The sequence below is a fragment of the Heteronotia binoei genome, chromosome 18, assembly GCF_032191835.1.
Source record: "Heteronotia binoei isolate CCM8104 ecotype False Entrance Well chromosome 18, APGP_CSIRO_Hbin_v1, whole genome shotgun sequence".
In the NCBI taxonomy this organism is placed as follows: Eukaryota; Metazoa; Chordata; class Lepidosauria; order Squamata; family Gekkonidae; genus Heteronotia; species Heteronotia binoei.
Window position 1 is genome coordinate 25,002,788 of NC_083240.1, and position 142,414 is coordinate 25,145,201.

The 142,414-nt window shown below is 47.5% G+C and overlaps 3 protein-coding genes across 3 annotated transcripts; all 3 read left to right on the forward strand.

The window, feature by feature from the left end:
* The first annotated feature begins 3,545 nt into the window (after positions 1 to 3,545).
* Positions 3,546 to 20,392, forward strand: HSF5 (heat shock transcription factor 5). Its single transcript, XM_060259510.1, has 6 exons — positions 3,546 to 4,294; positions 8,361 to 8,729; positions 13,252 to 13,349; positions 16,090 to 16,617; positions 16,968 to 17,145; positions 18,670 to 20,392. The coding sequence occupies exons 1-6, from the start codon at positions 3,568 to 3,570 to the stop codon at positions 18,738 to 18,740; spliced, it is 1,971 nt and encodes a 656-aa protein (XP_060115493.1). The 5' UTR covers positions 3,546 to 3,567; the 3' UTR covers positions 18,741 to 20,392.
* Positions 20,393 to 25,011: 4,619 nt separating this feature from the next.
* RNF43 (ring finger protein 43) lies at positions 25,012 to 90,559 on the forward strand. The gene is made up of 9 exons (XM_060259143.1): positions 25,012 to 25,365; positions 54,633 to 54,755; positions 68,712 to 68,786; positions 73,191 to 73,322; positions 79,022 to 79,123; positions 81,049 to 81,204; positions 83,815 to 83,917; positions 88,030 to 89,499; positions 90,424 to 90,559. Exons 1-9 carry the CDS (start codon positions 25,129 to 25,131, stop codon positions 90,465 to 90,467), a joined length of 2,442 nt encoding a protein of 813 aa, XP_060115126.1. The 5' UTR covers positions 25,012 to 25,128; the 3' UTR covers positions 90,468 to 90,559.
* Positions 90,560 to 102,729: 12,170 nt separating this feature from the next.
* SUPT4H1 (SPT4 homolog, DSIF elongation factor subunit) lies at positions 102,730 to 111,785 on the forward strand. Its single transcript, XM_060259051.1, has 5 exons — positions 102,730 to 102,988; positions 104,937 to 105,043; positions 109,214 to 109,269; positions 110,487 to 110,540; positions 111,451 to 111,785. The coding sequence occupies exons 1-5, from the start codon at positions 102,920 to 102,922 to the stop codon at positions 111,516 to 111,518; spliced, it is 354 nt and encodes a 117-aa protein (XP_060115034.1). The 5' UTR covers positions 102,730 to 102,919; the 3' UTR covers positions 111,519 to 111,785.
* The last annotated feature ends 30,629 nt before the right edge of the window (positions 111,786 to 142,414 follow it).

Genomic DNA, 142,414 nt, shown 5'->3' on the forward strand with positions numbered 1-142,414 from the left:
TCCCTGCAGCAAGCCAATTTGATGTCTCCAATTCTTGCTGGGCTTCTGACTGCCGGTGCAGCCAGGTGACATTATCCTCAAGTGTCCCCCCTAGCAACAGTGGCTGTCCAGGAATCACAACAGATTGCCCAGCTGCAGAGATCAGTTCCCCTTAGGGCTGCGAGATACAGGTTGGGAAATTCATGGAAACTTCAGCTTGGAGCCTTGTGAGGGCGAGGTTTGAGAAGGGAAGCAGCCTCTGCAGGATATAATGCCATAGATTGCACCCTCAAAGCTTCCATTTTCTCCAGGGGAATTGAGCTCTGTCGTCTGGAGATCAGTTGTAACTCCAGGTGATTTCTAGCCCTCATCTGGAGGTTAGCAATGCTAGTTCCCCAAGAGGAAACAACTGCTTTGAAGGGTGGGGTCTGTGGCATAATAACTGTCTGAAACTCATATCTTCCTCAAAACCCAGTCTCCCAGGCGCCACTGCTCAAATCTCCAGGAATTTTCCAACCTGGAGTTGGCAACCCTATCTCATTCCCTCCAAAATGTCAGTCTAAACAAATCTGGTCTTGTCTGCAGCTTTACATCTCCTCTCCCCCTGCAGTCTCTATCTAGGATAATTATGCCCTTTCTCAACAGTGGGGATCAAAGCAGCTCACATTATTCTCCTCCTCTATATCTGCACATTTCTTTTAGATGGGTCAGGCTGAAAGTGTGTGACTGCTCCATAATCACCCAGTAAGCTTCCACAGCAAGATGGGGATTCAAACCTGAGTCTCCTAGACCATAGTCTAAAGGTCTATCCGCTACACCACACTGGATTTCATAGGGTGGCAGATGTTGAACAGTAGCAAGCAGCATACCTAGTTGAATCATGCAAGTCAGGTGGCATCACACCACACCGAGGCTGCTGGCAGGCTAGGGTTGCCAGCCTCCAGGTGAGACATGGCAATTTCTCAGAATTACAACCAAACTCCAGACAAGAGATCTGTTCCCCTTGGAGGAAAGAGCTGCTTTGGAGGATCGACTCGCATTAAATCTGAGACCTCCCCTCCCCAAACTGTGATTTTATAAGTAAACTGATGTATAATGTATTTTATGTTGTAAGCCGCCCTGAGCCTGCCCCGGCGGGGAGGGCGGGATAGAAATAAAAAGTTATTATTATTATTATTAAACTCTGCCCTCCACAGACTCTATCATAAAATATCCAGGAACTTCCCAGCCTGGAGCTGGCAACCCTAGTCAGGCCTGGCCCTAATGAGTCCTCCCTCAAAGGCTAAACTAGGGCTAGAAAGGGCCCTGCCTTCTACTGACAGGACCCAGCCTGGAATACTGTGATTGCCTAGCAATAGCCACTGACTCTGTTGCTTGAAAATACAGGTGTTCCTTTTATCATTTTTGGATTTTTAAAACTCAAATATAAATGTGTCTATATAGATTTAGATTTCACATTTATTCTGCAAACCTGGAGCCCTTTTCAAGTTTGCAGAAAGATCTGTCTTGCCCATTCGCAGCTCCCGTCAAAGGGTGCAAGTATCCAAAGACTGGCCAACTGCTATTAGAATATAAGATTACAACACATGCCTGAGCGGGATACTGAACAAAGTAGTGATACATTTAAGGAGTTTTTATAAATAATGATTAATGAATCTACGTGTGTATGTGCTTGTAACTGAGGGCCACAGTAGTGACACCAGTTCAAGTTGGGAGGCCTCTTACCACAACCCTTATGAGTTCCATCAAAGCATTTCTGTCTTTAAATGAAGTTTGCATCTACAGGTTAAGCTATGAACTGGAGCACCAGGGGAGAAAGGACATCCGCCATCCCCTCTGCCATTTTCTGATCTGAAATTACAGTGCAGGGACTTACTTTTCCCATTCACCATACTCTTGATCCCACCCCTCTTATGGAAATACCAACTTTGTTCTAAAATAGGATTTTTTTTTCCATTTTTTTAACTTAAACTTTTAAAAACAATATACAAGTGCAGTCAAATATTCACAAAATCTTTTGAGTGTAAGACCAGGCACGTCGCATACTGGGATTCATCTGGTTTCAAAGGGAGGAAAAAAAGATGTCTAATCGGAGGCTTGTTTATTATGTTACATAGTATTGAAACATTACATACATGCATGGGTTTTAATATAAGCTCCACATATTTCAAAGCATTAACCTTTTTTAGTAATGCATATGATTAAACTGAGAAAAGCACCAGGTATATGAGATGCTTTGATACATGTTGATTCAAAAGTGTGAGATGAACTATTGCACTCCTCAGTGCGGAGGTAAAAGGAAAGAGAGTGTGTCTTCAGAGGAACATTTTACTATACATCAAATAGCATAAACTTCAAATATTGTCATAATTACAAAGCTGGAGATGTCAGATCTTTTAGAAGAAGAAGAAGAAGAAGATATTGGATTTATATCCCGCCCTCCACTCCGAAGAGTCTCAGAGCGACTCACAATCTCCTTTACCTTCCTCCCCCACAACAAACACCCTGTGAGGTGGGTGGGGCTGGAGAGGGCTCTCACAGCAGCTGCCCTTTCAAGGACAACCTCTGCCAGAGCTATGGCTGACCCAAGGCCATGCTAGCAGGTGCAAGTGGAGGAGTGGGGAATCAAACCCGGTTCTCCCAGATAAGAGTCCGCACACTTTAACCACTACACCAAACTGGCTCTCCAGATCTATAGGGTTAAAAGGAATTTTTTGACTGCAAGACTGAGGAAATAATAGAATAAAGGAGAATGTGGATATTCTTGTTCAGTTTAGGTATAGGATTAAAAGGAGAGTGTTATGGCCGAGATGTTTCCAGAGGGGTAGCCATGCTAGTCTATCATAAAGTCCAATGCCATCTTAAAAGGATAACAACACTAATTCCAGCGTGAGCTGCCCTGAGATTTTTAAAAAAAATTTTTTAGGTGAGGTCCTCATTTAAATGAGCAAAGCTGCAATGTAGTGGCACAATTCAGGCAATGCCTTTTATTCAGGGATGACAAATCTTTCCACCTATAGCCCTGATGCCTCGAGCAAGTTGCTCGGGTTCCCGCACCCCCGATGTAATTCCCAGCCAAACTGCATTTTTTTTTTCGTTCACTACGAATATATGCAGTTAGATTTCAAACGCTACCCTTTTTTTGTAACCCGCTTACTGATCCACCAGCCAAGTGTTTTTAAATCACGTGTAATGTGACTTGGGTCTTAAGAAAGACTCCCTAATATCTCCGCTTACGGTCACTTTCTCTCCTTTTTCAATAAACCCTGGAGCGAAAGAAAATATTTGTAACGGCCACCGAGTTTAAGGTGTCGACAGTTTCTACTTCGGTGACGTGCAGTGCTCCAACGAGCGGACTGGACAGGGGAAGAGAAAACGGGAGCCCCGTTTCAGACGGAGAAACTAATGTTTTGTGGCGAAAGAGCGCGCGCGGCCTTAAAGGCCTGGAGGAGGCGGTGATTGACGGCGGCGTCCGTTGGAAAAGCCGGCCGGCCTCAACCGTCCGTTGGGGTGGGGGGGGGGGGAGGGCCGCGAGCTTTCTCTCCGCTTCCCCTCCCGCGGCCCCCGCCTCTCGGTTTCGCCTTCGCCATGGAGGACCCGCTCCTGTCAGCGGCGCCCATCAACCCCAACAATTTCCCAGCCAAGCTGTGGCGCCTCGTCAACAGCCCGCGCTTCCGCTCCATCCGCTGGGACGCCCGCGGAGAAGGCCTCCTCATCGACCAGCCCCTCTTCGAGGCCGAGCTGCTGGGCACGGGCGGCGGAGGCGGCGGCGGCGCAGGGATGATGGCGGCGCCGGGGGGCGGGCCGGGGAGCGATGGCGTCTCCGCTCCCTCCCCTCTGCCTGCCTCGGCGTCGCCGTCCCCCTCCTCGCCGGAGCTCTTCAAGACCACCAACTTCACCAGCTTCATCCGGCAGCTCAACCTCTACGGCTTCCGCAAGGTGGTGCTGGGCCCGCCAGGGGGAGGAGGAGGAGGCGGCGGCGGCGGTTCCTCGTCGCTCTCGCCGTCCTCCTCGCCCGGCGGGCCGCTGCACCACTTCCACAGCCCCCACTTCCGCCGCGACCGGCCCGACCTCCTGGTCCACCTCAAGCGCCTCACCAGCGCCAACAAGGCCAAGCTGGCGGCGGGCCTGGAAGTCACCAGCCGGCCGCCCAACCGCTTCCAGCGTCTGCTCAGCACCTCCCTCCACGGCAGTGGCGGCGGCGGCGGCACCGAGGCCCTCCTGGCCCACCAGCACCAACCCCAGGCCACCCCGCAGGGGCAGCCCGCTGCTTCCGCCGCGACGGCCGCAGCCAAAAACACCGACAACAAGCCCGGTGAGAGGCGCAAAGAGCCCGCTGGGGTTGGCGCCTTTGAGCGTGGGCAGAGAGCCTGGTAGGACAGGCCGGCCTGCGGGGACCTGGAGGCAACCTTATATACAGGCGTACAAAGAAGGAAGGCTCCCTGCAAGGCGGAAGGGCCCCGGTCCCGGCCCCTTTTTGCTTGCTTTGCTGACTTTTCGACTTGCAGGGAGTTTTCCTGCAGCATTCCCACCAAAATGAGTTATTTTGTCCGAATTCTGTTCAGCTGCCCTCAGGTGTGATCCAGTGTTCCCTCTAAGCTGAGTTAACATGAGCTAGCTCACAGATTTTTAGCCTCCAGTTCACACATTTTTGTCTTAGTTCAGGAAGGATGACCGCAGAGCACAATAATTTATGTAGTAGCTCACAACTTTAATGCCAGTAGCTCACAAAGTAGAATTTTTGCTCACAAGACTTCAGTTTAGAGGGAACATTGGTGTGAACCACAAGTGGCACCTCTGAGTATGCACAGAGTGACCTGTCACTGAGGAAGCAAAGTTACTGAAGATTGCTGCCTTGTCCTCTCCCTTCTGCTTCCTGTGACTGAGCACTGAGGTTACCCAGAAGGGCCAGAAATCCCATCTGTCACTTTCCTCCAATAAATTCAAGATAGCATCCTTTCCCTTACATTTAATCTTCACGAGGTGCCCAGGAGATAGGTTGGGCTGAGCAACTGAGGCTTGCCTGAGCTTATCAAATGTACTCTGTGCCTTTGAACCCCAGTTTCCCTGGTCCAAGTCCAATCAACAATCTAACCACTATACTGCACTAGCTCCCACTAGTATCCCAAAAAAGAAATGAATTGCTAATATAAAAGAGCAAAATAGAGTTAATAAGTCAACTGTCCAAAGGCAGTTGAATCAGCAAACATAGGAATTTGTTCAGGTTATTGGTTTTCCCAGCCCAGTGCTGCAGACTACAGTGGCCCTCTGGGTTGGGAATATGTATAGGAAGCTGCCTTTTTCTGAGTCAGACCACTCATTCATTGAGCTTAGTATTGTCCCCTGAATAGCACTGGCTTTCTGGAATCTTAGGTATAGAGAGTGCTTTCGCATCCTTTTAAAAATAATTTTAAATGGAGATGCCAGGGATTGTCTGTATACACGTAGCTGCTGTTATTAAGCAGTGGTCTATCTGTAACTTCTCCTGTTGCCCTAAGCCCTTCTAGCTCAGTCCTGTTTCTTCTGACAAGTTGCAGCTCTCCAAGATCTGCCTGGCTTCCTTTAATAGGGATTGAACCAGGGACTTTCTGCATATCACTGGACCAATGAAACCAGAGCTGAACACTGGGGCTATAGTTGCATACACAATCCTCCTGAACATGTACAGGATACATTTCATTACCAGTTCCTTTCTTTTATACTAGTTCATACATTGCAGATTAGAAGGAACATCTTTTATCAGTAGAACAAACTCAGAGTGATTACAGCACAGTTCAGAGGGACCATACAACAATGCATTGTCCCTTTTTAGATAGGTCTTTTGTGTTCCTCCTTTAACATGTAGGTTTCCTGGCATCTTGCCCTGCACTGAGATTAAGTCATATTGTTGCCATACATTACGTCTTCTTAAGCAACTTTGGAGAAAGCACCTGATGCCTCATATTCACATAACTGTCACACAGTCTCCCTCCCCAGCTTCTCTGGTCTGAAAATATTGTACTGAAATCAGCAGAATCTCTTTACAAATAAATATATTCAGAAGTGACACATGCTTTCAGTTTTCATATACATTAACATGCAATTTCCTCTAAATTAAACCAGAATAACCATCTTCCCCATTGATTTCGAAGTACATGCCATACAAAAAACAAAGCTAAAAGGTTGTTTATAAAGACACTATCTCCCAGGAACAGCATCTCAAAGCAGGAGAGAGGAGTGTTCCCATTTCACCTCCTGTTCCCTGTGTTTAAATACAGCAGCATCTTGGCTAAGAGTCTCCTCCCATTCTTACAGCTATGTCACTGATATGGAAATAAGGAGGCAGGACTCACCTCTATTAACATATTCCTACCCCTCCTTCTCTGACTTGCTCTAGCAAGTGAGCTATCAGCCCAGAATCACGACATCTTGATACTGTCCTTCCAATCATTTTACAAAAGACATCTCTGTCCAGTGCCTTCCCAACCTGTCTGCCTTTTCTTTCTCAAAGCACACTGGGAATTGTAGTTTTCTGAAGAATTGGAACTTCCCTCTCAGAATGGTAGTTCGCAAGGTTCTTTTGAGCAGGAATAGACAGTTTGCAGTACCCCTGAATACACTGTCTGGCATCTTGCCCTGCACTGAGATTAAGTCGTATTGTTGCCATACATCACATCTTCTTATACCTGCACCAATGCCATTCTTCATGGCATACTGCAAACCGGTATACCATCACCCAGACACTAATTTTCTCTGATAGGTACAGGGTTTTTCTCAGCAGAAGTGCAATGCATCTTTTTTTTTTATTAGAAAGAAACAGCATTACATAAAAGAAGTATCAATGCCTCATTCTCCATTGGAGGCATCTTTAAATAAGCATTTAATATCGCATAGAAAACTCTGGATAAACAGATTTCTCATCTCACCCATTGGCTCATGTTCCTTCTGGTCAGCTCTTCACTGTCCCAGTGACTATCATTAATACTTCTTTAATGGAAAGCATCTACAACACTGGACAAAAATAATTAAAAGGGACAGGCTTTGCTGGCAGGCTTACAATATACCTAGATTAAGTACAGAATGTGAGCTTTTACGGTTTTCACTTCTGCATTCGCCCATTTGTGGATGGTACACAAGGGATGACACAAAAGTCAGTGCTGTTTTGAAGTTACCTGACTCCTCCCAAACAGCCCACAATCCTGAGAGAAAGAAGTGTCCGTATGTAAGAAAGACACATGCCAATTAACACCAAGGCAGTCACATAAAAGGAAAATGGCTAAGAACACTAGTGCAGGACCACAGCCCCTTCCTGCATTGTCACCTGGTATACCATTCCTCAAGCATATTCCCTCACTCCAGTTTTTGATTGTGGTTAGAGAGCCAAAGTAGAAATTTCCATGATGCCTGGCAGAACTGGCTATCAAACTGGGGAGAGAAAGGCTGCCTCTACAGTAAGAACAGTATGTTTGCTTTGGCCAGTTCTGTTCTCTAGCAACATCTTTTACTTGGGACTCTTTGCATAAGATGATTTTCATACACAAATGTAACATCCATGTGGGAAACTGCCATGCATATTGTAATGTATGATAAATGCAGACATATCTGTTTTACTCTGTGGAGCCTTGACAGGAATCCAGCAAATGTGGCAAAATAGCTTGTCATGCTTGGCATAAGCTGAACAGTTTCTCTACACAAATTATTTGTGTGAATAGACCCTTTGCTCTTGGGATGCAATCCCTCTTGTGTGGTATGCTCCATCCACAGCACACTGATCCAATAGTTCCCAATCCCTGGCTGACTGGGTACTTCTGGTATCAATTTGAACATGGCCCATTGAGTGGTGATTCAAGAGGGCTTGCCCCATAAATATAGGGTAGAGTGAATCTCCTTTGTATATCTAAAGATCTTGCAATCAAATGGCATCTTTGGATTCTGTACTGGAGTTTCAGGCTGTGTGCCACTAGAGACTTTTCTTAGCTCTGTGGTTGTATCTTGGGGGTGATTTGATGCCAAAACCAGGAAAGGGCTGGCAATTAAGGACATTCTGACCAGGGCCATAAGCTTGGGAGAATGTGCTTGCTGACTCAAAGGGGGTAATTTTCCCTTCAAGCCCACATCTAGAGAGTTATATTTTTAGGAGTGGCTTGCTATAAAATGAAGTCACTGTGTTTCAGGCCTCAGTGCTTAGAATCAGTGGTGGGACCAGGGCTTTTTTTGAGCAGGAATGCAGTTCCAGCTGGCTTGACATCAGGGGAGTGTGGTGCAAAATGCAAATGAGTTCCTGCTGGGCTTTTTCTGCCAAAAAAGCCCTGTATGGGACAGTGCTGATTTTATGCTCCTGGCCTCACATTTCATAGCCTACTGAATCTCTTTCCTCCATTATCTCTGTTTTCTTTGTGCAGCATCACTGACTCTAGGGCAGTTTCACCGGTCTTTTCGGAGGGACAGCTTATCTCCGTACTCCTACCTGTCACCGTCGCACAACCAAAATGCTTTTCCATTGAAAGGTTCAGATCGGACTCCTCTTCCTCCCAGAACATGGCCGAACTCCCTTGGGATGCTCCCAGGGCAGGTGGAGGCATCTACTTTTTCAGACAAAGGGGTTCCTTTTCCTGTGCTCCAGAGGTTTCCGACAGAGGTCACTTACACTCTGCAGCCCAGTGCTACATCTGTGCACATACAGCAAGGGCCCCAGACGATGGCCGCCGCTTCTCAGAAGTACGGCAGCTATGCAGGTTCGGCACCCTACTCCCAAGCCTACTACCCGACAGGTAACTATTTTTCAGCAGAAAAATCCCCATGATCACAGTGTGTTTTTAGCTGAATATGTAGTAAATGGATTAACATACATTAGCATATATTAGTTGAATATATAGTAAAATTACGTTTAAAAGAGCAGAAGAGGGTGTTGTTTTTTAACACCCTGGCCTGAATCCTAAAATAAATACCCAGTTTGAAAAGGCCAAAAGGAATGCCCATTTTTGCAGAAGACTTTATGGCTACACTCTGAAACACACTTTGAGCTTTCAGTTACCTTAAGCATATTTTCATTCTGTTAGATTGGGTTAAATTGTCTGGTTCATAATGGATGTTTTTTAGAAGTTCCATTCAATTTGTAATAGATCTCACCGCTTTCATTTTGTATTTTTCAAAGAGAAGTTACCAAGTTGCCTTGGTCCATCCAGTTGTCTGCTGTCATTGGCAGTGGCGGTCTAAGGTCTCAGACACCTGAGGAGAAAGGTCTTTCTCAGGTGTCTTCAGATCCCTTATTTTATGCAGCAAGATGCCAGGGATTGAATTTAGGGTTCTCTGCATGCACAGCAGATGTCCTGTGCTCCCTCCCTTGAGTTTATCTCTTCATTGTAGAGTGACAGTGGTAGTTGCTACATTACTGCAGACTCACAGCACATTTGCCTTTAGATGGTCTATAATTTGATACTTGGTAAACCAGTACATTCCTTTAATGATGTTAAATTGTATAAGAAAATTAATGTGTTTAAACTTAAGGATTCATACCTAAGAGCTACTTTGGAAGGTTCCACATCACTTACAGGACTGTTCTATGTATCCGCTAAAAGCATAGCAGTTGTCTTTTAAAAATCTTGCAAAAGTTGTAGAAACATGGTGTGGTGTAGGTAGCAGTAGTGGGTTCATGCATACTCTTGAATGGTTCTCTGGTGCTCATAATTTTTTAAATAACATTCATACACTTTAAACACTGTCACTTTTGTCAGGTACATGTAAGGTTGCCAGCTGGGAAATACCTGGAGATTTTGGGGGTAGAACCTGGGGTTTGGCTCATAATGCCATAGAGGCCACCTGCCAAATCATTCGTTTTCTCCAGGGGAAGTGATATCTGTCATCTGGATAGTTGTCATTCCAGGAGATCTCCAGGCTCCACCTGGATATTGGCAGCCCTAAGCACACAACATGGATCTTTCACATGTACTCACTCAACTTGCAGTCCTAAGACCTTTTGCCTTCGTAAATAAACCCGAATAGACAAAGCATTAACCCAGCATTGAACACAATGCTATATTTCCACAGTCCCAAGCAGGCACGTGGCCAAAAATGTTCAGAGGTGGTCTGGGAATCCTTCAGTGTAGACATGATTATTCCCAGAACCTGCAAGGCAAACAAATTATACATTCTAGTGATGAAGAGTAGAAAACATGCAATCAGACTTTTTCTGAATGAGAAAAGTTGTGTGGACTTGTTTTTTTCCCCTGCCTTCAACTCTGGGGTTTGGGGGATTTTTTTTGTTCTTTTAAAAATTTTATTATTTCAAAGGGGTTTGATGTTTTAATTTATCATAGTCTTAACTATTTTTATAAAACAGTTTTTGTAAAAAAACCCCCTAGGTTTTGTAAAAAAAACCCTAGGTGTTAAGAGACTGCTGTATGTCTTCTGAAATAAAGTAACCTTTTCATGGGAAAGATAATTGAAAAAAAACTTCTCTGGGCGAGTTTTTGTCTATAAAAAACTGTCCCCAATGAACTTTGCTAATGGCATACATTCCAGCACAAGAAATTACCGCAGATAGGAAAGAAGTGGGTGACAGTGTACCAGCAGCATCTGTTTGGCTGTCTTCAGAACTCAGTTAAGCTGAAATTTCTGGCTGCAAGCCTATTTCCAGCCTTCCACAATTTGTCTAGTGTAAGATGACCCTGTGCTTGTACATCTTCCCCAGCAGGGGGAAAAGCCAGCTACTACAACTGAGAAATATGCCAGGATACATTTGTAGAACCTGTGCAGAGCACAGTCAGTGTTGGAAGATGTGGAGAGCAGGCAGACTGCTGATAGAGGATGTATGAATAATGTTGCACATGAGCAGTAGGATGCTTGACATTTGATGGGGCAGAGAGGCAAAATGGGAATCTGGTAAAGATATATCTCACTTACAATAGGACAAAAAATTTAGAGCCCTCAACAAAGTCTGTTTTCCATTGAGGGACACACTTGGCTCTTTCGCTTTCCATTTGTCAATCAGGAAAATATATTTCAGGGCACACTAGGCTGATTTGGATTCAAATCCCAGTTCGCCCAGGGACTGAGATGGTTTGTGCAAGTTGCTAGCTCTCAGACTCAATCCCGTGCATAGAAACTGGTCTACAGCAGGAGATGGACTGATCTGCAGCCCACTGCAATCATGTTCCTAAACACTTTGTAAATAAAATATCTCGCATCCATTCGGACTTGGATCTCAGGCTGCCAGTCTTCAGGTGGGGTGTGATGCACACAGACCATGAGGAAGAAGAATGAAACAAATAACTAGAAATATGACGTTCATAATAACGCAAGCAAGGAGGAAGGTCAACTAGGGTTGCCTACCTCTAGATGGAGATAACAGCTGATTTAGAGGGTGAACTCTATGGCATTATACCCTGCTTATGTTCTTCCTCTCCCCAAACCCCACCCTGTCCCTCAAATCTTTAAGAATTCCCCAACCCAATGTTGTCCTCCCACTAACCCTTATTAAGGGTATGTCTAACAAAACAAAAAAGTTTTCAACCACTTGTGGAAGACATCAACAGAGACAGATAAATCTCCCTGAGAAGGGAGTTCCAAATTTTCACCCCATAACCAAGAATGCCCTATGTATCCTCAGATGATGGAGGCCCTTGAAAATAACCTGAGTGGATAGATAGGTTAATATGGAAGAGGGCAATAATTAAGATATGCTGAGCTCAAGACATACAGGGTTTTAAAGGTCAATATGAGAACCTTGAATTGAGCCCAGAAACAATTTGGGAGTAAATGTAGATGGAGCAAGGCTGGTGCGATATGATTCCCAAAATCTACTCCAGTCAACATGTTGTTTCAGTCCCATAACTAGGCCTGAAACCAGATGGATCCAAACTCTCTACTTCATTTAGGAATTTCTGAAGTTGCTCAGCCACCACTCATTCAGTCACCTTGCTCAGGAAAGGAACATTTGAGACTGAAGATCTCAGCTCTTCTGGGTCCAGAAGTGTCTTTAGAAGTCGACATACAACAACACTGCTCACTTCAAGGTGGGGCAGCCACCTCCTCTCTCAGGAGTCAGGGAGGAATTTACTGTCTCCTGGACCCAGTCCACCAGCCCTCCCCACAGCAGATATAAGCAGCCAGGAAAGGCAAGAGTCATAGAAGCAAACTTCCAAGAATCCTGTCCTCATTCTCCAAGCTGAAAGATATCCAGCACAATTGGACAGTGGTATCTCCCCAGTGTTATCCATAGCTACATTCATTGTTCTTCTCTCCTGCATTTTATCTCTACAGCAATCCTGTGAGGTAGGTTAGGCTGAGCTTGTGTAATCTTTGAGGTCCAGTTTTGCATTGGTTGAAGCTTCCCAGAGTCTAGCTAATCAACAGATTTTGGAGCTAGGAATGAATTTCCTTGAGGGTCTTTTTTGCTGGTTCCCCAAGCAAATTGCTTGGGTGCTCGTTAAGATTTGATTTGATTTGATTAAAGACTTTACCTTGCCCTGTAGGCACCTCTGTCATGGGGCTCATTACTTCCTTCTGTTTTCTTTGGAGCGTATCACAGTGTGGATTTCCAGTAGTGAACTGTTATTCTAGGAAATAAGCCATTATTTAATTTTCCCAATAACCAGTTTATGGCAAATGACATAGAAATCACTAATTTGTTTTAGAAGCCTTCCTTCCTTCCTTCCTTCCTTCCTTCCTTCCTTCCTTCCTTCCTTCCTTCCTTCCTTCCTTCCTTCCTTCCTTCCTTCCTTCCTTCCTTCCTTCCTTCCTTCCTTCCTTCCTTCCTCCCTCCCTCCCTCCCTCCCTCCCTCCCTCCTTCCCTCCCTTCCTTCTCTCTCTTTCTCTCTTTCTCTCTCTCTCTCTCTCCCCCCCCCCCCACCATTGTAAATGTGTAATGTAGTTGCAAGGTTGTCAGAGACACTTTTGGGCAGAATGCCCATAACTTTACAAGGAGGGCGCACACATACACACACCAATAGAATTTTGTGAATTTTTAAATTTTTTAGTGACCAACACTCCCCTGACTGAAGCACAGTTGTGTGCATCCAGGCCTTGAACAATGAACATTGTAACAAGCATCAGCAAGCCTATCTTTTTCACTGGTAACTTTTTTCTTTTTAATTTGCTTTGCAAGCTCCCTTACTCCCATGTTGTGGCATGCATCTCTGTGATTTTTTAAAGGTGGTATGATATCACAAGTAGGGGTTGTTTGTATTCCATGCTACGCAAGTGCTAGCATAAATACAATGCTAAAGAAAAAAATCCAGAAATCTGTTAAATTTGGGAAAGCCTTTTGTTTTTTAATCTTTTCTTTCTTTTCAGCTGTATTACAGTGCTGCTCTCCGCCTACCCATATGGATCCCTTAAGTGGTTGTGCCAGCCCCACAGCCTCAACCTATACACATTGCAGCTATTTCCAGGTGAGTCTAGTAAGGGAACTCAAGGCTGGGATCCAACAACCATTTCCAGTATGCTGAGCAGGGTTGCCAGCTTCTAGGTGGTACCTGGAGATATCCCGCTTTTAAAACTGATCTCAAGCTGGCAGGGATTAGCTCTCCTGGAGAAAATGACTGCTTTGAAGGGTAGACTCTGTGCAGCCTTATAGTATTATTATGCTGAGACCCTCTGGATTAAACTTGAGACCTTCTGCATGCCAAGCAGACACTCTATGATTGAATAACCATCTTTCCCCTTTCAAAAGAGCAGCGTTCTGTCATCTCAAAACTAATTTTGAAATTCCTCCCAAATTTAAAAGCAGTTTGCCATATGACATGGAAGATGGGAGTGCAGACTGAGGAACATAAGGCTAAAGCTTCCTTGGGCACATGGAACAAACTGCACCGTTCTTTGGATCATGAAGCAAAAGTTTCACCTTCACATCATTTACATCAATAAATTAGAAAATAGCTACGGAGAGATTTAAAAAAAATCAATAAATGGAAGAGTCATCATTTCTGTTTTCCTGCCTGACAGTTACAGAACAACATGAATAGATTCTGGAAATTCTTCTTTGGCAAAGGGATTTTAAAATGTTAACTGATTTGCGACTGTAAAGAATGGTTGTTTCTGACTTCTTATTTCATATCGATTCATGATTCGGTTAATGTAAATAGTTATTCTCCACCAGTGGAGAAGGATATTCTTTATGCAGGTTACTCATGCTCCTGGCAGGCAGGGCTTAAAATTCTTCACTGAACTTTAATCAATCTCTTACTGAAGGACTAATCTTCTCCCAGTTCTCTTCCTACCTGCTCTGCAGAGCACTAGGCTTCCCACTCCCACTTAGCTCTTTGGCCCCAACCTTTACTGTCAAGGGTTTTTTCCCTTAAAGAAAGACACTTCCCTAGTCTAATTTCCTTCTTATCCCCTCTCTCAACCCACCCACTTCACTTTCTCAGCCACTTCCCATCTTTTCTGATTCTCTCCATCCCTCCTTTATTAGGAGAAAAGATGAGGTGTTGCTTCAGTGTCATTGCATTGTTGCTCCCTGGGGCAAACAGGGCCCACAGAAGGTGAAGCCATATTCAAGGCATCCACACTGAAGCGTGACCACTAAAAAAGTACAACATTCACATTATATTGGAATGAGTGGGTGGGTGTGAGCACTGGTTACCATTTGTGAAGTTATGGATATCAAAAACAATGTCTGCAGCAATCTCACAACCATGTTATATATTGGACATGTTTACAAATGGTGGTGGCTTGCTGACCATTGTAGCTGTCAGTACTGTGGAAAAAGTTCTCCAAGGGTCTCCTCAGTAGCTTGTGTGCAAAAAGGCACAGTACCACACAAGATTCACCATGTGCTGTCTCACCAAATATCAGGCACAGTCAACAATTAATTTGAGATTGAGGCCAGGAAAGCTGCTAAAGATCTTCTCACAACAGCAGCTTCATCTTCACCATTTATCACAGCTGTTCAAACATCCTGTACAGGGAAGATGGGGTATTAGGAGCAATGGCAGCCATTTTAGGTGCACAGTCTGTCACACCTTCACAGGAGACTGAAATGGCAGAGGAACTGTCCAAGTGAAATCTCTGCTACAGCATTAATTATGGAAGTAGCCCAGCTAATATTAAAATGCAAAGAGTGAAACAAATGAACAACCTTCTCTTTATTTATTTATGCTCATATTGCTGGGGGGAAGGAGAGCGTTATAAAATTTAAGGGATTGGTCATACAATGTGCTTCTTTCTGTTTAAAGAAAAAAACGCAGTTGAAAACGAAGTAAAAGATATTTCTTTCTGCATAAAAAATTGGGCAGCAAAGCCTTGAAAGAGCAAGGCCATATACATCATATAGAATGCAGGCTTGTAAGAAAACAAATGTGTTCATGGCTTTAATAAACAAAACAGTGCTGATCTTAAGGAATGTCAGAGAACTCCACAGGCTCCCTTTGATTCCCCCCCCCCTTTTCTCCTCCACCCCACCGATGAATGATGTCTGATAGCAATGGGTGGCCCCTCTATGTGGATCACAAAAAAATCCACAAGGAAGCCACCCAGAGCTAGAGTATGTTACAGTAGAAAGGGGAAACTACCATAACAGGATATATCTCTCTGCATACTTGGGTTAATCCCCAGGTTTGCAAAAATATATTAAAGTTTATTTTTAAAACTTATTGAAGGCTTGAGACCATAAAAGACAACCTGCAGTATCTGTGCATGCATAGATGTGTGAGAGGAAAAAACACAGAAACATTTTTAATGGCAGGTATTGGTCAAGGGGAGGGAATAAGAAAATTGGAGCTTGGGTGGACTGGGGAGTGGGCAGAAAAGACAGAAATTGAGAAGGGAATGGAAAACTTGGTGATTAGCTGAGGAATGAAGGAAATTATTTGCTGGCTGGGCATGTGGGGTGTACATACAATCATAGCCACAGGAAGAGAGGAAGAAGCAGGGTGCAGTAGGAGGTGATTAGGATTTCCCTTCCCTCACGAGTCCTTATTGGCCCCCCCGCCGTTTTATTTAATAAAAATATAGTAAAGGTAAAACACAGAAGAAAGAGTGCTTTAGAGTAAAGAATGATGAATCCTCTAATATTGTGAGGATTCAAGGTGTTCCAAAATGGACAAAGACAACTCAGAGAAACTGGTTGGTGGAAAAATGCAGGCGTTTGAAGAACTGAGCAAAACAAGCTGCTGTCTTTTGCCTTTCCAGAATCCACCAATGCAGTCTTCATACCCAGTTGAATTTTTGCCTTCAAATTGGCCCTGCAACCCTTCTGATGAAACTAAGAAGACAGAAGTCAACTTGGAGGCCGTCTTCCAGATTGTGGATGAGATGCATTCATCTCCCAAACTGGAAATGGTAAAGGTGGAGCCAGTGGAGAACCATGGTCCAACCTCACAGCCAAACCGAGGCCAGCAGTTGCTCATCAATCCAGGGAACAGTGAGGCACCTTCAAGTCAAGCCAGCCACCTTGAACCTCTGACTCCTGTCAGCTCTGATATTACGTCCTTTGTGGTGGAATCTGATCAAGCGATAGCCTGCTCTCTGCCACAGTCTCCAGAGTTTATTTACACGATCCACACCACTGAACCTGTGGAGAATGCTTCTGCACAGATGATGCCACAACCTGCAGCCACCCAGCAGACACAAGTGAAACTGAAGGAACAGCTGAACCAAACTTCAGCGCAGTCATCCGTGGTGTTTGTACAGGAGGAACTGCCCTTCAGTCAGCAGCAGGTATGGAGTAAGATGATACATAGGAAAGCCACATCTAAAGTTTTTTTGTTTTGTTTAAGCCTGTGCTTAAATTAGTATCAGATTCGTCATTGATATATTTTGCAGTACCATTCAGGAGTTGCTTTCCAGGAGTCTGAAGTAGTGCATACATTGTTTTAAATATTTCATAGCTTTCATCATGAGATTCCAGTCAGATATTTAGACCTCTACTTGGACTTGGCTGAGAGACGTTCTTTACTGAAGAGTAAGGTCTTCAAAGGAATATTGGCACAGGCCTTTGCGTAAACGTCTTATGAAATAAAAATTCCACACTGCCCTAAAATCCATTTATGTTATGGTTTTTTTTAAAGGACAATCCAAACATCAAGTGTCAGACGAGCCCATCGGCAACAGTTGTGTCTTCAGAGCAGATAGGATTCATCATTTCGGAGGTGGGTCCCCTCAGCAAATCTGTCAAAGATTCAGTTTCCTCCATTCAAAGCAAGTGCAGAGAAAGAAGGAGCAACTCACAGAAGGGCAAATCTCCTGGTAAGATTGACAGGTTTTCTGAGTCTGCTAATGCTAATTTATTTCCTGTGGATGCTCCAGTGGTGCACATGATTGCCCTGAGGGTGCAACTAGACAAGGTTGTAGGAAAGCCACAAGCAGATCTTTTGACATCTTTCATTTTAATTACAAGAAGCTGTGTGGGTCCCAGCATTGGATCTGGATCATTGTGCTGGAGGATGGGGTTGGAAACTTGTTCTTGACTCTCCCAAATCTAATCTTTCCTCTTAATCTACTATTCAAACTGCTTTAAAAAATACAGGTATAGGTGATATTAAAGACATTGGATTTGGATCCAGTGTTCCAGTTATTTGGCTTATTTGGAGTTATTTGATCAAATCCAAATAAGCCAAATGGTGTTAATGATTGATTCAGGTGGGTAGTTAATGCTAACCAGAGTTCATGGCTAACTTGGGTTTGAAGCTGATTATAAATGCAGGATAGAAAGCAAGCCAAGGTTACCCCTGGTTACCACATAGCACATAACCGTGGTTAAGGAGGCTGGGGGAGAATTTGATCGGAGGATAGAGAGTGGAGGATCTTATGACCCATCAGTGATCATTTTTAATGGGTCTGTACTTGGCCCTGTGATTTTCAAATTATGAGAATAAACTTTAGGATATTGGTCTGATCACTAAGAAGAACTGGAGCAAGCTATATGATACACCTTAGCTGACTGTTAGCCACCCTGAGTCCACTTGCGGAGAGGGCGGGATAGAAAAATAAATAAATAAATGTGTGTAACAAAATCCCACTACTGTTGCCCTCACCTGGATAGGCCAGGCCTCTCGGAAGCTAAGCAGGGTCAACTGTGGTTAGTATTTTTATTTATTTATTTGATTTGTTAGTATTTTTATTTATTTATTTGATTTCAGGGTGGCTTAGTACTTGGATGGGAGATTTCCTTGAAATACCCAGTGCGGGGGACAGGCTTTATTCAGCCACCTCTCTGAGCATCCTCCAGGCCCTCAGTAGGGGTCAGTCACCAGAGGTCAACATGACTCCCATGGGCAGAGAGAAACACATGCCAACCTAAAATATACAAAAAAATATTTTAATCCCTCCGCTCTTCTTGTTGAGAACAAGCATGGTGTTGTGGTTAGACTTGGAACAGGGAGACCAAGGTTCAAATCACCTTTCTGTCAAGGAGGATTTCTGGATGGCCTTGGGATTAGTGGAGGAGGGAAGAACAACGTTATGAGCCACTTTTGGTCAGGCTGGGGAAAGCAGGGTATAAATAATTTAATCTAATAACTAATAAAATAAAATAATTTACTCCTCCCAAATGTAAGACTGTAATCCTACAGGAGAACAGCTTCATGGGCAAGTGACAGCCTGTGGAGAGGTTCAGTGCTCCCATCTCTCCTATCCCTTTGCCCCATCCTGAAGGTCATTTAAGAGGGGTATGTGGTTGCTGCTGTTGTTACAGGTGGCTGCAACATAGTGTAAACCCATAAATCCTCCTGGAAAAGGCAAATACTGAAATGCCCTTTCCATTCTTCCTAGATCTACACCTGCTAGTGGATGTGGCTTGCAAACAAGAGCACTTTCCAAAGGAAGAAGAATTAAGGGAGTGAGAACTTGGTGACCATTCTGTGCAAACAGCGAGCAGTGCCTTTCCTGCCAGGAACACTCTGGGAACTCTTCAGTTCTTGTTAACCAAACCTCTTCACCTCCACTCATTTGTGTTCCACTGATATCAGTCCCACCTGTTTTTTTTACTGCTCCTCTTTAGTAGGTTTATATTCTTTTTTTCTGGTCAAAGAATAATAATTAATTTGCCCAAATGATTCAAAAGTGGGGAACCTGGCAAACGAGAAATCTTAGAAGATGTCCCAACTACAGGATGTTTCTTGTTTAGCACCACAAGCAGCAGCCGGAGTGGGAATTGTTCACAGTTCATTTGGGGAGCGTTTGAAGGAGGATCTTTGCAAAAACAAATGTATTTGGAGGTCACAAGATCTGTGGTCTGAACGGGTCATTGGTTCCAGGAAAGACACCCTGGGAAAGATGAGCTCATTTTCTAGGTGCTTACACATAACATTTACTTCTTTCTTGTATTTATTCTTCCCCCCACCCTCACCCCTTATGATAAATATTGTCCCATCTAAGAAAACCACTGCTGGATATTTTATGTTAATGGAGCATTTTTGTGTTTTAATAATTTCCTTACTCTAGAGATGCTTTATAAGAAATTAAGGCATTTCTTGTATACTCTCTTAGCTTAAATATGTTTTCATGGGCTCTTTTAACTTGTTTGTTATAACAGTATTTATTGACAATAGATTTTAAAGAAAGATAGTTTTTTATTCATATTTATTTGTATGTGTGAATGATGTAGCCTGATGAGAATGCGCTTCCAACTTGCTCACCCATCTTTTCAGAGTCAGATCACCACAACTGTGGGGGAAAATGGATAAAGGAACACTTGCAAAAGTGGAGTTATCCCTGTCATCTTCCTGCATCTTATAGTTCAGTTACATTCATTATTTCCCAGTAGACCCATGAATGGTAGGATGAACCAAAGTCACAGCTGCAAATTTGACCATAGCTCCATGCAGGAGAGCTGGACCAGAAATCCACTGTTAGATCTCAAGACATTAATGATGTACCACTTCAGTGCTGGCATTGCTGTAGATTGCTAAATATTTTAAGCTCATCCTCAGTTGATCTTCTGAGGCTTTGTTTGTCCTTCTAGAAAAGGCAGACATTCAGCATGCACTTAATTTAAAATATGTTGCCACATTTAGAGACAATGTTCTTTTGCAGGGTCTCTGAAAGGTTCAGATTGAGTGCTGTCCTGCCTCAGAATAGGTTCATGAACGATTTGAGCCTGTGACTGAGAACTGTCCACATGAATTGAAAAGCAGACAAGTTTCTCCTTGGTCATACTTGCTCAAGGTTATACCAGCTGAGTCCTTTCTGAATGATAAACAAGAGTTTTGGGACTAGGACTGCAGATTTAAGGCTTCATTAGGAAATGGCAGCATTTATTAGCTTAAAAAGATAAGAAGCCAAGGAGCTGGATCTCCTGCTGTAGTGACTTGACTTTACTGACTCTTGAGCATTTAGAACCACATCAAAAGGGAAAGGAGGACATTCACCAGACATTCACACTGGCTAAAGGAATCTACAATAGCGCATGAAATGGATGCACCTTCTTAGTGTTTCTGCAGTTTGAGCCCAAAATGTATGTATGTAGTCAGTACACAATAAAGAGACTGCTCCATCCAAGCACATTGTTTGTCTAATTTGTTAATTCCAAGACTAGAGGGACATGTTTCATTTTCAAAGGTGACAGACATGTGGCCCATGGTACTAGGATTGCCAGGTCCAACTTGGAAAATATCTAGGGACTTTGTGGGTGGAGCTGGGAGACTTTGGGGGTAGAGCCAGGAGTCTTTCCCATTCCCTAAAATAAATAAATAAAAATGCAGCAGTGCATTTCCCCTGAAGACAGGCTTCGTTGCCTCATTCCTCAGCAGCTGCACTTCCACTGAATGAAAGAGAATACACACATACAGTCTCACAAAGCAGCCAAAATAAACACACTTAGCATGCACACACTTTTGTGATCTCACTTGGGCAGTTTACTCATGTAAACTGCTAAACTATCTGCTAAATTAAACCAACTTCTTCAGACTAACGGGAAAATGAAAGCAGAGCAGCCTCCAAACAAACAGAGGGACTCCGCTAGCTTCTCTTTCTTTCTCACATGCGTCACACACTCGCTGGGAAGACCCACGTGGCTCTGCCTACTTGCTCCTCCCATTCTCTTACTCAAATTTAAAGGCACACACAGAGTCCAAAACTCAGGCAGTTTGCAGGTTTCTTTTAAGCCTGCACAAATTTAACAAAACATGGTGGCTGTTGGGGCGGGACTTCCCTTTGTGCCAGCCAACTGGTTGATGGCAGAGAGGAGCCTGCAAAACTGGGGGATCCCTCGCTGGGACCTAGCAGCTGGTAAGCCTACATGTAATAAATCTGGCCCATGCAGGGCTCAAATCTGCCCCCCAAGCAACTTCCTTCTCCTGCTTCCTTTTCCAGGGCTGATCCTGCAACTGCACAGTAGCTTGCTATTTTCCCAGCTCCCTCAGTGGCTCTTTGCTTCCAGCCTCTTACCTCCCTCCCCCCCTCCCTCTCTCACACACAGAGAGAGCTCCATGGGTGCTTCCTGCTTTGTGCAGGAGAGATGCAAAGACGAGCCTCTTTCTCTCTCTCTTGCGCACAGATTGAATTTCTGCTTCCTTCTTTAGGACGGCTCCTTTTTTGGGGAGGAAGGGATAGGGAGGAAAGAGAGAGAAAACAAAGTTGGAATCCCATGATGGCTACTTCAAGAGCAACAACGTTTTATTCTGTATAAACTTTTGTGTGCAAGCACACTTCTTCTTCGGAGGGAAGGTGGGTGGGTGAATGGATGGGTTCTTCTGAGAAGCACAATGTACATTGAGGAAATTATTCTGGCTTATTCTGAAAAGTTGTTTTTTTTTAAATGGATTTCTCTGTTCTTATCTGAATTTATTCTCTTTCAAGAATACCCTGATTAGGAATTAGAACACTTGGATTGGTCCTTATATCTTGGGGAGTGGAGTGAGTTCTGATGCCAAATGATGATAGCACACATTGGTCATGAGACAGGAAAACTAGCTCTCAATTCAGTCCAGGAGGATGCATTATCTTGAGCTTCATTATCAACTGCAATTCAGCATTCTCTCTTTCTTATCTCCCTTTGAACCTCCTTTGTAAGAGCACTGCTACTCTTAGGTCAGCAACTGAATGTTGTGGTCTCTAATGTCGGACTTATGTCCATTTATTCTTTGCATCTTCCTGGACTGAATCCTGGACAGAACTGAGAACTAGGTCTCCTGTCATTACCAGTGCTGGTATCTCCACACCTACTCCCCCTCTGCTTATCACACCTAATCCTATCAAGCCTGCTATTGTCATTCACCTGCTATTGCCATTCACCATCAGAAGTCACCTTGATAAAGTTTATAGCTTCAGTACCTGATGTTACATTTGATGACACGCATGGCCCGACCCAACAAAGTGGCATTTATGTTAGATATGGCCCTCGTAACAAATTGGTTCAACTTCTCTAATTTACACAGAGTGCCATTTTGCTGAAGTGAAACTGTGAGTGTTACATGTTGTTTGACATTTTCTGCTCCAGCAAAGAAAGTGCTAAGTGACATACAAAATGTGTTCAACGTTCAAGATGCACTGAAGTTTCAGTTACAGTGGGTATAATGAAAGAGTCTTTATAGTTAACAAATCTGTAACAGACCCACTGACATAGTGCAGGGGCGATGGCTGAATGTTTGGCATTTAGCAAGTTTTTGATGGCAAGTTCCTTCTGTTATCCTAGATGAAGCAATCCTCTGAAGACCTGAATTATACTGGAATATTGGGATGTTGCCATAGAGTTCTGCACATCACAGAACACACTGTCTAAGGATCTGAGGTGCATTCCTGAGCACACTTAGTAAACCCACTGAAATGAGCGGGGCTTACTTCCATGCATAAGGCACGGGCTACATATGTTATCGATCCATCCGCTGCATGCCAAGTTGCGCCTTCAGCTTGCAGTCTTGCTCTCTGAAGTCTGGCCTGAGAGCTTTACTCACCTAAATGATGTCAGAGGAGAATTGATAGCTGAATTCCAGGTCTCTGACATCAGCCTGACCTGAAATCTTTCTTGCAGGGACTACTGAGGAGGGGGGAAAGCCCTCCTAAATCGAAAGGAGCAAGAGCTGAAGTCAAGCCATGGAGGCGCATTGTCCTTCCCGCAGCCCAAGACATAACACAGCAGTGAATCAGTCCCTGCTCCAGCGGGGAAGTTACTTTTAGACACTGGCTCAGTGCCACTTAAAGTGCCACCGCCAGCCTGGGACAAAGGCCAAGATTGCGATCCTTGGTTTCCTTTTTTCCCCCTCTTTAGCTCTCTTTTGCTTTTCATTTCCATCCCTCACTGCGTCCTGCCCCATTGTTTTGCAGGATCCATGCAGGACCCTGATTTGCATTCGAGACAGAAGTTAAAAGCGAGGGCTGTGCTGAAATGCAGTTTAGCGGTGGCTCAGGAGAGGGAGACTAGGAGCTCTGAGAACCAGACTGAGGGGGTGGGGTGCTTGGCTTGGGCAGCTCCACCCTCACTTTTGTCAGCAGGTAGAAAGAGCTTGCAGTCCCAGGGGAGGGAGGCAGAGAGCACAAGCGTCCACTACTCACAGGTTTCAGAGAGAGTGGTTTTTCTGTTGGTTTTTTTTTTTTAAGCCTCCAAGGAGCTGCTCTAGAAGCGCTTTTCTGGAAAGAACGCTCCTCCACGGCATCTGGAGAACCTTCCAAGGCCACTTCAGCACCCTGGTCCCTGAAGGACGGTTTGCATTCCCTCTGTTGAAGCAGGCTTCCAAGGTTCTCGCTGCTGAGTTTGCTGCTGCTGGAGATTTGCGGTTTTCAAACAACTTCTCTCCCACTCCCTGCTTAGATGTCTCTGCTGGGAGAAAGGGAGAGTGTTCTGCTTCAACTCGAAAGGAGCTCTCAGCAAAGCTCCTGGATTCCTAGCAAGGCTTTCTAGGCTGCTTGGGGAAACTAGATTTCAGCCACGCCTGGCCCACAAGCCTGCAGTCTGGAGTACTTTTTTTTTTCTGTTTTAGGCTGTGGGATTTCACATTTACCTGTGCAGAGGATTTCTGTGAGTCTCTCCCTTCCCCCCAGTAACCTATAGGTAAGATTCAGCCCACATTTTGATTGATTATTAAACGGGGTTTTTTTTTCAAGTGAGCCTTTGCAGGGAAACGTCCAGCTGTTAACCTAGCCCATGCAGATTCTTGCCTTCAGTCTACCTAACTGCAACTTTGCGGGCCACTTGAAAACAATCTTTCTTCTTCTTTGATTGAACGACTGCTTTGGTCAATAACCGGGGGCGGGGGGGGGGGGCGTGATTTTTCTACGGTGACAGCAATCCTCCGTGAAACATATTTGCTGTGTTGATGATCAGGATACCCTCCGTTTACATTTTCAGTAATGCGCTTCCAAAAACAGAGATATGAGTTCCATTGTTTTGCATGGGAATGGAATGACACACACAGGTGTACATGTATAGTTGCTTTTCCTGTTTGGGCCTTTTTTAACTTCTGAGAATTTTTTTTTTTAAATGAAGACCGTCTTGCTAGTCTAATGCATTTTGGGAGTTACAAACTGTATTAAAAAATGACACATTGATGGGAAATTCCAAACTAAAAATATATATCTTAACGGCTGCAACCAGGTGAGTGTAATATTGGCATTTGAGGTGGGCAGAATTTTGTTTAAAGACTTTTGTCGAATTTTTTTTTTGAAAGAAAAAGGGGTTTGTTGTTATAATTACTAAACGGGACTCTCTTCTCACTCACCATGAATTTTAGTATTTGGCGTCAATAGGGGAAAGAAAGAAATTAGTTAAAATTACCACAAAAAGTTTCTGCTTGGAGGGATAAATGGGAACAACAACTCACTGATCAGAAGTCAGAAAGGTCGCCTGATATCTGAGGACTGACCCTGCTAGGATATCAACACTGGAGTGGATTGGGGGAAACAGAGTTTGTCTTCCATGGGGAACTGTCCCCCTCTGAACAGCTCCAGCACTCTTCCCAGAAGGACCAAAGAGCTTTTAGCCCCATATGCTGTTCGTGCCCCCTTTCTTCCACTAACAATGTCTGAATTCATCTGGAGGAGGAGAAGGACCTAATCCGGTGTGGCTTCTAATCTTGAGGTTTGCACGCAACACAAACGAACTGCCAGAGGAAGCAAGGAGAACCTGGAATCCACGGGGGACTCTGCCCTGCTTCTCATCAGGCCCCATTAAAACTGCCGTCGCAAGGAGGGCTTTAATCGTCAACCCCGTTTGCCTGTTGTTGGAACCTGCTGTCTGGGTGAGGACGCATTCCTGAGCAGTATGTGTGGCCGGAGCGCACTGCTGCAGCTGGGAGCATGAGTGTTGGCCCCCAGCTACAGTTGGCAGTCCTCTGGCCTTGGCTGCTTATGGCTATGCTGCAGATACAGCTGGGCTACTCTGGACTGGTGCTGGCGGCCGCCGTGGAAGCTGACCGATCGCTGGCCCAGAAGGCAATCATTCGGGTGATCCCTTTCAAGCTGGAGCCCCTCATGCTGGAAGGAGTCTTCGCGAGCGTTGCGGACGTGACCCCAGCAGAAGGGAAGCTTCTGCAGGTAAGAGGCACTTTATTGTCTCCTGGGGTTGGCCTCTAGATCATTGCCATGGTCTTTCAGTGCACATGGGTAACTCAATGGATAACTCAAAGTTGAAGGCTTTTCTTTCGCCGGGAGCAGCTTGCGTGGCTGTCTTGCAGGATTGTTTCTGAGAGTATTTAAAATAGGTGCATTGCCTCTTTAAATTATTGCCAGGGCTTTGTTTGTAGCAAGAACTCCTTTGCATATTAGGCCACACACCCTGATGTAGCCAATCCTCCTGGAGCTTATAGTAGCCCCTGTACTAAGAGCCCTGAAAGCTCTTAGAGGATTGGCTACATCAGGGGTGAGTGGCCCAATATGCAATGGAGTTCCTGCTACAAAAAAAGCCCTGATTATGCTCTTGTGACTGCTGAGTGAGCATCAATTGGCACAGGGGGTCTCTGTGAATGATGTGTAATGGTCCCTCTCTATGCCTGTCATATTTAGAAATGACTTTTCTCTTTGGGTTTTTTTTTTTTAAGATGTAAAAACTGCTCAAATTCTCACTTTAAACCTTACTGATTTCTCCTTGTTCCATATACATATATGTTGTGGAAACATGGCTCAGTGGCCGAGCATCTGCTTTGCATGCAGAAAGTCCCAGGTTCAATCCCTGGCCTCTCCATTGGGAATGGTCAGATAGTAGGTGATGTGAAATGCCTTGGCTTCAGTCCCTGGAGAGCTGTTGCCTGTCAGAGTAAGATGATTGTTGGCTTTGATAGATCAAGGGTCTGACTCAGTAGAAGGCTGCTTCATGTTTACCCCAAGAGCCGTTTTCCAAAGCTGATGGTCAAACATCTTTAAATCTTTCCACAAGACATAAACTTCAGTCATTGGGTCCTTCATTGTAGAGGTGAAGGAAAATTGCTCCAAGGAGCTTCCCACAGGCCACAGGAGCAAGAACCAACTAGGTAACCCAATGGCACTCATCATCTCTTGTGAAGTTCAATTTATTGTGATACAGCACAGCTGCTGGTTTGTCTACGTGTGCCATCTTGCTTTGCAACCTGTGACTCACCTCACAGGGTCCTCACATGACTTGAGTTAATTGTTCTCCAGCCGAGAAACACAAAGCCCAATCAATGCCACTTTTTTTTTTAACCAATTTCAGTTTGGAACTCCTTTCGAGTTGCAAATTGCCTGCAGCCGCCGTGTTGGTTGGGCTGAAATAGTAACTCATTTGGAACAACTCAGATCTTTGAAAGGAGGGGAAATATTAGTCATGGGGTATATTTCTTGCTACATGGAACCATGGGTCAGCATTGGGATCCAGGGGCAGGAGGGCTAAGGCTGCAACTCACCAAGGACAGGAGAAAGTGGATGTCTTCTGTTGTGGTTTCTTACAAAGATTTAACATGGCCCTGGGAAATAGATTTCAGTAGACTTAGAAGAGTTTAGCTTATTTTAGGATTGCATGGTTGGTGGCCTTTTTCTTTTGGGGAGGAGCCATGGCTCACTGATTGAACATGTGCTTTGTTTGCAGAAGGTCCCAGGAACGTTTTTCATTTCAAGGTCCAGGTAGCATGGAATGAGAGAGGAATTGTTGTTGGGACGGGTCATGGCTTAGTGGTAGAGCATCTCGGCATCTAGAAGATCTCAGGTTCAATCCCCAGCATCTCCAATGTAAAAAATAAAATCAGGTAGCAGGCGATGTGAAAGACCTCTACCTCAGGGGTGGTCAACGGTAGCTCTTTAGATGGTTTTTTTGCCTACAACTCCCATCAGCCCCAGTCAGCATGGCCAATGGCTGGGGCTGATGGGAGTTGTAGGCAAAAAACATCTAGAGAGCTACTGTTGGCCACCCCTGCTCTACTGGAAATCCTGGAGAGCCGCTGCCAGTTTGAATAGACAATACTGACCTTGTGGACCAATGGTCTGATTCAGTATAAGGCAAGCTCATGTGTCTGAGACCTTGCTTTCAGTCAGTGCAGGCAATATTGGGCTATTATGCCCAGGGGTCATTTTGTAGGAAAAAAGGTGGTGGAGCTCATCCAGGGATTGTTATGCAGCTGCACCTACTATTCAATGGACAAGGTAGAACTGCCAGAAAGGTTCAGGAGCTGTGCTCCTGTGAGCTCCTGCTGAATCCGAGGCCTGATTATGCCCAATATTATGTCACTCAATATAAGGCAGCTTCAAATATTAGATTTTTTTTTTGACAACATGAGAAGGATGGAAAAGATGGAGAAACACCTGCACTATCTTTTGTAATTTCATTTGGCAATTTCTTCCTTGTTCACAATCTATGCTGGATGGAGAGTTCACTCTGATTTCTGTAAATCATGAATTTTGTCACATAATGACTGATGGGTAATGTGGTGTCCCTGGATTCAGATCCTTGTTCATTGGCCCATGGGGTTGCTTTGGGCAACTCATTTCCATTCAGCTCCTAATATCTAAAACAAGTCTTATGATGATCTTGCCTGGCAGAGGTAAATAAATGAAGATTACAATTTTGCCAGATCATCAAAAGCGAGATTGTCACTGTGAGAGATAGATTCACACATTGCGGAGAGCACAGGTTCGGTTTCGGATTCCTGTGTAATGCTTGAGCAGTGGGAAGGACAGTCAGCCATAAAGCAACCAACACAAACCAGGATTCTGGTGCAGAGAGTGGCAGAGAGGAAAGAAGAGTTGTGCTGCAGTAAGGACTTAGCAAAGAAATGTAGATGGCTCAAGCAAGCAATCCAAACTGTGTGCTACCAGGAGAGACATTCCCTCACTGATACATGCTGGTAATGGTGAAATTTCTTTCTATCTCCATCCATCAAGCTGGTCCCCATTTTGGTGTTTACTGTATGCCTTCCACTGGTATGAGAATCTCTTCTTCAGTGCTGAGGAGTGGGGAAGTGGGGAAAAGTGGCAGAGGATCTTCCTGACTCTGATGGGCCCTACAACTAAATGGTGTGGTTTCTCAGCCAGCGGAGAAAGCATATATTATCATTAATAAAAATTACTGTCTTGAAATACATGCAGTCTTTTGCACCCACAGACCATGTTACAAGGATTCCATATGTCTAATATTGCACCCACAGATCACTTCCAGGATTCCATATGTCTAATATTGACATCCCTTTTCTGTTCCCAGTGTAAATGGAGGAGACCATTTTGTAGGTGTTATTCCTTTGCAGTCCACAGTCTTTGTGTGGCCTCAGTAAATTTTGCAATTCTGCTGGATTAGCCCGTACAATATCTGTATGCAAGTTTAAGGCTGGACAATTGGCTGGCCTTCACAATGTCCATTTGAAAGGGTTCTGAAGGCCAATTGTACTTTGTGCCAGAAATCCCACTTATGGGTTAATAATTATACAGGTTGGCAGTAAGGAAATGCAGACAATGGACATGGGAAGCGAAAGATATCCATTTAAAAGTTTATGACCCGTTGGGTTTGGGACAATCAGGAGGTACTTAAATATCAGGTCAAATGAAATTTTAGTGGCAGTAGAGGTCAGCTGCTCAATTGGTATTCTGGTAGTAATGTGAGTTTACCATGATTTAGTAGTATCTGCACTACTTTTGCAAGAAATATTAAGGACACTCTACTAAAGCACCACCTGAAAAAACAAATCAGAATGGTGTACCTTCCAACTGTGTAACCAGATCACAACATATTAAAGAAAAGCAATGGGGTACTCCAGAATTGTAGTGTTGTAGGTACACCATTGTAGGTACACCATTCTGATTTGTTTTTTCAGGTGGTGCTTTAGTAGAGTGTCCTTAATATTTCCTGCAAAAGTAGTGCAGATACTACTAAATCATGGTAAACTCAAATTACTACCAGAATCAGAGACTTTTGTGGATTTTTAAAGAACATCTTTATTGCAGTGTGGCTAAAGTCCCAGGTAGAGAAGGTCCTCTTTTCCAAACCAACGTGTATGACCAGCATTTGTTTTATATGTACGTAACTGTGAGTGTCTGTAAGGCAGAGACCTTGAAGAGGTGGATCTTGACTTCATCAACAATGATTATTTATGGTGTCACACTGAATGATTTCCCAGCCATAAGCTGGGCTGATGAATGGAAAGGGGCGCAGCTTTTGTAGTCTCTGGAACCGATGGAGGGGATGGCTGAATAGGCCAGTCTCCAACCTTCTATACCAAGGAGATGGTGGCTAGAAAGTTTAGCTCCTTTAGCCATTTGTAAGATAGTTGAGTGGTGAATGCATTCCAAGCATTCTGGACCATGGTTCGGTTTGGTTCCTAGTCAATCATATGCATCTAGAAGTGAGCAGAAGTATGACCTTTGATTCCCTGGGACAGCCAGTAGAGTTTAATGCTGTGTTGAGTATCCCTCTGGATTATCTCAACAGACATGGAGTACTATTTTCCACTGGTTCCACTTTCTTCTGAACAGGGCAGTTCTAGAGCAAAGTGCTGTCTGGCTGGTCTTCTGTGGAAATTATTCTGTAGGACCATACTTTGTCCCTGGTATTGTTTAATGTCTATAATTGGCCCCCTGTGGACTAGAGTTGCCAATCTCCAATTGGGGACAGGGGATTCCCTGGTGTGGAGCTCTTCTCCCCACTTTAGGGCTATCAGAAAGTGTGGGGAGGGGAGGGAACAGCTGCTGAGCTCTCCATTATATTCTATGGAGACTGGTCCCCATAGAGTATAATGGAGAATTGATCCATGGGTATCTGGGACTCTGGGAGAGCTGTTTTTTTTTTTTTTCAGGTAGAGGCACCAAAGTTTCAGCATAGCATCTGGTGCCTCTCCTCAACCTGCCCCCCAAGTCTCAAAAATATTGGATCGGGGTCCAATTCTATGAGCCCCAAAAGAATGTATCCCTCAGTACACGTTCCTCAGTATTTCCAATGAAGGGAAGGCTTTTAAAAGAAATGTGATCCCTTTAAATGCAATGGCCAGAACTCCCTTCAGAGTTCAATCGTGCTTGTCACAGCCTTGCTTCTGGCTCCACCCCCAAAGCCCCCAGATATTTCCTGAGTTGGACCTGGCAAGTCTATCATTCATTGGTTTGGAGACTGGTATCAGATTCCTAGGACTCACCAGAGCTTGCCTTATTCATTCTTGGAATCCAGGGGGGTTTTTTGGTAGAAAAAGCCCAGCAAGAACTTATATGCATATTAGGCCACATCCCCTGATGTCACAACTGTTTCATGGAGGGCTTTTTTGTAGACCCCCCCCAGCAGGGACTTATTTACATATTAGGCCACACCCCCTGACACCAAGCTGGCTAGAACTGCATTCCTGCTCAAAAAAAGCCCTGTTGGTATCTATAGAAGAGCAGCCTTTCACGGAATGGCTTTCCTTGTTAATCTGTCAAGCTATGAGTTAAGAACTGCTTTTTTAAAAAAAGCCAAACAGGGATGATCTTATCTGGCAGTATCAACTGATGAGACACTACATCAAAGAAACCATTCTCCAAACACTGTTTTAATAAGATGAGTGATAAAACAGAGATCAATGGGAGCAAGCGGTTCATAAAACCAGAGATGCTGGTAATTATTCTGAAAGTTTTAATTGTGGTAAGGAAAAAAGGATGAGCCCTCTGTCAAATAAACCAATGGTCTTCAGTGACCCACTAAACTGCGAACATGGAACATCATACGGCATTCGAGTCATATGACTCAAGAGTGAGAGCCAGAGTTGTGAACTGAGTAGTTTCAAGGATGGGAGTGCGGGCAAGCCACGAGACCAAGAGAGCTAGGGACAAGGCAAGCTGAGTCTCAGGAGGGTATACTATAGTGACAACCAAGCCAGTGAATCAGGGCAGTGAATCCTCTCCAGTCCTGAGTGATCTCGCCTCACATCTTCCCTTCTGTGCTGATACTGTACGTCAGCATCAGCTGGACCAGGGGTGGCCAAACTTGCTTAATGTAAGAGCCACATAGAAGAAATGTCAGATGTCTGAGAGCCGTAAGACATAAATGTCAAGTGTTTGAGAGTCACAAGCAAGCAGGAAGAAAAGAAGGAAGGAGGAAAGAAGGCAAATAGATGGGGGAGGTAGAGGTAGAAAGAAAGCAGCTTTAATTTTAAATGCATTTTTCAAGCTGCCAGCTGGCTTGGCTTGGAGAAGTGATTTGAAGAGACAAATGCCTTCTCCAAGCTGACCAACAGGGCAGTGGGGCCTTTGAGAGCCACACAATATGTGTGAAAAAGCCACATGTGGCTCCCAAGCCACAGTTTGGCCACCCCTGAGCTGGACCTTCTAAAAGGCAGCAGAAATATGGCAGCTCTGGCCTAGCAAGTGGAGCTCTGTGGCCTGCACCTGTGGATCCTGACCCCTGGTTGAAGTAAATCCTGCATTAAATATATCACACATTTACTCAAGAGGCAAGGGATGTCTGATTTTTTTATTTAAGATGCAGGTATCCCCTACAGCCCCTTTCCCTCAGTTCAAGGGCATTTCTTCTGATCAAATCTCAACATTGCTTCCAGTGTTCCAGATCTCTGAACATACACACACACACACAAACACACAGAGGGCTTTTTTTGTAGAAAAAAGCCAGCAGGAACTCATCTGCATGTTAGGCCACTCCCCCTATGTCACCATTGTTTTACATAGGGCTTTTTTGCAGAAAACGGTCAGCAAGAACTCATTTGCATATTAGGCCACACCCCCTGATGCCAAGGCAGCCGGAACTGTGTTCCTGTGTGCTTCTAAACATACATACACACACACAAAGCTGCCTTATACTGAATCAGACCCTCGGTCCATCAAAGTCAGTATTGTCTACTCAGACTGGTAGCGGCTCTCCAGGGTCTCAAGCTGAGGTTTTTCATGCCTACTTGCCTGGACCCTTTTTAGTTGGAAATGAATGAACGTCTTCTACCCTAAAAACACCTCCCCCCCTCAATCCTATACCATATAACCCTGTAATGTATATATAAAAAACTATACATTTTTATTTGTTTCTTATTTATTGAATTTTATTTATACCCCAATAGGGAGACAGAGTGACCTACATCATTCCCATCTATAACTCCAAATTGTTCCCAGCAGTAGTCAGTCTATGGACCAGATAAGGAGTCCATCCTATCTTCAGCCCAATTATGATACCCTCACTGGATAGGTCACCATGGCTTCAAAGAGACATAGCTACTGAGGATCTTAGGGGATCAAATCCTACAACCCCATCCAGTATGGCGTGTTTTTTCTGCATTGGCTCTGTGGCCAAATGTGTTCAGCCCAGCATTCTGTTAGTACCCTAACGCTATGGCTCCATAGTTCCTGGACTTCGTTAATCTCCTGGGATGGCGTCCCTCATTGACTCAGCCACTAAAGAGCCCCTCACACGACTGCTCTAAGAGGAACCCTTATGTGGTGCAGTGGCATCCATACAGTTCTTCCCACACAGGTCTCTTTGACCTTTTGAGCTGAGCCTCGAGAGAAACAAAATGGTGGCTGTGTGCCAGCCAGTTATTTAACACAGTTCACACTCATATAATCTGAACACATACATACACATTTCAAAAATTCATTACATCAAAGAGGGAGGGAAAGTTACAAGTCTTCAATGGAAAATGTTGAGGTAGTTACAGTGCCCACCTGTGGACTCTACAGTCTCCTTTTTGAACCAGGTTCTGTCTTTGTCAGGCTTTGGCTCTTCCTTGTCAGAGAAAGAATCTGAAGGCCGAGAGAAGGCTTGAGTCCTGGAACAATCCTTGAGAATCTAAAGGGTCAGAGAGATCCTTGAGAACCTTTCTTCAATGTTCAAGAAGAGCCCCAAGAGACTTGGACATCTTTCTCACCTTGGGAAGTAGCCCTGTCTTCCCTCCCAGACTCAGAATGTGCTGCCACCCCAAAAGCTTCTCCTTAACTTCCAGGCTGAGTCTTAAGAGAGTAAGAAACATCCCAACTCCATCGGACACCTGCCTGTAAAAGAGTGCAGGCTGTAGCTCCCTTGAATTTCCAACCACCTCTTCCCAAGAGGCAGGGCTTGCAACAGGCACTTCACTGCAGGATGGCTCAAGCCCCCCATCAGCTCCCTGCTTGTCTGGATTCAGCTCACGGGATCTTGCAATAGTCTGTGGATACTTCAGGTCAGAGCAAGACACTCGATCCGATCAAGTTTGCTTCCAGTTTGAAATGATTAGCGAGAAATTCAAGAGCCTGGTGAATACTTTACTTCCTTCATGGCTCCAGATCCAGTATGCCACTCAGGAATGTTGATCCGTATGAAGTTTCATTCCTTTCCTTGTTGGAGCTAGGCTGGGTGGGAAGGATGGTTAATTCAGGTCAAATCTCCACAATAATAGTGTCTAACAAAAAGATATAATGAAAGGTTCACCAGCCAATCCCCTAACAATCCATGCCCCCCTGAAGGATTTCAGTCACTTCTTATTTACAACTCATCCCCTCCTCTTTCTGGGAACATGTGCACCCCTTATAGACCCATCGACAGTGGGTATGGCAAAATGTGCCTCAGCTCCCTGGATTCAGAGGCACTTGCCAACTCTGGCTCAGGAAGTTCCTGAGATTTAAGGGAAGTCCTTGAGGAGAGAGGGAGCTCAGTAGCAATGTGAAGTCAGAATCCACCTTCCAAAACTGCTATTTCTTCCACAATCAGGGAGGCCAAACTGTGGGGCCATATGGGGCTCTTTCACACACATTGCATGGCTCTCAAAGCCCCCACCACATTGTTGGCTGGCTTGGAGAAGGCGTCTCTTTAAATCTTTCTCCCTCCCTTCCTCACCCCCCTCCTTTCCTTCCTCATCTATTTCTCTCTCTCTCTCTCTCTCTCTCTTTCCAACTCTTTCATTCTTTTCTTTCCTCCTCTTTCTGTCTGAGGGAGCTAGAGAATGCTTGCTGAAATATATCACTTCCAAGAAAAAAAATCAGGGAACAAATCTAGTTGTTGATCCGTATGAAGTTTCATTCCTTTCCTCATTGTAGCTGGGGAATCTAGTTGTACAGTTTGTAACTATCAAAGAACAGTTAAAAATTGGAATAAATATGATGTATCAGCCGCTCAAGGCTGCTTTTATTCTTGCCTGATGCTCTCTCTCTCTCTCTCTCTGATAATATATAATTGCAAAGTGAATTAGTGGCATGGTCAGTGTCTCGAGAGCTGGGGAGCCAGAACGAGTCCAGCCATGTTAATGTCCTGCGGCTCTCAAACATCCAACACCCAGGGCTTTTTTTGAGCAGGAATGCAGTTCCAGCAGCCTTGACATTGGGTGTGTGGCCTAATATGCAAATAAATTCCTGCTGGGCTTTTTCTACCAAAAAAAAAAAGCCTTGCTGACATTTATTATATGTGGCTCTTACATTAAGCAAGACTGTCCACCCCTGTTCCAGGCAAACCGATCTCTGTCACTTGGAGATCAGTTGTAATTCTGGAAGAACTCAAGGTCCCATCTGGAGGCTGGTCACCCTATCAGCAGCATTGACACACACCAGTTCATTGGCAGCCTCTTGCAGCCACTCAGCAACAGTTCATGGTGCACTTGTGCCCTGGTGTGCAGATTGCTGGGAAAGTGAAAGACTTGTGGGCTACTGCTGGAGAATCCAGCAGTTATCGTCTAAAAAGGAGAGAAGACAAAAACTCAAATAGGGGAGGGGGATTGACTGAGAGATGAGGACGCAAAGAGGCCCATGGTCATGCAAAGAAGAGAGATTGTATTATGGGAGTAGGAGGGGGGAATGAAAAGTCAGAAACACTGGGCTAAATAATAAAGCAAAACTACTGAAGGGAACATAGCGGGACTGTCCTTGGGAGGTCACCCAGATGGCCCTTTGAGTTTCTTTGGTTTGCAGTTCACTCTCAGGTTGCGCTGACATAACAACGGAGGCCCCTACTGGTCTCAGAGCTTCATACCTGGCTAAGCACTCTTAATCCAAAGCTACTTATGACAATAGTGTCGGTATTTGTTAAATTAAAAAGTGGGAGGTGATGGAATTTGATTATACCCAGAATCCAATGTCCTGCCGTCTCCTCGGGCCTGGCGCAGACAGGCAATGGAGCCAGCCTTGTTGAATACCTGGATTTAGGGCTACTGTCCTCCAGGTAGAGAGTTCTCTCAGAATTACAATTGATCTTCAGACTGCAGTTGCAGTGCAGGAAATGGCAGGTTTGGAGGGTAGATGCTATGGTATGGAATCTCTGCTGAGGTCCCTAATCAGTCCTAACCTTGACTTCCCCAGGATTCTCCCCCAAATCTTTTAAGAATTCCACAAGCCGAAGTTGGCAACCTGGTGCCTGGTTGAGGCATACCACTGTCATCACCAACCTAGGTTCAACCAGACATGCTAGGTTAATTTTGAGGATTCAGGTTTGCAAATTAGGTTCCCTTCTGGACAACTCTGTGTTTGCTTCCAGGGTCTTGTTTTGGTTTCTTTACTCTGGATTACTTAGCATGCTCATTCCTGATGTGGTAGTGCATGAACCCAATTGTCTGTAGGCCCCTGAGCATCAGCAATTACTGTTACTGTTGGGAGAAGGAAGTATGTCCTCTGTATTACCTAAGAATTACATTCCTTTGAACCCTGGGTTCAAAGCCCCTGCTTCTTCCACAAGCTTCTCTTGATTCTGCACTGGTGACCAGGAGACCTGGACGGCCCAGGCTAGCCTAGGGTTGCCAGGTCTGGGTTGGAAAATACCTGGGGGTGTATCTGGGGAGAGGGTGGGGTTTAGAGAGGGGAGGGGCCACAGAGTCCACCTTTCAAAGCAGCCATTTTCTCCAGGGGAGCTGATTTCTGCCAGCTGGAGATCAGTTGTAAAAGCAGATCTCCAGGCCCCGCCTGGGAGCTGGCAACCCTAGGCTAGCCTGCTCTTGTCAGATCTCAGAAGCTAAAGAGAGTCGGCCCTAGTCAGTGCTTGGATGCAAGAACACCGAGGAAGTCCAGGGTTGCTATGCAGAGGCAGGCAGCGGCAAACCATCTCTGAATATGTCTTGCCTTGGAAACCTCATAAGGGGTCACCATAAACTAGGGTTGCCAATCCCCAGGTGGGGGCAGGGGATCCCCCATTTGGAGGCCCTCCCCCCGCTTCAGGATCATCAGAAAGCGGGGGGAGGGGAGGGAAATGTCTGCTGGGAACTCTATTATTCCCTGTGGAGATTTATCCCCATAGAAAATCATGGAGAATTGATCCACGGGTATCTGAGGCTCTGGCGGGGGCTGTTTTTGGGGGTAGAGGCACCAAATTTTCAGTATAGCATCCAGTGCCTCTCCCCAAACTACCCCCCCAAGTTTCAAAAAGATTGGACCAGGGGGTCCAATTCTATGAGCCCCAAAAGGAGGTGCCCCTATAATTCATTATTTCCTATGGAAGGAAGGAATTGAAAAGGTGTGCCGTCCCTTTAAATGTGATGGGCAGAACTCCCTTTGTTGTTCAATTATGCTTGTCACAGCCTTGATCTTGGCTCCACCCCTAATGTCTCCTGGCTCCACCCCCAAAGTCCCCAGATATTTCTTGAATTGGACTTGGCAACCCTACCATAAACTGGCTGTGACTTGATGGCTTTTCCCATCGCCAGTCACAAGGCCAACTTGCTCCCCTGAGAGAGACTGGACGGTTTAGGCCCAGGGCTTTGAGTTGCCTCCCCTGTGCCCCGTGTGAAGTTAAGAACATAAGAGAAGCCATGTTAGATCAGGCCAATGGCCCATCCAGGCCAACACTGTGTCACACAGTGGCAAAAAAAAATTATATGTATACACACACACACACACACACACACACTGTGGCTAAGTTTTCCCTCCCTTCCCTTCCTTCACCCCTCTCTCCTTACCATCCTACTATGTAGAGTTTATTTATTTATTTATTTATTCGATTTATATCCTGCCCTCCCCACCGAGGCGGGCTCAGGGCGGCTTACAACATAAAATCTAGAACAATAAGATTAATAAATATTAAAATGCATATACAATAATTTACAATAGTTGCCCACTCCAGCTTGGAAAAATCTTGGCGATTAGGAGGTAGGGACTGGGGAGGGGGCTCTTTAGGCATGAAATGCCATAGAGTTCATCCCCAGAGCTGCCCTTTCCTCCCAGGGAATTGATCTCTGCAATCTGGAGATGAGTTTTAGTAATTTCAGATGCACAGGGTGGCAACTCTGTGCATGTGTGTGTACGTGTCCACTTTACTTTTTAAATAAATAAATAACAACATACATCCCAATCTTCATCTCAAGAGTTTCAAGGAAGCTCACAAATCAACAACCACCACCACAAAATCTGGAAAACCTGAGCTTTCAGCTCTACAGACAGGAGCGTTAATGCACAAGCAAGGAACACTCAAAATGTATTGGGAAGCCAACCAATGGCTTCTTTCTTTTCCCACCTTCCATATGAGGGACCCTGTTTCTGTTAACACATGAGGTGTGGCATGAGGGCTATTTGTACTGCACAGAAGCTAAAGAGGGTTGGCCCTATTTGTACTGCACAAGAGACCCTGAGGGACTGAATCCTTGCACAGCCAAGAAGCTTGCTGGGTGACCTCAGAACGGTTGCTATCTCATCTACGTCCTTGGATTGTTTTGAGGGGTGCAATGAGATGCCCACCCAGAGGCTATGAACATGACAAATAACCTGAATTGTTATTCCAGGCCATAAGGGAGATTGTCAGATGTGGGGCCCAATCTACCTGGTTGGCAATGTGCTAGGCAGAGCTTTGTGTGTGTGTAGAAAAAGCCCAGCAGGAACTCATTTGCATATTAGGCCACACCCCCTGATGGCACCATTGCTTCACACAGGGCTTTTTTATAGTCAAAGCCCAGCAGGAACTCATTTGCATATTAGGCCACACACCCCTGACCCTAAGCCATCCGAAACTGCATTCCTGTGTGTTCCTGCTAAAAAAAAAAAGCCCTGGTGCTAGAGATGCCAGTCTCCAGGTGGGGCCTGGGGATCCCCCAGAACTACAGCTCATCTCCAGACTACAGAGATCCATTCCTGTGGAGAAAATGGATGCTTTGGAGGGTGAACTCTATGGCATTGCGCCCCACTGAGGTCCCTGTCCTTTCCAGGCTCTGTCCCCAAGTCTTTAGAAGTTTCCCAATCTGGATCTGGCAGCTCTATCCTCCTCCCCCCATCCCCTGCTGGCGACCATGGAGGACCTGACAACCCTAAATGTGCAGGACCTGAGCAAGAACGCCATTATGTTGGAGGACTTTGTCGCGGATCGTACTCTGAGCTCCTTAACTGAGACATCCCGTTTGGGCTCTCTCCCTCCTGTGCCTGCATTTCTGCCGCCCCAATACGTTCTCCTCAGCCATAAAAACCAAGCATCCATCACCCGCAAATACGTGTGACCTGATTTCCTTATCTTTGCTTTCCACACAAGACCGAGAACTCCATCTCAGCCTGTTGCCTCCCTCCCTCCCTTGTGCTGTTCAAAGCCGCACAGGACTGGCCACTTCCGGTTTGTGCCTCCGCTCTGCAGGCATGTCCAAAAGAAAACAACCTCCAGAAATGCTTGCACCTTCCTTGGCTGGCTGTAAAACAGGAGAGCAGGCCAAAAGTGCAACAGGAGGAGAGGTCTGGCCTAGCGTGCAGCCTCCCGCCTCACCAGAGAACACTCGAGCCCATTTTCAAAGGGAAGCAGTGCAGCCGGTGGAAGAGCATGAACGGGCAGGTGCAAATATTCCTCGCATTTTTTCTGTTCCCCTGTAACAATTCTTCTTTCAAAACTAGAACTGTGGCTCCAAGTTAGATTCCCAGCTGGTTTGGAAAATACCAAATTGCACAAAAACCAACGGGCCAAAGAATGTCTGAACAAGCAGTGCGTTTGCGTTTTGCAAGAGCAACAAACTGGACATGTTTGCCCGACAGAAGCCTGAGCACAGCAAGGGTCGTTACACAGAGACAGGCAATGGGAAGCCACCTCTGTTTGCCTCTTGCCTTCAAAAACCTATGGGGAGGTTTGCCAGCCGCTAGGTGGGGCCTGGGGATCTCCTGCTATTACAACTGGACTCCAGGCAACAGAGATCAGTTCACTTGGAGAAAATGGCTACTTGTAGGGTTGCCAATCCCTAGTTGGGGGCAGGGGATCCCCTGGTTTGGAGGCCCTGCCCCTGCTTCAGGGTTATTAGAAAGCGGGGGGTGGGGGGGAGATGTCTGCTGGGCACTCCATTATACCCTATGGAGACTGATTCCCATAGGGTATAATGGAGAATTGATCCACAGGTATCCAGGGCTCGAAGAGGAGGGCTGTTTTTTGAAGTAGAGGCACCAGTTTTTCAGCATAGCATCAGGTGCCTCTCCTCTAAACACCCCCCCAAATATTTCAAAGAGATTGGACCAGGGGGTCCAATTCTATGAGCCCCAAAAGAAGGTGCCCTTATCCTTTATTATTTCCAAATGGAGGGAAGGCATTTAAAAGGCTTGCAGTCCCTTGAAATGTGATGGCCAGAACTCCCTTTGGGGTTCAATTGTGCTTGTCACACCTTTGCTCTTGACTCCACCCTCAGTCTCCTGGCTCCACCCGCAGTGTCCTCAGATATTTCTTGAGTTGGACCTGGGCTGGGAACCCTAGCTACTTGGAAGGTGGACTCTATGGCATTATATCCCTTCCCTTCCCCTCCCCAAACCCCACCCTCCTCAAGCACCACTCTCAATATTTGCAGGTACTTTCCAGCTTGGACCAGGCTGGCAACCCTATCAGTGGGGTGGCCATTAATCAGTTGCAACTCAATGGCACTTCCCAGTTTTGTGCCTACTTCCTTGAGGGTATATCCCAGTTAGTTCATGCACAGGGCCAGCCTGTGAGGTTTCAGGCCTCCTAAAAAGGTGTACTGGGATATAAATTCCCCTGAATCCAGTGAGACTTATGTCCAGGCTTCAGATTCAGCAGGAGCTCACGGGAGTGCAGCTCCTGAACCTTTCTGACAGTTCCACCTCCTCCTTCCCACCTTGTCCATTGAACAGAAGGTGCAGCTGCATAACAATCTCTGGATGAGCTCCACCACCTTTTCCCCTCCAAAACGACTCCTGCTTATGTCCAAGTAAAGGGGTGGTGGTGGTATAGAAAAGGGCGGCCCAAAAGATCGTGGGGTTGTTGGAGCACCTTCCCTATGGAGAAAGGCTGAAACATTTGGGACCTCTCAGCTTAGGGGAGGAAAACTTAATAGAGTTTGGTAGGGATTCTAAAATTGTGCTTACTGTGGCAAAAAAGTAGATATGGAGAGTTTTTTGTCTTCTTCGCTTGGAATACTAGCATTTGGTCACCTGATGAAAATTAATTCAGGACAGGCTTCTGGAGTAATTCAAGATGCCGCTGATGAGAAGGTCCCAGGTTCAGTCCCCAGCATCGCCAAGGAGAAGAATCAGGCAGCAGGCATTGGTTAAAGACCCTGGAAAGCTACTGCCAGACACCAACTTTGATATACTAATGGTCTGAGATGCCTTGATATGCAAAAGCCCTGCTTCTGTGCTCTCCCCGGGAACATCTTCCTGGCCACAGCTGGAAGCAGGATGCTGGGCCAGACTGATCCTTGGCCTCTGAACGCTCACTCTAAGCAGAATCAGACAAATTCTCTCCTCCCTCCGCTAATTTGGTGTGATGGTGGAGATTTGGAGTCGACAATGTTTCTTTCAAGTTGCATGAAACTCTCCTAGAATAAGTTCTCTCGTTAAAGTATAGGTTCTTTTATTAAAGTCACTGTTTCAATTAAATATCAGAAAATAAATAATGCAGGTAAGCAATGGCATCATAGTGCATTTCTTAGGGTTCTGGAATCCTATCGTGCCTTTGGCCAGGCAGGCCAGATATGCATGAAGTTGACTGGGAGACTGGTGTGTGAATTATACCTCCTCCCACTGGGACCAGGCTAGCCCAATGTTGTCAGACCTTGGAAGGCTGTGGCTAGTATTTGGATGGGAGACCCCCAAGGAACACCAAGGTCCCAATGTGAAGGCAGGCAATAGCAAACCACCTCTGAATGTCTCTTGCCTTGAAAACCCCATAAGTCAGCTGTGACCGGACGGCACTTTCCACCATACTCCGTAGTCTCAGTTCCCTATCTGTAAAAGAGTCACTGTGATGAGTACCAGCAAGGGGTAGTAGAATAGAAGGGCATAAATAGATTTTTTTAAAATGTTAAAATTGTTACTAAAATGATGGTTAATCCACAGCCTTAACAAGCATCGTCAACTGAGGGCTGACTTGATAGAGGTTTACAAGATTATGCACGGGACAGAGAAGATAGAGAAAGAAGTCCTTTTTTCCCTTTCTCACAGTACAAGAACTTGTGGGCACTCCATGAAATTGATGAGCAATTGGGGTGAACAGATAAAAGAAAGTACTTCTTCACCCCAAGGGTGATTAACACATGGAATTCACTGCCACAGGAGATGGTGGCAGCTACAAGCATAGACAGCTTCAAGAGGGGATTGGATACACATATGGAACAGAAGTCCATCAGTGGCTCTTAGCCACAAGGTATAGATGGAACTCATTAGGGTTTGTAGAGTCTTTCGGGATCAAGTGCCGTGTTCTACTGGAGAAAGTTTTCCTTCCAGACGTTTCATTCTCAGCTGAGAACGAAATGTCTGGAAGGAAAACTTTCTCTAGTAGAACACAGTACTTGATCCCGAAAGACTCTACAAACCCTAATGATGTTACCAGCCGTGAAAACCTGAAATCTTTGATATAGATGGAACTCTCTGTCTGGGGCATGTGATGTTCTGTATTCTTGGTGCTTGGGTGGGGAGGCAGCAGTGCAAGGGCTTCTAGTGTTCTGGTCCCACTGATGGACCTCCTGATGGCACCTTTTGGCCACTGTATAACAGAGGGTAGGACTGGATTGGCCACTGGCCTGATCCAACATGGCTTCTCATGTTCTTATGAAAAGCTCTCACTTTTTTTGCAAATCGCTACCTGCTTGTGTGGTCACATATGGTCTTGGGATAATAAAAAGAAGCAAGATCTGAGCTAAGAAGAAGACTGGCCAAGTAACTTTGCCAAGCCATTGCGCCCAGCAGTGTGATCCAGAATCTCTTCCACTTTCTCAGAGGATGTTGTGCTGCAGCGAGCTGCATGCTATCCTACATTCAATTTTGTTCTTTAGAGGCCCTCAGACACAATGTGGATCCCTCCTCGACAGCTTCCTAACTCTCCTCACCACCATGGGCAAATCCTCTCCAGCCCTATGCCCCTTATCACTCAACACCACCTCTCCCCCGCATCACAGCAGTCTTCTTCCAAAAATCATGGCTATTTTGCATCTTTCTTTTAGCATCATTGGTGCCAATCAGTCTAAAAAGAAAAAAGACAGGCTCACTGTCTTGTTGGAGTGGCCTCTGGATGTTGGCTCTGTCATCTGCTTCTTGCAAGGGATCCTAGATATATTGCTTGGATTCAGGGCCAGCCCTAGACTGTCTGGCACTCTAGACAGCTAACTTCTGGTGCCCCCCTGCACTGATAACATCACTGAGTCATATGGGGGGGCACCCAATTTGGTACCCCCAGAAGGCCAGCACCCTAGGCAATTGCCTAGTTTGCCTAGTGGCAGGGCTGGCTCTCCTTGGATCAACCTGTGTACCAACCTATACCAAACCACGTACTGTAGTCTATCTCTGTTAAATAAGCACAATTATGGAAGATGGGGTATGATCTCTGTTGTCCCCCGCTGCATGCAGAAACCATGGTGTCTGTGTAGGCAGTTGGAACATATTCAACTTGACCAAATTATTAGGATTTGCTTTGGATTCTGGAGCCATCCCCAAAATGCAATGCAATAAAGCAGAATCCAGAAGCCCACAAGGAACTGATACTCTCCCCCTCAACATTGAAGCAATACAGCTGGGATTCAGGTCAAGGCTTTTGAGGGTCGGAGGTATGGCTGAAAGGTAGCCTCTGTGCCCCAGCACCTCTTAGTTCAGAGACGGGGAGAGAGAGAGAGGCCTCCGTTCCCTGGCTCCTTCTGGGCGTGCTCTGGGCCTTCCTTCCTTCATCAGAGTTGCGGAGAGACATTCCAATCCCCCGTTCGCCTATAAAACGATTTCTTTTGTCGGTGGGAAATTTTTGCAGGGTGTGATCACCAAGGCAAAATAAAGGACTCCTTTGAAGTGCGGGCGAGTTACTTAGCAAGCCCCTGGGGGTGAGAATCCGATTCCTCCCTCTCTGAGCAAGGCAGGCCTGTCTGTACAAGCTGAAGGAGCTGAAGAAGCAAGCAAATGGCCCACAGCCACAGCACAGGAGGCTCAGGGCCTCTGCCAACAGCAGACTCCCAGGATCTCTAGCCAGAGCACCAGCGGCTCGACTCAGCGCACCTGCTGGGGGAACCTGCCCCCTCCCCTCCATCCAAGCTGCACACGTTAACAGAGACACCCCCCCACACACACACACACTTCTCTGCCTGTCTGCACCAGGCACTCTGCATCTGCACTGTATTTTAGGGCCTTTATTATGGGGAGGGGGACCCCGGGAGGGGCCAGGGCCATCCCAGAACTTTTATTTTTTGAGGAACACCAAGGAAGCCAACAGTCAGGCAATCCCAGGATCCTGCTTCCAAATCCCAGAAGATGCTTGGAATTGTGGCTCCACATCCTTTGCAGTGTTGCGAGTGATTTAGGGATTGCATGCTGGTTGGCTAGCAATGGGCAGCGGAGAGCTGCTTAAAGAGACCCAACTGTCTGCCCAAAGGGTTGTGGCCTATCTTAAAATGGCCTGGGAACTTAGTTTGGACCAGCCAGGAATTTATTTTCTGTTTCGAGGCTGGAAAAGGCAACAGAAAGAGAGAGAGAGAGAGAGAGAAATGAAGAGTTGTGCCTCTGAGCAAGTACGAAATGTTTCACCCCTCCATCCACAATAATAATAGAGAGTTGTAGTAAGGTTCCTGAGACAATGCATGTAAAAATGCTTCTTATTGCTGAACAACAACAACAATGGAGTCCGCTGCATCGCACCCAAGGTCCAACAACCCATTTCCATCTAAAGATCCCAATGGAAAGCTAACAAGCAGGGCATGAAAGCCCCTGTATGTGGCAGTATACTGCCCAGGGGCACCTTAAAGGCTCTGTACACTCAGTGTATGTGATGATGTGAACTCTGACTCCTGAAAGTTTACACTGGAAGTGATACTGTTTAAGATGCTCCTGGACTCCTGTTTAATTTTGCTGCATCGAGGGTTGCCAGCTGAAAGTTAAGGGGTGGAAACATTCAAATGGTGGGAAATAGGCATTGCAGCAACACCACACTGTCACTTGCAGCACAAAGCAGAAGTGACATCATCACATCATAGCGATGAGGAATCGTGGAGTATCACAACAATGTAATGCAGTCACTTTCAGGTTTGTACAAGAAGTGACATCATGGCGGCATCTATTTACCTCATTATTCCCCTACGGCTCAACTGAGTGGTGATGGACGCCCAGGGGTTCTGGGAAGTCTCTTCCTATAAGTGAGAGACCTGGTCCCCTTATGATTGGCTCTAGAATTCTTTAAGCTGTTGTTCTTAGTCGCTGCTGATGGACTAACCTCCACAGAGTTGCCTACTCTGCTTGGAAAGCCATCTAAGCCCATGGCCATCCTCTCAAGGCCTCATGGGACCAGGAAAGGATGAGGACTTGAACCCAAGCTCATCCTGGTATTCCTTCCACTGACGGTCCTTTCTACCTCTGAGGCCCTTTTGGCCCTTGGAATGGTATCCCAAAGAATCCTCTCTTCCTTCTAAGTGTGCCTGAATCAGTTGGAGCCCCCAAGCCAGCCAAGTAGGACTCCCTTCCCTGGCTGAGAGAGTCACTCTTGCTTGGGCCTCTGAAGCCCGAGTGCCAACTTTGACTCCGCCTTTGGTGTCGGCATCTCTCTGAGGTGTGTTGGAAGGACTCCAGGCGAGCAAGGAAGGTTTCTTTGATAATATCTGACGGGCGGGTAAGAATTTCGGGCAGGCGGCCAAGGTACACATTGCCTGTAATCGTTAACTCAGTCTGTAAACAGTTCAAACGGCACTGGAGAGGCCATCAGCTATTACATTAGCAGGGTGACTCTTTTTTCATCTTCCCGCTCCCAAGGCAGCCTTTGCGAAGGGCTGCTCCTGCCCCAGTGCTTGGTGCTGAGGGCCTGCAGGCAGGGTGGACGGAAGGCAGGCCTTGCTTGGCCAGACAAAGCAACAAGCCAGCGCTGCCGTGCTGGAATGAAAGCAGGAGGTGCCTTTTGTTCTGCACCTGGCCGAGGTCGAGGGAAGCAGGCTGGAGTGGCTGGCGGAGAGGGTCACTGCCTAGCCTTTTGGGCAGGGGATGGAGTCAGCCCCAGAGTGGTTTTCAACACCAGGGCTCAAACCTGAAAACTTTAGGGGACGGTGCAGGACAAACATGAAGGCCCTCACATGAGCTCCTGAGGGAGAAACTGTCCTGCTCACTGTCCTGTCTCCCACAGTGGCCAGCCAAATTCCTCTGGAAGTCCACAAGCAAGGCCTGGTTTTATCCCAGCATCTGGTTCTCAGAGACAAAGTTGGTTCTGAACCTGGAGGTCCCGCTAGCAGCTGTGAAAATTAGGGTTGCCAATCCCCAGGTGGGGGCAGGGGATAACCCGGTTTGGAGGCTCTCCCCCCGCTTCAGGGTCATCAGAAAGTGGGGGGAGGGAAATGTCTGCTGGGCACTTCATTATTCCCTATGGAGACCAATTCCCATAGGATATAATGGAGAAGGAATCCGCGGGTATCTGGGGCTCTGGGGGGAGCTGGTTTTTCAGGTAGAGGCACCAAACTTTCAGCATAGCATCCAATGCCTCTCCCCAAAATACCTCCCAAGTTTCAAAAAGATTGGACCAGGAGGTCCAGTTCTATGAGCCCCCAAAGAAGGTGCCCCTATCCTTCATTATTTCCAATGGAGGGAAGGCATTTAAAAGGTGTGCGGTCCCTTTAAATGTGATGGCCGGACCTCCCTTTGGAGTTCAATTATGTTTGTCACAGGGAAATGTACATGGGCATGCTCCCTCCCCATTAAGGCCACTGCAAGTACAATCAAAGCTCCTGACTCAGTGTGTGCATGCTCCATTCATGATCCTGTGGAGGGACAGCACCAAATCATCCTGCACAGGTCGCACAAAGAAGCCACTGAAAGGAACGCTGGTGTATTTGATTAGAAGCAGGCCTTGAAATCCTGCACACATAACCCTCTTGATAAGCAGAGGGCTTAAAAGCCTCCATGTGTCAAAGCCAGCAATGGTTGGTCAGTTCCTCAAGGCCTCCTTGAAATATCCAGGCCTGTTGCATTCTAAATTTAGGTGCACCACACCAAGGCCCAGTTTCTCCTCTGCACAGTTGGGTTGTACATTTTTATTTTATTTAGCTTCATGTGATAGGGTTGCCAACTCCAATTAAATAAATATCTGGGTACTTTGGGGGTGGAGCCAGAGGCAAGGTTGTGACAAGCGTAATTGAACTCCAAAGGGATTTCTGGCCAACACGTTTAAAGGGACAGCACACCTTATAAATGCCTTCCTTCCACTGGAAATAATGAAGGATAGGAGCACCTTCTTTTGGGGCTCATAGAATTGGATCCCTTGGTCCAATCCTCTTGAAATTTGGAGGGTGTTTTATGAAGAGGCACTGGACACTATGCCTCTACCTCAAAAAACAGCCTCCCAGAGACCTGTGGATCAATTCTCCATTATACCCTAGGGGAATCGGTCTCCATAGGGAATAATGGAGTGCCCAGCAGACATTTCCCTCCCCCTGTTTTCTGATTACCCTGAAGCAGGGGAGAGGACCTCCAAACCAGGGGATCCCCTGCCCCCACCTGGGGATTGGCAACCCTATTCATGACCAAGGTGATAACTATCAAGGAAGAGAACCAAACTGCAACTGTCACTCACATCAATATCAAGGATATGAGAGAGATAATAAAGCGGAGTGGGTAGAGCCATGAAATGTAGACAGGAAGAGACACAAACAAACTGTGAGAGGACCATGCGGTTGTTAAGACCAGGGCTTTTTTTGAGCAGGAACACATAGGAATGCAGTTCCAGCTGGCTTGGCATCAGGGGGTGTGACCTAATATGTAAATGAGTTCCTGCTGGGTTTTTTCTACCAAAAAGCCCTGTGTGAAACAATGGTGACATCAGAGGGTGTGGCCTAATATGCAAATGAGTTCCTGCTGGGCTTTTTCTACAAAAAAAAGCCCTGGTTATGACAAAGCGCCTACTACATTGGCCTCCTATGATTATTTCTACTTCAACATTTCTGACATCTTCTGAGGTAAATTTTCCCCTCATGGAGTGAATCCACTCCTGCCTCTTCAAGTGCTTTTCGTCCTTCTTCTTCCCCATGTGTGGAAATCCAAAAGGCAGCTCTAAACTTACCTTGATCTGGTTTCAAAAATGACTGACCGACAGCCAATGCTAGAAGGTAGATTTACCATTTATTTATTTAAAACATTTCGACCCTGCCTTATCTACTTGGACACAAAAGACTCAATCCCAGCGCAACCTTCCTGACATTTTTTAGTGTATGTGCAGTTTGGTCATGGTCACACAACAGTTTGTTCTGGTCTCTCCTCCCTCACACCCAAGGCCAGGATTTGTCATCTGGTCTGAAAGAAGTCAATCTTTCCCATCCGCAGATTCCTGACTGTAAAAAACACATGCCCTTCTTAGCATTTTGGGGTAGGGAGGGGATGCCTTGTATTCTTGCAAAGGTTGTCCCCTCTTTTTGTTAGTTACTCTCAAATTGCTATTCACATCAGACAGTTATATTTTCCTTGCCCCTCCTGCTAAAGTAGCCCCCTGTAGATGGGTAAAACCAAAAGAACGCACCATCTACACACATTCTCTGTTACAGACCCGCCAGGAAGGCTTCCACGCTAAAACGGAATTGCTCAGGAGAATTTTTATGAAGGGAATTTTGTGTAGCTGTAATGTCTGTGTGGTGAAAAAAGGTAGGTTTTTTTTATTGTGTCCATTTTTGGATGGACCGAGGATTCCTTTGAATGTGGAAGGACTGATTGTTGACTACGTGGGACTGCTTATTATGAGCTTTCTAGATTGTGCCCTTCCTTTGTTTTCACTTTAGGTGTTCTGTATATCAGGGTATGTTTATAAGATGGTTTGTCTCAGAGTGTTTGGAATAATATAGAAGCGTGTTTTGTATATTTGTACGAGTGTCTTTATGCTTCTTTGGAAGCTGGTTACCACGGAACCTTAGGGTTTTCTCCCGTCAATCCCTAGGTGGGGGCAGGGGATCCCCCGGTTTGGAAGCCCTCCCCCTGCTTCAGGGTCATCAGAAAATGTGGGCGAGGAGGGAAATGTCTGCTGGGCACTCCATTATTCCCTATGGAGACCAATGGAGAATTGATCTGTGGTTATCTGGGGCGTGGGGGGTGGCTGTTCTTTGACGTATAGCATCCAATGCCTCTCCTCAAAACACCCTCCAAGTTTCAAAAGGATTGGACCACAGGGTCCAATTCTGAGCCCCAAAAGAAGGTGCCCCTATTCTGCGTTATTTCCAATGGAGGGGAAACATTTAAAAGGCGTGCGGTCCCTTTAAATGTGATGGCCACAACTCCCTTTGGAGTTCAGTTATGCTTGTCACAGCCTTGCTCCTGGCTCGACCCCCAAAGTCCCCAGTTATTTCTTGAATTGGACTTGGCAACCCTACAACCAACCTACAGATGGGGCCTGACAATGTCCCCGATTACAACTGATCTCTTGACTTTAGAAATCAATTCTGCTGGAGAAAATGGCGGCGCTAGAAGGTGGAATCTATAGTACTATACTCCTCCTCCTCCCCCCCCGAACCCTGCCCTTCCCAGGCTTCACCCCCAAAGCTCCAAGAATTTCAGAATCCAGAACTGGCAACCCTACACTGTGCATAACAGGGCACATTGTCCATTATTCTCCCTCCCCCACCCTCCAATGGGCATGCTCTTGGCTCTGTTTTGGTCATGTTTGACCCAGGGCAAACCCAGGAGCAAGAAGCAGCGTTCGTTTTCCAGACATGCTCAATGGGGGATGGTATCCTGAGAGGGAGGGAGGGAGGGAGGGAGGGAGGGAGGGAGGAAGGAAGGAAGGAAGGAAGGAAGGAAGGAAGGAAGGAAGGAAGGAAGGAAGGAAGGAAGGAAGGAAGGAAGGAAGGAAGGAAGGAAAGGGGTGGTCCAATTCCTGCATGCACTGGAAGTTTAATGTGACCAAAAGACAGAAGTTTCACATGGCTGTGTCCTATGCATATCCATGATTGATGTTGTTACCAACACTTAGAAAACTACCTGACCTCGTGAAGGGCAGGGAGTGGGGCTTACATATCTCCTTGGAGTTGCTGCTCCAGTTGGGGCCAACCCCCAGCTCCAAACAGTGACTTCATCTGTCTCCCCAAGCCCGGCTGTGGGTTCCTTATCTGAAGAGCCACTCTGGAAAAACAAAGTTGCCTGTTTTCTCTTGCCCGGCATTGTGGGGAGGGGGGGAGAGATGTTAATGAAGGTTCCAGTGAAGATATTCCTTGATCCTTTGCCAAGGGCAGCAGGTGCAGGCTCACCTTTGGTCTAACAGACGTTGTGACCCGCGGGAGCAGATGCAGCGCAGATGGCGATCCTGCCCCTACTGAAGAGGGCCTGGCTGCAAACATGTTTTCTGACCAGCCGGCAATGCAGGGTCTGTTGGAGACTGATTGATGCAGTGACATTTCTCCCTCCCAGCCTGGTCTACAAATCTGTTGTTTGTTTTTGTTCTGTATGCCCTTCACCGTCCAGGCCACAAAGTAGTATTTTTATCCCAGCCTTTCTTCAAGAGCGGCATACATGGTTCTTCCTTTTAAGACGCCCCAGGAAAGAAGCAATGGGTAGGATTGCCTTGGAAATCTCCTGGAATTATAACTCACCTTCAGACTACAGAGCTCAGTTCCAATGGAGAAAATGGCTACAGAGAATGGGCTCTATGGTGTTGGACCCTGCTTCCTACTCCCAAACTCCACCCTTCCCAGGCTGCACCCCTGAGTCTCCAGATGTTTCCCAACATGGAGTTGTCAACTCCAGCTATTGTGAGCATCGCAGTCAAAAGAACACAGGTGGTTGAGTAACGTCATATCGTTGGTGAGGATGAGCTCTCGTCCTGAATAGGACACCCCTTGTGTACGACAGGGCCAGCATCAGCATATCCTGAGGGGGGTCAGCAGCCAAGACCCAGGGTTTCTGGCAGGGCCCACTGCTGCTGAGCTGCCTAAGCACAGGCTGCCAGAGAAGGCAGTGCCGGATTAAACCCTGTGGAGGCCCCTAGGCAGTCAAATCTTGGGAGCCCCCTTGCAAATTATCTGAGTCTGAGTGGCCACCTCACTGCCCACAGCCGCTGCAGGCATCTTCTCAAAAGCCCCTTTGACAAAGCTGTGGAAGAGAGGCAGAGAGAGGCAAACTTGGCGACAATGCCAGCAGCAGCCACACCAGGCACATCTGGCAAAGAGCAGCTGAGTTGCTGGCTGCTCGTGCAGGCTGCTTGTGCAAGCAGGGGGAAAACTAGTGGGGGGAGCCAGCCCGGGGCCCCTAAAGGTGTGGGGCCCATAGGCCAGTACTTACTTGACCTAATTGTTAATCTGGCTCTGCGAGAAGGACTTGCAAGTGGTGTAAAGCAGTGACAAGTCTAGTAGCCACATTGTTGGTGTTCCTGTCATTGGGTCACCAGCTCCGGGTTGGGAAATACCTGGAGATTTTGGGGGTGGAGGTACTTCAGTGGTGTACAGTGCCATAGAATCCACCTTCCAAAGTGGCCATTTTCTCCAGATGAATTGATCACTGTTGCCTGGAAATCAGTCATGATCCCAGATCTCCAGTCACCCCCTGGAGGCTGGCAACATTATCCAGTCTGCACACCCCACACAGCACATTGGGGAAACAACATACAGTCAGTGGGAATGCTCGTGAATGGGCAAGGGAAAAGAAACCCAGGCAGGTCAGGATGTGAGTGAGCTGGAAGGAAGATATGAGGGGGAGGTCCTGGTGGGGGTCAGAGCAGGAGAGGAGGCCCCTGGGCACTCTGCCCAGGACCCCCTGAAACCTGGAGCCAGCCCTTGTGTACAGACCCCTATGGCTCGCCAACAGCTGCTCGCCTCATTGTTTTCGTAAATCAGAAGATTTTATCCTTCAGGCTTTCAATATTAGGGTTGCCAACCTCTAAGTGGTAGATAGAGATCCTCATGGGATTACAACGGATCTTCAGGCGACAGAGACTAGTTCACCTGGAGAAAATGGCCGCTTTGGAAGGTGGACTCTGTGGTATCAGGGACGCTGCTAGGTTTTCTGGCCCCCTAGGCGAATCACCCGCTAGTGCCCCCCCCCCCATTATTAAAAAATATAGGGGAATTAAGAGCACCAAACTTAAAACTTTTCACATTTTTAATTTACTGATTTTTATTTTTATTTTTAATAAATGTGATGTTATAAAAAAAATTGTGAGAATTAGTGCTTGCCGGCCATGTCAGGAAGGAGGGTGCCAGGACAGGATGAGGTGGGAGGCCAAGTCACACACCGGGAAAAGGGGGGTGGCTTGGCTTTATTGTGGGCAGCTTGGTGATGGGAGAGGACAAGGTGACAGTGGTCAGGAGCCAGAGTCATGCATCAGGGAGGGGGGGCCCAGTAGTGCCCCCTACGCCAGGTGGCGCCCTAGGCAACTGCCTACTTTGCCTACTCCCACCCACCGGCCCTGTGTGGTATTATGCTCTGTGGAAGTCCCTCCCCTCCCCAAACCCCGCCCTCCTCAGGCTCCACCCCCGAAATCTCCAGCTGTTTCCTAGTCTGGAGCAGAGAGACTTATTAATGTGTATGTGAGGGGGGCAGGTTAGGGCAGAAATGTGGACAAGCAAAGGTTTAAAGGGCTTCATTTGCCAGATTGATTTAAGATTATACAAAATCCTGTGGGCCAGGCAATCCAAACACAAAAAAATGCATTTGCCAGGAAGGAACTCCAGCCCTGGAAAATTCCCTGTGAGATTCATCTTTTCCCTCACTATCCCAGACTTGCTCGCTGTCCTCTTTATGCTAGAGACGTCTAATCTTTCGGTCTCTTGCGCTTTGCCTTCACTCGGATATGTGCTTTATTTATTTAAAACATTGGCTATATGATCAGCATTCTTTGTTAAAAAGGCAGCTTTCAACAAGAATTGAAAGCATACAATTGCCTTTAAAAAAAAATCAAGCAGATAAGAACCAGTAGAAAAGATTAACCGCCACAAGCTGCATTGTTTCCTCTTAGAACAGCATTTTGGACCATGAAAGCAGTGGAGAATTGAAACAAAATGTTAAAAAGACTCCAACAGGCCAAGGAATAATTTAAAAACAGTGAAATACCGGCAGAGAAAAAAGAGCGCTGAAAAGAAAAACTAAACAGAATGCTTGGGAAAATAAGAAAGGTAAACAATGTTTTATAAGTTGGGCTTTAAGACACCTGATGAAGGCAGGCCGTTTCTGAGTCAGGGTAGGGTTGCCAGTCCCCGGTTGGGAGCCGGAGATCACCTGGTTTGGTGGCCCTCTCCCCACTTTAGGGTTATCAGAAAGCAGTGGGGAGAGGGAATAGTCGCTGAGCACTCCATTATACCCTATGGAGACCTGTCCCCATACAGTATAATGGAGAATTGATCCATGGGTATCTGCAGCTTTTTTTGGGGGGGGGGACTGTTTTTTGAGGTAGAGGCACCAAATTTTCAGCATAGCAGCTGGTGTCTCTTCTCAAAGAAACCCCACAAGTTTCAAAAAGATTGGACCAGGGGGTCCAATTCTACGAGCCCCAAAAGAAGGTGCCCCCGTCCTCCTTTATTTCCAATGCAGGGATAGCATTTAGAAGGAATGCAGTTCCTTTAAATGTGATGGCCAGAACTCCCTTTGGATTTCAGTTGTGCTTGTCACAACCTTGCTCCTGTCTCCACCCCCAAAGTCCCCAGATATTTCCTGAGTCAGACCTGGCAACCCTACACTGTGCAGAAGAAGATGCTCTGTCTCTGCTACCAGCCATGTCTTAAACAGTAAGGTCAGCCACAGCAAGGTCTCCGGAGAAGATATTAGCAGGCCAAAGAGATTCCTTTTCCATGCCAATATTTAATCATGCAGTTGCTTGACATGATTGCAGATCTGGCAACTCTTCGGGGAACTGATCTCTATAATCTGGGGTTCAGTTGTAATACCATGAAAACTTCAGGTCCCACAATGAGGCAGGCGACCCTATGGGAGGCCTCTCTAGCATTTAGCTGCTCACTCCTGATAGATCGAATGCTAAGCTAGGTGGACCAAGGTCCTGATCCAATGTGACCAGGACCAGTGTCAGCATTCCATAAGATGGGGCAGCAGCCAGGACTCACAGTCTCTAGCAGGTCCCGATGTTGCCAGCGTCTCCTTCACCATCACTTATTAGCACAGCACTACTTGTGGGCCCTGTTGCAAATACTGCCCAGTGCCACTAGGGAAAGGACTGCAGGCAGCTGTGAGCATGGGTGATGGGACCGCTTGTGAGCAGATAATGGAAGAACACACAGGCAGGTGGGCGGGAAGGAGGGCACCAGCAGGGAGGATGGTGATAGGGAGAGGATGGGGGAATCCTGGGAACTCTCAGCCCAGGGCCCACCAAAATCTGGAACCGGCCTTCAGTATGAAAGTTCCAACCTTTTTATGAAGCTTGCATTTGCAGGGGTGTGGCTAAGACACAGACCCCTCTGAACAAATAATCCATGTTGTTGTACCATCAGTTTTATTACACACCCAGGGAAATGCCAATTGCCACTTTGGGGTCAAGAAGCAATTTTCTCCAGGCTACTTTGGCCAAGGATCCTGGAGGGTTTTATGTTTTGTTTTTGGCCACCTTCTGGGCATGGAGCAGGGGACACTGGGGTGGCAGGGGGGGGAAGTAGTGAATTTCCTGCATTGTGCAGGGGGTTGGACTAAATGACTCTGGAGATCACTTCCAACTCTAGGGTTCTAGATCCAAAGAGGTTTTTATCCAAAACTGACACAGCTACAGCAACAAGCCTATGATATTGCAAGTTTGGTTTCCTACAAAGTGTATTTGATGGAGCCCTGTGGTGTAGAGTGTGGTAAGCTGCGGTATTGCAGTCCAAGCTCTGCTCACGACCTGATCCTGGCGGAAGCTGGGTTCAAATAGCTGGCTCAAGGTTGACTCAGCCTTCCATCCTTCTGACGTCGGTAAAATGAGTACCCAGCTTGCTGGGGGTAAAGGGTAGATGACTGGGGAAAGCAATGGCAAACCACCCTGTAAAAAGTCTGCCATGAAAACGTTGTGATGCGATGTCACCCCAGACTCGGAAATGACTGGTTCTTGTACAGGGGACTACCTTTACCTTTTTAAAGTATATTTTAATCAGTTTCCTATTTGAATGTCGATGCCTCTAAAGTGAACTTTTCTTTTCTCTCCCCAGTTCCACCCCCTGTCTCTGTGCAACACCAGTGAAGACGAACACACCGTCCCAGGGTTTGTCTCCATCGTCAAACTGGAGCGTCCCGACCGGGATCTCCACCCTTGTCTGTCACTGGCCAATAAGGTATGTGTGTGAAGCTCTGGAGCCAGCCAGGTATGCCAAATCCCCTGCCTCCCATTTTGGAAAATATCCCGGTCAATTTCTCAATCCATTGGATTTGAAATTTACCTATAGGAGGATGCGTTCATGCCAGGCTATGCCCTGCTGCAGGGGTTGTTTTGTAGAAAAATAGGTGGTGGAGCTAATTAACATCACTCATTAGCATATGCCACCACCCCCCACCAGCCAAAAGCAACCTGACGCATGAAAGGAGAGCCCCAGGCGAGCAAAGCCTGCTTGGGTTGGCTAGAGATCCATCCATCCAAGCAGGCCTTTCTCGCCTGTGGCTCTCCTGAGCCACCCTCCCCCAACAGTCAAAAGGCCAGCAAGCCACCCGCTGCCCAAAATCACGTACGACATGGAGAAAGGTTGGCACGGGATTCTCCAGGGGTTAATGAGAACTGCAAAGCCCCTGGTGGCTGGCTGTTCTTCTAATCCAGGGATTTTCATGCAGCTGCACCTACTATTCAATGGACAAGTTAGGTGGGGAGGAAGAGGGGAGGGGGAACCCTCAGAAAGGTTCAGGAGCTGCGCTCCTGTGAGCTCCTGCTGAATTCAAGGCCTGTCCTGCTGACAGGTAATAGAGGTTGCCCCAAATTGTTGGTGAAGTCCTGTGACTGCCTTGCTGAAGATTGACTCGCTCCCTCCGAGAAGTCCTGCAGGAGGCCTCGAACAGACTTCCTTTGTGGGAACACTGGGGCTGCTAGCTCAGAAGGGTTCCTTGCCAGAAAATCTAACGCAGACATGAGTAAGCATCCGCCGCAGGGGTGCTCTTCTGCTTCTTTGGAGGGAGGCTTGTTTCTTCTTCTCGGTCGGGTGGAAGAGTCGGGTTTGTCAGATCAAAGGAGAGTGCTAATTACCTTTTATTTTGCAATAGAGTTCAGATCCTTCATGGAACTGATTGCCCTGCATCGCAACACTCTCTCGTTGTTTGGGTAGTGGCCCAAAGCGGCGTCTCCTGTTCGGCTGCATGTTCATGTGCCTTTTGATTCCACGGGGAGGCGGGGAGAGAAGGCATGCGAGTGACGGGTTTTGCAAAGTCGTGCGAACTGGAGAACTTGCATGGCTGGCCTTGGCTCAGCTGACGTGACCAGTAGGTTCCCAACCTCCTGGTGGAGCTCCGGAATCCCTACGGATCTCCAGACCACAAGGTCTGCCACAGATTCTAGGTGAAATTGGTCCACAAATCCCCCCCCCCTTCGCAGAGAACGCCCTCAAATATCCAGGAGTTTCCCAGGCCAGAGTTGGCAAACATCATTACCAGATAGCTGTGCTCTAAGACATTGCAAACTGGCGTTGTCAGAGACGTATGCCAAAGTTTTCTTTGGCTGCTGAGCCTCGGAGCGGTGCAGTAGGCAGGATGTTAACCTTTTAGAATCGCTTTTGGACGAATCTGCCACAAAAAATAGATAAAATTTAGAAAACAGGGAGTGGAGATATTCAGGGCAGCGGAGGAGCGTTTAATTCTCCTTGTGTGTGATTCTCAGAAATTGGCAGAGAGATGGCCGGACTCTGAGGCCAAGGGCCACATCTTGACGGCAAGCTGGAGCCCTCTCCTTTTGCAATGGTTGTGGCGGCTCCCCTCTCCGGGCAGCCCCAGAGGCTCAGAGAGCTTTGCCGCCTTTGATCTTACAGCTGGGAAACTCTGGCTCTGACCTCTGAACCCTCAGCTTGAGGCAGGCTCTGTAATTGCGAAGGCCGCCCGCTGGAGCAATCCTGGCAGGTACCTGCTTGCACACGCTCTCTCCAAGGACGCCCAGATCAAAGGCAGCGGCAGGCATGAGTAAGATCATTCCAGCTCTGCACTTTGCTCATCAGACTTCCTCTCTTCCTTCCTTCCTTCCTTTCTTCTGAAAGAGGGAGGTGTTAACCTCTTCTCTGCCAGAGCCAGGACTTTTTTTTGAGCAGGAACGCACCGACAAGGGGGTGTGGCCTACTATGCAAATGAGTTCCTGCTGAACTTTCTCTACAAACCCCCGTGTGAAACAATGGTGATGCCAGGGTATGTGGCCTAATATGCAAATGAGTTCCTGCTGGGCTTTTTCTGCAAAAAAAAAAAAGAGTCCTGGCCAAAGCCATCTTCTCTTGGGAATCTTCCGTGCTGATTTGTGGGTACATGCTTGACACTGTTTAGAACTTTGAAATGGTGAAGAGTCACACCCCAGAGAGTCTGCTGTCTGGGTTCAGAGGGCCAAGATGGCAGCGCAGGCAAGGGAAAGAGCTGACACATGAGAATTTGGGGATGGCGGCTCATTCAGGTAGCCCATCACTTTGATGTTCCAGTTTAGGAATTCTCAAGCTATCAGCTGTTTCAGGAAGATAATAAGTCGTTGTGAAAGAGGCTTATCGTAATCCTGTAGGTCAGGGATCCTCAAAAAATGGCTGCCACAGGAGGCAGAACCACACACACAACTGCCACACCTTTCCTTCAGTCACACAATGTAGTGTGGTGGCAGCTGGCTCCAAAGCAATGTTTTAAAAAATCTGCACATCCGATGAAATCTGAAGAAGAGAAGGAGATTGGATTTATACCTCACCCTTCATTCAAAGCCTCAGAGCAGTTTACAATCTCCTCCCCTTCCTTTCCCCACAACAGACACCCTGTGAGGTAGGTGGGGCTGAGAGAGCTCTTGAGAAAGCAGCTCTGAGAGAACTGTGACTGACTCATGGTCCATCCAGTTGACTGCATGCAGAGGAGTGGGGAGTCAAACCTGCTTCTCCAGATTAGAGTTCGCCACTTTTAACCATTACACCACACTGGCTCTCCGCATCAACCTGGCTCTCCAGTTAATCAGAAGCCTTGCTGGGCCAAAGCCCTACCTGCCACTGCCCATTTCCTAAAAACACTTGCTAGGCGCCAGCACGATGGTGCCCATGGACACTGCGTTGGAGACCCCTGCTGTTGGTCAAATTTTAAACACTTTTTTTTGTGGGAGATTTTTGTACTTTTATAGGCATGTGTGCGTCTACACCTGGAAGTCATGGTGACTTCTGGTGACTGACCTCTACTGGGGGCCTGAAGGATATTCAGAGAGGTGGCTGAAGAAAGCCTGCCCCTGTCCTCCCGACTGCTGGTATTCCAAGGAGGTCTCCCATCCAAGTACTTGCCAGAGTTGACCCTGCTTAGCTTCTGAGATCTGATGTGATTGGCCTTGCCTGGGCTATCCAGGTCAGGGCCAAATGTTAAACACATATAAGGCACATTTCCTTGGAGGGCAGAAATGTGCATATGGAACACTAGTAAAGTGAATGCCGGCTAGTACATCCCCTGTTGCTGACACTTTTAGTAGACCCATTATTCCAGAGGGAGAACCAGTTGCCATGGTACTCTACTTATTGATGGCCATGCTGTTTTAGTGATGCTTCCAAAATTCTCCTGCACTGAACTTCTCCCTAGATTTTGGAGTTCCAAATTACTTGGTCTGGTTTTCAAGTTAGAACTCGATGGTATTAGAAATCCTCTTTTGTGGCCTCCGTGCTTCACAGGGGTGGGATTTGTAGCTCTGCAGAGCTAGGATCTGGCAACTTCTGGAGCTAAGTTTTTGGTGCAAAAAACGTTCCCCCACCCCAGTCACACACAGTTTGGCCTGAGCATGCCCAAAGGGGAGGAGTTCCCTCTTCCTTTTCAGCTGCTGCTGCTTTAGTAGGATCGATTGGGAACCTGCTTTGTGAGATTTTTTTTTCTCCCCTCAATTTCGTTCCCCTGTGGTTCATTGCTTAAAAAGCTGTGTTAGAGTTATTTCTTCAGAGTGTAGCTAGGTTACTTCTGTACATAGCTTTCCCCACTATGAAAGCGCTTAGGTAGTGTAGAAAATGATTTTCAAGTAGCGCTGTTAGCCTGTAGTAAGAAAATGAAAGAGGAGTCTAGCAGCACCTTTGAAGACTTACAAAATTTATTCCATTGTAAGCTTTCGTGAATCAGTGCTCATTTCATCAGGTGCATCTACCTAATGGATGCGCTCTCTGTTGCATTTAATGAAGAACGCTTAGGCTCAAGAATGCTTAGGCAGGAATAAATTTGGTTAGTGTTTAAGGAACCGCTGGACTCTATTATTTTGCTCCGCTATTCCACTTTTTGTTTCCAGATTTGGCTACATCTTTCAGTTCTGTCTGATCATTCATGTTCTCTGCCCCCGGCTCTGCTTCTTTACAACTTAATAGGGATACCAGCCTCCAGGTGTGACCTGGATCCCCAAGAATTATGGCTCATCTCCAGACTGCAGAGGTCAGTTCCCTTGGGGAAAATGGCTGCTTTGGAGGGTGGACTCTCTGGCATTGTACCCCACTGAGGTCCCTGTCCTCCACAGGCTTTCCCTCCCAATCTCCAGGAGTTTCTCAACCTGGAGGTGGCAACCTTAACCCTTAGTCCCCTTTCAGTGTCCGGGGGAACCTGGGAACCTTACTTCTTCATTTGATTGTACGCAAGACATAGCAGAGTTCTTTTGCTGCAGTGTTTTACTGATGTGCAGGAGCTCCTATGCCCTTCACTCCAACAGAGCATAAAAAGAATCATGATGTGACCATGGATAGGTAGGTTCCGGGTTCAGGAATACCTGGGGATTTGAGTGTAACACCTGGGAGGGACATCAGTAAGGTGTAATGCCATGCCGCCCACCTTCCAAAGCAACCATTGTCTCCAGAAGAAGAATAAATGTTTTAAACAAGGAATAATAAACTGTGTAGTTTGGAGATCAGTTGGAATTCTAGGAGATTTCCAGCCCCTACCTGGAGGCTGGCAGCCCTGTATAATACAGGATTATATCAACTCTTTTTTTTGTGGGTTGAAATTAAATCAAAAGAGTTTCCATCTCAACATTAGGAAGAACTTCCTGACCGTTAGAGTGGTTCCTCAGTGGAACAGGCTTCCTCAGGAGGTGGTGGGCTCTCCTTTCTTGGAGGTTTTCAGGCAGAGGCTAAATGGCCATCTGACAGCAATGAAAATCCTGTGAATTTAGAGGGAAGTATTTGTGAATTTCCTGCATTGTGCAGGGGGTTGGACTAGATTACTTTGGAGGTCCCTTCCTGCTCTATGATTCTGTGATTCTATGATCAATGCCCATGGATGCACTGGATCCAAGAGGGCAGTCATGTCGGTCTGAAGCAGCAGAATAATTTTGAGTCCAGTGACTCCTTTAACATCAACAAAGTTTTATTTGACGCATGAGGTTTCATGTGCAAGCACACTAGATCTGAAGAATGCTTGCACACAAAAACTTATTAAACTTTGAATAAAACTATGCATGCAGTAGTTACACAGGGGAGAGAAAAGATGCCTGTGAAGGTTAAGAAGTTAAATCTCTGGCAAACTGTGCATGACCCAGGTTCAGAACAAACTCGTTCAACCAAAAAGAAGGAGTGGAAGGCCACAAGGAGAGACCTTTCAAAAAGCAAAGGAATTAAAGAGTGGGAAAATCAGCTTGTCCTTAGTTACTTTTTAAAAAAAACCCCACAACATCTCTTGCATTTGGAGCTTTACAAAGCAATATAAGAAAAAAAGTAGTTTCTGCCAGAAGGAGTCTACATTCAGCAAGGGAGGCAGCAGAAGGGGGAATGTGTTCAAGAGCAGTTAATACATAACTTAGGCTTAATTTCAGCGGAAGGGAGGACTAAGGGGATTCAGCCAGAAATGTCTCCTTGTGCTTTATGGCCATTTTAGCTTTTGAAATGGCTGCAGCACAGTCAAAATCCCAATGCCCCAATATCTATCTATCTATCTATCTATCTATCTATCTATCTATCTATCTATCTATCTATCTATCTATCTATCATCTATCTATCATCTATCTATCATCTTCATCTGTCTGCCTGACTGTCTGTCGGTCTGTTGCATTTTTATCATACTCTCATTCCAAGGACTCAAGAGGTTTTCCCTTTCTTAGTCTATCTTGACAACAACGCTGTGAGGTGAGTTCTGCTGACAGGGAATGACCAAACACCACGATCACTCAGCAAGCTTCCATGGCAGCGTAGGGATTTGACTCTGGGTTTCTCACTTCCTAATTTGACGCTGTCAGCCTGTGTGAGGTAGTGGTTGTTAGACTGTTGGACGAGGACCAGGGAGACAGGAGACAAAAGCCCCACCACCATGAAACTTACTGTTGTTCTTTCTCTCCCCAGCCTACCTCACAGGGCTGTTGTGAGGGCAAAAGGGTGCATGGGAGAACCAGGTGTGCCTCTTTTGGTGGGATAAACATTCACTGAACAAATAGCAGCCACTGTATTGCAGTGGCTTTTCCTTCTATAGGATACTCTGCATTTTGTTAGTCTTTAAGGTGCTACTGGATTCTTTTCTATTGCTACCTAGGGTTGGTTGCCAATCCCCAGTTGGGGGCAGGAGATCCCCTGGTTTGGAGGCCCTGCCCCCACTTCAGGGTTATCAGAAAGTGTGTGGGGGGAGAGAAATGTCCACTGGACACTCCATTATACACTATGGAGACCAGTCCCCATAGGAAATAATGGAAAATTGATCTGTGGATATATGGGGCTCTGGGGGGGGGGGCTGTTTTTTTTTAGACAGAGGCACATAGCACCTGGTGCCTCTCCTCAAACATCTCCCCAAGTTTCCAAAAGATTAGACCAAGGGGTCCAATTCTATAACCCCAAAAGAAGGTGCCCTCATCTTCCGTTATTTCCAGTGGAGGGCAGGCATTTCAAAGGAACGTGGTCCCTTTAAATGTGATGGCCAGAACTCCCTTTGGAGTCCAATCCTGCTTAATTGCTCATGGCCCCACCCCCCAGAGTCCCCTAAGACAGGCCAACAAGTCTACCCATCTTGATACATTCTCTGTAACGCTGCAGGGGATCGCAGGGGCCCAGATGTGCCTTCTGCTTCCTTAGCACCCCTAAGCGTCTTGACTCCTGAAGGCAAAGAGGCTGCAAAACCCATGCCAGAGATACATTCTGGCCTAGCCCCAGTCTTCATAGCCGATGAGTTTCTGGGGATCAGGGTGCATGGGTGGAGAGAAGAAATCTGGAGGAGGAGGAAAGGGGGGAAAGGAGGGAGGAAGTCGGCAAATCCAGAGGGCTCTCCACACCCCCGGCAAAGCTGGTCTTGCCGCCTCTGTGGGTGGTCGTGAGGGGGGTGCACAAATCCTGGTGAAGGGGGAAGAGAAAGCAACGCCTCGGCTTTGGCAGGGATGCCAGCGTGCAGCGCTTGGATGGGGTTGGCGCAGGAAGACTCAGCTCTGCCAGCAGCTCTTAGCAACCAAACTAGAGAGCTCTGAGACCCCCCCTCCCCCGGCCCCTTCTGCAGAAGAATATGATTACAGGGTGCCTTTGCATTATATTTCCCTGCGAGGGCGGTGGGGGGGGGGGAGAGAGCAGGAGGCCTTACCGCATGTCCCCGAGAGCTGAACGCTCATTCAGCTCAAGTCTGTCAGGAAGAAGCATTCCTGACCTCAAATTCCTGCCCGAGAATCCCCAGTTAGGTGCCAAATACTTCTTCAGCAGTGAAAGAAATGGCTCTGAGCATGGGCCGAGGGCACCTGCCTATAGAAAATATATATTACAATGCGATGGATGGAGAATACCTCTGGACAGATGCAGGACTTCCCCTCTGCTCAGCGTGCACCAGACCTGCCTCCTTTATGATGCTGAGCACATGTGCATGACTTAGGGTTGCCAATTCCCAGGTGGGGGCAGAAGATTCCCCGGTTTGGAGGCCCTCTCCCCCCCGCGCCCACTTCAGGGTTGTCAGAAAGCGGGGGGAGGGGAGGGAAATGTCTGCTGGGAACTCTGTTATTCCCTATGGAGATTTATTCCCATAGAAAATCATGGAGAATTGATCTGCAGGTATCTGGGGCTCTAGGGGGGCTGTTTTTTGGGGTAGAGGCACCAAATTTTCAGTATAGCATCTAGTGCCTCTCCCCAAAGTACCTCTAAAGTTTCAAAAAGATTGGACCAGGGGGTCCAATTCTATGAGCCCCAAAAGAAGGTGCCCCTATCCATTATTTCCTATGGAAGGAAGGCATTGAAAAGGTGTGCTGTCCCTTTAAATGTGATGGCCGGAACTCCCTTGGGAGTTCAATTATGCTTGTCACAGCCTTGATCTTGGCTCCACCCCTAATGTCTCCTGGCTCCACCCCCAAAGTCCCCAGATATTTCTTGAATTGGACTTGGCAACCCTAGCATGACTATGACTCCCCCTCCCACTTCTGTTTCTGAGCATGTGCAGAGTATGTGTGTTGTCTGTGGTCCTCCTTTCCCCTCTAAGCATGTGAAGTGTGCCCAGGACCATAGCTACAGGGGGCCAAGCCACTCCATTCAACCCCCCCCCCCTTTCAATCTCCAGTCTGCTCCCTTTGCACACCACCACTTGCCGCCGCTCTGAACAAGTGCAGCATTGATACTGTAGGGGCTTCAGATTGGCGGGGGTGGGGCGGGGGAGTAGCCTACTTGCAGCCAGATCCCCTTGGAAGGTTTACTGGGTTAGAAAAATGGGGGGGGGGGGGGCTGTAGCTTTACTTGAGAAGCAGGAAAAGCGTTTAGGGCTATAATACAGTGGGTTCAATGCAAGGAGGAGATGATGTCGCAGTGATCATAGCTTATTCGTTACAGCATGGTAATGGGTAAACTAGAAGACTGCTTAAACTGGGCCAACAGGGCCAGCTATATACAGATCCAGGTTCCTGCGCTAGAACACCATGGAGTCATTTGAACCAGCAGGGGGGCCTGTGATTGGACCAGGGCAGCTGGGATTTGAATCCTACTGCCCATTGTTCCTGAGTCCCCAAGCCCAGCCCACAGGCAGGAACACAGGTAAAACATATTGCAAGAGTCCACATACACAACAAGGGCCAAACTGGGTGGCCCCGTGGCCCCCCCCCAAACAAAAAATGCTGGCGTGGGCCCCACCAAACATGAAATCCTGGGTACGGCCCTAAGTGTGCCTCCTCCTTTGTGCTTTAGACAACCACAGTGTGTGTCTGCCGGCGCGACGAAGAACAAAACTGCTCTACCTCGTTTTTTTTACAAAAAAATACAGAAGGGGGAGGGGAAAGAGCGAGGAGCTGAGCAGCCTCCCCTTCTGTCATTGTCTGTAAAAATGAGAGAAAGGAGTTTCTTTCTTCCCCCATTGTGTCTGAAGAAGTGACCTCTGTCTCATGACATCTCATGCTGGAATAAGTGTTGTTAGTCTTTAAGGTGCCAACATCGGACTTTTGTTTTGCTTACATCAGACCAGCATGGTTACCCCACTGGAATGGTCTCTTGGATGTCTCTGAACATGTGCAGAGTGAACCTCTTCTTTTACTGCTGATTCACACGGCTGAGGGGTAACTGCAGCTCTAAACTCTCATCCCAGGGCTGGTGGCCTTTTGGCATGAGGATGTATGTCAGAGAACATATGTGACTGTGTCCTAGGGTCATTTCCAATTCTGGGGTGACGTCGCATCACAACGTTTTCACAGCAGACTTTTTACGGAGTGGTTTGCCATTGCCTTCCCCAGTCATCTACACTTTCCCTCCCCACAGCAAGCTGGGTACTCATTTTACCAACCTCGGAAGGATGGAAGGTTGAGTCAACCTTGAGCAGGCTACCTGAACCCAGCTTCTGCCAGGATTGAACTCAGGTTGTGAGCAGAGAGCTCGGGTTGCGGTACTGCAGCTTTACCACTCTGCACCTGGCCCCTGCCCTGCAAGGGACCCCCAGGAATAACTTAGGAGAGAATTGGTGGCAGTTCTCCTTGCACCTGTGGGAATTCTACATGGCAGGCTTTGCCTTTCCCCCATAGCCTTAAGCATGGAAACCAGTGGGAAGGGCTCAGCTCTGGAACTTAGGGTGAGCATTTGAAGAATGACCCTACAGCAGGTTTGCCACTGCTAGGTCTGTGCTGGAAAATACCTGGAGACTTTGGGGGTGGATCCAGGAGAAGGCAGGGTTGGGGCGGGGGGGGGGGCTCAGCAGGGTACAATGCCATAGAAGCCACCCTTCAAAACAGCCATTTTTTCCAGGGGAGCTGATCTTGGCCAGCTGGAGATCAGTTGCAAAAGTGGGAGATCCCCAGGCCCCACCTGGAGGCTGGCAACCCTACTTCTGAAAGGAGGTGGCAGCCAGAACAAACGGCTTCCAGCAGGCTGGAGTCCCCCTCGTCTCCTTCTTTTAATCTCAGCTGAACACCCCCATGGATGCCCCCTTTGCAGCTTGGCCGCCATTCGTGGGCCTGCTGGAAAGCTGCTCGCATCTGCGGCGGCGGCGGCAGCTCAGAGAAGGCGAGAGGCTCTTGTGGAAGAGCTCAGGCCGCTCCAGGCTGTGGTTCCCATCCAGGCCTTTGAAGTCGAGCCAGCTTTGGGTGGCTTTGGGGCATGGTCCTGGCTGGGCGCCAGTGCCAATGGGGTGCGGGGGAGGGAGGCAGGTGAGCCAGCAGGCCAGGGCGGAAGGGGTGGGGAAGGGAATTTAAGGTGGACGGGAGGGGGGAGGGAGGGACCTCGTATAGCTGAGGAACACACAGCAGGGCCTTGTTCCAACAGGCTGGGCTGGGCTGAAGGGGAGGGGGTTGGGGAGCCCAAAGAGCTTGTTGGCTGCTGGGCCAAGAGAGAGCCGGGAGGGGGCACACGGCACCCCGCCTGAGCAAGGGCCGGGCGGCACCGTTTCCTCCCAGTTGTCCTGCCCGTTGTAGCATCAAAGCAGGGCTAGATTGCTTCCTCTGCTACTCTTGCCATGTGTGAGTTGCCATTGGGCTGTGTCCTAACATTGCAGCAAGGAGGAGGAGGAGGAGACGGTAAATCCTGCTTAACTAGAGTCACTCCAGCCAGCAAATCAAACGCTTTTCTCATCACGGGCTACCTGAAATCCTTTTGAACCAGGATGCCCAGGAATGAATCGGAGACTTCCTGGTGCAAAGCGTGTGTGTTCTGCCACTGAAAGCTTTGGCCCTTTCCCAAAATGTACCAGGCATACTTCATTACTGTTTGCCAGGGGATATTTGGTAGAAAACGAGGTGCTGGAGCTCATTCGCATAACTCACTGGGATATGCCACACATCCCTGACATCAACGGAAAGTGTACTAAATTAAATCAGCTCGTCATATACCTTAAAACGTTTCTTAAATTTCTTCTTATTTATTCATTAAGTTAGATTTATGTACCGCCCATTCCACAAAGACTCCAGGCGGCTAGCAACATAAAATAAACAATATTAAAAGCAGTAAAGCAGTAAAACAATCAGATAAAAGCACAATGGTGCTACTCTCATAACGAAGCCTTACTCCCATCACACTTTTAAAATTACTTTCTCCTATGTGGCCACAGTGGCACGATGAAGATTTCCATCTCTCTGCTTTATATGTTTTGATTATTTCCCTGGGTTTTTTTGTGAGAAAAGATGTTAGAACGCTGGTCAAACCTTAGAGTTCAGCAAAATTCTCACAGAGGAACAATGGAACCCAGAAGCAAGTATTGGAGGGGGGGGGGTGAAGAAAGAAAGAGCACAATAAAATGTAGAGGTTCTGGAGTTCCACCCTTGTGAGCTGCTGCCCAAAATGAGGCCTGCTGTTCACAGGGAGCCTCTGCTGGGAACCCATCCTGGCAATTCCAGTAGTGGAAAATACAGTGCTGGGAAGCAAACAGTGGCTATAGCAAGCCAGCTAAGTTGGGAACAGAAGCTTCGGAAGCTCTATGGCAGGGGTGTCAAATATGCAGCCGGGGTCCAAATCAGGCCCCTAGAGGGCTCCTATCAGGCCCCCGAGCAACTGGCTGTCATCTGCTTCCTTCTCCCTGTCTCTTCCTTCCTTCTGCATCACAGCTTGTTTGCCAGGTGTTATGTATGTGTATCCTTGTATGATCAAATGGTGTTCCTGCCTGGCTCGTTGGAGCCTGCAGGACTGAGTTTGGGGACTTAGGAACAATGGGCAGAAGGATCCAAATCCCAACTGCCCTGCTCCAATCACAGGCCCCCTGCAGGTTTGAATGACCCAATTACGTGCTAGCAAGGGAACCCAGTGCTGTATATAATTGACCCGTTCTCCTGTTCAGTAGTGCAGCCGCCCACCATGCTGTACTCAATAAAGAGCTTGTTATCACTACCACCTCGCCTTTTCTGTGCCTAAGAACCTACTATATTATACCAGGGTTGCTGAATAGCGTAGGAGCTACAGAGCAAAGCCTCCCTTTTTACTATTGACTGAGGCTCCTGCCTTGGGGAGCAAGGGGTAGGGTTGCCAAGTCCAATTCAAGAAATATCTGGGGACTTTGGGGGTGGAGCCAGGAGACTTTGGGGGTGGAGCCAGAAGCAAGGGTGTGACAAGCAGAATTGAACTCCAAGAGAGTTCTGGCCATCACATTTAAAGGGACAGCACACCTTTTAAAATGCCTTCCTTCCATAGAAAATAATGAAAGATAGGGGCACCTTCTTTTGGGGCTCGTAGAGTTGGACCCCCTGGTCCAATCCTTTTGAAACTTGGGGGGTATTTTGGGGGGAGGCACTAGATGCTATACTGAAAATTTGGCGCCTCTACCTCAAAAAACAGCCCCCCCACAGCCCCCGATACCCACAGATCAATTCCCCATCATTCCCTATGGGAATTGTTCATGGAGGTGCATAATGGCTGTGGGGGAGGGGCTTCCCTCACCGACCAGCTGGCTGGGGGAGGGGGGAAGCCTGTAAAACCGGGGGATCCCCCTCTGGGACCTGGGGATTGGGAAGCCTAGCAAGAGGGGAAGGGATAGCTTGCTTTGCCAGACTCTCTCAATCACAACAGACCTACTGAGCCAAGCCTCTCTTCTTTCTGTTGGCTGAGGCTCCTCCCCCTCCTGGTTCCCTGGGAAAAGAAGGAAAGAGCCAGAGCTTCCTTTCCCCAGTTCCTTGGGGCCCATGGAAGAAATAAAAGAAAGCACCTTTAAGACCGAGTGCTAATATTTTAAGGATGTTTTAAGGTTTTTCTTTAAAAAGGTTTTTGTCTGTGTCCTTTATAAAGTTTACATCTCTGCTGCACACATGGCCCGGCCCAAGCCGACATGGCTCAGCCCGACAAGGTCTCATTTATGTCAGATTCGGCCCTGGAAAATACCTGCAGACATTGGGGGTGGAGCTGGCAGTGGGTGTGGTTTGGGGAGGAGAGGGGGCTCAGCAGAGTACAATGCCACAGAGCCCACCCTTCAAAGCAGTCATATTGCCCAAGGGAGCTGATCCCTGCCACCTGGAGATCTGTTGTAAAAGCAGGCAATCTCCAGGCCCCACCTGGGGGCTGGCAAGCCTACACCCTCCCCAGGCTCCACCCCCAATTCTCCAGGAATTTCCCAAGCCAGAGTCCGCAACCCTAATTCCAAGGTGTCCTGGATCTAAGCAGGGGTCAAGATGGGCAGCTGTCTGTATTCATTTGTCTGTCTGTAGCAGCAGAAAAGAGCAAGAGCGCAGTAGCACCTTCAAGACTAACAAAATTTGTGGCAAGGGGATGAGCTTTCCTGAGTCACTCCTGGCTTCTTCTTGGGTCAGCCCAGCATTCTGTCCTCAAGGGGCAGGTTCTCCCACAGAAAAAAAATATGAGGGGATGAGAACTTGGGGAGGGGCAACAGCAGATAACCTTATGCTGAATGGATTCCTGGAATTAAATAGCAGTGCTTTTTTGTAGCAGGAACTGCTTTGCATATTAGGCCACACACCCCTGATGTAGCCAATCCTCCAAGAGCTTACAGGGCTCTTAGTTCAGGGCCTACTGTAAGCTCCAGGAGGATTGGTTACATCATGGGGGTGTGGCCTAATAGGCAAAGGAGTTCCTGCTACAAAAAAAGCCCTGGAAATAGATATGAGGTTATGACCATAAGAATGAAGACAGGAAAGAAGGAAAACTGAGGACTAGCAACTTGAAGCCGAGGCAGAGGATGAGTGGGGCTGCAGCCAACCCAGGTCATGAACATCAGAAGAGGACCCAGCAGCTGAACATATGTGTGCTCATGAAACCCTCCCTCTTGTTCTGTTTGGACAGGCTAAACTGGCAGGGGAGAGAGGGGCGCGGGCTGTCCTCTTCGACATCACAGATGACCAGGGTGCCGCTGACCAGGTAAGAAGACAGCCAGTTCCTCTTTTACTTGCAATTCCATATGTTCTGCAAAAGAATTCATTTGACTGGTCTTATACCACCACTCCCATTCCCATCCTGCCCCTTACGTTCTGTGAACAGGGATATTAATTGACTTATTAGTTAGATGCACATGGAAAGACAAGGCTTTGCATGGAAATGGAGCCATCATAATGGTGAGCAAACACCACCCCTGGTTTCTCATCCCAGGAGGCTTTGCCCAGCCGGCTGCCTCCTCCTTTGGGCCCTCACTTCTGCCCTCTGCTTCCACAAGTCCCGTTGTGCTGTGCTTCTATATCCACAGTCGATTCTCTGTTTCAGGCCCTATTATCAATCTTTGCCCCTTCCCTCAGTGTGAGAGGGATTAGTTGCCAGCAGGGCTTTTTTGTAGCTGGAACTCCTTTGCATATTGGGCCACACCCCCTGATGTAGCCAATCCTCCAAGATCTTACAGGGCTCTTAGTACAGGGCCTACTGTAAGCTCCAGGAGGATTGGCTTCATCGGGGTGTGTGGCTAATATGCAGAGGAGTTCCTGCTACAAAAAAAGCCCTGCCAGGCATGCAAATAGGCCTGGGAAGATCATGGGGATTGGTGCAATGCTAAAGAAGGCACTGATGTCTCCTCTAGTTTGGTGTAGTGCTTAAGTATGCAGACTCTTATCTGGGAGAACCAGGTTTGATTCCCCACTCCCGCACTTGCAGCTGCTGGATAGCATAGCTTTCACAGGAGTTGTCCTTGGAGCCCTCTCAGCCCCACCCACCTCACAGGGTGTCTGTTGTGGGAGGAGAAGATAAAGGAGATTGTGAGCCCCTCTGAGTCTCTGATTCAGAGAGAAGAGCAGGGTATAAATCTGCAGTCTTCTTCTAAGCAAGGGAAAGCAAAGCTATTTCCCCATGTCATTCCTTGGGGGCTCTTTGTCTGAAAGGCTGCCAGTTTCTCAAATGCAGACTTCCTCTTTCTCCTCAGCTTCCGGAAAGCCCCCTTCCCACCCGTGCCAGCAAAGCAGTTCAGGAGCAGGCAGCAGGCAGACTTGCAGAGGCATGGACAGTTGTTACTTAAGACGTGTGGGCCCAAGAAATGTTGTTTCCTGAGGCAGAAAATCCAAAATTACACCCCTCTAATTCCGCAAAGAAAAAAAAGAAATATAACAATGAATGAAATCAGTAATAATGAAGGCCCTTGAACAGCGTGCCAGATCTGTTGCCGGCGGCAGGGCACCTCGCTTTGCCTAATGGTAGGGCCAGCCTCATGCCATGATGAAACTTAGGCCCATTACTCATACATATCTGACTGCAGCTTTTCAGAGCGGTAAGCCTTTAATCTTGACTTCGGATTCTGTGCCTGCCATACCCACCATTCTTTTTTCCTCCAATGTATTTTTCCTGCAGCTACAATTTTTAAAATGCACTTTTCTAAATTGGGATGGGACTTCACTTGTGATGGGGGGGCGGGGGCGTGGTGGTATCCAAAGTTTTAAAAAAATTACGCAGTTGCTTACCACAGCTGCGCAGTAGCGTCCAGCAAGCGCCTGTCCATTTAAATCCTCGTGGTTCAGGTTTTTCTCATGCAATTCAGCATCAGTTAGTTGAATGAAAGGAAGGAAGGCAAAGGGGGAGGGGAAACAGATGTTGAAACTGACCTTTTTTAAAAACTGACAAGCACCCGCAAAGCCCCCATGTCCATGTTGGAGTGGAGCATTAGGGGATTCTCTGGTGTGTTATTGGCTACTGTGAAAATTGGAAATGAATCACACAATCTCATAATGTGGGGAAACCTGTTGAATGTACAGAATACATGGTAGAATCCACTGACACTGGCATTGCAAGCTGTGATCACTGGCAATGTGTATTCCACCACACACCTGTGCAAAAAGAACTGCAACTCCATCAAAGTGGACCCAGGGTGGCTTACATAATTCTCTTCTCCTCCGTTTTGTCCTCCCAACAGCCCTGTGAGGTAGGTTAGGCTGAGAGCGTGTGAGTGGTCCAAGGTCCCCCAGCATGCTTCCATGGCAGAGCAGGGATTCAAGCCTGGTTCTCCCAGATCTTAGTCTGACACTTTAACCAGTAAACCACACTGGCTCTCAGATGTATGGTGTGTGTGTGTCCAGGCTGGCTTTAAAATCAGAGATCAATCTGGTTTTCATATACAGCAAAAGTTCTTTTAAAGTAGGGTTGCCATCTCTGGGTTGGGGAATTCCTGGAGATTTGGGAATGGAGCTTGGGGAAGGCAGGGTTTGTCGGTGGGGGGAGAGACCTCAGTGGAGTATAATGCCATAAAACCCATCCTCCAAAGTAGACATTTTCTCCAGGGGAGCTTTCTCTGCAGCCTGGAGATCAGTTGTCATTTCAAGAGAACTCTGGACCCCACCTGGAAGTTGGCAGCCACATTTTAGAGGCACAAACCTTGCAGAACCTCCTTATGTAGAGAGTCTGACAGACACTTGGGAGTGTTTGCTACATGGACATAGGCCATATAACAGTATATTGATACAAAGCCCTGGTGACAATGAGAGGACATGGCTGTTGCAGAGGAAATGAAGAAGAAGAAGAAGAAGAAATTAGATTTATAGCTTGCCCTTCACTCAGAGTCTCAGATCAGTTTACAATCTCCTTCTCTTCCTCTCCCCACAATAGACACCCTGTGAGATAGGTGATGCTGAGAGAGCTCTCCAAGAACTGCTCTGAGAGAACTGCGACTGACCCAAGGTCACACCAGCAGCTGCATGTGGAGGAATGGGGCAAACTTGGTTCTCCCAGATTAGAGTCCACTGCTTTTAACCACTATACCACACTGGCTCTTCAAAATGGCTGCTGTGTGGGCAAGATCAGAAAAACCCAAAGCTTCCCAACCACACAACACCCATCCAGGTTCTGCTGTGATCTGTCCCAAAACATTAGAGCAAAGCAAGGTTGAGACAGACTGGAGAGCAACCTGGGAGGGGCACAAATGCACTATAATGTTGGGGGGAAGCAAGGGGTTGAAATCTGCTTCTTGACAACATCAAACTAGGGGCAAATAACCCATGTGGGTCTTGGAGGTTGGTTAAGACACTTGGGTTTGGTTGATGCACAGGATAAGATATTACTGTGCAGTTCTTGAAAAATGTTGTTTATGATTCTGCTAGTAATCGTGGTATTGGTTTTGGAGACTGAATATCTGCTTTGGCTTTACATGAGCTTTCACTATCTAAAATATGTTATATGATACAGGTTTTTGCTTTCCATAAACCACCCTGAGAGTGAGATAGTTGTAATGCCTCTGTAAGGAGAGGAAGGCACCCTATGCATACTTAGAGGGGACGATTTCAAAGACTTAGAGACATCCGGACAGAATGCATCCTATTTCAGTTCATTGGAAGTGTGTCCCATTTGGATTTCTGCCTCAAAATACCAAAAGATATGGGCCATCGGTGACAAAAAAATGATGCACAGTCTTTGTTGTGCCGTTGCAACAAATTATGAATCCAAGAAATTATACGTTGCCATTGGTAGTAATTTATATTTTAATTGATTTTAGTTTAACCTGAATTGTTACGTGGTTTTATGATATCTTCCTGATGGTTCAATCTTTATTTTGTTGTTACCCACCCTGAGCCCACGTGTGGGGAAGGTGGATTAGAAATTGAATGAATGAATGAATGAATTGGAGCTTTTTTTGTATCAGGAGCTCCTTTGCATATTAGGCCACACACCCCTGATTTAGCCAGTCCTCCTAGAGCTTACAGTAGGCTCTGTAACAAGAGCTCTGTCAGCTCTTGGAGGATTGGCTACATTAGAGTGTGTGTGGCCTAATATAGAAAGAAGTTCCTGCTACAAAAAAAGCCAGGGAATGAATGAATGAATAAATAAATGAGAAACCGCAATGGGACATGAACTTGGCAGATGGGATGTGAACCCAGGTCTTCACTGGATTCACACTGGAAAGCCATTCCAGTGCCATTCCAGGGCAGGGAGGAACCAGGGCTGGCCCTAGACTATCTGGCACCCTAGACAAGGCTAACTTCTGGCACTCCCCCTACACTGATAACATCACAAGTAACATAGGGTGTGTGTGCCCAATTTGGCACTCCCAGAAGGCCGACGCCATAGTCAATTGCCTAGTTTGGGAGGAACCAAGACCCAACTGAACAGATTTTACGTTTTTGAGAAGAACTCTTCTCCGTCATACCCAAGTATTTCATTTGCTTTGTTTCCCACTGTCTGTAATCCTAGTCCTACTGCATTGTTTATGGGAGGTCCTTGCTGTCTGATCGAGCCGCTTTTTCATATTTTGTAATCCACCTTGAGTCTCAGTGAGAAAGGCGAGCTAATGGTTAAGCTGATGATACTAATAATTCTCAACTTCCAGCAGCGCATCCTAAGGCTGAGATTGTCTCTCCACAGCTGAGGAAGCCCCGAGGGCTCAGTCACCCCGTGGTTCTCATCTGGGGCCATGATGCAGAGCTTCTGATGGGGGTGGTCAACAATAACCGAGAAGCCCATGTGAAGATTGAGGTGAAGGAGATGCCGGCTTGGGTGAGTGTTTAGCCCAAAGTCTCGACGTGTTGCCAAAACACTCATGAGGATCAATGCACTTCTATACCTGGCCCAGGAATCCGATATATTTTATTTATCTCCTGCCTTTCTGCTCAGTCAGAAACGCCATGGCAGCTACCCATTAAAAGCAGAACATTATCAAACACATCACAAAACCAACCTCTCTCTCCCCCCACCCCGTCTCTGTGTGTGTACACAGAGAGAGAGAGAGATCCCTGTAGGCAGCCGTGTTGGTCTGAAGCAATAGAACAAAGCAGTAGACAAATGCAGCTTTAAGACCAACTAAGTTTTATTTAGAATGTAAGCTTTCGTGCCAGAGAGTGAAAGGACAGGAAGGAGGGGGTCAGACAAAAAAAACACCCTTCACCTGCTGGCAGAAGACAGTAATGGAAAGCAACAGACTAGGGGTGGCCAAACTACAGCTCAGGAGCCACATGTGGCACTTTCATGTGTGGCTCTCGAAGCCCCCCACCCCCACCCCAAAAAAATCCAAACTCAGTGCTGTGTTGATTTTCTTTAAGGTTGCCAACCTTCTGGTGGAACGGAGAAAATGGCTGCTTCGGCAGGTGGACCCTATGGCATTATTCCTTGCGGAGGCCCCTCCTTTCTCCATATCCCACCCTTTCCAGGCTCCACCCACCCAATCTCCAGGAAATTCCCAAACTAGAATTGGCAGCCCTAAATTGGGGTGTGCATTGGGTGGGGAGGGGGGAGGAAAGAGAACAAGACTTGTTTTGCAGGATCTCAGCCCCCCCTTGTTAATATTGCATGGGATCCTGCAAAACAGTCTTGTTTTCCTTCTCTGATTCCTTCTTCTGCTTCTTAAAGCATTTATTTATGCTCTATTGTCCACTTTGGCTATCCTCAGCTCCTATTTGTCTAGACCAGGGCTTTTTTTTTGGTAGAAAAAGCCTTGTGGGAACTTATTTGCATATTAGGCCACACCCCCTGACATCACTGTTGTTTCACACAGGGCTTTTTTTTGTAGAAAAAGCCCAGCAGGGACTCATTTGCATATTAGGCCCCTGATTCCGAGCCAGCCAGAACTGCATTCCTGTTCCAAAAAAGTCCTGGTCTAGATTATTTTGCTTCTTAGTTTATAGAGTCTTTTTCTTCTGCTCCTTCATCTTTGTTCTGTCCTTCACCAATCTTCTAAAGACCAGGGTTGTAGCCTAGGGTTTTCAGGTCCCCCGTGGCCACTGGTGGGGGATGGGGGGGCATAGGGTTGCCACTTCCAAGCTGGGAAACTCCGGGAGAAGAAGAAGAACTTATTTATACCCGGTCCTTCTCCCTGAATCAGAGACTCAGAGTGACTTACAATCTCCTATATCTTCTCCCCACTGTGAGGTGGGTGGGGCTGAGAGGGAAATTTATGGGTGGAGCCTGGGGAGGACAGGGACGGCAGTGGGGTACAATGGCACAGAGTCCACCCTCCAAAGCATCCATTTTCTCCAGGGGAACTGATCTCTGCAGTCTGGAGATGAGCTGTGGGTCTGGGGGATTCCCAGGTCCCACCGGGAGGCATCCCTAATTTCTCATTCTTGTCTGTTAATAATTCATTACTTCTGTGTTTATTTGGAACCATTTTAGTTTCTTTTGTAAATGCCGCGTCCAGGAGGGAAACAGTCTGAGAGAGGGATACTACCCACTAGCAAAAGCCATAGCTGTGTCGCTTTTACTCCTGCTGTGTACGTTTTCTTCAGAGGGCTAAAAGCAGCCAGAGGGACCTTTATCAGTGAGAAAACAGCAGGGGAGGAAAGGGTTAGATTTTCTCTCTCTCTCTCTCTTCTCTCTCCATGCCATTCTCCTTGGTAAACAATCGGGGAGGGGAGGCTGCATTTACAAAGGGGGAGAAAAGTTCTTTTTAAAATAAACATAGAGCTGTGTAGTGGGAACCTCTTTGATAAAGTTCCCTAATGCTTTGACTTGTGCTCTGGATCCAGTTTCCGCTTGGCTTTTCATCTCTTGCTTCATGGCCTTAACTGATATCTCTAATCTCTTTCTGCTGGCTCTTTTCTTTCTTTATTTAAACAGGCAATTCTGCTGCTATTTTGAAAATGGTCTTAACTCTCTAATTATCATCCCACTTCCTCTCCGTCCATCTTGCTTTAAGCAGCGTGCTCTCTTGCAGACGTATTGTCCTCACCAGTGTTGCCCCTCTAAGCTGAGTTAGTGTGAGCTAGCTCACAGTCCTTTTAGCCTCTGGCTCACAGATTTTCAACTTCGCCCAGGAACAAATGGCCCCAGAGCAAGCTAATTTATGCAGGAGCTCAGAACTTTAACACCAGTAGCTCTTGGAGTAGGATTTTTGCTCACCAGACTCCCACAGCTTGGAGGGAGCATTGGCCTCATATCTAATTCTGGGCTTTTTTTTGTAGCAGGAACTCCTTTGCATATTACGCTGCACTCCCCCCCCCCCCAATGTAGCCAATCCTCCAAGAGCTTACAGTAGGCCCTGTAAGAAGAGCCCTGAAAGCTCTTGGAGGATTGGCTGCATCAGGGGGTTGTAGACTAATATGCAAAGGAGTTCCTGCTACAAAAAAAGCTCTGGATTGGGGGATCCCAACATGATGCCTGTGTGGGTTGTGGTGCCCACTGATTTCTTCCTTGGTGCCCACCAAATGCTTTTAGAAAGCGGGCAGAGCTAGGTGGGGCTTTTGCCCACCAGTGCTCCTGATTGACTGTGCAGATGAAAAGACATTCTGTTAAACAGAGCTTCTTCCTGAAGTGTTGAAGGGGCACTATTAGAGTTTATATAACTTTGCTCTCTTCAATTTTGTTGTTGGCTCCATCTCCTGTGGCAGCCATTTTGTGGTTATGCCCACTGCCCTGTGTCAGAATTCCAAAGGTGCTCATTGGCTCAAAAACATTGGGGACTTCTGTCTTAGATTCTTATCGATCTGCATTTCCTCCGCATCACTACAGAAATTGCCCTAAGCTTGGATCTTCAAGAATCTTCTTATATGTTCTCCAATCTTGTTTTGTTTAGTTTGTATATACGTATATAAAAAACCCCTGACCCTTCAAATCCAGTAGCAGTTTAAACACCAACAGTGGTAGAACACATCTTTTGCATGCGTAAAGTTACGGGTTTAGTCCCTCGAATCTCCCTTTCAAGGACCTTAAGTTACAGATGCTGAGAGAAATCTTTTCTGCCTCAGATCCTGGAGAGCTGCTGCCAGTCCATAGTGAGCTAAATGGACCAGTGGTCTGACTTAGTAGAAGGCAGTTTCCTTGGTTCACAGTTTTGTTTGACATGCAAAAGATCCCAGGTTCAGTCCCCAACATCTCCAGCTAAAAGGGCCAGGTGATGTGAAATCCCAGAGAGCTGCCGCCAACCAGAGTAGAGGAGACTGACCTTGATAGACCGTTGGTCTCAGCATAAGGCAGCTTTATGTATTCATATATCATTTCTATGCTGATGAGCTCCACTTACATCTTTATGCATATTTTTTGCAATATATCAGATGCTGTCTTTCCACCCAGCTGTCTAACTGTCATGTGAACCGTAAAGATTCCTAAGTGGAATGCTCGCTTTTCTACCTAAATGTAACCTTCCTTCTCCTCCTTCCTTTTTCATTTGAATATTAGTGATGTCTATGTGTCTCCTTGCTAGCATTTTTTTTTAAAATCTAAGCGTTGTCTTTTTTCTGCTCAGTTCTGCTGAGAACATAAGAACATAAAAACAGCCCTGCTGAATCAGAGCAAGGGTCTATCTAGTCCAGAATCCTGCCACACACAGTGGCCGTCCAGTTCCTCTGGGTGGCCAACCTCCAGGTGGGACCTGGGGATCTCCCACTTTTACAACTGATCTCCAACTGGCAGAGATCAGTTCCCCTGGAGAAAATGCCTGCTTTGAAGGGTGGACAGTCTGGCATTGTACCATGCTGAGGCCCCTCCCCTCCCCAAATCCTGCCCTCTCCTGGATCCACCCCCAAATTTTCCAACACCGACCTGGCAACCCTATCTGGAGCGCCAACAACAAGGCATAGTGGCTACGACCTTCCCCTGGTAAGACCTTAATATGAGCCTTGTTCGATCAGACCAGTGGTCCATCTAGTCCAGTATCCTGTCTCACACAGTAGCCAACCAGTTCCTCTGGAGGACCAACAACAGAGTAGAGAGGCCAAGGCCTTCTGCAGATGTTGCCTTCTGGCTCTGGGATTCTGAGTTTTGGTGCCTGTGAATATGGAAGTTCCGTTCAGCCGCCACGGTCAGTAGCCACTGATAGACCTACCCTCCATGAATCTATTTAATCCCCTTTTAAAGCTGTTTATTTTTGTGGCCAACACTACAGTCTCTGGCTGTGAATCCCATATTATAAGCACTTCAGTTTGGTGTAGTGGTTAAGTGTGCGGACTCTTATCTGGGAGAACCGGGTTTGATTCCCCACTCCTCCGCTTGCACCTGCTGGAATGGTCTTGGGTCAGCCATAGCTCTGGCAGAGGTTGTCCTTGAAAGGGCAGCTGCTGTGAGAGCCCTCTCCAGCCCCACCCACCTCACAGGGTGTCTGTTGTGGGGGAGGAAGATAAAGGAGATTGTGAGCCGCTCTGAGACTCTTCAGAGTGGAGGGCGGGATATAAATCCAATATCTTCTTCTTCATCATCTTCTTCCTGTATAAAGAAGCATTTCCTTTTGTGTGTCCTGAATCTATTGTCTATAAGCTTCATTGGATGCCCCCAAGTTCTAGTCTGTTGAGAGAGGGAGAAAAGTTTCTCTTTGTCGACTCTCTGCACCCCATGCATAATTTTATAAACCTCAATTGTGTGCTCCCCCCCCCCCCCCCAATTAGTCATCTCTTTTCTAAACTGAAAAGTCCCAGACTCTTCAGCTTTTCCTCGTAGGAAAGGTGCCCTAACCCCATGATTGTCTCGGTTACCCTCCTCAGTACTTTTTCTAGCTCTGCAATGTCTCTGCAATGCAGTGACCAGAACTGTACACAGTATTCCAAACGAGGCCACACCATAGATCTATACAGAGGCATTATAATATCAGCTGTTTTATTTTCAATCCCTTCCTTAAGAATCCCTAACAGAGTTTGCCCTTTTCACCACTGTAGCATACCAGGTCGAGACTTTCATTGTGCTATCCATTATGACAGCAGCCTGATGGCGCAGAGTGGTAAAGCTGCAGTACTGCAGTTGAAGCGCTCTGCTCACGATCTGAGTTCCATCCCGGCGGAGGCTGGGTTCAGGTAGCCGGCTCGAGGTTGACTCAGCCTTCCATCCTTGCAAGGTTGGTAAAATGAGTACCCAGCTTGCTGGGGGGAAAGTGTAGATGACTGGGGAAGGCAGTGGCAAACCACCCCGTTAAGAAGTCTGCCGTGAAAACATCGTGATGCGATGTCACCCCAGAGTTGGAAACGACTGGTGCTTGCACAGGGGATTACCTTTTTACCATTATCCATTATGACCCCAAGATCTTTTTCCCTCTTAGTCTCAGCAAATTCAGACCCCGTTAGCCTATACTTGAAGCTGGGATTTTTTTTTTTTGTCCTGTTGCTAAATCCCACCCACGATTAATAATTAGCAAAGCCATACAATAAAACCAAATAAACACTGAACATCTGGGCCAGAACTATGTCATCCCAGATGTGGGACATTCCCCCAGCAACTCCCCCCCCCCCAGCACTTTCAAGCATCTCTTGCCTTCCTAACCTCTTGTCTCCCTCCAACAGCCGGACTATGATGTCTGGATACTCCTCACCGTGGTCAGCACTGTCCTGGTCATTGTTTTGATCTTCATCGTGCGCTCTCGGTGTCAGCCAAGGAGGATTCAGGTAAGAAATTATAGGTGGAACCTTCTCCTGCGCCAGACATCCTTAAGTTGATGGTTCCAGAGGTGGACGGGCTCATCAGCTCACAACTGCCGTGCCACCTGAGCAGGGCTGCCCTGCCACTAGACAAACTAGGGGATTGCCTAGGGCGCTGGCCTTCTAGGGGCACCAAATTGGGCACTACAATTCATCTGTTTTTTAAAATTGGTTATCGGGGCGGGGGGGGGGGCGCACCAGAATTTAGCCTTGCCTAGAGTGCCGGATAATCTAGGGCCAGCCCCGCACCTGAGCCAAACAGCCCTTGCCAGCTTGCTCCTGAGCCATCTTACCTTCCCAGTTTACCCCTGGATAGTTCACATTAATGCATTCTTCCTTCATTGGAGAGCAAGGTATAGGTTTGTTTTGTTACTGCCTTGACTCAAATGAAAGATTAGTTCCCCTCCCCCCCAGATATACCATCAAAAAAGAGAGGGAGGGGGGTCATCTTACATTCTCATGCAAGTCAGTTATGTCCAATAATAAGTGGGAGGAGATATAAACATTTTTAAGATGGTCATCTTGCATTCAGGACTGTCTTCATTTCAAGCCAATACACTGTTCTTAAGAGCTCCAAAGGTATGTACAACCAGGTTCTTAGCACAGAACAACACATCATATTGCCAAACACAGTGCCCCATAACCTACCAGTGAGCTAAAATAATAAAAATGATGGTGGAGGCACTTACAGGGGAGAAACAGTGGACTGGTAGAATGTCAAAGCTTCCTGCCAATTCTCTCCAAAACCACTCCCCAGGCCGTTTTCCCCATCCCTTCCCTCTGCCCAGCCATGGGGTCTATTTCTAGCTTGATCCCTCCTGAACCCCCAAGGGCACACTTGCAGGGTGAATCAGTAGACGGAGGAAGGATTGCAGCACACCCATCCTAAGGAAGAGCTACAAAACCTCAGGAGTGCTCTGCTGGATCAGCCCAAAGTGCTTCGAGTCCAGCAGCTTCCCTGCATTTCCACCTTTGAGCTGGAGCCAAGGCAATTTTGCTTTGCTGTGGCTCAAAGAAGAAGGCCCCGGGAGCCTCGTGAGTCATGCTTGGAAAGAGTATGGAGTTGTGCGGAGGTTCCCAAAAATTCCAGAACGTGCCACGTTCCACGTGCTGAAGCAGCCTGAGATACTCATCTCTCATCAGTCCTGGAAACTGGGACACAAAGTGAGACAGGACACGATAACGTCCAAATGCTAGCAGTCGTTAGGCAAGAGTTGGCTGCCTGCTTCTTCCAAAGCTGGTGTGCTTAAGGAAACATAAAATCCATCAGCCCCGGAGCCAGCCGTGCAGCCTGGGGAGATCTTCCTCTTAGGGGTGCCAGCCTACAGGTGGAATCTGGAGATCCCTTGGAATTACATCTCATCTCCAGACTGCTTCAGATGGTGGCAGGGCCAGATTAACAATTAGGCCAAGTAGGCACTGGCTTATGGGCCCCCAAGCCTTTAGGGGCCCCTGGCTGGCTTTCCCCCCTGGTTTCAGCCCTCCCAGCCTCCATGTGCAACCAGCAACAGAGCCGCCCTTTGCCAGTTTGCCTGGTGCAGCTGCTACTGGTGTCATGGCCAAGTTTGCCTCTCCCCCGCAGTTTTGTCAAAGGGGCGTTTGGGAAAGTGCCTGCAGGGGGGCCATAGGTGGCAGGGTGGGCACTCCAACTCTGAGATAATTTGGAAGGAGCCTTCCAAGATTTTGACTGCCTAGCGGCCTCCACAGGGTTTAATCTGGCACTGGAGGGTGGACTTTATGGCACTGTACCCCACTGAGGTCCTGTTCTCCCCAGGCTCCATCCCCAACCTTGATCTGTCAACCCTATCCTTCCACCCCCTGCCAGTGGCCAAAGGGGACCTGGCAACTCTAACCTCCATTCTAGGTCCTTTAATTTCCCCATCTTTCTGCAGACAAATGTTCAGGAAGAGACCCTGCGAGCAATCAACCAGTTGGCCACCCGGAGGTACCAGGCCCGCTGTCGGCAAGCCCCAACTGGGGACTCTGCCAGCACTTGCAGCTCTGCTCCGGTCTGCGCCATCTGCCTGGAGGAGTTCAGTGAGGGGCAGGTAAGTATGACTCACAAGGAATTACTATGCTGGCCTGGCCTGTGTGCCCCTTGCTGGTCTCCCTACAGGTGCTGCCTCTTGGGCTCTCCCATCTCATTGCATAGGAGGGGGTGGGGGGTGGGGACAGGAGGCCTGGTTTTGGCATTTCTGCTTGCGGAGAAACCCCACCTAGTGGCTTCCTTCAGCTAGACTAGGCACGTGCAGAGAGAGATAATTTAGCCTGAGTAAGATCCCAGCTGTTCACACGCTCAAAGCATTAATCCCTTTTGATTTGGTTCCTCCAGTTCTGAGCCTTCTTAAATCAGAAAGTAGAACCAATTAACTTGGGGAGGGGAAATATCACATGCATATACACACCTTTTCACATGCATACACAGACACACAAACACACCCTGGCTTGGAAGCTTTATATGTGCAAATATTATTAAATATATTTTTATTGCCCCTCCAAGAAGTTCAGGGTGGCAGACAATGTTCCCTCTAAGCTGCAGAGTCTTGTGAGCAAAAATTCTACTTTGTGAGCTACAGGCATGAAAGTTGTGAGTTACTGGCATGAAAGTTGTGAGTTACTGGCATGAAAGTTGTGAGCTACTGCATACAGTATCGTGCTCTGGGGTCATCCTGCCTGAGCGAAGACAAAAATGTGTGAACTGAAGGCTAAAAATCTGTGAGCTAGTTCACACTAACTCATTTTAGAGGGAACACTGGTGGCAGGCTATTCTTCCCTCACCCATGTTATCTTCACAACGACCCTGAAAGGTAGGTTAGCCTGAGAGTGTCATGCAGCAAGCTTCCATAGCAGAGCAGGAATTCAAACCTGGGTTGCCAGAGAGGAAAGAAAATAGCTTGATGTAACAACTGAGGAAGAGAGTTGGGGCGCATTCACACTACCCTTAATGTGTTTTGCAAGTGGATTTTTGCTATTCACTTGGCACATTTGAAATGGCTTCCCATGCCTACTGCTAGCAACCCCAAGCAGCAGTCCTCATGGCTCCTTAAAGACTAGCCAAGTTTTTTTTTCTAGCATGATCACACATCAGGTGGAAGGAGCGTTGCAGCAGAAGGGAGCTTCAAAGGGAGAAGGAGAGCTGCTGGGAAACAGACACCTACACAGATAAGGATCATGTGTCTCGCCTACCTGTGGTTACTTAGCTGGTGAGGCCAAGCCAATGTGGTGAGGCCAAGCTCAGTGCCTTGATGCTTGCTTGGCTAGTCAGGTTTCCTTGGTTCCAGTTATCCTCCCCAGCAGAGTTCCCTCTAAGCTGAGTTAGTGTGAGCTAGCTCACAGATTTTTAGCCTCCGGCTCACACATTTTTGTCTTAGCTCAGGAAAAATGGCCCCAGAGCACAATAATTGATGCAGTAGCTCACAACTTTAATGGCAGTAGCTCACCAAGTAGAATTTTTGCTCACAAGACTGCAGCTGAAAGGGAACACTGGCCCCCAGACAGCCCTCTGTCTCCATCACAGACACAAGTTTCCCTCCTGAGCACCACTGGCCAATGGAAGCTAAATGCTGTCCCTGTTGAAAACATGAATAAATGGTAAAAGTTGTCCTTGATGAAGGTGAGATGGACTGTAGGCTGCCTTTTTGCAAAAACAGTGATGGGAAACAGCTTTACTTGTTGACATATCTGTTAGAGCAGTGTTTCCCAAAGTGGGCAATATTGCCCCCTGGGGGGTGCTGGGATGATCCAGAGGGGCGGTGGTGCGCTTTTACTGGATTTCATAGGACAAGCATGAGCACTTTAGAACTTCAGTTGATTTGTGAAGCGTAAGAGAAGACATCAGGGCTCTTTTTGTAGCAGGAAATCCTTTGCATATTAGGCCACACCCCCTGATCTAGCCAATCCTCCAAGAGCTTACAATAAGCCCTGGAATAAGAGCCCTGTAAGCTCTTGGAGGATTGCCTACATCAGGAATGTGTGGCCTAATAGGCAAAAGAGTTCCTGCTACAAAAAAGGACCCTGGAAGACATCAGCACCTTTTGAAGTTGTTGAAAATCACATGGATTGAACTGTGAATGAGGCTTAATAGACTGAACCTTATGTCGAGACTTCTGATACTGAACTTTTAAGTTGTATTTATTATAGTCTCAAATAGATATTGCATTAACCTCTCATTGTTTGTTCATTAATTTATTCACGGTTATTGCATTTTTTTGACATTCAGCTGTTCTGCAGATCTCTTTGGGCTGTGCGTGGCCATTCAAAACATTGGAAGGGCAGCAGGGTGTAGTGGTTAGAGAACCTGCCTAGGCTCTGGGAGAACCAGGTTCAAATCCCCTTCTGTGCTGTGGAAGCTCTGAGGGGGGGATGATGGGCCAGTCACTCTCTCTCCCCTTGACCTACCTCACAGGGTTGTTGTGAGGATAAAATGGACAAGGGGAGAATGCAGTGCCATGACCCAGTCACTCTCTCTCTGTCAGCCTCACTTCACTCGCTGGGTTGTTGCGGCGAAGGTAAGATGGAGAAAGGGAGAGTGATGCTGGGCCCCTGTTGGGAAGAAAAGCAGGGCATAAACAAAGAACTCATGACTGGAACACCTGCTCCTTTTACCCTCAAACCGACACCATCGTCTTCTCCTCTCACCGTCTCGCCTTTCTTTCCAGGAGCTGCGGATCATCACCTGCTTGCATGAGTTCCATCGGTGGTGTGTCGACCCTTGGCTCCAGCAGCACCAAACATGTCCTCTGTGCATGTTCAACATCATTGGTAAGAGCGGGGAAGCAGGTAGAGCAGCCTCTGCGAAGGACAACTCGTTTTACCTGGGAGCTTTTTGTGGGGATAGGCTGGGAGCTCGGCTGCCAATTCCCCAGTGGGCAGCAGCCATTCATGCCGTCATTTGGCTCTCTGCTGGGCCTCAGGTTTGGCGGCTGGCCAACAGCAACTCCTGGAGGGTTAGATTTTTTTTTGCCAGTCACCTATTCCAACAGCAGGGTGTGTGGGACTGTGTGCATCAGAGGATATTTTGCGTCTCAGGGAGAGGAGAGCAATGGACGTTGTCACGCAGCTTTTTTTTTTGGTAGAAAAAGGCCCAGCAGCAACTCATTTGCATATTAGGCCACACCCCTGACACCACCATTGTTTCACACAGGGCTTTGTTGTAGGAAAAGCCCAGCGGCAACTCATTTGCATATTAGGCCACACCCCTTTATGGCACCATTGTTTCGCATGCTTTTGCAGAAAAGCCCAGCAGGAACTCATTTGCATATTAGGCCATACAACCTGATGCCAAGCCAGCCAGAACTGTGTTCCTGCTCAAAAAAAAAAAAGCCCTGGCTGTCATAAAATGTGGACTGTCCCCAGCTGTCCCCACTATATCCTGGGACACATCATGGGAACTAGGCTGATGCAGATGCCTCCCTCCCCTCATCTGCTTGCTTGGGGGTCATTAGTTTCCATGGAGTTGACTCCATGGAAGAGTTTGGAGCGGGAAAGGGGGGCCCACATCATCTGCCCCACTACCTCACTTCCTTGAAAAACCTGGAAGTAGTGTAGGATCACTCTAGGAATTGCAGGACACCATGGTAAAACCAATGAGTCTCTGGCAATTCTTAGAGCTATCCTATGTTGAGGAACTAGCAGTGCCAACACGAGTCCTCCTATTACAGCAGGAGGCCTGGCAGCCCTACAACTGACTGAAACTGATTCCCCACTAGCCTTATGCCGCTCTCACACTCCTCTTCTCTGCAGGGCTTCTGTCAGATTTCACACTATCTGCCCCGGGGCTGCAACTCACTTTGCCTTTTTCTCACGGCAAATAGAAACCAGTTTTTAAAGGATCTTGTTTGCTGCCCGAAAGAAGCAGAGCTAGTTGCAGCGCCAGTGTGAAATCTGACAGAAGCCCTGCAGAGAAGAGGAGAGTGAGAGCGGCATAAGGCTAGTGGGGAATCGGTCTAAGACAATTTTGCAATCTAAGATGCAGAAATTCCCTGCCAGTTGGTTCCAATTCTCTTTGGTTTGAGTCCAAAGTGCAACCCTTAAATGGGAGACACATGGGACAAATTCAGAGCACCAGGAAGTTCTATGAACAATGATAGATGCCTGAATGTCGACAAGGTAGACTTCTATACCTCTTGGAGGAATTCTCCTGGTGTGTCTAGGAGGGCTGTGCGGCCAGGAGAACTTGGGACAGGCGGGGAAGTAAAGTGGGAGATAGACAGGCTTTTGTCTCTAGCAAGTTGAATGGGGTAAAGCAGAGATGGCCGGCCAGCGGCCCACAGACTGCATCAGCTCCACTCTTGTTTCCTCTGCTCCTCCTGCCCCCTACCTGCCCTTGTTTGCTTTGCAAGGCACAGCTTCTTGGATAGGCAAGAAGCTGTCAAAGAGAGGCACAGTCTTTTTTCCAGCTTGGAGAATGCCTTGCTAGGTGAGAAGACGTGCCCCGTGCACTAATGCTGGCTTGGCCAGCCTAACACCCCAAGCCATTTTGCTTGGGAGGCAGGAACAGCTGAGCAAAAATGGAGCATGGGTGTGTTTCAGGAGGTGCCCTTCCCATTAGAATTGTTCTAGAGGCCCCTGTGAGGCTGCAGACATTGTGGAGGCCATATTCCATTTCTCTGCAAAGAAAGGTGCTAGCCATCTTGGACTAGGGTTGCTAGCCTAGTGGGGGGATGGGGGGCAGAGCTGCCAGATACAGGTCAGGAAACTCCTGGAGATTTGGGGTGGAGCCTGAGGAAAAGAAGGGGCCTCAGTGGGGTACAATGCCACACAGTCTACCCTTCAAAACATCTGTTTTCCCCAGAAGAATTGATCTCTTTAGTTGGGAGATGAGTTGTAATTCTGGGGCAGGCCCATAGCTATTGGGGGGGGGGCAGATCTCTCTATAAAAAATCAACTTCCCTCTGTAGGGCCCCTCCGTTGAAAGGCCTCCAGGACCCGAGGAAAAGGGAGGGAGAGAGAGAGAGCGACAGAGCACACAAGAGAGAGACAGCTCGAGAACGAGAGCAGCAGCAAGAGAGAGCACAAGACAAGAGAGAGATAGCGCGAGAACGAGAGAGCGGCAGCAAGAGAGATTGGGAGAGTGGCAGTGAGAGAGAGCGCGGCAGTGAGGGGGAGGGAGAGAGTGACAGCAGGGGAGAGAGAGCAGCAGTGTGTGAGAGAGAGCAAGATGAGTGACAGTGTGAGAACGAAAGAGCGGCAGTGAGGCGGAGAGCAGCAGCACGAGAGAGAGAATGGCAGCGAGAGAGGGGGGGAGAGTGAGAGAGCAACAGCCAGAGAGAGATTGAGAGAAAGAGCTGGGGGCAGGTGAGCTGGCTGCTGGAGGGAAGAAGCAGCCAAGCCCCGTGGCCCCCCACCACCAACTTTTTTTCTCCCGGGCCCTTCCACCCAAATTTTTCTGGCTATGGGGGATTCGCAGGATCCCACCTGGAGGCTGGCATCCGTCTCAGGACCTGAGCTCAAAGGACAGGCTAGCTGACTCATGAGCAACAGGAAATCATTGCTTCTCACTAGCCAAGATGGGGCTCTTTTTGGTGAGAAATGGGAGATTGGCTTAGAGGTCTGTGGCATGTTGTAGGACCTCTGGGGCAATCTCCCATTTCCCTATAGGTGGGCATCTGTCGGCCAGGTCAGGAGAGAACCTCCATGCTGAGTTCTGCAGCTAGAAATTGCCAAACTACTGAGGTAATGAAATCATAGCCACAAGTGAGCTCTTGCCCCTGAGAAACTTGGCTGAGGAGAATTTTCCTCATGTGGAGAAGGTGGCCACCTCTAGCATGGAGGACAGAGTCAACTGCAAGAGCTAATCTGTGGAGTCTATGAACCTTGTCTATGAACCCAGCATTCTCTGGGGGTTCCCATTTAATGTTGCTCTCCAACTCCTCCTCCCCACACACTCTGCAGGTTTAGTGTATGGGGAAGCTTCTAATTCTCTGGGACCTGAATGAGGTTCAGGGAACCAGGCAATGTTCACTTGACCAAACTCGCAGCTGTGGAAAACTTATTTCCCCCTAGTGCCACAGGGCCTGATTCAGATCATGACCATGGGGCATTGGGGGTGGGGGGAGAGGCCTCTGCTTTCCTTCCCCCCATACCACATTCCCAAGCTGAATTGCGCCCTACGGTGCTTGGGGAAATAAGTTCCTTGTAGTTGCTGGCTGGCTGTGGGGCAGGGAAGTCACATCAGGAGAACCCTAACACAACTTGTGGACAATGTCTTATCTAGTTTGTACCTTACCTTGACTGACAAAGTGAGCTTTTACCGGAAATTTTTGGTTGGTCTCCGAGGCGCTACTGGCCTTGTTTTTCTTCTTTTCTTTCTGCTGCTACAGACTGGCACCGCTACCCACCTGATACCAGGCCTCATTTTGGGCAGGAGTTCACAGGAGTGGAGCTCTGGAACCTCTAAATTTTATTATGCTCTTTCTTTCTCTCCCCACCCCCGAAAAAAATACTTGCTTCTGGGCTCCATTGTTCAAACCCCCTGTGAGAATCTTCCGGAACTCTTAAGATTTGACAACTTTCTAACATTTTTCCTCACCAAAAATGGGAAAATTACCAAAACATATAAAAGCTGTCTGATGGAAATCTACATCATGCCACTGTGGCCACATAGGAGAAAGTAATTTTAAAAAGTATGATGGGAGTAAGGTTTTATGATGACAATTATAATTCCAGAAACATTTTAAGGTAGATGCTGAGCTGATATAATTTAGTACACCTTCCGGAGATGTCAGGGGTGTGTGGCATATGCAAATGAGTTGTGCTAATGAGCTCCGGCACCTCTTTTTCTATGAAATGACCCCTTCCTGATACTATATTCTTGGAACAGGATTAATTGGTGCTCACAGTCTCTGATCAAAGTGGGTTCTTCCTTTTTCTAGATCAAGACCCTTCCACTTTACCCCTGCGTCCTCAGGGGGATGTTCATCGGTCAGGGTCTGGCCGAAGGCCCCGTTTCTTCCGGCAACACCCAGGGCATGCCTTGTACCACTTCCCACGGACTCTCCCCCCAATCCCCCCCAGGAACTGTCAAGGTCACCCTTTCTTCCACTCTCCACAGCTCTCCCAGTCAGGTTTTGGGACGATGCATTACTTGCGCTATGGGCCAGCAGGCGCTGAGCCTTGGTGTGCTCACCAGCCACCTCTTACCCGAGGACTGTTGGCTTCCCAGCCTCCGGAGTCTCTGCCCTGTGAGCAGCCCCTTCCCCCTCACAGGCCCTGCCTGCTTCAACGCCAACACCCCTGCCGAGGAGGACTGAGGGCTCCCCTGTCTGTTCCTCCCCAGAGAGGAATCCGCCATGGGAGGCATCATCACCACAGCAGTGGCTCTGGGGAGAGTTACCTCACGGAGCACAGCGGGTACCTCCCCGATGGCCCCGGGAGCGACACCAGTTCGGGTCCTTGCCACGGCTCCTCCAGCGACTCCATGTTGAATTGCACTGACGTCAGCCTTCAGGCCATCCACGGAAGCTGCTCCACTTTCCACAGTTCCCTGAGCAGTGATTACGACCCTTTTGCCTTCTGCGATTCGGAGAAGCTGGCCGCGGAAAACAGGCAAGAGCCGTCTCCGTCTTGGAGGGACCCACGGCCCAGGCTCCAGTCGGTGGACATGGCGGGGGAGGGCAGGGCACAGCTGGCCAGTAACCACGTCCACTACCACCACCACCATCACAGACACCACCATTATGGACGGAGCCCCCCAGACTGTCTGAGTGGCAGGCTGGCCCAAGAACCCATTCAACGCAAGTCCAAATACCCCAGGGCGAAAGTTGGGTTACTTAGTGCCCAGGCTCACAAAAGGACTGAGAGGGTACAGCTACCAGAAAGTGCCTCTGGCACTGCCTCCCAGGAGGCAACGCTGCTTGGACAGTCTTCTTGTTTGCCTCAAGGACACACGCCCTCTGTGCCTGACAGACTGGACTTCAGCACGGCAACCGGCAGGCAAGCGGAAGCCGTTGAGCCACAGACTTCCCAGCAGCCCTACTTACAACTTCATCCTGGCAGGAGGAAATGGAAGCACCCGCTTATCTCTTCCCAGTCCCCTTTGCCAGAGAATTCTGGTGTGCCCTCAGACTGCAACTCTCCCATTCATGGCCACAGCTCTGCCAACTGCTGCCCCACAGAGATTCAGCCTCTCGTCCCGAGCAGTTCCTCGGTGCACTGTTTTCCAGGTTGTCAGCAGATTTCAAAGCGCTTCGCTCCAAATTCCGGCATCAAGCCTTGGGAGCAGGGGAACAGGACGAGGGAACAGGACTGCGAATCTACACTTCCGGTGGAAGGTTCGGGGGTGGACACCATGGGGAACAATGCCAGTTTTTACCTCAGCTGCCAAATCCCGCAACACCATCAAGGTAAGCCTCAGCCATTAGCGTCAATTGACAATCCTCTGTAAATCTTTACAACTATCTCTAGACATGTGTGAGCACAGCATGGACCTTGGGGGAGACTTGGGGCATGTCTGTACTACAAATCCATCTGTGGTTTTATAGTCTCCTAACTCTCAAAAGGATTCAGAGATTATCTGGCAATGCTATGCATGTTTATTCAGGAGAGAGTCCCATTTTATTCAATAGGGTTTACTCCCAGGTAAGTGTTCTTAGGCCTTTGTGGCTTGGTTGCGCTTTGCGCTCCAGGTCTCAGCAAAAATATGTTCTCCGCTCACCACTGCTCATGTCTTATTCTGTAAGATCTGATCAGTAGAAAGCTGGCACCAGGGAGCATAATTAACCAAATGGCTTCAACCTTGCAAATTCCCTTCCAGTGTTTATGAGAAGATGTGGCCCAACTGCAGTAGAGACAGAGGCTCATCTTTACACAGGAAGTGGCTCAAATTAATTGAAGTTGGAAAGAAATATATCTTGGGATACGCTGGGCAGAAAAAAAAACATTGAAAGCAGCCATTGAATGGGACTTTCACTCTTAAGTATACATTATGGATGTGGGTTTCGGTGGATTGAAAGTTGGCCTTGGAACTGGGCGATCTGATTTCAGCTCCAGCCTCTGTACAGACCCATTGACTGGCTTTGGTTAAGTCATGACAACCTCAGTTTTCCATCCTTAAGCTGAGAACAATATTATTTTTCCATAATATGGCTCCATTATTGTACAAAAGTCAGGTTCATTGCCAGGGCAGTAGCATAACTGCACTGCAATTTTATAAATGACCCATAAAAGATAAACGATATCTATAAAAGATAATAATGGCGTCTCCTCGTCACACAGAGATCTATGCTGGTATGGAGGTCTGACTACTCCCATTACTTTTCTAATTGCAGGATCTAAAGAAGATATCCCAGATATATACGAACATTCGGTTTAACGGGAGGCAAACGGATCTGCTCTTTGGGACCAAGAGAGAGACTCGTGCCATTTGGAAATCCCATGAGAAAGGACTTTCTTGCAAGTTAACCACGAATCCCGTTCTGATGGAGTAGCAGCCAATTTTTTTTGTTGTTGTTTTGGCAAAACGTTCATTTAGAGTGGCAGCCAGTCTTAAGAAGTACCCTGTCCAGTCAACCCCTGCCTCATCCTCACAAGCTTGCCATTACATAATGGCTGTGTTTAGCTCCTACATCTTGCCCAACCCGTTTTTCATGTGCCCAGGGGTGGAATTCTAGCAGGAGCTCCTTTACATATTAGGCCGCATCCTCCTGATGTAGCCAGTCCTCCAAGAGCTTACAAAAAAGAGCCTTGTAAGCTCCTGGAGGATTGGCTACATCAGGGGGGTGCAGCCTAATAGGCAAAGGAGCTCCTGCTAGAATTCCACCCCTGCATGTGCCAAACATAAGCTGCCAGTATTGCCTGCCAGCTGTCAGGAATCGCTGTCTTGAAGGCGGTTCCAGTTCTGGGGGTGCAGAGTCCTTGCTACTCTTGTTCCTGGAGGAAGGAGCAAAACTGTTCAACTTTTCCAGAAGGGGTAGGAATGCATTGCTTCCAAAGTAGCCCATTTCTCCTTGCTTCACAATGCCATGTAACCTGTAGCGATGCCTCAGGGTGTTCCTTGTTTCCCTGACCACAAAAGTAGAAGTTTGGGAGAAGTTGCCGCTAAAAGCAGACATGATATGATGCAGGAGAACTGTGCAGTTGAGGTTGTGGGTCCGTGCTGAGTTCTCTTTTGCCATCCAGGTCCTGATTTGGTTCAACTTAATGGAATCAGATACAGAATCCCCTTCGCCCTCAAGATCCTCAGGTGAGACCCTGTTCCTGGCTGTTAAGGAATGTCATCTCAGGTGTAGTGTGGCCTGCAAGAATTCCATGTCCATGTTATACTTTTGGCCACATGACTCTTAACAAGCTTTGCTTTGTGCGCAAGTACAACAGACAGGCTTGGTCTCTGCTTCCAGCTTGTGTGAACTGCAGATACCAAATGCACTGGCTCATCACTGGGCTGGGGGAATGCTCTCTTTCCTTACACAGCAGGTGTTTTTCAGGAGGACTACCTTGAGGCAGGGATGAGTGGTAGCAGACCAACATGCTCTTAGTGTTACCTGTTCTTTGCCACAGATATCCATTTCTCCCCACCCCCTTTTTTTCATAGGCAGTACCTTTCAAAAAGCCAGATTTGGTCCAGTTTCATCAAGTGCTGACACCAATGTGACGTAGTGGTTAAGAGTGGCTGACTCTAATCTGAAGAGCCGGGTTTGTTTTCCCCATTCCTCCTCCACATGAAGCCTGCTTGGTGACCTTGGGCCAGTGCAGTTCTTTTAGAACTCTCTCAGCCCCTCCTACCTCATAACCAGTGTTCCCTCTAAGCTGAGTTAGTTTTTCTGAGCTCTGAGCTCAGTCTTTCCGGCTCACACATTTTTGTCTTAGCTCAGGAATAATGGTTCCAAAGCAAACCAATTTATGCAGTAGCTCACAACTCTTAACGGCAGTAGCTCACAAAGTTGATTTTTTGCTCACGAGACTCCGCAGCTTAGAGGGAATATTGCTCACAAGGTGACTGTTATGAGGAGAGGAAGGGAAGGTGATTGTCCGCTGCTCTGAGACTCCTGAGGGTAGAGAAAAGTGGGGTATAACAACCCACTCTTCTCCTTCTCTTACATCTTTAATGAGTCACCCATTTCCCTCCCCCAACCCATACCCAATTTTGTACTACAATATTATGCAAGCTGTACATTTGGTACCTCCCACATGAAAGTGGTTGAATTTCCCAGTAAACATCTACGCAGGCTCCAGTGCGAGGGCCACACCACCGTGTAACTATGATCCACTGTAAATGAAGGAAAAAAAGGGCCAGCTGGATGAGGAAATGTGTATGTTGATGTTTTTTCATAAGAACTTCTCACCACTAGGGGCAAATCCAGATGGACGCATGCCGCGTAGGAACTTCCCACAGTGGGCATGTACGCCTACAGTGAGCTTGTCACTTTTAATAACATTCTGTCAGGTTTGGGAGGGTGGGATTTTATTGCTCCCTTGTTCCCCAGATCAAGTAGAGGAAAATCCTTTCCACTTCCCATCACTGTGATACAGAGAAGTGACTTACTATATAAACTCTCTAGTAAGTCACTATTGCTAGTAGTCACCTATTTTGGAATAGGAGTAATGTTACAGATTTGGTCCTATAAGGTAAAATGGGGAATAACCTTCCCCCCCTCCTACTGAAGAAGAAACAGAAACAGCAAAGAGGCTTGAGGCACCATAACGATTACTCATTTGTTACTACCCCATCTTCACTGTAGCTGGTAACAGGACAGTCATTCATTCTCCCTGGGGCAGGCTTGGACTCTTTAATAGAATTCTCAGCTCCCTTACCAGATTGTCATTTCCCAGGATACCTTGGGAGGGAGGAAGCCCCATGGCAATTGTAAGATCTTAAACTGATAGTGTCGCTATGGCCTCAGTTTCATCATATATGTCATGAATATTAACCACTGAAGAATTGCAGGGACCTTAATTCCACTGCTGAGAGTTTCTTGTGAAAAACTGAGGGCTGGATTTGGAATAAAATTAGCAATTTCCACTGATCCCCCATCCCCTCTACAAACTCAGTCATGTTGTCCCTCACAGTCTTCTGTCTCCCAGGGGCAGCATTTCACGGAAATCCGAGCACAGCCGTGAGAAAGAAGGGATACAAATTTCCATTCCACAGATGGCAAATTTAAGTTGGATTCAGTCTTAAATACGCAGTTCTCTTAGGGTTTATAATCAGGAGATGGAGACCCTTCTTAAGAAGCACGTGAGCAGGCATCCAATTAAAAGAAAATCAACGACAGTCTACTATCCAGGTATACCTCCCCGCAACACATGTACGTGTTTTAAAAAAAAAATGCAAGCAGAGAAAGAGTTCTATGAGTAACCAAAGATATGTCTTCATAATGCTAGGGTCAGATGTGAGAATTAGGACCACCTCTGGAATCTATGTATTTCATACCCTCATCTGGCCTTTCAGACCTAACACAGAAACCAGGGGAAGCAGTAAGAACTGGATCCCATGCATATACTGCTGGCATTCCTGCAATTCCTGCACCGGAAAAAGGTGCTGCCGAAATCATAAAAAAATAGTTGATATCTGCACTGCATGCAGTCTTTATTCATGCTAACATCATGGGGAAATGGACTGTCTGAACTGGCCTAAAGTGCTTTATCATGCATGGTGCAAGGTTTCCCTAGGCAGTGGCTTATTCTGCAGCTGGAGATACTTAGAAGGTACACCTTTGAGCAGTTTCATCCGAATTGCCTTAGCCCCTTTTGAACCCAATCCCGTGGAGTACTTCCATTTCCAGTAAAAAGATATAAAAGCATCCTATCTGGGGATGAAGTCTCGAATGGATTTTGGCAGCAGCTTTCAGCCCCCTTGCTTACAGGACAAGAAGAGAGTGGCCAGACAGACATTTCAAAAATGAGGGATGTGCTAGGGTGATGGGCATGTTTTCTGTGGTGCAACCAGTGCCTTCGTAGAGGGGTTCTGCAGGGAGCAGCATCTTCTGCTTCTGCTATGCTGGTGGTACCTGTCGAATGGCATAGGATTTAGAGCAAGGACATCCTTATTCTGCTTTCTTTCAGAGTTGTTCTAGCACTGGAAAATATTTCAGGAGGGGAAGCACGCCAATATATATATATTAAAAAAACCCCCAGAGTTCAGTGGGATTTTTAAAAACCATCTCTCAAAGGAAATGTGAGTGTGAGTTTGGCTTCAGTTTTGCTTCGTTTGGAGTCTAAACACACAACCCTGTACTAAAGGAGAAGAAAATGATGGCGCTTGGATGGAGAACAAGTACCCCAAATGCATTCACTTACGTTCCAACCAAAATTATTCCAAATGGCAACATTCGTAACCAGCAAGCAAAACCATTTTGGTCAACGGCTTGAATGTTAATGTATGAGTAACAGCTCTGCTTCCTTTGGCATCTTTCCACCAAATGCCTTCAACTGGTGCCTCTGTCTCTCTCTCTCTCTGCTCCTTCCTCCTGACAACCCTTTGAAATGTGAACAAGGATTTTATTTTTGTACTTTTTATTTCCTGAGTCTACTTTGGCGGCACTTCGGTACTTTTGTAAACCAAAAGGAAAGAAAAGAATTTTTTTTTAAAAAAAGAATAATCTTTATGTATATACATATGCAAAACTATATTTATATCTGAGAGATAGAGATTGTCCGAATGTGAGCATGAGCTCAAAAACCTATTTATTTTGCTAATATATTTATCCATGTGTAAAGGTGGCTGTTTTGTTTTCTGTACAAAGTCGTTGGCTGCCCATGTTCAAGAGGTGCTTCTTCCTCATTCACCAGAAATAAATTATTTTCAGTCTCTGTACATTGGCTGGTAAGGTGAGAAAGGAGTCAAGGGGAGCTCAGTAAAGGTAGAGGAGGGGCAGAACTGACAGGAGTTTCCTTCTCCACATTGTTGCATTTTGCTGCTATGATCACCCCCGACCTCTTCTAGTCTCTCTTTTTGAGAGAGCCAGTTTGGTGTAGTGGTTAAGTGTGCGGACTCTTACCTGGGAGAACCGGGTTTGATTCCCCACTCCTCCACTTGCACCTGCTGGAATGGCCTTGGGTCAGCCATAGCCCTGGCAGAGGTTGTCCTTGAAAGGGTAGCTGCTGTGAAAGCCCTCTCCAGCCCCACCCACCTCACAGGGTGTCTGTTGTGGGGGAGGAAGGGAAAGGAGATTGTGAGCCGCTCTGAGACTCTTCAGAGTGGAAGGCAGGATATAAATCCAAGATCTTCTTCTTCTTATGTGCAGGAAGGCAGGAGGAAAATTGGAGGGACAGTGGCTCAGTGGTAGAGCATCTGCTTGGTAAGCAGAAGGTCCCAGATTCAATCCCCGGCATCTCCAACTAAAAAGGGTCCAAGCAAGTAGGCGTGAAAAACCTCAACTTGAGACCACAGAGAGCCACTGCTAGTCTGAGTAGACAATACTGACTGATGGACTGAGGGTCTGATTCAGTATAAGGCGGCTTCATATATTCAAAATTAGAGTTACAGCCAATGTTCCCTCTAAGCTGAGTTAGCATGAGTTAGCTCACAGATTTTTAGCCTCCGGCTCACACATTTTTGCCTTATCTCAAGAAGGATGACCCCAGAACACACTAATTTATGCAGTAGCTCACAACTTTAATGCTAGTAGCTCACAAAGTAGAATTTTTGCTCACAAGACTCTGCAGCTTAAAAGGAACATTGGTTACATCATAAAACAACAACCATGTGCTGTCAAGTCAAAACTGGCTAATGGCACCCCAGTACCATAGAGTTTTTAAGGCGAGCAGGGCCAGCCTCTGTCACTAGGCAAACTAGGTGCCAAATTGGGTGCCCCCCATGTATCTCGGTGACGTTATCAGTGTGGGGAGGGGCACCAGAAGTTAGCCTTGCCTAGGATGCCAGACAGTCTAGGGCCAGCCCTGAAGGCAAAAGATGAGCAGCGGTGCTTTGCCTTAGCCTTCCTCTGCATAACAACTCCAGTTTTCCACGGTGGTCTTCCATCCAAGTACTGATTGTGGCTCACTCAGTTTAGCTTCTGAGCTTGGACAAGATCAGGCTAGGCTGGGCTCTTAACACTGCCCCAATTCATTTCAATGAGACTTGCACAGAAAACGGATCCCTTTGATTGTACCACATGGATTGGTCTCTAATGCTGCTACCATTCACTCAAAAGTCAGCCTCCATTGCTTCTGCTTTATAGTGGTCCTCCCACCATTACAATATCAGAAGGATGGCTGGACTGGTAGATTCTCCTCATCTTGAACCCGGGGGACTCTTAGGTCTTTTAAAGAAATAAATGGAAAGGATGAAGTGTTAGTTAAGTGCAGAGGTGGAATTCTAGCAGGAACTCCTTTGCATATTAGGCCACACACCCCAATGCAGCCAATCGTCCAAGAGCTTACAGGGCTCTTATTCCAGGGTCTACTGTAAGCTCTTGGAGGACTGGCTACATCAGGGGTGTGTGGCCTAATATGCAAAGGACTCCTGCTAGAATTCCTGCTAGAATTAAGTAGTAGGGTTGCCAAGTCCAATTCAAGAAATATCTGGGGACTTTGGGGGTGGAGCCAGGAGACTTTGGGGGTGGAGCCAGGAGACATTGGGGGCGGAGCTAAAAGCAAGGGTGTGACAAGCATAATTGAACTCCAAGGGAGTTCTGGCCATCACATTTAAAGGGACTACACATCTTTTTAAATGCCTTCCTTCCTTAGGAAATAATGAAGGATAGGGGCACCTTCTTTTGGGGTTCCTAGAATTGGACCCCCTGGTCCAATCTTTTTGAAACTTGGGAGGTATTTTGGGGAAAGGCACTAGATGCTATACTGAAAATTTGGTGCCTCTATATCAAAAAACGGCCCCCCCCCAGAGCCCCTGATAACTGCAGATCAATTCCCCATCATTCCCTATGGGAATTGTTCATGGAGGTGCATGATGGTTGTGGGGGCGGGGCTTCCCCCTCTGGCCAGCTGGCTGGGGGAGGGGGGAAGCCTGTAAAACCGGGGGATCCCCCTCTGGGACCTGGGGATTGGGAAGCCTATTAAGTAGTACTACTGAGGGAAGACTAGGGTATTTCAGACTGCACCATTATCATAACTGCCTAGATCCCAAATATGGTTACAATATACTTAGAACACTTCAAATAGTAAAACCTTAACTTGGGGACATAACACCTTAACTCAGCCTTCAAAAGCCAGTCTCCAACTCGCAATGCTTCCAAGGATGGGTTGACCCCCAAATGGTTTGTTACCCACAGGCCAAGAGGGGTGTTCCAGGATCCTGTGCAGAACTGCAAAGAATGCTGGGACAGGAAGGGTTACCGCTGGATTGCCTGTGACACTGCTCTCAGTAGGGGAAAAGTGCCACAGGGCATTTGGTGGAAACCAAACAAAATCCCCCAAGGTATAATAATACACAATATATATAAATAATGCACCAATATTAATATATTAGTAAAGAGAAAATACAGATAAATAACATCCAGAACACTATAATACGGAAGTAACAACCATCAAAGCCGACAGGGTAGAGAAAAATGGGGTGTATTTATATATATATCAAAGCCGACAGGCAAACAATCTATTCAGGTAAGTGTGAACCAATAGTCCCCAGAAGCTACCAGAATATAAAGGATACTGCAATCATAAAATTGAAGATGGGGTATTTTCAATGGAATTTGCTTGATACAGTGACCCATTTCAGTGTCAGAACCTTTCTCAAGAGTAATAATAAGGGTAAAGCAATCATATAGTTACAAAACCACGATGGGTAGGAGATAAGGGAGTTCCAAAGGCCTCAAAAACAATATCCAACAGAGTTGTGTTCAATCCAAAGAGCCAGGAACAGGGCATTTGGTAGCATTTCAGACAATCCTGAGGTGCAGTTCTACTCTGGTTCCCCCCACCAGAAGAAAACAGGGCCGGAGCAGACTGGACCAGCGTTACATGATCTACCAGTCCAGGTACTGTGTTGATTGCACTGTCTTCCTTTAGTTTTTTGTGCAAAATTCAAGGTTCACATTTTCTTAACTGGTTTAGGGGCAACACACAACTAAAAGTTCACCCTCTTCACTTAGATACCCAGCAATCTCTTTGGTTGGTGAAGGGTATCCTCTTGATTGTGAAGTTCTAACATGCTATATATTTTATTGGTTTTTGGCTAGTTCTTTTATGTATGTTTCAGTGGCTTAGAATTGGGTGGGATAATATCCAAAATAACACACACACACCACATACACACAGAAGTTCATGAGTTATGCAAATTCAGAATCCCAAATGCACAATTAATAATACACGGAGTCACCTTTTTCCTCGTGCTAGTGTTCCTGTAGGTTTTCTTTATTCTACCCACTCCCACCCACCTGCATCCCACTTTTTGATTATCGGTCTGTCATTGTCAAACCACTCCCTTTCCTCCCCACCCAGCTCCGCCCTGAAGACAAGTGGTTTCGTTTTCAATATATATATTTAAAAAAACCAACCCTGGTTATCGATATAGCTATACTGATATGACAGGTTTAGCAGGTTCTCTAAATTCCCAGAAAAAGGTAAGTCTCAAGCTCAATCCCTTGAGGAGATATGCCTTTTCCAGGGCTGGATTAACAATTAGGCCAAGTAGGAACTGGCCTATGGGCCCCCATACCTTTAGGGGCCCCGGGTTGGCTTTCCTCCCTGCTTGCAGCCCTCCTAGCCTGCATGCGCAGTCAGCAACTGAGCCGCTCTTTGCCCAACTTGCCTGGTGCGGCTGCTGCTGGTGTGGTTGCCAAGTTTGCCTCTCTTTGCCTCTCCCCCACAACTTTGTCAAAGGGACTTTTGAGAAAGTGCCTGCAGGCTGCAGCGGGGGCCCTGGGCAACCAGGCAGGCACTCCGACTCTGAGATAATTTGTGAGGGGCCCCCAAGATTTTGACTGGCTAGAGGCCTCCACAGGGTTTAATCCAGCACTGGCCTTTTCTCTTATATCTCCTCAAGAAGAAGGGAAAGAAACTTTATCAAAGATTTCAAGTTTTCACGGCTGGTAACATCATTAGGGTTTGTAGAATCTTTCGGGATCAAGTGCCGTGTTCTGCTGGAGAAAGTTTTCCTTCCAGACGTTTCGTTCTCAGCTGCGGAGAACATCCTCAGTGGCGTTGCAGCCGGAGCAGGCGCTCAGACCTTCTTGGCTGCTGTGCATTGAGTGGGGCCAGGGCTGCTGGAGAGCTGCTATTTCTAGGCTGGAGGGGGTGTGATGAAAGGGCAATTGTAAGGGTAAGAAACTTTGTTTTTAAATGAAACTTTGTTTTTAAATGAAAGATGGGAATGCAGAGAACTGGATAAACCTACAAGTACAACAGGATACGGATATAACAATATCTTAGTGGCTCCTTATGTCAAGCAGCCATAATATAGCTATGTTGATATAAACATGTGCAACAAATAAAAGGGAGTGTTGGACACCACTGATGACAACAGCACCTTTTCTTGAAAATCCTGATTCAAGGCATTTGTGAAAGAAAACAAGCCAACTCTACAATTGTGAAAACGGACAGGGAAACTAAAAGTGTGGAAGAACTGTGTCTAGACTGATTCCAGCGCTTGTGTATTGACTGCCGAGAAAATCAGAAGTAAGTAGAGCATGCAGAAAATATAAGGCATGAAGCAACATTTAAAAAACCAAACAACACATCAAAAGATCTTCTCAACTAAAGCCCAAAGCAAGTCCATGTAATTCAGCAGCCTCTGTTCAACAAAAGGGCCATGAAATTCTCCACTGGTTTGGTGGACTGCATCTGAACATGGCTGTTCCACTTAGCTATTTTAGCTTCCTGAACTTGTCTGACCTTCTATTAAAGCTATCTAGCAAACACAAGGACACATGAAGCTGCCTTAATCCATCAAGGTCAGCATTGTCTACTCAGGCTATCAGCAGCTCTCTAGGGTTTCAGGCAGTCTTTCACATCACCTACCACTTAATCCTTTTAGCTGGGGATCCTAGGGATTGAACCTTGGGACCCACTACACATGAAACAAAAGCTCTGTGGTTGAGCCACGGCCCCTCTCCCCAGCATGATCAACAGTATGTTTGGAACTACTGCCCAAGCCACCTAATATGGTCTTCTTGAGTATGCACAGCCAAGTTGCTAAGGATGCAACCCGAGGCATGCTCAACTTGGGAGCAAGGACCATGGAATGTGACTGATTTCTGAGTAAACGTGAATTAGCTTGTCCTGCAAGTGACTCTGCTAATCTGATATTTTGAAACAGAAGTCCCGGCTTAAAATATTTATTAGACAAGAATCCAAGATGAATGCCAAATGGACACTGCTGTTGGCAGCTCTTCTGTTAACAGGGGTATTAGTAGCATGTGCAATCTAACCCTGATGAGGTTAGGAAGGCTCTTACTCTCCTGGCTTTCTGCAATCTGTGTAAAATGGTAGTAGTATCCAAGAGGGCTTTTTGCACAGAAATATACAACTGTACTGTAATTAAATGGTCAGAAAGTTGCATTGATAAAAGGACAGGAGCTGTGACTGACCACAAAGTATTGCTACCTATGTTCCAAGGTAGTTTTTACGCTATTTAACATATCACATTTAAAAGCTCATGCTTTGTTTCAGCTCTGGTTGTTCTCAGATTTCTGTATTCCCACTGTGTTGCTCATTAGATGTTCCATCCCATTGATTGTACTTAAACTATGAAATCTGCCTTGAGTCTCAGAGAGAAAGGAAAGGAAAGGTCCCCTGTGCAAACACTAGTCGTTTCCGACTCTGGGGTGATGTTGCTTTCACAACGTTTTCACAGCAGACTTTTTATGGGGTGGTTTGCCATTGCCTTCCCTAGTCATCTACGCTTTCCCCCCAGCAAGCTGGGTACTCATTTTACCGACCTCGGAAGGATGGAAGGCTGAGTCAACCTCGAGCCGGCTACCTGAAAACCCAGCTTCTGCCAGGGATCGAACTCAGGTCGTGAGCAGAGCTTAGGACTGCAGTACTGCAACTTTAACACTCTGCGCCACGTGGCTCTTTCAGAGAGAAAAGCAGACCATAAATAACCAAATAATAATAAATTATAGTGGTCCAAAGTGCCGTCCAGGCACAGTAGACTTATGGAGACCCAGCAGGATTTTCAAGGCAAGAGACATTCAGCAGTGGTTTGCCACTGCCTGCCTCCATGTCACAATCTTGGTATTCTTTGGAGGTCTCCCATCCAAATACTAGCTGGGGCTGACCCTACTTAGCTTCTGAGAGCTGAGGAGATTGGGCTAGCTTGGAATGCAAAATGTTAATTACAGACTGCAAATAAGTATTTCTGTCACTGTTTATATAAGAAGCTACCCTTTCAAACCACTCCAGGGCAATTTGAAATTTAAACATAAAACACCATACAGGTGCCACTGGACTCAAACTTTGTTCTGCTGGTTCAGACCAACATGGCTGCCGAATCCCCCCCCTCCCACCGTTATCAATACCTTTGAATTATATGATCTTTAAATTATATGTTGAACAAATGGGGTATTTGTTTCAAAGGCCAATTATGCAGGGGTGTTTTTCCTCGCTTTCACAGTGCATATCCATCGAGTTTTCATAATTCGCATTTTCTCGCGTTATCAACACAAGGCACTGCACTGCAGAATAAGAATTTTAAATCATTCAACAGAACGTTTTAACTATAGTGCAGGGATGTCAAACATGTGGCCCAGGGGCCAGATCAGGCCCTCATAGAGCTGTTATCAGGCCCCTGACCAACTGGCTGTCATCTGTTTCCTTCTCCCTCTCTCATTTCCTTCCGCATAACAGCTTGCTTTGCAAGGCTTGCTCAACAGCACAGGAGCTACAGAGCAAAAGCTCTATTTTCTCCATTGGCTGACGCTCCTCCCTGGGGGAGAGCTTGATTTGCCAGTCACTCTCAATTGCACGGTAGAGCTACTGAGCCAACCTCTCTATTGGCTGAGGCTCTTCCCCCTCCTGGCCCCCTGGGGAAGGAAGCAAAAGCCAAAGCTTCCTTTGTCCAGTTCCCTGGATCCCATGGGAGAGATAAAGAAAGCACCTTTATGACCAATGAGTGCTTATGTTTTAAGCATGTTTTATTTTAAGTGTTGTTTTAAAAAAAACACAACTTTGTGTGTCCTTTATAAAGTTTGTAACTCTGCCACTTAATCTTAAATAGGTACACACATACCTGGCCTGACATGGCTTGGCCCAACAAGGACTCATTTATGTCAGATCCAGCCTTCATAGCAAAAGAGTTTGACATCCCTGCTCTAGAAAAGTCTTCCCCGATTTTTTAGACAATTTTTTTTGTTGCTGCTGCTTTGACGAGGGAAACTTTCCTGGATAAAACAATTTCGCACTAGACCTTTCATCCTGGTTTAACTCTGTCCCCAAACTGACATTCTACACTAGAATCAGAGAAATCAACTCTATGACTCAATGATTCTATGATTTTAGTGCAGAATGTCAGTTTGGGGACAGAGTTAAACCAGGATTAAAGATCTAGTGCGAAATTAGTTGAACTCCGATTAGAGCAGACTTCTTTCTTTCGTCTTTTTGACGCCAGGCACTCTTTCTATGCCCCTCCCAATTCGAGAAAAAAAGCAGGCTCAGGACGGCAGACGCCAGTCGAGCACTGTTGCTGGGCACCGGACCCTTTGACGGAGCGTTAAACGCGCCCTAGAAGGTGCGCATGCGTAGTGAGAGTCGGGCGCGCGAACGAGTGCGGAAGACTAGACCTACACAAGCAGAAGGGCTGAGCGGAGTTGGAGCCGGATGTGATGTTTACCGGAACAGAAGGAACCGGAAGTAATAGCGGAAGGGTTTAGTTTAAATTAAAGAATCGCTAGTTTCTCGTCGTCCGTGTGTTGCCGGTGTGCGGTTGCCATGGCGTTGGAGACGGTGCCCAAGGACCTGCAGCACTTGCGGGCTTGCTTGCTTTGCTCTCTTGTCAAGGTGAGGCAGGGTGACTGACGGGCCCAAGTGGAGGTGGGCTGCTTCCGCCTGGCGAGCGGGATGTTCCTGTTTGAACAGCGCCTGGCACCGCGTTGGTTATTGAACTAAGCCAGGGAAGGCCAAACTGCGGCTCAGGAGCCACATGTGGCTCTTTCACATATATTGCGTAGCTCTTGAAGACTTCACCGCCCTGTTGGCCAGCTTGAATAATTCATTTAAAATTGCTTTCTTTCCACCTTTCCCTCCCTCCCCCATCTATTTTCCTCCCTCCCTCCATCGTGGCTCTTAAACATCTGACGTTCATGTATTGTCTTATGTTAAGCAAGTCTGGCCACCCTTGAACTAAGCTGAGATGAAAGGAGATACAAGAAGAAGCACCCAGGGTTTCTTTTGTTCTGAGACTACAGCTATCTTGCAGGGTTATTGTTAGAGTGAAAGAAGTGTGCGGGGGGGGGGCGGGATCTCTGCCTTGAGCTACTTTTGAAATATTAATTAATTTAAAATATTTCCAGTCCTATTTTCTCCCAACATGAGACCCAGTGTACCAAAATGACAGATATAAAAGCAAAGATAACTCAGTAACCGCACGTTAGCCCCGTATGTGGCAGAGTTGTCCTGTTGTGAAGCCTTTTTGGTAAAAGATAGTGGTATCTTGAGTGTGATTGTGTTATTCAATCTTAATTTTGTTTGGGAAAACAAAATAGGGAGAAAAAGGGTCTGGGGTGAAGCACAGGTTATACCAGGGGTGGCCAAAATGTGGCTTGGAAGTCACATGTGGCTCTTTCACACATATTGTGCGACTCTCAAAGCACCCACACCCCATCAGCTGGCTTGGAGAAGGCGTTTGTCTTTTTAAATCATTTCGCCAAGCCAGCTGACAGCTTGGAGAATTCATTTAAAGTTGCTTTCTTTCCACCCCTCCTTCCCCTGACATTCCTGCCTTGTGACTTTCAAACAGCTGACATTTGTTTTTATGTGGTACTTACGTTAAGCAAGTTTAGCTACCCCTGGGTTATACATGGTTAGTTAGAAATATAGTAATGCGAGGTTGGGGGGGTTTTCTGGGTGGGGGGGAAGATGCAAACCAAGATATTAAATACAGAATTGTGGCTAAAGTAATGTTAGTACAGTATGATTATAGATGAAATTTAAATGTGTAGACAGCTGAGTAGAAACAAAGTGCATTCTTAGGGCTTTATTTGTATAAAGATGGAGGCTGTTTATAAACAATTGGAATGTACTAAAGCCAGAGGAAGAGTTTCAGATTGCCATATTGGTTTATATTCAAGTTATATGTACTGTAGATGTTAGTGTTTAATAAGATATGTTAGCCGTAAGATATAAGTATTTTTGATTAAAGGATTGTAACAGAGTTTTTCCTAGTATTGTTATAAACATCTTCTCAAAAGATCTCTTTTACATTGCATATGATGAACAATCCATGGGTTGGTTTCATAGCTGTGTGATTAAGTGGCTTAGTTCCTTTTGAGAGAAACAGAACTAACTTCACCACTTGTGAATGGGCACAGTTCTAGTTGCTGGATGTAACAGGGATGGGATTGGCTGTGCCTTGGATGTCTACACCAGTTTGGTGTAGTGGTTAAGCATGCGGACTCTTATCTGGGAGAGCTGGTTTTGATTCCCCACTCCTCCACTTGCACCTGCTAGAATGGCCTTGGGTCAGCCATAGCTCTTGTAGGAGTTGTCCTTGAAAGGGCAGCTGCTGTGAGAGCTCTCTCAGCCCTACCCACCTCACAGGGTGTCTGTTGTGGGGAAAGAAGGTAAAGGAGATTGTAAGCCACTCTGAGACTCTGATTCAGAGAGAAGGGCGGGGTATAAATCTATGGTCTTCTTCTCCTCTTCCCCCCGCTGTGTTGTGGGGCAGGGAGCAAAGTTAGTTCTCATTCCTTGTCTTGTCCAACATTCTTCACATCTTCCTCTTCTCCAGACCATTGACCAGTTTGAGTTTGACGGCTGTGACAACTGCGACTCCTACCTACAGATGAAAGCGAACCGTGAGATGGTTTATGATTGCACCAGCTCATCCTTCGATGGGTAAGTGTGCCTGGGGCAACTTGACAGCTCATGTATTTGACCTGGCTTGTGTTACAGCATGAGATCAGGGGTCTTTGGCCGGCCTGACAGTGCCTGGAACTCTTGTGTCTTTTGCTAGTGCTGAACCTAAAGCACAGGATTTACTGATTTATTTTATTACATTGACTATCCAGCTCTCATTACACCAGTGGAAGCACAGCTGATCTACTCAGCTTCTCTCTGTCAGTGCTCTTGGACAGAGGGGAAACCTGTGGTCTTGGTCAGGGGAGGGGAGGAGGGAGAGGGAGTAAGGAGCATGCAGACGGACACAATCACGGTGACTGAATGGTGGACTGGGGATTGGATGGAATGCCACCGGAGAGTCATCCTGTGTGCAAAAGAGAAGGAAGCATCTTGAACATATGTTACGTAAGCTGTCTTGGGAGGGGGAGGCCTGGTGGATTCAAAGATGCATTAGAAGACAAATAATATAATAAAATGACATTCTGTCCATCCCACAGCAATTCTGAGCCTTTACAATAAAAAGCCATATACAAATTTAAGAAAGGAATAAAAGACATACTGAAGCATATGAGGGGAACTTCACAAGTCAAAACCCATTGCTAGCTATCATGGAAACGATAGTAGGGAGATTCTCTGGTGTGCAGAGCCAGCTTAAGTGTTGAGTTCTGTGGTGATGCAGGGTGGGAATGACCAGGGATTTCTAAGTTCTCTCCTGGAAGTGAGGGCCATTGAAATATCATTACAGAATCAGCAGCTGCACGTGTGCCTGGCACTCGGCTTGGATTTACAGGTAACAGCCTTTCCTCTGCTCAGAGTGGCTTGTGACAAAATCAGGTGCTTTAGTTAAATGACAACAAAGTTGTACTAAATAAGAAGGGGGAAAGGGAAGCAAGCATCAAGTAGCAGCAGCACCCTTAATACAATGTGTGCCACACACTGCCTCTCATCTTTCTGCCACAAGCTGTGAGACCGGGTGGCTTCTCTTAGATAAAGAGTGCATTGGCGGCTTCACATTGGTCCTGAGGTTCATCTGCAAAAGGTTTGCCACTGAAAAAAATCTTGATCTCCATGGATTTGCTGACTGTGAAGGCACATCCCCCAAATATGAGTTGTGGTTAAAGGCATCTGTAGATGCTGTGACTATGTTGACTTTGCCATGGCAAGCAGCAGCAGTTTTGGCTCCCTCATCTATCAGCTTCATACTTACACCTGGACAAATGCATGCATAGTGCAGTCAGATGACCCTTCTAGGGGGATTGAGCTGGGGAGGGCCTGTAGCTCAGTGGTAGAGCATCTGCTTTGCCTGCAGACGGTCCCAGATTCAATCTCTGGAATCACCCATTAAAGGGATCAGGTAGTGGGTGATATGTCAGCCTGAGACCCTGGAAAGCTTCTCCCAGTGGGAACATATGTTAGTGACCCTGATAGACCAGTGGACTGACTGTACAATAATACAGACAGGCTGTAGCCAACAGTATCTAGCTCTGGATTAGTAACTGGCAGAGTGCATTCCCACTTCTCTCCTTGGTTTTTAAGCATTCCAGTTTTTACTCCATCTAATGCCTCCTTCCTTCCTCCTGATCAGTCCCTGCATGGTGAATTGGAGAGACTTCTAAACCTTTGTCCGAATTCTGGAGAGCGAGGGGCATGCACAGAGTAGACTTCTTTGCCATCTTTACAGCTGTGAGAATGTTTTCAGATACCGTGTTCACTTCAGCTTGTGCAGACGCTAGAGATGTAGGCAATTTCAATAGTGAGTTGAGCCGCCTCCTCAATGCACATTGGTGAAAGACAATCAGCACACCATTCCCTAGGCTGAGATTTGCAGTGCTGGGTGCTACTGATGGCAGCTATTTTCTCAGTCATTTTTGAGACAGTCCCCCCTTGGACTTTCCCTGTTATTCAGGCATCATGTGGAGCGCAGACATCATGTAGATCTGGGTGCCTGGTAGGCAACACCACAGCAGTGGCTTCCCTGCTGGCAAGAGCCTTCATGAGCTGCATGAAGGATGACAAAGGTGGAAAAGAATGGCAGAGAGCCATTCAGGTGCATGCTGTGGCCTGTGAGGAAAGGCCAAAGCACATTGGTAGATCACATGCGAGCAGGAGGTATGAGGAACATCCAGTGGAAGAGATTTCTTTTAACAGGGGTGGGAAAGACCACTCTATCGGGGATCTTCAAGAGCAGCTGCTGGTCACAATATGCAGTCCTGGGCTTTGGCTTAATAAGTTAGTATAAAGCGGCTTTGTATACAAAGTTCTGTCAAGTTGTCTGTCAGCTTCACACACCAGTGAAGGAAACACAAGGAAATGCATTCCTTCAGAGATCACAAAAGCTTATGCTGGATTAAGCTGCTACCAGTGTTTCCTCTAAACTGCGGAGTCTTGTGAGCAAAAATTCTACTTTGTGAGCTCCTGGTATTAAAGTTGTGAGCCACTCCATAAATTAGCGCGTTCTGGGGTCATCCTTCCTGAGCTAAGACAGAAATCTGTGAGCTGAAGGCTAAAAATCTGTGAGCTAGCACATGCTAACTCAGTTTAGAGGGAACACCGGCTGCTACACTGTCTCATTTTTATCTCATACCTTCCTCCCACTTGCTCCAGTCTGCTTCCTTGGTTATTCCTTCCTCCATTTTATTCTCTAAACCAGGGGTGTCAAACTCATTTGTTATGAGGGTCGGATTTGACATAAATGAGACCTTGTCAGGCCGGGCCATGGGTACCATAAAATGTAATACCATGTAGCGGACATATAAACTTTATAAAGGGCATAGACACACAATTAAAGAATTTTTTTTACTTAAAATAAAACATGCTTAAAATATTAGCACACTTGCAATATTTTGTTTTACAGTCTCTGATAAATGTCACCTCTTGCTATGAATTATTGCATCAAAAACTGCAGACAATGTCTGTGCTGTACCAGTCTTGAATATGTGCTGTTCAGGTGTGCACATCTGTAAGTTGCAAACTTACTTTTGATTCATTGACATTCATTACAGAACATCTCATGGTCAATGCTTTGAGCCTAGGACCCAGAGGAACATGAAGCAGCTGGGCCTTGTGAGCTTTCGTACAGAAGTTGCTTCACATACTAGTCAAGAGCATGTGAAGACATTATGGCACAGACTGAGGGCTATGTGCTTGTCTACAAAAGTATAATTTTCCCCAGGAAAATGACTACAACTAAAAAAAAAAATACAACTTCCCCCCAAAAAACAACTACAAGAACAGAGAGACAGCCATGTACAGTGGTCAGTGCCAGCCTATTATCTGGGAAGTCTAAATTCAAGACCCCCAATCAAAGGAAAATGTGAAAGGAAAATTAAGGAAAAGATGTTGGGTAAACCTGAGGTGGAACACACTCTCAGCCTAATGCTGATATTTCTCTTCTAAATAGTTCACATGCTTTCCTATTGAGAAAGACTGGAGGGCATGAGTACAGTGAAAAAGAGGAGGGGAACCCAGTTACACCCATAACAAGCCCAACAAATCTCTCTTTCTCTGTAGCAAGACAAAAAGCTCATACCTTCACTAAAACGTTGCTAGTCTTAAAAGCACTCTTTATAGTTCTCCTGATGGTGGGGACTGCACAAAGGAAGCTCTGGCTCTTTCTTTCCTTCCCTGGGGGCACAACAAGGGGGAGGAGCCTCAGCCATTCATTAGAAAGAAGAGAGGCTTGTCTCAGTAGCTCAGCAAGGTGATTAATTGAGCCCGGCAAATTTAATCACCCAGCAGAGCTATAGAGCCAAGCTCCCTTACTGGCTGAGGCTGCTCCTCCCTCCTCCTCCCTTTGGGAAAAGGGTGGGGGGAGAGAGAAAGGCTGCTTTGCTGCTCTGGCTTATCCGGGGAAAAACACAAAATGGTGACCGACAAAAGCAGGCAAGGGAAAATGAAGCAGATGACAGCCAGTTGCTGGAGGGCCAGATTGGAGCCCTTTGCGGGGCTGATCCGGCCCACGGGCCAAATGTTTGACACCCCTGGTCTAAACAATCCTGGCATTAGGTTAAACTGAAAGAGAGTGACTGGCTCAGTTGGCATCAGTGCCTAGTAGGGATTTGAACCTGGATCTCCTCTGTCCTTATCCCAGCACTCTGACTATGATACAATATGGGCAGGTTCACCATTTCCCCTGTTTGTTCCTGAGTGTTCTTTCTCTTCTTGCAGCATCATTGCAATGATGAGTCCTGAGGACAGCTGGGTCTCCAAGTGGCAGCGCATCAGTAAGTCCCCACCTCTCTCTGCTTGTGTTCAAGATAAATGTTTATCTGTTCTTTTCTGGGGAAGTTCTCTTAAGAAAGGAGCCAAGCCTCTCCTTTTTCGTATCAGTTGCCCTCAAGAGCAAAGGGGTTGTATTAACTTGTGGCATTGCGGCTGGTTCTTGATGTCTCAGCAGCTGTCCGGGAAAGGATTCTGCAATTCCTCACCTTGGTGGCAAATCTGCTATTTGAAAAGGTTTATTCAGTACTCATGTGCTGCTCACCAGCCCCTGCGACTGTGTAACTTCCTTGCAAATTTCTTGAAGTCACACAAACTAGGGGTTTCATATATTTATATGCATGCACGCTATAGTATTTCTGAGTAGATTTTGTCATATGCAGGGCTTGTAATTATTGAGATGCTGTGTTAATAGGTACTTGTTAAACCTTAGAGATTTTTTTTTTACATCTTTGGTTTCATGCTTGCATTTGAAACAGCCTCTTTGAGTCTGTTTTTACACCATCTCATTTACACCATTTACCTTTATTAATTTCTGTAACTCCTTTGCTTGCAAAGAGGTTTAGTTTCTCATTTATCCCTGTAGCATCCTTGTAAGCTAGATGGTCTCTGTTGCTTCATGGCTTTGTAGGATGGTTGGATCACCCTCTTCAAAACTCAGTCCATCTACTTGCACTGATCCCTGCTTCACAGCACTAACTCAAAATGTGGCCTGGGACCTGTCTACCTTTGGGACTGCCTTTCCGCATATGTACCCCAGAGAGCACTATGTTCAGGGTCTCAAAATCTCCTTAAGATCCCTAGACCAAAAGAAGCCCGTTTTTCCATCACCAGAGCCAGAGCGTTCTTGGTAATAGTCTCCACTTTGTGGAATGCCCTCCCCCGAAAACATCGGGGCCCTGTGGGACCTGCCACGGTTTCACAGGGCCTGTAAGACTGAATTATTCAAACTTGCCTTCAATGGTTAGGGGGAGGTTGCTATTACTTTACCGCACCAACAAGCTCACTGAATTAATATAATGGAAATCAGAAACCTGCCATCTTGGACTTTTAATGAATGGATTGATTATTGTTGATATGCACAGAAATGTTTTATTATATATTTTATTTTTAATATTCTATGTTTGTTAATTATTAATAACTATTGTTAGCCGCTCTGAGCCCGTCAGGGGAGGGCGGGATATAAATCTGATAAAATAAAATAAAAATGTCCTCCCCTCAGGTAACTTCAAGCCAGGTGTCTATGCGGTGTCTGTGACTGGCCGTCTGCCCCAAGGTAATCTCTGCGGCTGTCTTTGGAAGGGCCAGGGAGCTGGAAGTCTTGTCTGGCTGTCAAATAAATGAGCAGAAACACTGGGCATTCAGGGCCCATTTGCTACAGATTCAGTGCATGCCTGGGCTATAACTCTTGAAGAGTTTGGATGTATTTATGGGGTGGGGATGGGGAGGCAAGGTTGCATGAGCAGCACTTATAAACGAGATACAGAATCAGCAGGCATTAGATAGCCACTGCTTCAGACGGCTGTAAAAGGGGATGGGCTGATTTCACAGAGGAGGAAAGGTTTGTCAGTGGCTATTAGCAATTACAGTTAAATGGGACTTCAGTGTTCAGAGGCAGCGTCCCACTGAATGCCTTCTGCTGGCTGTTGCTTTTGTGCCACATTTGTGGTCTTCCAGGAGGCAACTGGCTAGCTGCTGCTGAAACGAGCCAGTTCGGGGTAGTGGATAAGTGCACAGACTCTTATCTGGGAGAACCGGGTTTGATTCCCCACTCCTCCACTTGCAGCTGCTGGAATGGCCTTGGGTCAGCCATAGCTCTGGCAGAGATTGTCCTTGAAAGGGCAGCTGCTGTGAGAGCCCTCTCAGCCCCACCCATCTCACAGGGCGTCTGTTGTGGGGGAGGAAGATAAAGGAGATTGTGAGCCGCTTTGAGATCCGGAGTGGAGGGCGGGATATAAATCCAATATCAGCAGCAGCAGCAACGACAACAGTGCTGGCTTGGGAGATCTTTGGTCTGACCTAGCAAGACCCTTCCAAATGGTGCTCGCTCACCCACCATTGTATCAAGGGACAGTATAAGACTTCAGCATGGTAGGCTTTGGAAAGCACCAGTTTCTTATTCATAGCATAGCAGAACTTATTCTTCCTTCCCTTCCCTTACAAATGCTCATTTGTCTTTGTCATAGGGATTGTGCGAGAGCTGAAGAGCCGTGGGGTGGCCTACAAGTCTCGCGACACAGCCATAAAGACCTAAGGAAGTCCCTTGTTCCTCACATCTTGCACTTCACGGATGTCTTTCAGTTGAGACTGTTGCATAGAGCTGCCCAGTTGTTATGGAGGGGAACGGGGAATCTCTGTATGAATGGGACTCGGTATGAATGTGTGGGACTTTATCCCAGGCTTGGCAGCTGAGCTGGACAAGGATTTCTTTGAACGCAGCCTGTAAGCAAGAGCAGCTCCCGAAGGAATGGACGGGATGCCATTTCTGTAAATATCTTGAATAAATTCTTATGGGATCAGACAACTGCTATCTGCTTTTTGCCTTTTTGTGTGTGTGCGAAATCGCACTGAAAGATTTGGAGGGGCTGCTCAGCCTGTGGACTGTAATTGCAGGTTTTGTTCCAGGGTGGTCTGGTAGCATTTCCTCTTTTTGGGAGAGAGGGTGACTCAAAGGTTAGACTACCTGCGTTGCCTGAATGTTCATTCCCTGGCCTCTTGGGCAGCAAAGACCATCATGTGCTTTGAGCTGTGAAGGCTGAGGGTCTGGTGCAGCAGTCCGCGCAACACAAAACATACTACTCGTGTTGGCTCGTGTCACAGCATTTGTGTTGGAAGCTTTTTAATAATCTCTCTCTCACTTGACTCTTTCAATTGTTGTAGTTTTCACATGGGAGGCTGAGAGAGCCTGCAACGAGGCACTGTACCTGTGACCGAGCTGGGGCTTGAACTGAGCAGAGACTTGAGTTCAGACCACTGCATGGTACAGATGTAAATGGTACAGAACCGATTTATGGCCACCCCATAAGGGGCTTTCAGGGCAAGTGAAAAGTAGAGGGGGTTTGCCAGTGGCCAAGAGTCTTCCTTGGCAAGCTCCCATTCCAATAATGACTTTGCTTAGTTTCCCAGATCTGATGAGATCAGGCTATACCATGCTCTCTTGCTTCCCCAATGCATGGTAATGGCACCCAAATCTCTGCTTTTTGTATTTCCATGCTGGTCTCCCAGCAGTTGCTTCAGCTAAGCATCTGCTAAGGGAGATCACCTCTGTGGATTCCAGGCAGAACTGAGGTTTTCTCTGCAGTAAGCCTTGAAGCTTGGACAGGAATCTGGTCCTCTTAAATACAGGAACTTAACAAATTAGAATTTTCTTGGAAGGAAGCCCTCAGAAGCATTACTGATATAGGCAACAGCATCGTTCTGTTCTGATATATCAAGACTATGAACTCCAAATGAGATTGGTAATGTGCAGTGGAAACGTGCAGACTAAAGCCTATTAGAACTATGAAACGTCTTGTTCTGTTTCTCTAGCTCTCCAATTCACTCTGATTTCCAAGTTTCAGAGTGGGTAGTAGTAATACCCTGAGTATAAAAATAAAATTGCAAGTTAAACTCTCATGGCCACAAAACATTTTACTGGGCCTCGAAAAGATACCTCACCTTGCTTTCCAGGGGACCCTTGAAGCCTGGTGGTTCTCTGGCCAACCTCTGAGGGCTGCCCTTTAGACTGACCCATTAATTGCAACTGGTCAAGAATCTGGCTGTGCGTTACAAGTGCTCCTCTTAGAGCCCATTTAAAACCGGTGCTGCACCAACCACACTGGCTCCCAGTTGACTACCGGATCAGATTCAAGGTTTTGGTTTTAACCTTCAAAGCCTTGCGCGGTCTGAGACCGACATATCTATGGGACCATCTCTTCCGGTACACACCCTCCAGAGAGCACTGTACTCCATGAATAACAGCCTACCAGCAACTTCCAGCCCGCAAAGTATTTGTCTTGCCTGAGCCTGGTGGAACACGCAGACAAGACCCAGGCCCTGTGGAATCTGATTCAGTTATGCAGAGCCTATAAAACCGAAATGTCCCACCAGACATATGGTTGAAGCAGTGAGGTTCTCCATCAAATCTGATCTCCCCCTAGCTCCTACCATGTTGCCGCTCATTTTGCCGTGTACCATCTATAACCCACGCAGCTGCATAAGCCAACCTGGATACTGTGCCTAAGAGGTGCCATCTGGTTTTAACCTTGATTGTTATTCTTTTACCTTTGATTATTATTGTGTGAAATTGTTTTTAATACTCTGATTATTGTCTTTAATTTGTTGTACCCTGCTCTTAGCTTTGCTATGCAAGGGAAAGTGAGTTAGAAAGTAAATAAAAATAAATTACAATTGACCATGTGAAGGACATCATTAGGAGGCTGCTCCTAGCTCTCAGTGGGGGTTGCAGTGTGCAGAGGCGCTAAAATGTTTGGGGACTCTTTAAACTGTGGGGGGGGGGAAGGGACAGTGAGAGGGCTGTATAGCTAAGAGTTCTGGTGGAAACAGACTAGGGACTGATGGCTGATCAGGTCTTCGAGGGGGTATGCCTTCTGTCTCTGGAGGCTTATTTCAAGCTGCCACATGGGGGCAGTGCAACTCTGTGTCTTAGCGTGGTGGCATGCACAGCCCCTCTTAAGAGACTTGCTCTTTCTACATCTGTCAGAGACCTCAAGGTAACCTGATTTCTGCCAGTTTCCATTGAAATAATGGTTATTCAGTGGCACAATTTATATAGAACACCTGAGTTTCAAAATGCTTCAGAAAGAGAGCCAGTTTGGTGTAGTGGTTAAGTGCACAGACTCTTATCTGGGAGAACCGGGTTTGATTCCCCACTCCTCCACTTGCACCTGCTGGAATGGCCTTGGGTCAGCCATAGCTCTTGCAGAGCTGTCCTTGAAAGGGCAGCTTCTGGAAGAGCTTTCTTAGCCCCACCCACCTCACAGGGGGTCTGCTCTGGGGGAAGAAGGTAAAGGAGATTGTGGGCCACTCTGAGATTCAGAGTGGAGAGCGGGATATAAATCCAATATTATCTTCTTCACCAACTTGGCTTCACAAGAGTCTAGATGGGTGGGTGGGTTTGTCACCACCGTTTCCACTTCACACTGGCACACTGAGGCTGCGAGTGGGTTGGGCTCAACGGAGACCGTGGGAGAAGCAATACCCCCACCCTGGCCTTTGATGATGGTCCAGTTCTCGTTGGATGCTCCTTTCACATATGGGTGCTTAGATTCCACCCCCAAGCGCTTCCCTGCCCACTCTCTCTTTCTCCAGATGGCTAGCTTAGGCTGTCATTGAGGAAGCCCTGATTGCATGCTTCTATTTAAAGAGAGGGAAGAAGAAACGGGGACAGTTCCCAAGAGCAACCTTGGGAAAGTCAGTGCTGGAAGGACTACAAATCTTTTCTGCTGACAGTCTGGTAACTCTGTGTCCACTCTTGGCTTCTCTTTGGACAGGCAAAGGCAATGCTTCTTTCTCTGCCCTCCTTTCCATGTTTGAGTGCTGCGTCTGCACATTCTCCCCCCACAGCATCAATGAACTACCCCTCTATCCAAAAAAGACTTCTCATTTTGCTGTCTCACATCAACGTATTTGCAGCGGAGGAGGGTCCTTCTCTGTTTAGGTGCCCAGGAATGCGTGCCAGCTTATTAGTGAATAACGGCTAGGAAGGTAGGCGTTTTAAGTCTTAATAATAGGAAGGTGGGCGTTTTGAGATCAAAGCCCAAATGCATCCCATAATACAAAAGGCAGATGCTTCTATTTGGATCTCTCAGTGGTCTAGTTCTTAGGCAACAGAGGAACTCATTAAAAACTACTTGAGGAGATGGAGTGAATCCAGTTTCCCTACGAAAGAATTCCTTGCACACAGAAAGCTAGCCAGCCAGGGAGAAGACTGTGCTAGAATACCCTCTGAACATGTAGTTTTCTAAATGCAGGGAGTCATATGAACACATGAGGCTGCCTTATGCTGAATCCATTGGTTCATCCAGGTCACTGTTGTCGACTTTGATTGGCAGCAGCTCTTCAGGATCTCAAGTCTTTGGCATCACCCTACAGCCTTTAACAGAAACTGAGACTGGGACTTTCGTCGTGACAAGAAGAGACTCTGCCACTGAGTCATGGTCCCTGCTGCTGCTGCTGCTGTTTTTTAATGGAGTCTTATGGAATTAAACAGGATATATGAAGTCTATATGGAACAAGGCACAAGCCTCTCCCTGTGTTCTGAAATGGTACATCCCTACAACAGTTTATTCTGCCTCATTTGCTGCTTATGAGAACTGGGCTGGCAGCTAGAGGCAGGATCTGCAGCTCCAAAATGGGAGAAAGAAGCCAGACAATGTGAACACCAATGGAGCAAGAATAAGGGGGTTTAACTGAAAGTAAAAACAAGAATTTGTTCTTGTAAGAGGACATGTCTGGGGAGCACAGCCTCCAAATACATACATCCCAAATAGGATTTAGGCAAAGTCTATTGACTTGCAGACAGTGGCTCCCTTGGCATAACTTAATGTTGCTTTGATATCCCCAGCTTTTGACACCTCCTCCACACACTGCCGGTGTAGAATCAAGCAAGTTGTATCCTTGAAGCATGCAGTAATCTGATTTGATGACTCTGGGGGTTGGCTACGGAGGCACTAGTCTGGCAGTTGTCTGCTGACTTTTCCCGTGCATGCCAAGGTGAGAGAATGGGAATTATTGGCAAGAGGTGGGTGGGAGATTCCCTTCTGAGTGCAGAGAACCATAAGCCTCCCAAGGAGCGCAGAAGATGGTATTTTGACTACCGAGCTGGTCTTTCCTTGGCACCACAAACTGCGTTTGCTGACACCCCTTCCCACCCTTCTCTGCTGTCTTCATCAGCATCCGTTCACCCTAAGTGCGGCCAGTTCCACAAGGAGGCTCCCCTGCAGAGAGCGCTGAAGCTGAATGCAGCCACGAGCTCTGTGCAAAAGCTCAGCAATTCTGGGTTTTGTGTCCAGCCTGGGACTGCCTGAAAAGTGGGACAGGTTGGCAAAGGCCAAAGTCACTTTCCCAAAAAGCTGCACTCGACTCGGTGGGTCACACAAGTTGTGCAGGCCTGAAACCGGTTGGGACATTTCTCTTTGGCATGGCCGAGTTCCTCTTCTTGGCTCCTCACGAGTCATCTGCTTTGGCACGCTGCCGTCAAGATGCATTGGGCATCACGTGGCCCTCGTGCTATTGTCCAAATGTCATAAGGTGACGGGTGTCCTTTCAGCGCAGGGCATTCTGGTTTTATAATAACCCTGTTGTCGTGCTCTCTGCAGCCTTCCAGTTGGCAATTAAAGTGTTCTGAAGCAGACAAAGCTCTGGCGATGCCTGTTCTTTCAAATGTGGCATTCGAAATTTAAAGGCTTTTCCCCCTCTTCCTTGTTGAGCTGGAGGGAGGGAAGGAAGTGTCATGTTTTCAAAGCAACCCCTCTGCATGTGCATTTAGAAATAGCATGACCTACTTATGGCAGCATCTAACTGCCAGCTCCTTCAGTTGGCCTGATATTGCTTGCAGCTTTGGTCTTGTGATTCTCCCAACTGAAGACGGTCCCTCAGCTATGAAACTGCAGAGGCGGGGGGAGCGTTGCCACCTTTATTAATCTGGGCTTGCTGTTGTGCCTTTTGACAGCTGCTTGACACACAGATAAAGCAATATAAAATGTTTCTTATCTTCATAACTGTGTTTCAGAAGGCAACTCTTCAGCCACAGGATCTACTTAGGTATCGTCCCTCCCTTCCTGAGCAGTTGGCAGCTCTACCAGGCACACACATTTACCCAGTCCTAGGCCTGGTGCTGGAGAAGACTCTTGAGAGTCCCTTGGACTGCAAGAAGATCAAATCAGTCAGTCCTAAGGGAAATCAACCCAGACTGCTCCCTGGAAGGTCAGATGCTGAAGCTGAAGCTCAAATACTTTGGCCACCAAATGAGAAGGGAGCACTCCCTGGAGAAGATCCTGATGCTGGGAAAGACAGAAGGCAAAAGAAGGGGACGGCAAAAGATGAGATGGCTGGATAGCATTACTGATGTAACAAACACGAATTTGAGCAGACTTCGGAGGATGGTGGAAGACAGGAGGGCCTGGCGTGACTTTGTCCATGGGGTCACAACGAGTCGGACTCGACTGTGCGACTGAGCAACAAAGGCCAGAGAAAAAAACTGTAAGAAGCTTGTCTTGCTAATTTTCACTCCATTGGGCAGCAGGCAAAGGGGAAATGATGATAACCTTGTTGTTTATATTAGGAATCAAAAAAGGCACATTTTTTACATAGACAAAAATATTCTTACTGTGGCTTATGAATTTTAAAAATCCCCAAATCAGTTTAAAGCAAGGAACTAAAATGGCAATAAAAGCAATTAAAAGAAACACAGCCAGTGTGGTTTAGTGGCTGGAAGGTTGGACTAGAATTTGGGAGGCCTGGGTTCAAGTCCCTGCTCTGCCATGGAAGTTTGCTGGGTGAGTTTGGCCAGTCCCAGAGTCTCACCCTAAGCTACTTCACAGGATTGTTGTGTGAAATGGAAAAGCTAGAAGGTTGCAAACCAATTTGGCTCTCTAATGAGGGGTATAAATTAAGCAAATAAATAAATACAAGGAAAATTAGAAACCAGCACAAGGAAACCAATTGCAACCAGCCATTTAAACAAAGTTGAGGTTAGCAGGAGTTTGAACCTGTCTCTGAAGACAGCAATTGATCTTGGATCTGTCAGCGGTGGTGATTCCCTATATGGATCGCCACCACTCAAAAGCCTGACTCCTCGACTGCTACCTGCCTCTTCTCCAAAGCCAGAGGCATCAGTCTCAGCCTTTAGGCAGAATTCATAGAAGGCAATCCTTTTGTTTACAAGGAAACCAGCGCAGAAGGCACGGCAAAGCCTATGCAAAGGGTTATCCACCAAGCCAACCCCAGCTCTAACCGGATCTGACAGGTCCCTAAAGGCATGATAAAAGAGGGGGGAAGAGGTTGTGAACACCTGGGTGGCTTCAATGAAGCAGCCGACAGCTGATGGGCAGTAGAAGGCAGACTAAATGCCTTCGTGCACAAGGCACAATTATGGAGTTCTTTGTTACAGGATGTCGTTTCAGCCACCAGTTAAAATGGCTTTGGAAGAGGGTTAGACAAATCTGTACAGGATAGAACTAATCATAGCCATGATGGTTAAATGGCACCTCCAAGTTCAGAGGCAGTGCATCTCTGAGAGCCAGTCTGGTGTAGCGGTTAAGTGTGCAGACTCTCATCTGGGAGAACTGGGTTTGTTTCCCCACTCCTCCACTTGCAGCTGCTGGAATGGCCTTGGGTCAGCCATAGCTCTCGCAGAGTTGTCCTTGAAAGGGCAGCTGCTATAAGAGCTCTCTCAGCCCCACCCACCTCACAGAGTGACTGTTGTAGGGGAGGAAGATAAAATGGGCAGGGAGGGTGCAAAGCTCAATAATGCCATGGTCACTTCAGCTGTAAGGGTGGCCTAAATCCCTTTCCTTTGAACGCATCCCATCTCAGCTAGCCAGAGACTGACTTAACTATCATGGCTTTCCCACAAAGGATCTTGGGAGCAGCTTAGAATTCTTTCACACTCGAATCCCTCGCACTGAACTCTGGCAAGGCTGCAGTGGGGGAGAGTTCCACATTCCCTAGGAACACCTCCCCCGCTGGGTCATTACCTTAGTTGACTGCATTAATAGGACACTTCCTAAGGGATCTGGGCCTGTTCCAGGACACAGTGGAGTAAAGGCAGAAGAGGGCTCTCAGGTACGTTGCCAAAGCCTTACACAGTTTGAAAGCAGCATCTTGAATCCCATTCAACGTTGGCGCGTCAGTGGGCTAACGGAAGAGGGCCCCTGAGCATACACAGAGCACTTTCTCCTCCCCACTGACTAATCACCGCCTACCCATCTGGGCTTCCAAGCAAAAGCTTGATGTGCTTCTCAGACATTAACAAATGATAATTTGGTTGCCCTAGTTTGTGAATGAGGAAGGGGGAGGGCGGGAGGGGTGCGGCATTTTCCACTCGAGATCAAAGCTCATCAGCAGAACTGTCTGTCTCAGAGAAGCAGCTCCAAGCAGAAATGCGCGGCTGCCGAGGCGGTCGCCTCTACGAAAAGCATGTCGCTAGAACTGCAGCCAAATGCGCCGCATGAGCACCATTTCTGCATTGCTGCCTAGTTCTTTTCTGGACTAAATTTCTTGGCAGTGGAGGGTTCAGGCCAGAGGGTCCTTCCCCCTCCAGATCTTAGCCTCAGAACCTGCCTTGAAAACATCTCAGCTCTCCAAAACACAGAAAGCAATAAAGCCCAACAGAGTTTTTCTGAGCATGTGCAAAGCATCTGTCTCTTTCCTAACAACTGCCATCTTTTGCCAAACTGATCTAGCTTCCAGGACAGAAGGGATGTGGTTTGTAGTCAGGACGTAGTGACTTGCTCATGCCCTCTTTTCTCAGCAGTGTTTTTCTGCAACACGATTCCTCTTCATTTGAGGGCTGTTGGTGCGGAGCTGGTGGCTGCGATTTGATGGCCTTTTGTTTGCTGCCAGTCCTCTTTGGCTGCAGAAGGTCTTGGGTTCAAATCCTACGTAAGTCTATGTATACCCTTAGAAGTCTGGACGATCAGTGCAGTACTGTAGCCAAGAGCTGGGCAGTTCCTGGTTCAAATTTCACCACAGCCAGAGACTTGCAGGTGGAACAATCCAGGAATTAATCACAATTCTGCCCTACTAAAGGATGGCAGGGGGGCGGGGGAGAGAGACAGGGCTGCCAGCATTGGCATTGCAACTGATAGCCAGACTACAGAGATCAGTTACTTTGGGGGAAATGGCTGCCTTGGAGGGTGGACTCCGTGGCATTATACCATACTGAGCCCACCTCCAAAAACCTTCTTTCTCCCAAGGTTCCATCCCCCAAAATCTCCAGGAATTTCCCAACAGGGAACCCTATTTACAAAGGTCTCATTCTATTCCTGAAACACGGGTGGGTGTTGCAGCCTGATTCTGTCTGTTTTCTCAAGCAGCAAGACTCACCAAATTCAATGGGGCTTACTTCCATGTAAGCCTGAAAACGCCGGCAGTCCTAGTTGTGCCTAACACTAGCCTAAAGCAAACCATTGTTCTGTGGGCCTCAGTTTCCCATCTGTAAGGGGGGAAATGCCCTCCTCGAAAGGCTGTGGGGAAAGTCTTCTCTCTCTCTCTCGGCTTTACCTCACAGAGCTGTTATGGGGCTAAAGGGGAAGAGGCCAGAACCCCGCGTGCCATTCTTAGCTCCTCATGGAGAAAGGGTGAGATAAAATAAATAAAAGAACAAATGTCCCCACCCTGGCCAGGCAAGAGCCCCTTCTCAAAGACTCCTCTGCCATGATGTCCAAGGAAGCTCCTAGAAACACAGGGTGGGGTGAGGGGGGCAGACCCCAGGCTTCGCATGCATGAAGTCACTGGTTCGAGCCCTGTGGGTGTCCCAAGAGAGAGGTTTGAGGGGGAAGTGGCCAAACTGTGGCTCGGGAGTCACGTGCGGCTCTTTCACACATATTGTGTTGCTCTCAAAGCCCCCACCACCCTGTCAGCTGACTCAAAGAAGACATTTCTCTCTCAAAATCACTTCTCCAAGACAAGCCAGCTGGCAGTTTGGAGAATGCACTTAACGTTGCTTTCTTTCCACCTCTCTCTCTCCCATCTATCTAACTCCCTTCCTCCCAGCATCTGACATTCATATCTTGCTCTTAAACATCTGACATTTATTCTATGCAGCTCTTCTGTTCAGCAAGTTTGACCACCCCTGCTTAAGACCCTCAGAACAGCCCGTGCAAGCTCTGCCTACTTTAGAAAACCCCTTCTCCTTCCCAGGGCTGCTAGCTCTGTCCTGCAGCCTCCTGAAGGTCGCGGGTTCTATCCCAGGCAGCTTCTGCAGGTGGTGGTGGTGGTGGTGGGGGTTCTCTGCCTAAGACCCTCCACCACCGGTCAGTGCTCACCGGGACGGACTTAGGGGAGGTTTGGGGAGGGCCAAGAAGGGAAAAAGATATTGGATTTATATGCCGCCCTATATTCTGAGTCTCAGAGCGGTCACAATCTCCTTTCCCGTCCTTCCCCACAACAGACACCCTGTGAGGTGGGCGGGGCTGAGAGAGCTCTCCCAGAAGCTGCTCTTTCAAGGACAACTCCTGCGAGAGCTCTGGCTGCCCCAAGGCCATTCCAGCAGCTGCAAGTGGAGGAGGGGGGATCAAACCCGGCTCTCCCAGAGAAGAGTCCGCGCGCTTAACCGCGGGCCGCCCCAGAAGCACGTGCAGGCCCGAACGGCGGCGGCGCGGTCTCCAGAAGCGCCTCAGGCTCGCCAGCAGCGGCGGCGCCTCCTTCCCCTTCCTCCCCGCCTCCCCCGTTTCCACGGCAACCGGCTGAGCCCCCCCTCCCCCCCAGCTCTCGGCGGCGCGTCCCCCGTTCGTGTTGTGTGCGCGGCCGGCGGGCCAGAAGCTTCGCAGCCCGGCCGGGAGGCGGCAGGCAGGGCCCAGCGCGGCCCTTCGCGTCCAGCCATGTGCAGGGGGCGAGGCCAGCGCCGCCGCCCGCCCCCTCCGGCCGCCCCTGCAGTGCAGGCCGGGCCGCCCAGGCGGTGGCGGGCGCTGCTGTGATGCCTGCGGGGCTGCGGCTGCTGCTGCTGAGTCCCGCCGGAGGAGACCCCCCGAGCCCCAGCGCCGCCCGACGCCAGGCCCCCCTAGCGGCGCGATGATGCCCTCTCGGGAGAAACGCAGGAGCTGCCCGCCCGAACCGCCCGGCGCCCACAGCCCTGCAGCCGCCGCAGCCGCCGGGCACCAAGAGCCGGCTCGGGGAGGAGGAGGAGGAGGAGGAGAATGCCAAGGGAGCAATGCCAAGGGGGCACCATGCGCGCCGGGAGGCTCCGGCCATAGCCAGGCGGACGGGTCAGGACAGGTAACGTCCCAGCAGGCGGCTGCTGCCCTGGGCGGGAGGAGGAAGTCCCCAGCTTCAAGTAAGGTTGCCAATCCCCAGGTGGGGGCAGGGGATCTCCCGCTTTGGAGGCCCTCCCCCCCCCCCCGCTTCAGGGTCGTCAGAAAGCGGGAGGGGGGGGAATGTCTGCTGAGCACTCCATGATTCCCTATGGAGGTACCGGTTCCCCTAGGGAATAATGGAGTTCAGTTGGGCTTGTCACACCCTTGCTCCTGGCTCCATCCCCAAAGTCCCCAGATATTTCTTGGATTGGACTTGGCAACCCTTCCAGCTAGAGCCTCCATGGTCGGCGGCAGTCTCTCTGGCTCTCTTTTGGCATGCTGGGGTATATATGTGTGTGTGCGTGCGATGGAAGGGTGGTGCCTGCTTGTGGCAACCGGCTGGTCTCCCTGGGAACGAAGACCTGGTTGGACTGTCAATGAACCAGCAGTCCTATGCAGCGTTTACTCCCGAGTAAGCCCGTTGAGTTCCAGGGGGCTTGGAGCGGAGGAACTCTGCAGAGGACCACTGCTGCTAGGATTGCCTTTGCTTGCCGCTGCCTCCTCCCCTTCCCCAAACTGGCATGCAGATTTGCATGCTTTCAAAGACGGATATTGGTCCTCCTGTAAAACCAGTTCTCTGATATATACATGCGAGGAAAAGCCAGGTGTGGCTGGCTCTCGGCAATGCCTGGCAAGATCAAAGGTGGGGATGAGGGCTCCATCTCTTTTTCTGAAGGATTCCTGGCAGGAAGGGCTGATGACAGCTCTTAGCTTGAAGGGCTAAATGGAACCTGCATGCCCAGAGGCAGTCTACCTCTGAGTGCCAGGTGGAAAGGACAAGCTGCAAGGGAGTTGCCTTCCTAATCGGCTTGTGGGCTTCCCGGAGGAGTCTGGCTGGAGCCATGAAATGCAGGACCATCCACCCACCCGTATGTACGCTGGGTGGTCTGATCCAGCAGGGCTCTTCTTCCATTCCTGATTCTCATTCACTCCTCTTAATCTGCCCTCCGTTGCCAACCATGCCCATGATTGCCTGATAAAGCCATTTTCAACATGGCATTATTGAGCTTTGCACCCTCCCTGCCCATTTTCAGCTACATATATTTTTTCCCCTCTGTTTTACTGCAAATTTGCCCTTGCCAAGTACAGCAAACCTGTGGCTGTAGGAAGAGATGCAGTTAAGTCTCCTTGTAGGCAGGCATGAAGAAGCAACCATTTTTATTTTCCCTGTGCTGTATTTAAGCTGCAGTGCTGTCTGGAAAAAATAAAAATTGGTCTACAGGCACCCTTGCTGTTGGGCTGTCCAGTCCATCAGAAAATGAGCTGGTGGTTAAAGGGGGCGTACATGTGGGGTGTGTGGGTTGCGTTTCCTTTCCGTATAAGCAGATGAGAGGAGCATGCTGCAGTGAATCATACTTGGCTTTCGCATTACACGTTTCCAGTGTTTTAATAGACTTGTAAATTGTGGCTCACCTACAGCGAGCGATAATTAATTCCAGGCGAATGAGGTAGGGTAAGATTTGAGTTTACAAGGTGGTTTATTTGGGTAGCAAGTAAATTTCTCTTTTTGGGGGCATGCTGGCAAGGGTTGTTGACTCATTTGAAAACCTCTTTGCAGGATTTTTGCCTGCCTTATTTCAATAATTATGATCTCCTGGTCTGCAGAATATCTGCACTGATTTTCCCCATAAGTGTGCTAACCTTTCCGATCAGGAACTCCTCTGTTCCTGGGTTACGCAGTCAACCTCCATGCTGTTGGTTGTTTCCGGAAGCACTAGGTCAGGGTGTCATCGTTACAGTCATTCCTCTCAAGGATTCCGTGTGTGTGAATTGTGTCATTCCATTTTCTCCCTTACAACAGCCCTGTGAGGAAGGTAGGCAGAAAGAGACCAAAAGCCTCAAGGTCCACCCTGATCCATTTCATGGCTGAATGAGGGTGTGAACACCACATGGTTTCTCAGTCACAGTCTAACCACTGCACAATGCTGCTTTGCTTTTTCAATTCCTAAAGAGGAAGGAGAGACTTGAGAGACCAATACCAAATTGATAGCTTTTCCCTCTTTCATCTTGCATCCTGAAGTGAGTTCCATGAAGCAGTCTGTGCAAGACCAAAGAGGGCTTTTGCCTCAAGAGGGCAAAAGAGGGCTTGAGCCCTTGGCCAATGGATGACCCAAGTAATGGCCGGAGAGGTTAAAAAACATGCCCTTTGCACCTCTGGGTTTGCCAAAGGATAGATGTCAGTTTTGGTCGAGATGAAGGCGGCTGACTCCTTGTCCTGCCATTTGGGGAATCTCTGAATTAAATCAGGTCTTGTTTAGGAGAACTTTGATTCCTTGCATTCCGAACAATGCATGGTGAAAGTGGATTATCTTGTGACCTTTGCCTAGAATGGAGGAATTTTCTTTGAATGGAGATGAGGGAAATGGGGTGGGGGGGGGGAGAATTGGGCTTTTGGGGTGGGGGCATTTTTAACTCCAGTGCATCAGGGCACTGGTTTGGGGGATTCTTCAAGTGTCGGCTTCTGCTTAAAAAGCTTACTTGTCTTTAAAAGAGGAAGAAAAAGAGCTGAAGAATAGAAAGCTTCCAACTGCAGAAAACCAAGGTCTAAACATATTTCTGGACTTATAGAATAAAAGAATGCAGGTGGAGTTCTGCAGGGTTATCTAGTTTTGGGTGGGGTTGCCAACTCCTATTTGTGGAATTCCTGGAATTTTGGGGTGGAGCCTAGAGAGGGCAGGATTTGGGGAGGGAAGGGAGATCAATAGCAATGTGATGTCATAGAGTCCACCCACTGTAGCTGCCATTTCCTCCAGGGGAACTGCTGTCTGTTGCCTGATCAGCTTCAATTCTGGTAAATTTCAAGGCAACACCATGGAAACTAGGAACCCTAGCTTGGCCCCAGGATTTTGTGAAGGCATGAAGCAAAATTAGGAAAGGATTCCTTAGAGCAGAGGTGGTCAAACTGTGTCTTGGGAGCCACATGTGGTTCTTTTACACATATTGTGTGGCTCTTGAAGTCAGCTTGGAGAAGGCATTTGTTTCTTTAAATCACTTCTCCAAGCCAAGCCCAGAGAATGCATTTAAAATTGAAGTTGCTTTCTTTCCATCTCTCACTTCCCTTCCTTCCTTCCTTCCTTCCTTCCTTCCTTCCTTCCTTCCTTCCTTCCTTCCTTCCTTCCTTCCTTCCTTCCTTCCTTCCTTCCTTCCTTCCTTCCTTCCTTCCTTCCTTCCTTCCTTCCTTCCTTCCTTCCTGTCTTGCGGCTCTCGAACATCTGACATTTATTCTATGTGGCTTTTACGTCAAGCAAGTTTGGCCACCCCTGCCTTAGAGCATGCACAGAGTGCTTTCATGCTTGCTTAACCATGACCACTGGCTTAGATCAGGGGTGTCAAACTCATTTATTATGAGGGCCAGATCTGACATAAATGAGACCTTGCTGGGCCGGGCCATGTGTGTCATAAAATATGATGCAAGGTAGTGAAGACATAAACTTTATAAAGGACATAGACATAAGATTTTGTATCTCTCCCATGTGATTGAAGGAACTGGCTCTTTCCTTCCCTCCCCCGGGGATGAGGAGGGGGCAGAGCCACAGCCAATAGAAGGAAAAGAGGCTTGGCTCAGTAACTCTGCTGTGTGATTGAGAGAGCCTGGCAAAGCAAACTCTCCCCCCTCCCCTTCCTCCCCAAGGAAGGAGCCTCAGTCAATGGAGAAAATAGAGGCTCCTGTGCAGTTGAGCAAGCCTGGCAAAGGAAGCTGTGATGCAGAAGGAAGCAAAAGAGAGGGAGAAGGAAGCAGATTCGCTTGTGGGCCTGATCCGGCCCCCAGGCCACAGATTTGATACCTCTGGCTTAGATGGCTTTTTAAAAGGATTAGACCAGTGATTCTTAACCTTTGAACCACTACTGCTCAGCCAAGTACACAGCACCATCCGATGCTCCTGAAGTCACAAAATTAAAAATCTGGACATCCATACAGCACTCCTGACAATGCAGCTTCATTTATATAGCTGTCTCCATGATATATGCAGAGACTAATGCTTGATATATGCAGAGGATTTTTTTAAAAGCTGTCTAAGCGCATCACAGCCATACCTTCCACGAGACCCCTGGGCCTGGTGGCTGTCAGCCAACTCTTTAACATGAAGTTTGATTCCTATTTGTTGTGCGCCACTCTCTGTAGCGCCTGGGGAAGATACCTGGGATCTTTATCCACACGATGTGGTGAGCAATATAAAACAGTTCTCCTTTGCTTGCTGTCGAAAGCCATTGTAAACGGGGAGGAGAATCTATCTGAAATCCCAAGTGCTCCTCCCCATTTGTCCCCATAAGTAGTGGATGTTCCCCCAACATTGGTAGATTGTCCCTTGGAGTCTGGACTGGCACATCCATTAGGCACACCTAAATGGTTGCCTAGAGTGCCAGAGGTAGAGGAGAACCCAAACCAGCCCTGCTGCTGCCCTGCTCCCCCTAAGAACATAAGAGATGCCATGTTGGATCAGGCCAGTGGCCCATCCAGTCCAACACTCTGTCACACAGTGGCCAAAAAACCCAGGTGCAATCAGGAGGTCCACCAGTGGGGCCAGGACATTAGAAGCCCTCCCACTGAGCCCCCCCCCCCAAGCACCAAGAATACAGAGCATCACTTGCCCCAGACAGAGAGCTCCATATATACCTTGTAGCTGCTGAGAAACCTCTGCTCCATATGTTTATCCAATCCCCTCGTGAAGCTGATACCACAGCAGACCTGGGGCAGTGTCCATGGCTCTAGTGGGTTGCCCATAGCCAGCCTGCTGCTTCCCTCCCTCTGGGGTTGGAGCCATGGGAGTGGCCCTTTTCCAGGTTCATTGTTGTCTCCTGGCACATAGGTTTGCCAGCCTTGAGGTGGGGGTTGGAGATCTGAGATTACAACTGATCTCCAAGCAACAGAGTTCCCCTGGAGAAACTGGCTGCTTTGGAGGGTAGACTCTGTGGCATTATATCCAGCTGAGACCCCTCCCCAAACCCACCCTTCTTCGGCTCCACCCTCCAAATCTCCAGTTGTTTCCCAAGTAGGAGTTTGAACCTTACAGATACACCCAATGGGAGGTGTGGCACAGTGGCAAGCCCCAGTCACAGGGAGGGCAAGAGGTGGGCAGTGATGACTGCTTCCTGGGGGAGGGGAGGGCAGGTGGCAGTTCCCCAACACACAGCATAGGAGGGGGCTGCAAAGTCATTTGCTTAGGGTGCCAGAAATGCTTGAGGCAGCCCTGCCTAGAGATTGTCAAATGCTCCTTGCTAGGAATCACTGGTGAAGAGGGGAGAGGGAGAGCCTTTTGCCAGGAAAGCTTGGGGCGACGGAGACATTTCAGAATGTTTTTTGGTGTTCTTTTAAATCCCAAATCCATCCATGGAATTGGTGGATGTGCACAGATAGACACTTCTCTTGTGCGCAGGGCATTGTGATCCAAGATACCTTCCCCCATTTTTCATTTCTTTCTCTCTCTTTTTCCATTTTCAAACTGCAGGCGGTGGCAGGTTTTGTAGGAGCCAACTTGGAAGGAATTGCTTCTTCTCCTGGCAACCTGGGGTTGAATTAGACTGGTCTCTTACATTATTTTTTGTTATATAAAACTGTCTATGCTCAGTTGAACTCTGCAGAGTAAGAATTAATTGAGGCCTTTGGATGCTTTAAGCATTCTGAGGCTTTGTTATATGGAATGGGTTTGTAGTCCGGATTTGGAGAAGATGGCCCTCGGGCATCCGTGTGGCCCTCTTGTTTTGTGTTTCTAGGACTGCGTGTTCTGAGCCAGAGAAAAGAAGGAAGGACAGTGCTTAGCCTGATTTTTAGGAGAATGGGAGATTGTGTGCAAAAGAGAGGTCGTGCCAGTTCTGGTGTCTTATAAAAATAAAAGCAGTTCTGTCTTTCTGGGTAAGACCAAAGGTCTACCCAGTCCGGATTTCTTACTTTAACAGTGGTCAAGCAACAAAGTTCACAAATAGGCCATAGCTCAAATGTTTCTGCTTAGCATTTCATAAGGAAAAGATATATTGCTTGTGAAGATGGACATTTCTCCTTGGCCACATTTGTACTACAGATCTGAAATCTGCCAACTGCTAGGCTGACACTCCAACCAGCATGTCTCACAGGTGCTGGAATAAATGGAACTACCTGGGTTGAAACCTCTTTGAGCATTCTTGCCCAGTTCCTTGCAAAAGAGCCTGAGAACTGTAGTTTATTGATAAGAACTGGGTGTTAGAGATCACTGTATTTAGTGTATGTTTTCATTGAGCTGCATCCACCATTACTCCATGATCTCTTTTCTGGTCAAGGAGATTTTGAGAAGTTTAAAATACTTCCTCAACTAACCTTGTTTCAGAGCCGGAGGGTGGTATAGCAGTTAGTGCATTGGACTAGACCTGGGGAGGCCCCCCCCCAGTTCTGAATCCCCACTCTGTTATGCCACTCACTGGGTAGCTTAGGGGTGCCAGCCTCCAGGCAAGACCTGGGGATCCCCCAGAATTACAGCTCATCTCCAGACTACAGAGGTCCCCTGGAGAAAATGGATGCTTTGGAGGGTGGACTCTGTGCCTTGGCTTGTATCCAGCTGAGGTCCCTGTCCTCCCCAAACTCCATCCCCAAATCCCCAAGAGTTTTCAAACTTAGGTTTTTCAACCCTACCCTCCCATCCCCAGCTGGTGGCTGGTGGTGGACCTTGCAACTCTATGCCTGGTGAGGTAAATGAGGCTAAGAAAGAGAGACCATAGTGTTGCTGTCTATTTTTCAGCCTAATTTATCTCAGAGGGTTGTTATGAAGTACAAATGGAGGAGGGAGAACTGCCTTTGAGGGAGGGCAGGATAAAAATGTGACAGATTTCCACAGGGCATGCCCAATGACCAGTGAAACAAACCGCGCAAATTAAAAGAGAACCGAAAGCAGCGTCAAAGTCAATTGAGCGGTGTACAGTCAACAATGTTCTCATCAATAGCTTTTTGTCCCCGTTTCACGGCCGCAAGCACAGACAGAGCCACTGTGCGGATAATATCTTTGCTGTTTGCCAGCATCCATCCCAGCTTGCCGGTTCGACCAGTTTGTGTCTCAAAAGAGGCGAAAGAAATTTAAGCCTTGCTCCCTCCCCTTCCATGAATGAGACACTCAAACAAGCAAATGGGGTAATGCCGTGACGTTTTTCTCAGCCTGTTTCCCCAGAACAGAGGGGAAAGGCACCCCTCCAAGACTGAAGAAGGAAAAACAGGGCTTTTTTGTAACAGGAACTCCTTTGCATATTAGACCACACATCCCTGATGTAGCCTATCCTCCTGGAGCTTAAAGTAGGCCCTGTACTAAGAGCCCTGTAAGCTCTTGGAAGATTGACTACCTCAGGGGTGTGTGGCCTAATATGCTAAGGAGCTCCTGCTACAAAAAAAAAGCCCTGGACATGAACAAAATTCTCCTATAAACTTTGGGAAAGTTGCTAGGCCTTGCTTCAGTTGGTCTATACTGCAGGGCTGCTATTACTTCAGTCAGCGGAGAGAGGTTTCCATCTGGAGACAGACCATAGTTCAGCTGTTTGTTTGCAGGCACAGGGTCCCAGGTTTGATCCCCAGCACTTGCAGATTTTTTTAAAAAAAAGATCTCACGGAACAGATGTGAGAAAAGATCTTTTTTCAGCCTAGAACCCTGGAATCCGGGACCAGCCAGTGGAAACAGTGCTGAATTGTAGGATCTGACTGAGTTCTAGAATCTGTGTTTACCATGTCGTCTCAATGTGGGAAAAGCTGTCATGACTTTTAGGCACCGAGAGACCTGCCCTCCACAAATTCATTTCCGCTCCCTTTCCTAACATAGCTGCTGGGACATCTCATGGCCATGCAGTTAAAGTTACATTTGTTGGTTGGAATATCCTGACCGGAATTTAGCCTGGCCCCTGGAAAACGACCTAGATCCACCAGCTCACTTCCTCATGAAGGAGGCCTTTCTAGGCCTGAAGGTTACCTCGCTCTCATTAAACGTCTGTGCTAGATTTGTAGTCTGGATGTGTCGGATTGAGTCATTATCCTCAGGACGCTCCCCCCTGTCACCGCTTTCCGGAATCAAATGGCCCGTTCCTGTCACAGAAGCCTCTACCAATTAGGTCTTGTTATGCGAGGTTTGACCTTGAATGTGGAGGAAGCAGCGGCTGTCATTTCGAAAGAGAACATCTCTTGCTACTTCTACAAATCGAAACGGGCAGATGAGAAGAAGAGAAATGGAAGGTAGTTGTCTGCTGGAGCCACGTTCGGACACAGTGTCCTGGAATGGTGTGGATCCGTCGTTGTTGAAGGTGGGGCCTGCGTGCGCATGGGTGTAGTGGTGGAAGTGATTGTGGAGAAGAGGTCGTGCTGATAATCTTTAGTTTGCTTCTGGATCACAACAGTGTGTTCCTCTGTATTTATTTATTTATTTAGATTTCTATCCCGCCCTCTCTGCAAGCAGACTCAGGGCGGCTAACCGTCAGTTCAAACATCTACAATTGCAATTAAAAAACGATAAAATACAATTAAAAACAGTTTATGGTGCTGTTCAACTTCAGTATAGGCGGGATCTTCTGAAAGTGATCTTATGATTGTAGTTCCTCAGCAGTGTAGGGTGGCAGTCCTCTCCCGGTTTAGATGTTGAAGGCCTGTTGAAATAGTTCAGTTTTGCAGGCCCTGTAGAATTGAGAGAGATCTCGCAGGGCCCTTATGGCCTCCGGGAGGGCATTGCACATTTCTGGTGCTGCCACTGAGAAGGCCCTAGCCCGTGTGGAACACAGTCAGGCCTCCCTTGGTCTGAGGATAGATAGTAGGTTTTGTGTCCCTGAACGCAGTGCTCTCTGGGGAACATGCTGAGAAATGCAGTCCCATAGATAGGAAGATATAATATAAAGCCTCTTAGATCAGGTCCTAAGGCCATCTAGCGCAAGCACCCTATTTTGGGGGTGGAAATGGCTGGTGAGATGTTTCTGAGAAACCCACAAGCAGCATTTGGGTTTCTGCGACATATTCAGATATATTGCCTCAGTACATGGAGGTTCCATTTCTAATTATCATGGCAAATAAGAGTTAAGCATGACCTCTGTTGGATCAGATTTAAGTTTTATCTAGTCTAGTCCATTGCCTGTAGGCTTACAAAGTGGTCATGGAGGCCATGATCTCTCCCAGTTGTGGTCCTCTGTTAATGACATTTAAAGGTAGATTGCCTTTGAACACAGGGTGTGTGTGTGTTTCCACTTAGCCATTGTGACTAATGACCACTGGAAGACCTGTCCTTCAATGTGAATCAGTCTACCCCTCTTTTAAAGCCATTAAAACTTATGGCCGTCACTCAACATGTGGCAGTGAGTCCCACAAGTGAATTAAGCATTGTGTGAAGGAACACTTCTTTCTTTGTTTGTTCTGAATCTACAGCCCTCTCAACTCCATCATCACTGCCCCTGAGTTCTAGTATCACAACAGAGGGAGAAAAAAGTTCTCTGTACCCAGTTTTTCCACCCTGTGCATGCCTCATTGTTTGGTGTTTTTCCGTGGTGAGAAAGAGGCACTCAGTACATGCTCAGAGGTGCTGCTGAGATTATATGATTGCCTGTCTGTGATGGGTGGGGAGCTGGCAGAAGGAAGATGCTTGTTTATTAGTCACTGCTACTTGCAAAAGCCTTAAACAGCTTGGGACCAGAAGATTTAAATGGCTGACTTTTCCAAGGTGGATGTGCCTGTCTGTTGAGATCAGTTTCTGAGGCCTGCTTTGCATGCCCTATCTTTTTGGAAGAAAGGTAGGTAAACATCAGATGCAGGGTCTTTTCTGTGATGGCACCTCTGTTCTGAAAGTTTTCCATTGTAGGTACTCACATGATGCTAGGTAAAACTTCTATTTCTTCCCAAAGCGGGTCCAAGGTGGCTTACATAATTCTCCTGTTTTCTTTTTATTCTCACAACAACCCTATGAGGTAGGTTAGGCTGAGGAAATGTGACTGGCCCAGGGTCACCCAGTGAACCTGCATAGCACGAGTAGGGATTTGAACCTCGAGTCTCCCAGATACTGAGTTCTCCAGCACTCTTAACCAGTTCCTGTGGGCTTAGACTGGAGCAATTTGCTATAAGGCTGCACTGTAATTTGTCTGAAACAGCTGGTTTTATTGCCGGTTTTGCTGATGCTTCTGGGTTTTTTTTAAAATACAACAACATGCCGGTCCTGTCACTGGTTGATTTTATTGTTTTGTTATTAATTAACTGCCGTTTGGGCTTTTTCTTGTTGGAACCTGAAGCCATTACACTGAAAGCACAGCCTATAAATCTCTTAAATGAGTGACTATTGAAAGGGCTCCCCAGAGAGGCACAGGATGTCTACTTGCCTCGTGCACAGAGATCAGCTGCTTCTGCCAGGCTCTGGCAATGGTCCTGCCTGTCGTCAAGGGCAGGAGACCTACAGCATCTGGGGGCTTCTCTCTCACTTTCCCCACAGCCATGAATGGCAAGGGGAAGAGTAAAGAGGTGCACTTGGGGATGCCTGCATAGTGTAGTGGTTGGAGTGCCTGACTAGGATCTGGGAGACCCAGGTTCGAGTCCACACTGTGCCTTTGAAGCTTGCTGGGTGGCTTTGGGCCAGTCACACCCTCTCAGACTAACCTGCCTCACAGGGTTGTTGTGAGGGTAAAATGAAGGAGGAGATATCGATGTGAGCTATTCCTGCTGTGGAAAAAGGTAGGGTATAAATGAAACATGTTAATGATGAGGAAATCTTGAGCCCTGGGGTGCCACCCAAGGAGAATAAAAGGTAGTCCTTACTGTGTAGACCCGCCCCTTCATCTGCATAGCCCCACCCTCTTTGTAGGTCACTGTACAATATGATGGAATGTGGGCACTGCCAGCATAGTGCAGAGGTTAGTTTGTGTCAGGCTAGGATCTCAGTGACATGGGTTCAAATCCCCACCCTACCATGGACCTCGTTGGATAATCTTGGGCCATTCGTAGCTAGGTCTACCTTACAACATTGTTGTGAAGATAAAATGGGGAAAGAAGAATCACATCTGGCACCTGAAGGTGGAAAGACTAGATTAAAATATTCTATAGAGAAACTGGCTGAGAGAGAAAAAACTCCCTGGTATCCACGTAAAGTGAGTATGAGGCTGGTGGGAGGGGGGGCAATGTTGTATAATGGTTAGAGTTTTGATCTAGTATCTGGGAGACTTGAGTTCAAATTCCCACTCATGCCATGGAAGCTTGCTGTGACCTTGGGCCACTCACGTGAAGTTGCCTTATACTTAATTAGACACTTGGTCCATCCAAGTCAGTATTGTCTACTCAGACTGGCAGCAGCTCTCCAGATCTCAAACTGAGGTCTTTCACATTACCTCTTTCCTGGTCCTTTTAAATCGAGATGCTGGGGATTGAGCTTGGGACCTTCAGCTTGCCAAGCAGATGCTCTGCCTGTGAGCCACAGCCTCTCCCCTTGAGTCATGTCCTCTCAGCCCTAACCCACCTCACAGGGTTGTTGTGAGTAAATGGAGGAGTGGAGAATGGTATAAACAGCTTTGGGTCCCTATTGGGAAGAAAGGTAGGACACAGTTGAATGAAATAAAGAAAGAAATGGGCATGGCAGAAGGAAGAGGGGTGATGTTGGGGGGAACGCATGCCAGAGTGCAGGCAAGAAACAGCATTCGCATCTCTCTCTTTCTCTTTTCCAGTACGGTGTGAGTTATCGGTGTCTTTTGCGGCAAAACCAAGTCCTGCTCACTGCCCTGGAGGAGCTGCAGTCACGGTGTGCCAGCCTGAAGAAGGAGAACAACCTGCTGGTGAGCTGAAATCAAAAGACGTAAGAGGCAGAATCCATTGACGGCTAGCCCCATCTCGGAAGCTTAGCAGGGTTGGAAGGGAGACTGTTAAGGACGTCCAGTTTGCTGCACAAAAGCAGGCCACAGCAAACTACCTCCATTAGTCTCTTGCCTTTAAAACCCCATGGGGTTGCCGTTAGTCAGCTGCAACTTGAAGAAGGCAAGACCGTATGTTGGAGGACGTCAGGGCTTTTTTTGTAGCAGGAACTCCTTTGCATATTAGGCCACACACCCCCTGATGTAGCCAATCCTCCAAGAGCTTACAAGGCTCTTCTTATAGGGCCTACTGTAAGCCCTTGGAGAATTGGCTACATCGAGGGGAGAGGTGTCACCTAATATGCAAAAGAGTTCCTGCTACAAAAAAAAGCCCTGGAGGACGTGATGTGTGCCGAGTTGGGCATGGAAAGCACTGAGTGCTGGAGCAGTGGCTTAGAGGCAGATAACTTGTTTTGTGGAGCAGGTCCTAGGTTCAGTCCCTGCCATTTCCAGTTAAAGGATCTCAGAGAGCAGGGAAAGATTTCCCTCTGCGTAAGAACCTGCAGAGCCACTGGCAGACAGAGGAGACAGGACAGGGCTGGATGGCCCAGTGTGCTGATTCAGCCGAAAGCAGCTTTATATGTGTTCTGAGAAAGCTTCTTGACGATCAAAGAAGCCCCAGCCTTCAGTTTACAAAACCTGAGCTAGGCTGTTAATGATAGGACGTTTTGGAGGGCATTTATTCATAGGGTAACCAGGGCTTTTTTTGTAGCAGGAACTCCTTTGCATTTTGGGCCACACACCCCTGATGTAGCCAATCTTCCAAGCGCTTACAGGGCCTACTGTAAGCTCTTGGAGGATAGAAGAAGAAGACCGCAGATTTATACCCCACCCTTCTCTCTGAATCAGAGTGGCTTACAATCTCCGTTATCTTCTTCCCTCACAACAGACACCCTGTGAGGTGGGTGGGGCTGAGAGGGCTCTCACAGCAGCTGCCCTCTCAAGGACAACTCTTGAGAGACCCCTGGCTAACCCAAGGCCATTCCAGCAGGTGTAAGTGGAGGAGTGGGGAATCAAGCCCAGTTCTCCCAGATAAGAGTCCGTGTACTTAACCACTACACCAAATTGGCTACATCAGGGGTGTGTGGCCTAATATGCAAGGAGTTCCTGCTGCAAAAAAAGCCCCAAGGGTCGCCGTGAGTTGGAAGTGGCTTGATGGCATTTGTTGTGCACACAAAGCTGCTGCTGTTGATGTAGCCTTATTCCACCCCATGGATGAGTATGATATGAAGGGGCTTCCAGGGAAAGATCCATCCATGCCAAGGCAGGGAGTGTGGCCTTCAGGCAGCCAATCGCTCCCATTGATTGTCCCTCTGCTGACTCTGCCAATGTCCTCTGGGCCTCGAGGGAGAAGGCAGCAGTTTCTCCACCTAGCCTGGCTGGTCCACGTGATGACCACAGGTCACAGCCGGACTCGAGTGGAAAGCGCGCTGAAGAGCTTGTCCAGCCCACCCATGTTTTCCCTCCTTTTCTCTCCCCTTCCCCAAGCGCAAGAGCTGCTTCCCAGAGACACAGGAGAAAGTGAAGCACCTGAAGAGGAAAAACGCTGAGCTGGCTGTCATAGCCAAGCGCTTGGAAGAGAGAGCCAGGAAGCTGCAGGAGGCAAACTTGAGAGTCGTAAGTATGGCAGGAGGAGATCGGCCCTGCCTCTCTACCACCTGTGCTGCAGGGATCTCCGATTGTGGAGCAGTGATTGGATGCCTTAGTGTGTAAAAGGGGCTGTGGCTCAGTGGTAGAGCACCTTCTTGGCATGCAGAAGGTCCCAGGTTCAATCCCCAGCATCTCCAGGTAGAAGGACCAGGTTGTGGGTGATATGAAAGATCTCTGCCTGGGACCCTGGAGAGCCTTTACCCAGGGCTGGAACTCCTTTGCATATTAGGCCACACACCCCTGATGTAGTTAATCCTCCAAGAGTTTACAGGGCTCTTAGTACAGGGTCTACTGTAAGCTCCAGGAGGATTAGCTACATCAGGGGTGTGTGGCCTAATATGCAAAGGAGTTCCTGCTACAAAAAAGCCCTGCCTTTACCTATTATATGTTCTCATATAAACCAACATCTTGTATAAGTGTACAGTAAATAACTGGAATAACAGAAGTCCAAAGCATCTTTGTATGATGCTGGATTCCTTTAATTGGGAACAAATACATTTCTTGCATCTTGGGCATGGGGTATTTAAAAAAAATCATTCATTCACTCACTCACCAACTCCACTTACTCACTCACTCACTCACTCACTCAACATACAAACTTTGTATAGGAGAAAGTTAAAAATGTGGCAACAATAATGGTAGCCTACACATAAGCTACTATCTAAATCAGTGATGTCGAACTCATTTGTTATGAGGGCCAGATCTGACATAAATGAGACCTTGTCGGGCTGGGCCATGTGTGTCATAAAATGTAATGCCATGTAGTAGAGATATAAACTTTATAAAGGACACAGACAAACAATGTGTGTGTGTAAGTTGCAAACCTACTTTTCATTTATTGACATTTATGACAGAAATCTCATGGTCTGCTTTGAGCCTAAGATTCAGGGGAAAACATGAAGTGGCTGGGCATGGTGAGCTTTTGTACTTAAGTTGCTTCATGTGGTGGCTGGTCAATGGAGAAAACAGGCTTTGCTCAGTAGCTCCTATGCAGCTGAGCAAGCCTGGCAAAGCAAGCTGTGATGCAGAAGGAAGCAAGAAAGAGAGTAGGATGCAGATGACAGTGAGTTGCTGATGGGCTTGATAGGAGACTTTTGGGGGCCTGATCTGGCCCTCGGGCTTCATATTTGGTGACACCCCTGAGATACAACACCAGTGCCTTCAGAGGAGGCTGGCCATTGTATCTGTGCATGAGCATCACTGCTCTGGAGTTGCCTCTGGTAAGGGTGGGTACTTTTGTTGTAACTCTGTCTTTGAGATCATTGTATTGCTGCCTGTGGAGAGGCACAGCTACAAATTACCCACTTTCCAAAGAAACTGACAATTGCATCTGTGTGTAAGCCAGTTCTCTGCATTTGCTTTCTTCCTTGCTCAGAACAGAGACTCATGCAGAAAAAGAAGGGGAAATCCTTAGATCTTGGGTGCCTCTGAAAGTAGATCTTTTCATGTACAGAATGAAATATGTTTCTGCTGTTAGACTAAGTAGGAGTGTTTAGGACATGAAACAGGTTAATACATTTTTCCTCTCTCTGAAAATACTAGGAACATGCAATAGAATTTGCTGGACCAATATTCAGGCTAAACACAAAGAAAGTGCCCCCCCCATCCCATGTGTAATTAACTTGTGGAACTCTGTACCACAAGATGCAATGAAGAGAACTTTAAAAGATTAGACATATTCATGGAGGAGAGGTCCTCCAGTGGCCAATTAGCTATGGTAGCCAAATGAAACCTCCATGTTCTGAGTGCCAGTGGCTGGAGAACAATAATGGGGGAGGGCAGTGTTCCCTCTAAACTGAGTTAGCACAAGCTGGCTCACAATTTTTTAGCCTCCAGCTCACACATTTTTGTTTCAGCTCAGGAAAAATGGCCCCAGAGCAAACTAATTTATGCAGTAGCTCACAACTTGCAATGCCAGTAGCTCACAAAGTAGAATTTTTGCTCACAAGACTCCACACCTTAGAGGGAACATTGGGGGAGGGCTGTTCCCTTCGGGCCCTGCCTTTGGGTTTCCTGGAAGCCTCTTGGTGTCTGCTGTTGGAAACAGGATGCTGGGCTAGCAGGATCTTTGGCCTGATCCTACAGGGCTCCTGCATTCTTGTAGTCTTTCCAAAGTCTCCCCAGTGCAGATTTGTGCATTTCTGCTCAAAAATAAGTCATGCTGTATTCAGCGGTGCTCACTCACATTTAAGCATGGGTAGGATTGTGTTCTTTGTGTTCTATTTGTGTCTAGCTTCGGATTGCCACTCAGCTGTGAAGCATGATTGGGTACAGTTAGACAGCCATCTCTCTGAACAGAAGGTACCTCCTGTGGAATATGCAAGCTGCATTTGGCAGGATCTTTGGCCTGATCCTACAGGGTTCTCTGGAGAAGCAGCATAGAAATTTCCTTTAAAAGCTTTTAAAATTGTGTGTCAAAAAACACCAGTGAAAAATAAAAAAAAAACCCTTTCTGGTTGTATGAGCCTCCTAGTTTAACACATGCGAGTGGCAGCCAATGCAGAGTTAAGGGCTCTAAATGGGAAAACTTTACAAAACAAAATCTGTGCACTCTCCTTTGTTATTCTCTTATCCAATGCAGGTCAATGCACCGGTAGCCATGAAGGGCTCCTGCGCAGGGCTCTGCAAGAAGGCGCTGGCCCGCCAGCGTGTGACAGACCTGAGAGAGCAGGCTAGCGTGCTCCTGGAGAAAGACAAGCAGATCTGCGCTCTGCAGCAGGAATGCCAAGAGCTGCAAGCAAAAATCGTGACCCGAAAGGTGAGCCCTGTCAAATCTTTGGTACCCGAACAGCAGGTGAGGCAGCTGAGTGGTGGATGGGTTATACTGCAGCAAGGTGGAGCTCGTGAGACTGACAGCTAAAGCAAAAGAATAAAAATAAAAGTCTCTGTACATGGAAAACTAGCAGCTCAGAGATGGGCTATGGCCATACTGATATGTTAGGTTTCTTGGTGAAGGGAATGATGGGTGGTTGTATGGAGGAACTTTCAAATCTCAAGCAGAACACTAAATCATACAAAAATGATCATCAGGGCTTTCTTTGTGGCAGGAACTCCTCTGCATATTAGGCCACACACCCCTGCTATAGCCAATCCTCCCAAGAGCTTACAGTAGGCCCTGCAAGAAGAGCCCTGTAAGCTCTTGGGAGATTGGCTACATCAGGGGTGTGTGGCCTAATATGCAAAGGAGTTCCTGCTACAAAAAAAGCCCTGATGAATGCTAGTAGGCAGGGCTTTTTTTGTAGCAGGAATTCCTTTGCATATTAGGCCACATACCCCTGATGTAGCCAATCCTCCAGGAGCTTACAGGGCTCTTAATATGGGCCTACTGTAAACTCCAGGAGGATTGGCTACATCAGGGGTGTGTGGCCTAATATGCAAAGGAGTTCCTGCTACAAAAAAAGCCCTGTGTAGGAATCCTAGCAAAGTTGGCAGCTGTTGAGGGCACATGTACTTTCCTTTTGCTTCCATCTAGGATGGTCGGCCTTGCCTCCCTCTCCCAGACTTCCACCGTCTGCTCCGGGAGTCTCAGAAAGAGGTGTTGCGTCTGCAGAGGCAGATCGCGCTGAAGAATTTCAAGGCCTCTCTGAGTTCTGGGGGCCGAGATGTAGGTGACACTTCCTTGGCTGCCAAGATGGCGTCGCTGGAGACAGCTGGGCCTTCTTTCCCCGATGGCTCTTTTCCCTCCAGCCAGCTGCAATGGGGAGAAGAGTCACCCTCGACCACGGAAGCAACCTGCAAGGTAAATGGCTGGGGTGGCTGCTTCAGAATCTTCCTACCAGTACTCAGTCCGATAAATGAATCTTGTTCCTTGTGGGCTGCTAGGCTTGCCAACTCCAGGTGGGGAAATTCCTGGATATTGGGGAAATGGAGCCTGGAAATGGCAGAGTTTGGGAAGGGAAGGAACTAGGGGTATACAAAAAAAAATTTGGATTTACACGGATTCGGAAATACACGGGGCTAAAAAATTCGGAATACTGTGTATTTCCGAATACCGGTACTCGGAATAGCCACATATATGGTAGATGCACAGCTATTTCCGAATATACGGTCCCATTATACCCTATTGGCCATTGAAATCAATGGCAAAATAGGGTATATTGGAAGCCGCCTGGAGGGGAGGGGATTTGAGGGAGAGCCCCCAAATTTGCAGGGGACCTGCAGGGGACTCTCCCCTAAAAACCCCCCAAGTCCCAAAAAGATTGGGCCAGGGGGTCCCATTCCAGGGGCACCCAAAGAGGGTGCCCCTATCCCACCATTATACCCTATGGGCCATTGAAATCAAAGGCAACATAGGGCATAATCAGAGGCTACTGGGGGGGGCAGGGGGTTTGAGGGAGAGCCCCCAAAACTGCAGGGAACCCACAGGGGACTCTCCCCTACAAAACCCCCAAGTCCCAAAAAGATTGGGCCAGGGGGTCCCTATCTTTGGGCTTCCCAAAAGGCCCATTGCCACCAATTGGGAAAGCCCAATTAGCCACTTCCACCACTATAATTGCTGTGGGGAAAGTGGTTCTGTCCAGAGGGGGGTTTGAGGGAGAGGCCCCAAAACTGCAGGGCAGCTTCAGGGGACTCCCCAGCATGAAACCCCTCTGGCCCCAAAAGACTGCACCCATCTGTGGGCACTCCAAAAGGAACACTGCTCCCAATGGTGAGAAAAAAACAATTAGAGCCTCTTCCCCACTGTAATTGTCATGGGAAAAGTGGCTCTGGGGAGCAGAAGGTTTTGAGGAGAGCCCCCCAAACTGCTGTGCAGCTTCAGGGCACTGTCCCACACAAAACCCACAAGGCCAAAAAAAAAAATTGGACCAGAGGGTCCAATTCCTGGGGCACCCAAAGCCAAACCTCACTTCACACCAGAGAATCTCTATAGCACCCAAATGCACTACATCCATCTATCTACTCTATGAACCCTGCTGGCCTGGAACCAATATAAACCTAGTTGCCAATGCCAACATCACTGCCACACAAAACACAATCTGCTCAAGGTCTGCTCTGCAGATTTGGCTGCAGCAAACCCAGATGCCAGCTCTCCAGCCCTGCCCCAAACAACGTGGGGAGAGCTGGCCAAGCACAACAAGCCTGCTGCTGGTTCTGGGTCTCTCACCCAGGTGCCAGCTTCCCTGCCACAGAACACACAATCTACAGATGCCAGCTCTCCAGCCCTGCCTCAAACAACACAACTCTCAAACAAGAGAAGCAGTGGACCACACCTAGCTCCACATCATTCTGTATCTGACACAAAGCAAGAAGCATTTAGACTTACCTTGAGTGATGGATGGTTGGCTGGTCTAGGCTCTTTTGCGTTACCCAGAGTGCACCACGAGGAGGCGAGCCAGAGTTGCACCCCAAATGAGGAAGATCACTGGGAGAGCCTCAGATTGTGTGAGAGGAAGGGAACCATTCCTTCTCTCTCAGCTCAGCAGCAACACACCAGCGTCACTGTCCCATTAGAGGGACCTCAGCATTGGTATGGCTGTTGGCTGCCTGTCATCATCACTGGCACCTCCCTCTTTCATCCTCCTGCCCCTGAAAAAAAACCTGGGTTATCCTGGCTGGGCCTGTGGGTGCTGTCAGTTACAGTTGGGGGCTGCAATGGCCCTTTCAGTATTATTAGGCATGTGTGGATGGGGACTGGGGAAATTTGGGTTGCTCTGCAGATTTTAAACCAGCATTCACTTTTGGTTTGGGGATGGATGAGGGGGGCGAGGATGCACTGCCAATCAATTTGTGAGTGAGTTTTTGGGCTGACTTTGGACTCTAGTCTATTTTTAGTGGGAGAGCGTTTTACAACCACCTTCCAAGCGCGGGCCAAGAGAGGATGCAGGCACAAGTAGGTGCTCACTTCATTCACTCTCAAAGTCTACGTTTGGGGAGCCGAACAGAGGCAAGTTGACCTTCAGGAAGACCAACTGCTCAACTGTCCAGGGTTGCAGGCGATTGCGATGTGGGCAGACAATGTCGCCCACATGCAAAAAGATGCATTCACTCTGCACACTCATCGGTGGGCATCAGAGGAACGCCTTGGCCACGGAGGAGAGGGCTGGTCAGACCCCCTCCTTCGTGACCCAGTAGTCCAAAGGAGACGTTTCCTGTGACTTGTTGGGCTCCGAAAGATAGTCCCTCACCATTGCAGCACCCATCTCCGCTCTCAGGGGCCTACTGCTCCCAGAGGGGCCAACGAGCCGCCCGATGAGTGTCATCTCAGGACTCTTCGTGGCTTGAGTCTGGTGGGAAACAATGGCTAGCCGGGGAGGTTGGGGATGAACATCAGTGGAAGTGGCAGATGAGCTGCTTCCACCCCCCTCCTCCTCAGTTACCGGCACTGGGCCCTCCCTGACTCTGCAACGCTCGACCTTCTGGGAGAGCTCGTCTCGCCAGCGATCGAGTTCGTTGGCCCGCTCGGCGACTGTGCCCTTAAGGTGCGGGTCTAACATGGTCACCATCATGTAGACCTTATCCTGGGTGAAAGTCTGAAAGCAGGCCTCAAGCCCTTCCTGCAGCCTAACAACCAGGGCGCGCACCACTGGAAGAACGTCTGCACGGCCTTGAGCTGGCACTAGAAATGAGGCCAGATCCTCATGGGCCATGTGGACCATGGGGACATCCAGTGTGATGCTCGCTGTGTCAGACAAGAGCATTTCTCTGTGGGTATTGAAGGGCCCAAGAACCCCCACAGTCT

What these genes read in the sequence shown, in the direction of transcription:
- RNF43 (XM_060259143.1), top strand. Translation starts at nt 25,129, where the DNA reads ATGAGTGTTGGCCCCCAGCTACAGTTGGCAGTCCTCTGGCCTTGGCTG. An exon ending in GTCTGTCACTGGCCAATAAG is followed by an intron (nt 54,756 to 68,711) that starts GTATGTGTGTGA and finishes CTGTTTGGACAG; the next exon opens with GCTAAACTGGCAGGGGAGAG. An exon ending in GTGCATGTTCAACATCATTG is followed by an intron (nt 83,918 to 88,029) that starts GTAAGAGCGGGG and finishes TCCTTTTTCTAG; the next exon opens with ATCAAGACCCTTCCACTTTA.
- SUPT4H1 (XM_060259051.1), top strand. Translation starts at nt 102,920, where the DNA reads ATGGCGTTGGAGACGGTGCCCAAGGACCTGCAGCACTTGCGGGCTTGC. An exon ending in ACCAGCTCATCCTTCGATGG is followed by an intron (nt 105,044 to 109,213) that starts GTAAGTGTGCCT and finishes CTCTTCTTGCAG; the next exon opens with CATCATTGCAATGATGAGTC. An exon ending in CTCCAAGTGGCAGCGCATCA is followed by an intron (nt 109,270 to 110,486) that starts GTAAGTCCCCAC and finishes TCCTCCCCTCAG; the next exon opens with GTAACTTCAAGCCAGGTGTC.
- HSF5 (XM_060259510.1), top strand. Translation starts at nt 3,568, where the DNA reads ATGGAGGACCCGCTCCTGTCAGCGGCGCCCATCAACCCCAACAATTTC. An exon ending in CACATTGCAGCTATTTCCAG is followed by an intron (nt 13,350 to 16,089) that starts GTGAGTCTAGTA and finishes TTGCCTTTCCAG; the next exon opens with AATCCACCAATGCAGTCTTC. An exon ending in ACAGAAGGGCAAATCTCCTG is followed by an intron (nt 17,146 to 18,669) that starts GTAAGATTGACA and finishes CATTCTTCCTAG; the next exon opens with ATCTACACCTGCTAGTGGAT.